Source organism: Onychostoma macrolepis, chromosome 18, assembly GCF_012432095.1.
Source record: "Onychostoma macrolepis isolate SWU-2019 chromosome 18, ASM1243209v1, whole genome shotgun sequence".
NCBI lineage: Eukaryota > Metazoa > Chordata > Actinopteri > Cypriniformes > Cyprinidae > Onychostoma > Onychostoma macrolepis.
The window spans coordinates 14,692,524-14,836,702 of NC_081172.1; the positions used below are offsets into that span (position 1 = coordinate 14,692,524).

General features: G+C 35.3%; 3 protein-coding genes and 1 long non-coding RNA gene across 11 annotated transcripts; 1 reads left to right on the plus strand and 3 right to left on the minus strand.

Annotated features, from left to right (window-relative positions):
• Positions 1-4,547: 4,547 nt before the first annotated feature.
• Positions 4,548-62,650, minus strand: slco3a1a (solute carrier organic anion transporter family member 3A1a). Its single transcript, XM_058751523.1, has 10 exons — positions 61,912-62,650; positions 50,546-50,984; positions 17,037-17,135; positions 16,215-16,490; positions 13,605-13,769; positions 11,511-11,709; positions 9,503-9,671; positions 8,515-8,687; positions 7,421-7,485; positions 4,548-6,574 (listed from the first exon to the last, which is right to left on the minus strand). The coding sequence occupies exons 1-10, from the start codon at positions 62,053-62,055 to the stop codon at positions 6,198-6,200; spliced, it is 2,106 nt and encodes a 701-aa protein (XP_058607506.1). The 5' UTR covers positions 62,056-62,650; the 3' UTR covers positions 4,548-6,197.
• Positions 62,651-77,127: 14,477 nt separating this feature from the next.
• Positions 77,128-86,752, minus strand: LOC131524518 (uncharacterized). Its single transcript, XR_009266992.1, has 4 exons — positions 86,683-86,752; positions 85,306-85,413; positions 78,836-78,976; positions 77,128-77,591 (listed from the first exon to the last, which is right to left on the minus strand). It is a non-coding gene; the product is annotated as an uncharacterized LOC131524518 (long non-coding RNA).
• si:dkeyp-59c12.1 (Ras-related and estrogen-regulated growth inhibitor-like protein) lies at positions 85,142-89,748 on the plus strand. Of its 2 annotated transcripts, none has more exons than XM_058751674.1 (4): positions 85,142-85,497; positions 85,605-85,658; positions 85,756-85,832; positions 86,705-87,130. In XM_058751674.1, exons 1-4 carry the CDS (start codon positions 85,425-85,427, stop codon positions 87,128-87,130), a joined length of 630 nt encoding a protein of 209 aa, XP_058607657.1. In that variant the 5' UTR covers positions 85,142-85,424. The 2 variants fall into 2 exon arrangements, with proteins under 2 accessions (XP_058607657.1, XP_058607655.1); XM_058751672.1 differs by having other exon boundaries at positions 85,307-85,497; positions 86,702-89,748.
• A 22-nt stretch (positions 89,749-89,770) lies between these two features.
• On the minus strand, positions 89,771-114,582 carry plin1 (perilipin 1). Of its 7 annotated transcripts, XM_058751667.1 has the most exons (10): positions 114,470-114,484; positions 114,047-114,113; positions 113,682-113,749; positions 113,234-113,429; positions 108,235-108,317; positions 107,800-108,064; positions 104,230-104,420; positions 100,536-100,676; positions 99,586-99,777; positions 89,771-90,155 (listed from the first exon to the last, which is right to left on the minus strand). In XM_058751667.1, the coding sequence occupies exons 3-10, from the start codon at positions 113,724-113,726 to the stop codon at positions 89,775-89,777; spliced, it is 1,494 nt and encodes a 497-aa protein (XP_058607650.1). In that variant the 5' UTR covers positions 113,727-113,749; positions 114,047-114,113; positions 114,470-114,484; the 3' UTR covers positions 89,771-89,774. The 7 variants fall into 7 exon arrangements, with proteins under 7 accessions (XP_058607650.1, XP_058607648.1, XP_058607649.1 ...); XM_058751665.1 differs by lacking the exon at positions 114,047-114,113 and having other exon boundaries at positions 114,470-114,582; XM_058751666.1 differs by lacking the exon at positions 114,047-114,113 and having other exon boundaries at positions 114,449-114,578.
• Between the last annotated feature and the right edge of the window lie 29,597 nt (positions 114,583-144,179).

The window sequence follows — 144,179 nt, forward strand, 5'->3', positions numbered from 1 at the left end:
CTTGTCTGAATCAGGAGAGAATTATGCACAGATCAAGCACCATTTACAAGTGAAAAGAGTCCAAAACAGTTCCAAATAAATATGAGGGGACAAGTTATATAAGTTATATAAGTTATAACGCCTTAGTGATGGATTTGTTTCTCAAACAAACATGCAGCTTTTCACTTAACAAGTTGTGCGGATTACTTGTGGCCTCTTATACTGACGGCACCCATTCAATGCAGAGGATCCATTGGTGAGCAAGTGATATAATGCTAAATTTCTCCAAATCTGTTCTGATGAAGAAAGAAACTCATCTACATGGATGGCCTGAGGGTGAGTACATTTTCAGCAAATTATCATTTTTTGGGTGAACTATTCCTTTAAGTATGTGAAATGGTCGGTAATTGAATTAGCTCTCTCTTAACTGTGTTATTGCTACACATCAGTTTAAATAGCTCTCTATTTGCTGACAATAATAACCCTGATAAATAACCCTGCATTGCAGAACATAAATGGTTCATATCCCCATCCCTCCTGAGTTTGGTTCCTCTGAGATGCATAAAAGTGGGAACTGAACAGTATTGCACCAAAGACGTATTTGAGATATGAGTCTTGACAACAGTGTGTTCCATGAAGCATATTTTTTAACAAGAATAAACCTTTTGTAGTGTTGGCAGATGTTTTGTGTTTTCTGCAGGTGCTGATGAATAGGACATCATGCTATAAATATTCCCCTGAATATTTCAGGGAAATTTTGTACATTATTCAGTGAATATTGCTCTGTTGTTGTTGGTTTCGCATCTAAAATGCATCTTATTGCTACTTATTCATTATTTTTAATAAGTGAATCCCACTTTCTATTATATATTATAGAGTGAGTAAAAGTATACATAAAAATATGTAACGTATCAGACATAAAAAAACAACAACTTTAAACTAAAAAAAAAAAAAAAAATCTAGTTCAAAATCTGAATACTATACTAGTATTTAAATTATACTAAAACAACACTGCTACGAAATAAAAAAAAAAATAGCATTGCATTTGCTTCCCTATTAGTTAATGGGTATCTTTCCTTTAAGTCTCTCATCGTACTCTCCTTCCAGTTCTATCGGTTCTTCGTTTATCTGTCAAGGCTGCAAAAGGGAATCTAAGCCACATCAAATAAAGACTTTAATCTTCTTACACACCAGGGCAGATTAACACGCAGTATATGTGTCACCTCACTTAAAGAGACACTGTTAAAAATTGATGGAAGATAAATACAAGAGATGGATTTCAGTTCAGATACTCCTGGAAAAATCTTCATGGTGATTCTAAACAGCCTGACATTTGGTGTCCATTCAGTTAAATAAATAAAAAATATATATATGACCTTTTGTTGTGAAGAGCATGCGTGTCTGTGAAGGATATCAAAAGAAAGCCTTTTTACCCAATAGCAGTGTAGCCTCTGATGTTGGAGATGGTCCAGAGTTTAATTTCAAAGGCCTATGGTGAAATATTGTGCTTTTCACCTTCATATCCACAATAGATCAAGCGGTTTCTTTATTTCAGGACCAGCTTAAGGTTCTATGAAAAAAAAAAGCTTTGTGTCCATACTTTTAATAACTCCTTGGTTGAACTGCAGGTTGTGCTCAAGAGGCGAAGGTAAAGCAAGCAATATATTATCAGAAGCAGACAAACACAAATGCAATAAGGCCATTCTGAATCAAATCTGTTTTTCCATAGAGTGGAAATCTCACTCCAGCAGTCTAATGGCTTATAGTCATCTTCTCTCCATTTTGCCCTAGATTTTATAAATAACCAAATTGGGTCCATTTACATCTACACTATAATACATCCTCTTATTCTTATTTTTATGTGAATCCATAACTGTATGAAAGAAAATTAAATATAAAATCCTAGTGAATATTAACATAAAAAACATATTTCAGAGTAGATTCGGCATAATACTCTACTGATAAAATATCTTAAATTCTATTCCATTAAAGATTAGTTCACCCAAAATTGAAGATTTGCTGAAAATGTACTCACCCTCAATCCAAATCCAAGATGTAGTTGAACTTGTTTCTTCGTATGAAAAGATTTGGAGAAATGTAGCATTATATCACTTGTTCACCAGTGGATCCTCTACAGTGAATGGGTGCCGTCAGAATGAGAGTCCAAATAGCTGATAAAAATGTCTTATCTATCACGATTATAGTGACCAAAATTATCACGATTATCAGTATTATCACGGTATTGTTAAAATGTGCTGGAGATGTTTAAAAAGTACCGACACATAAATCACTTCATCAAGTTTTATATTTAAAAACCAACAAACAACAAATAAAATGACTTACTATGGTTACCAATGTTTATAGGAAGCGCATTAAAATAGAACGTGATTAAACTGACCTGGAACTAGCTACCTGTGCAGTTTTTAATCAACACCTGCCAGCCAATCAGAATCGAGTATTCAGACAGACCATGGCATAAATATACGTAATTAATTAATTCATATATTCATTTGTATAATTCCCTCAGCACTCTTTTAAAACCTCTCAGCTTTTCCGCCCTGTTTACACTCAAAACGAAACTAATCTGCGTGCCCTGACTGTTACTTAAAACTGTGCTTTATGCCGGACAGTATTTATTTTTCGCGAGTTGTTCAAATCACAGTTATCGAATACGGTTTTAATGATAATTAAAACATGAAACGGTAATACTAACCGTGGAGAATTTTTATCATGATTTATCGTCAAACTGGTAATCGATACATCCCTATCACAGTAAAGGCAAGGCAAGGCAATTAAGGCAAGGCAAGTTTATTTATATAGCACATTTCATACACAGTGGTAATTCAAAGTGCTTTACATAAAAGGAAGTGAAGAAGTCATAAAAAAAAGTCACAACAATAAAAACAAGGAATTAAAATAATAATAATAATAATAAAACAAGATATAAAAATTGATTTAAAAATAATTTGAAACAGTTAAGAATATAAAATGATTATAGCATATATAGTGCAATCAGTTCGGGCGTAGCACAGTGCTCATTTGACAAATGCACAGCTAAACAGATGAGTTTTGAGTCTGGAATTAAATGTGGTTTTAGCACATCTGATCTCTTCTGGAAGCTGGTTCCAACTGCGGGCGGCACAATAGCTAAAAGCGGACTCCCCTTGTTTTATGTGAACCCTTGGTATTTCTAACCGACTCGATCCTAATGATCTGAGTGGTCTGTTAGAGGTTTATATTCAGTGAGCATATCTGCAATGCATTTAGGTCCTAGGCCATTGAGTGATTTGTAAATGAGTAAAAGTACTTTAAAATCAATCCTAAATGTAACTGGAAGCCAGTGTAAGGACCTGAGGACGTGTTATATGCTCAGATTTTCTGGTTCTAGTCAGAATCCTGACGGCAGCGTTCTTCGGAAGGCCGGTGAGGAGACCATTACAATAACCCACCCTGCTGGTGATAAAGGCATGAACAAGTTTCTCCAAGTCTTGACTGGAAACAAAACATCTAATTCTTGCAATGTTTTTGAGAATTAGTTACTGCTTTGACATGACTACTAAAACTAAGGTCTGTCTCCAGAATCACCCCAAGATTTTTGACTTGATAAAGTAAAGGCTCGTTCACACCAAGGACGATAACTATAAAGATAACAATAAATACATAGTTCTAAAAATCGTTCTCAATATGAAAGAATAGCAGAGTCGGAATCCACACCACAACTATAACAATAAAGGCACAGAGAAATGATATATATCGTTCTTGGAATCTCTTTCAGAACGATTTTTTTCCAGCTGATGAACCATAAAAACATTGACACCCAATCAGAATCCATCCTGCTATAACGAGCTCGAGAATTTAAAGCGGCAGAGGAGCGTGCGCTTAGAATAAACTGACGATATATCATTCACTGGTGTGGACGGTAATATTGTTATCTTTATAGTTATCGTTCTTGGTGTGAACAGGGCTTAATCCACACGTCTCCAGTCCATCTTGTGAAGTGAAAAGCTGCATGTTTGTTAGAAACTAACCCATCATTAACACATGTTTACCGTTGCTTTTGGCCAAAATATGAGTCCATAATCCATAGTGACGCTTCCTCCAGTAAAAAGTCCATACCTCTCACATCAAAGTTCAAGATGTTTGTTTAGAACTTTTTTGGACTGTTTTCAGTTGCAAACTGTGCTTGTGCATACTTGCTCTCCTGAATCACTTTTTCATGAAAACAAAATCAACATTATTGATACAGGACTCCTATTTTAACCTGAAGTAGCAGAATTTAAAAACGTAATGATGAACTTGTTTATTACAAAACACATCACGAGACATTAATTGATAGACTGTAGTAATTTTTTATCAGCTGTTTAGTCTCTCATTCTGACAGCACCCATTCAGGATCCACTGGTGAGCAAGTGATGTAATGCTAATTGTTTTTTTTTGTTTGTTTTTTTATCCATTCTGATAAACAAACAAACTCATATATGTCTTGGTTGGCCTGAGGGTGAGTAGATTTTGATACCTTTTTTGAGCTATTTAAGATTTTAGGTAAAAAAGAACCATAGAGTCAAATCTGAGATTTTTATGAAAAATAATTTATTTTCAGAATAAAATAAAAGTTATTTTGCCAAAAAAAAAAAAAAATAATACGAAAAGTACACTGCTTAAATTTTTACCTGCAGTGAGGCCTGTAAAACAAGAATGATGTGCTATGAAGCTTTAGAGGAAATTCAAATAATGCAAAATCAGAAAAGTGTCTTTATACAGCTCTATTTCTAATCTGCTAAGAACCCACAGTGCCATGTCTTATTGCAGTGAAGTGAAATAACATCTCAATCCAAAGCTGAAACACACTTTACATGTTACATTATAATTATATAAAATTTCATTCTTCATCCAACTCATAAATACCAAGGCCCAGTCTGATCTTCAAAACGTTATTTGCTTTACAGCGAGATGAGAGCACCACTCACGAATGACAATAGTCTTCTGCCATTTAATAAATCGCCTTTTCCCAATACTTCTCCTCTGATGTCAGTCATACTGTAGGTCACAATATTCCCAATATAAGTCTAGTCCCAAACATGCTATTATTGTTATCTGAATTAAGAGGCATTCCTAAATTCATTAATAAAACAAATAAACAGTCTTATTCTCTATCTGACTTCATCATCCAAAACAAAATCTGGCCTCCCAAATACACTCTTCCACTATTGCACAAAAGTATAAAGAAGCTTATAATGTACAGTATCAATAACCTTTACAAATTAAGACATTATAGGCCTTCATAAACAATATAAATTAACAACAGCAGAAAGCAAATGCTGCAAAAGCACTTAGTAAAAAAAACATCTCTCAAACACCCCTTTGAATGTTTTGAGAAATAATTGATATTGTTTTCATATATATATTGTATAAAATTGCAGTATGTAGTACACAGAATTATATATTAGTATTAATAAACTGGTTGTGATGTACTAAATGATCCCCATAAAAATAACGGACTGGGACGGGGATCGAGAATATAACCAGCATCAACCAGCCAGATGACAGATGAAGAGTTAAACTTGTTGATCTTAGTTATATATATATATATATATATAATTTTTTGGTAACACTTTACAATAAGGTGTCATTTGTTAACATTAGTTAATGTATTAACTAATATGAACAAACAATGAACAATGCATTTATTACACTATTTACTAATCTTTGATAATGGTAGTTAATGAAAATACAGTTGGTCATTGTTTATTCATGTTAGTTCACAGTGCATTAACTAATGTTAACAAACACAACTTGTGATTTTAATAATGCATTAGTAAATGCTGAAATTAACATGAACTGAGATTAATAAATGCTGTAGAAGTATTGTTCGTTCTTAGTTCATATTTTCTAATGTTGTTAACTAATGTTAACTAATGAACCTTATTTTAAAGTGTGACCAATTTTTTTTTCCTTGAAAAATTGTGGAAGCAGTCCTTTTGTGTACGACTTCAGCTAATGCACAGCTGTGTGAAGTTAACAAACCAGCTATACAGTCAGGCATTGAAGTAGATGCCTTCAGCTAACTACTACAACATTTTACTGGCACTGGAGTAACACCTTTGAAAGTACTTGTAAAAACAAGATGGACCCAGTAGAAGAGCGCAACAACAGTCTCGCACATCCTGGAATAAGAGACGATCCTTCAGTAGAACGATGCTTGAATTAGCATGAAACCACTATAAAACGGACTCCATGTTTTCACACCACTCGTGATCCTCCAGGCTGTATATAAATTTAGTCCTGTTGACTTGGCTCTGACTGCTGTCCTTTCCCAGACTGTCCAGATTCACGCTGGACGAGAACATTTCAGTGGGCGTAACGTATCCCTCATTGTTTTTAATGTATTTCTTGTAGTTTCTGCGCAAGCATTGCCAGGTGGTTGTGTAGAGGAGGAATGCCACGACCTTGAGGACAATGGCCATGCTGACGTACAGGTGCCGGTAGCGCACATTGTCGTACAGCAGACAGGCGCCTTTGTCCCCGCACTCGGTGCTCCAGAAAAGGCATGTGGAATCGATCCCCGTGCCAAATATCAGAGGAGGAGGAATGAACCCTGAAAGATGGTTTATGTAGCATTTGAGATTTGTATTTGACATTTTGATTTGTTTAAACATATATTAGATTTTTTTTTTCTGATTAATAAAGCAAGTTGAGAACTTCTCAATTATGACAAGCAGCTTTAAAGGGTTGGTTCACCCAAAAATGAAAATTCTGTCATTAATTACTTACCCTTGTGTCGTTCCAAACCTGTAAGACCTTCGTTCAACTTCAGAACACAAATTAAGATATTTTTGATGATATCTGAGAGCTTTCTGACCCCACATATAGAGAGCAATGCAACTGACCTGTTCAAGGCCTAGAAAGGTAGTAAGAACATTGTTAAAATAGTCCATGTGACATCAGTGGTTCAACCGTAATGTTATGAAGCTACGAGAATACTTTTTGTGTGCGAAGAAAACAAAAATAACAACTTTATTCAACAATTTCTTCTTTCTTATTCAACAATGTACTTACTACCTTCCTGGGCCTTGAACATGTCAGTTGCATTGCTGTCTATGCAGGGTCAGAAAGTTTGTGGATTTCATCAAAATATCTTAATTTGTGTTCCGAAGATGAATGAAGATTTTACAGGTTTGGAATGACATGAGGGTGAGTAATTAATGACAGAATTTTCATTTTTGGGTGAACTATCCCTTTCATTTTACTGCTAGAAAACTATTCTTTTTTCGAACAGAAGTGGCAAATTAACTTGTCCTTGTTTTATGGCACTTTGGATTGCGAGGAAATTGACTCTGTAGTACGCTTATTTCAGTGAGGCAAACAAATTACTCTCCACAATATACTGTGCAAGCATGTAGTTTGAGCTGTAATGTGGTTGATCTGTGCTGTGATATCTCACCTAACAGTCGCAGTAGTAGAAAAAGAACTCCAAGAGCGTATGACTTCAGCTCTGGGCTCACAGTTCTAAAAGAGCAAGAGAGCAAGTCAACATAATGAGCACAAAAACATATCCATATTCATACACACATTCATGACACACACACACAAAGAGACAGAGACGTTCAAAGTGTCCCCTCAGATTCAAAAGAAAAAAATCTGATATACATATTACTTATTTATTACACTACCAGTTTGTCCTTTTAAGAAATTAATACTTTATTTAGGAATTATTTAGGAATGATGCATTAAATTGATCAAGAGTGAATAACATTATGTTTCAAAAGATTGCTACTTTCAATTCATCAAAGAATACTGAAAACATATATATAAACAAAAATATTAAGCAACACACTGTTTTCAACATCAATAATAACAAGAAATGTTTCCTGAGCGGCAAATCAGGATATTATAATGATTTAAAGAGTGAGGGAAAACAGTGTTGCAGTCACATGAATAACTTACATTTTGAAATATATTAAAATAGAAAACCGTTATTTTAAATAGTAGTAATATTGCAAAATATTACAGCTTTACTGTATTTATGATCAAATAAATGCATTCTTGGTGAGCACACAGTATATTAACTATAAGTCTTGCAGAAAGATAAACAGACAGATAGATAGATAGATAGATAGATAGATAGATAGATAGATAGATAGATAGATAGATAGATAGATAGATAGATAGATAGATAGATAGATAAAAATAATTAGGTAAGACTAAAGGCTCTATAAAAATATTAATATCATTCTAATCCTATGAGAATAAGGATGTTTACACAACAACTACATAGAGGAACGCTATTGATGGATTCACTTTCAGAACCATTTTTCCAGCTGATGGACAAAAGTATTGACAGTCAAATAGAATTCTTTTTGCATTAAATAGCTTGAGCATTGATAGCTGCAGATGACAAAACTGCAGTGCAGGCTTATAATAGACAACACTATCATGGTCATCATTATAGTTGTTGTTCTTGGTTTGCACAGGCCATAACACTGGAGCTCTGTTTTTTCTCTCATTTCAGTGTGAAGTAAGTGAAGGTAGAGTCACCTGATGAGGATGATGACGGAGGGCGTCTGGGCCATGGCTCCGATCATGCTGCAGGCACAGATCACACACAGGAAGGTGAGGAAGGCCTCCTGGCAGCCAGGACGTGGGCATTTGCCTGGCACAGCCGTGGCAAAGTCATTGTATGCAGAGATACACGCACATCCTGTCATATTCTGAAAGTAAAAAACATGACCACAATCAAATCCTTGTTACAGTGTAATTATACATTTAAGTACTGTGTAATATTAATTAACTACATGTACTTACTATAGGGTTAATTTTGGGTTACTATTATACATCATTTATTGTTATTTTAATAGTAAGCATATGTAACGTGTAACAAGGACACCTTAAAATAAAGTGTTACCTCAAATAACATTTATATTCTCCTCATAAAATAAATCTGCTTATAATTTTACCTTCTGATGTGTGCAAATATATGCTACCATCAACCATTAAATTAAAATGTGTTTATTTAAATATAACAAATTTAATATGAATATTAAATAAGGGTTTAGTGGACTAGTGTAAAGTAAACGAGTCATTATTAGCACTCTGAATGCGCTATAGTCAATTTTATCTACAGAGAACCAATGCACCCTCGAACCCTGGCAGAAACAGGCTCATTAAACCCACCAGTTGGTATATTCATGTCATGAGCCAGTGCTCAATTACGATAATGGTTGTGACTGTTGTCTTGGATTCATCTATTCCAGTTCGGACCATTCGCTTTGTATGGAAATGAGTGCAGAGGCCCATATTGCAGTGGCCATTAAGATGCCTGGCAGGCAGAGCGCTGTGTCCTTTCCGACATACTGTATATCTGATGAGCATTGTGGGCTTCACTTCTAATGACCCACGCTGGACATGAGCTGTCCAGAAAATGAGCGGAGAGCCAGAGAAACAGACATACAGAGAGTATGCGACAGCGAAGAGGAAAGACAGAGTGAGAGACAAACGTTGTTGTGTAAATGAGATGGGTAATGACCTGAGAGTGAGGAGGTGGAAGTCCGGTGCTGATGGCTCTGGTGCAGCCAGCGAAACAGGAGGACAAGTAGGTCACACCGTTGGAGCCACAAACGGGGCTAACGGATGAAGTGTAGCAGTTACAATGACTCATGCAGGGGGCTTCCAGCCTCTGGCCTACTTGCAGTGTCCTATATACACACAAACACACATTCACCTGTTTGAAGCCAGTTCTTTTGTCTTGCATTTGATTTATTGAGTGTCAATGAGTTCATTTGATTTATCACACACAGCCTTGTTTGTTTAGCAGCTTAGATATGAGCAGGCCCAGATGGAAATGTTTGACTTTTGGGGATGGAATTGGTCCTATTTTGGGGAAAAATCAATAGTGCGGGATGGTGTACACAGAAATATTGAATAAATACGGAATGAGTCTGTGTGTTGAGTCTGAACAAATTGGAGCAGCAGTGACATCTTGTTCTTGAGCAAACTGAATGATTTGGGATGGCTTGTTCATGAACAAACCGAATGAATGAAACATTTGCTGACCGACTGAACAAGAGGTTAGCTTGTCAATCTCGTTCAGAGAAGAATTATGAATGTGCAAAAATTACAAAAATCTGGGATTCACTGAAATGGTTTTCACCAAAATTGTTCCGCTAATAATTTGCAGTGAAATAAAAAGTGTTGCATTAAAAAGAAGAAAATATAAAAACTATTATAATTAATTAATTTTTATTAAACTAGTAAAAAATAGGGGGAAAAAAATATTTTGACAACTTGTATTAAATTACTGAAAAAAATATATATATAAAAAAATAGAAATACTATAAAAATAATGAAACATTAATACTTAATAATAATAATACTAGAATATATACATTTTTCCTATCAATAATTAGAAGAATATTATATAAAAAATGAATTGTTTTAAAATTCGAAAAATAAAATAAAATTGGATAATAGGACATTTTCTGCTAATATTTGGCAATGAAAAACTGTATTACAAAAAATTTAATAAAATTCATTTTAATTAATTTGTGTAAAAATCATGAAAATCGGAGATTCAGAGTTTCACTAAAACGGTTTTCACAAAAATTTCTGCTAATAATTTTCAATGAAATAAATAGTGTTGCATTAAAAAGAATGACAAATAATAACTAATATTAAAAGAATTGTGTTAAACTAGTAAAAATGATTATAAAATAGGGGAAATCTTATACTAATAATTTAGAAAAAAAAACGATTTGTATCAAATTACTAAAAAATAAGAATAATATAAAAATAATAAACCATCAATAGTTAATAATAATACTAAAAATATGGAGAATTAGACATTTTCCTATTAATAATTTCAACAAAATATTGTATTAGAAGAATATTATATAAAAATGAACTGTATTAAAATTAAATTATATATTTTTTTAAAAATCAGATAATAGGACATTTTCTGCTAATAAAAAATGAAAAATTTTCTGCAATGAAAAAATGGATGAAAAAACATAGACCTGCTTTAATGACATCTGAGTAGAACATTCTTATGATAATCTCTAATTTTGTAAATTTTGTAAACATGGCTATTTTAATTAAGTATACGGCTTGTTTTGATCATGAATGATGTTTTAAACAATCTGAGTGATTCAATGACTTGCTCATAACACTAAAATACACTAATTTTTGCCACCTACGAAAACAAGCAGAAAGCATCAACAAAAGAGCAGATTTAAAACATTCAAGTCACTGAGATCAATCAAAATCCACAGCACTGTGTGTGCAGATCTATAAGCAAAGATTCCATGTGGGCCTGGAAAATAAATTGTGATGTATTACTAATCCGTTCTCTCCTATTCCCTTGAAACACTCGATAAGAAAACCAGTGAAAGCTATAAAATACTGAAGCTGGCTCATACACTAAAAGAGAGGTTTCAGCATGTAGGCTTGTCATGCTCTAGCTTCTCTGCAAAGACATTATAAATGGCACAAAAAATAACAAGGCTGTGAGGAGAAAAAAGCAGCTGAGCCGTCCGTACTCGTTGCCATAGGCGACGGTCACCCCAGCGACAGGTCCTGTGTCACAGCCCAGGAAGAGGAAGGACACGTAACAGGCACTGGAGATCAGATTGACCAGCATGGCCATTCGAATCGCTCCCAGAGCAGACAGGTTCAGCTTCTTCACCAGCAAACCTCCCAGGAATATTCCCAGACAGGCACACGGGATGGCCGTCAACCCTGTTTATGAAGAGAATACCCACAGAATTATGTGTTATATAAAGTCAAGCTTTGCTGTGTACCTGTATACCCTTTTATCTTTGTTCCTTTCTTTGTATTGCGGCACTTCAGATGTCAATAAATTGCTTTTGTTGTATTCCTCATTTGTAAGTCGCTTTGGATGAAAGCTTTTGCTAAATAAATAAATGCAAATGTTATAATTATAAATTATAATTTGTGCAGGTTTACTGGCTAAGAGTCAAAGATAAACTTGTTAAGATAAAGCGAGATAAAGCAAAAGAAAGTCTTGAAAATCTGGGAATCCAAATTTATTTAACTAGAAATTGGTTTAACTAAAAATGCATAAATTGCAAATATTTTATTAAATAAAAAAATGGACAAAATATACACATTCACATTAGAAACATTTTCTGTGAATATGGAAAAAATTGATTTGAATTAAATTGGTAAAAACAATAACAATAAAAATACAGTAAAAATAGATGAACTGCAAATATTTTTTGGAAACAATATAATTTGTAAAACATTAGTAATTAACACAAAAAATAGGGGAAATCTACAATAATTTGCAAAGAAACTGTATTAGGAAAAAAACATATATTTTAATGTTATATTTAAATATATTTTTAATTGCATTATAAGTTTCATTTGAAGAAAAAAAAAAGAAGCAAAACTGTAATAATTTGCAATGAAATAAATGCTATTGAATTTTAAAAATACACATTTTAAAAATAGATTTTCTGTTAATAATTTAGAAAAATTAAATTAGTATATAATATTAAAAATAAGGGAAACTGACATTCTACTGTTAATAAATAGCAATAAAAATTGTATTAGAATGTTTTTTAATTAATTGTAATTACAATTAACAGTAAATTAGAAAAAATAAAAATAGGAAACACATTTTTGCTAATAATTTGCTAATAAATGATTTGTATTAAATCAGTAAAAATAATAATAATAAAAAATACAGTCGAATAGACAAACTGCTAATATTTTTGGGAAAAATTATAATTTGTAAAACATTAATAAACAACACTAAAAATAGGAGAAAATTGCTATATTTTGCAATGAAACGGTATTAGAATTTTTTTATTATTATTTTAATTGCATTAAAAATTTCATTTCATTCAAATTCACATTTTAAAAATAGATTTTCTGCTACTAATTTTTGCTGCTAATTTTCTATTAAATTAGTATATAATACTAAAAATAAAGGAAATTGACATTTTTCTGTAAAAAATTTCAGTAACACTTTACAATAAGGTTCATTAGTTAATATTAGTTAACAACATTAGTAAACATGAACTAAGAATGAACAATACTTCTACAACATTTATTAATCTTAGTTAATGTTAATTTCAGCATTTACTTATGCATTATTAAAATTACATGTTGTATTTTGTTAACATTAGTTAATGCACTGTGAACTAACATGAATAAACAATGAACAACTGTATTTTCATTAACTAACATTAACAAAGTAGTAAACAGTGTAATAAACGCATTGTTCATTGTTTGTTCATGTTAGTTAATACATTAACTAATGTTAACAAATGACACCTTATTGTAAAGTGTTACCAAAATTTCCAATAAAACTTATATTAGAAAAAATAGTTAAAGAATTGTAATTGCATTTAAAATTAAACTAGAAAAAAAGTAGGAAACAACATTTTTTTGCTAATAATTTGCAATGAAAATTTGTATTAGACAAAGAATTTCAATATAAAATTGCATTAGAAAAAAAATATTAAAACTGAATTGCAATTAAATCGTAATGTAAAAAATAATAAAAATTAAAATGACAAAAATAAGAAAAATCGGATACAAAAGGATACATTCTGACAGACTTTTGGAGTTCGTTCTGTGTGTGTAAGTGTGTGTTTTATACACACCCAGCAGCTGGTTAGCAGAGGAGGTGGTGAGGTTGAACTGCTGCTCCAGATATTTGCCCAGGAAGGCAGCAAAGCCAGCGACAACAGCAATCTCCATACAGGCAGCTAAGACAATACACGTGAACACTGGGTTTGACAGCAGGTGCTTGGTCACCTTGGGAATAACTGGAGTGAAAAAGGAAGCGACGGGGAGAGTGGAAGAGAGACAGAGAGTTCAGTGACTGAGCCCAAAATACAGAGTAATGACAGACTAGCATTCAGTTAAAGTTAAGATCGCTTGTTAGACTTGAATGAAGAAACAGATGATTTATGATGCAATCAACAGACATTCACCCCCTAATTTCCTGTTTCTTTTCTAAAGTGCCGCAGAGCTGCAGATACATTCTGAGGAGCCATCATTTTGATTGATATATTTGACAGATGTGTCTGAAACTTCACGACAGAGACTGTTTTTATACCAGATGGCAAAACCTTGAAAAATGCATCAACCAAGTTGGACAAAACAGCTGCCTGAGTTTTGTGTGTTTGCCTTTAGCTTGTGCTTCCATGGCTTCTTTGCTAGTAATGCATCACGTTAGCTAGCATGTAATCAGATCTTACATGATGGATGGATGCTGTTGTACAAAATGAGAGCCTTACAAGTACAGTACAATGCCAGCATAACAATTACTCTATTTACAGACAAACAGAAACAAGAACGGCAGTATGCACCCGGAGAGTGGCAGTTTCAGGCTGAAAGCTTTAGTGCTTCTTCATGTTTGGCTGGAAACATATTTAAAACCTTGACTCTAATAAGCAGATCCAGACTAATGTTTTTTTTTTTTGCACATTACTCCAAATTAAATATGTTTTTCTTAATAATCTTTTAAATCAAATCAATCAAATTTTGACCCCCTCTCCTCACTGCTGCAAAAGGGATTTTTTTAATTTTTAAACAAAAACATAAAAAAATGATACCAGATAATTTACTTGAACAGAAACAATGTATAAAATTGATAATTTCATGCATAAGTCTTAATATCTTGCACAGTGTTGCTCCTTGAGCAAATTTATCTTTAAATTAAAAATTATTTTAGTATTATTTATATGACATTTATTAATATTTTCAATCAGTTTTTATCTTTTTATAGTCAGTTTTCATTTTAATTTTGGTCATTTTATTAGGCTATGAGCTTTTGTCACTGTTTGTTTATTTATTTAGCTTTAATTTTTATTTTCATTTAATTTCAGTTTTAGTTTCATTAATATTAGTACTACTTTTAATTTGAGTTAGTTGCCAAAGTAACTTTTGACATTTTTAAGTTTTTCATCTAATATTTATATTTTATTTCAGCCAGTGTTATTTTAGTATCATTATAGTTTTATAGTATAAGAGGATACTATTATAATTTTGTTAAAATTTTTAATTAGACTTAATTTTACTGTAATTAAAGTTAATTTAATTTTGAATTTTAGTTACTTTTGTAATTATTTGTAATTATGTCTATATTATATGTCTGTCTTTTTTAGTTTCAGTTTATTTAATTTGAGTTATTTTAGTATTTGAACTTAAACTGAATTTAAAAAAAAATTATTATATATATATATATATATATATATATATGCCATGGTCTGTCTGAATACTCCATTCTGATTGGCTGGCAGGTGTTGATTAAATTTGTTGAACTGCACAGGTAGTTCCAGGTCAGTTTAATCACGTTCTATATTAATGCGCTTCCTATAAACATTGGTAACTGTAGTAACATACAGTTACAGTTGAATAGTAATACAGACGAAAATAACCGTCATTTTTATCGTTCCGGTCAAATATTGCTAATATTATTAACATCTTTAATATGTGGATGCTGGCAAATGACCATGGCATAAACGGAATAAACGGGATAAACTTCGCGGAGGCAACCAGGTTCTTCGTCTCCACGTCATGCATTCAAATCGTTTAATGCACAGCTAGCCGTTGATTATCCCTTACATATATATATATATATATATATATATATATATATATATATATATTCATTTATTTATAAATTTTTTATTTTTTTTTCAGTTTAAGTTCAAGTACTAAAATAACACAAATTAAATAAACCAAAACTAAAAAAGACAGACATATAATATATTCAGTTAATGATTTTTGTTTCCAAGTATTTTTTTGAAATGCTGAAACACAAGTGGATGTGGATGTGTAGACATTCAGCGGAAATCTGCTGAGCTTTCTACAAACTCTTTCGGGTGCAGATTCCATGTGGGCCTGCTAATAAGTACGATTTAACTCTAATTGTCTAATTGCCTCCTCAGTGTATCATTAAGTATAATTAGACTTGCGATTAGAGGAAGATGTGCGGTACAGTTTAAAAAGATTTAAGCAGATCAACCCTTCAATTTAACATACACGCAATCAAGAAAAAGACCCGCATCAGGTGTTTGTGTCTAGCATTTCTCCTTATTCTTTAAAGACAAGTGTAACCGTATTCAGCTGAAGCAGACTAATCTCAATAAGAATACACTGAACATCACACGGTGGATTTGGAAGTCATAGATTCAGTGAAAGGGAAGCGTTTAGCGGTTGTGTAACTGTGTATAGTGATTGGAGCCAGTTACTGGCACAGAGACCTCGGAGCTGCTGGCAGCAGGACAGACTGTTGCTGTTAGGCTGGTAGTTCTGCGGGACTCCATTGCTGGGCTTGGATTTCTCATAATCCTGGGGTAGAGACGAAGGCAGCATGGCCTGTTCGCTCTCAAGACCTTCCTCCACCTCCTTGCCGGGCAGAGACTGGGGGAAACCGAACATGAAGAGGGAAGAGAAGAAGAGTAAGACTCCGCAGAGGAGAAAGCCGCCCCACCATGCACCGATCCAGCGGGGGTCATCAGGAGTGATGTTCAGCTTAGCTGAGAAAAGCAAATATAAAATGGCAAATACATGAATAATGTGTAGCAGAATGATAAATCTCTCACATATGCAGACATAAAAAAAAAAAAAAAAAAATTGCATGATGCAATTCACAGACATCTGACATCAAAACCATTGCGCTGTTCAAATTCATTGGAGTCATTGAGCTATTCGGTAAGCCTTATTCTACTAAAAATGATTTTATTGCTATATTTGGTGGAATAGATGTAGCTGAAATGACCAAACCGCTTTAAATATCAAGGGATGTCCATTTACTTTTGACAACATAATGCATCAGCAAGTAGGAATGAGCATCTTAAGTGTGCAAGTGTGAAAAATTCTTTGTCCTTTTCTTTTTCAGTTGATTTTCTCGCTGATTATTGATCGTGACAGTGAGACAGAATATGAGGCCTTGTGCTTTCAATTATTCAATAGATGCAAGAGCCGTGTTGGTGGGAAACAAAATGCCTTGCAGCAGTTTTCTGTTGTTCTAAACTGAGTGTTTGTGTTGTATTTGGAGATACAGAGGAAGAACTGAAACTCACTTGTGTCGATGAACAAAGCATCCACATAAACGTTGGTACAGACAGATCCCAGGATGAAACCGCAAGCAGGTCCAAACACCAGTGTGGAAAAGAGTATACCTGAAATTCAACAATAAAATTGATCAGATACCATATTTTGGAAACATTAAAATTATGAAATGGTCATTATATGAGTTACAAAGTACGTTCCAACATTTGTTGTTATATGTGTTTATATATATATTTATATTCTCTAAAATAAATATAAATAAAAGGGTTACACTTTATTTTAAGTTGTCCTTGTTACAGTGTAATTATACATTTAAGTACTGAGTAATATTAATTAAAAACTACATGTACTTACTATATGGCTAAGGTTAGAATTATGGTTTGGCTTAGGGTTACTTGCATGTAATTCTACATAATTTATTGTTATTATAATAGTTAGTTAAGTACATGTAACGTGTATCAAGGACACTTTAAAATAAAGTGTTACCAAATAAAATTGCATTTGTATGGTATTACTATTAAAACGACATTTTATATTACAAGGATATTATATAAAATAAATGTAAATATTTTCTAATCAAGTTTATGATATAAAGCAACAGTAATCAGTTTTTGACAATTAATATTATCTAAAATAAATATCAATACAATTCTATTTTATGGTATTATTATTAAAGCCACATTTTATATTATAAAGATATATCAAATAAATGTAAATATTTTCTAATCAAGTTAATGATACAAAACAACAGTAATCAATTTTTCTAAATTCTACATTTCTAAATAAATATAAATAAAATTGTTGCTGTATGGTATTCTTATTATTATTAAAATTACATTTTATAATATAAAAATATTATATAAAACAAATGTAATTATTTTCTAAACAAGTTTATAATGTAAAACAACTGTCATTAATTTTTCTCAATATTACAAAAGCAGGAAATATTTAATTTTTCCAGCCACAAGGTGGCACAGTCAACCCAAGGAAAAGTCTCTTCTATAGAAGACAGATTTAACATCAGAAATCCATGAAGTAAGATTTTTATTTGAGAAATATTGCAGTGTGCACGCAGTGTTATGTTTTCATCCTTTTCCCATATTTTCCAAAATAACACACAGATTAATTCAAACAAGCAACGGGTATCAGATATCTACAGAAACAGTGTTATTACTTGATGCAATTGCTATATGAGATTGTTGCACACTGGATATGCAGTTATTTGACACTACATGTTCCAAGATCAATAGTAATGCATTAAAAATAAAGTAATGAATACTATGTATAGTAATACTATAAATACAGTATAATAAGGAGAAGCATTTAAACGCACAACCTTCCCAAACTAAGCACAAGCTGCCTGAACAAATATTCCAAGTGAAGAATGAGAACTAAATTCCACATATTCACCAGTTCTTGACAGGTTTGCACACAAAGCAAGAAAAAAGGGATTTGCTTTTGAGCGGAATGGAGTGGCAGAGCTCCGAACAGACGAAGCTGTGCTGGCACCTATCAGAAGCGGCAGACATCTGGGGCACAAATCCCTATTAATATGCTGTCAAAAAGTGTGACAGCGGCCCAGCAATAGCCCTGTGGGTCACATGCAGCTTCTGAGATTATGAAGCCTTTATCCAGGCACTCTCATCAGCTTTCCTCATCCTCTGCCATTCTCTTATTAAAACACACACAATATTGTTTCATTAGGCAATGCGTGCCTGTGCTATCACAAAAAGTGGTCTTCCCTTCTGAAAATGTTCCCACAATGATTATTCAGTAAAGATAAAAGGCTCCAGTGATTGTGCCAAATGTGTCTCGCTGGGTGTTACGAACAAAACAGAACTGCGACAGTAGCAAGTCTGACACTCAGATTTAGTTGTAATTTATGACAGCTCTGAGTCAGAGGGGTACAGCAGGCTGAAAGGACAATGACAGAGAGCTAAAAAACACAAATGGCCAGTCTGTTACTGACAGGTGTCGAGCTGGACGTTGCTTATGTCAGCCTTTTACTGTATATCCTCAATACAGACCTCCAAATATTAGAGGGAGTTTGGGAGTAAAAGATGCATAAAAATGTGTTCACAAATAATTTATATATATATATATATATATATATATATATATATATATATATATATATATATATATATATATATATATATATATATATATATATTATTTATTTATTTATTTTTATTATTATTATTATTTAATAATACAGTTAATATAATTATTTAATATTTTATAATAAATAAAATAAACCAGATTGTGCATGGGACGTTATGAAATATGCAATCAAACTGAGTAAATTACTCATTGACCTATAGTGAATGTGAATTTCATAAATGTATTTAAACTCATTAAGCACTCTAATAATTTTCAGTTTAAACTGATAACAGATTATAGACTGATTATTATTATTATTATTTTTAAATATTCAACTTGATGACTTTCAAATATAACACTGAATGGCTATGGTTAACTATTTTATTTAGAAATTCAAAAATAATATATTAAATAGAGGTATAGGCATCTTTATTTATATAGCGATAGTGATAGATAATATTTGCCATTAAACATATTATTTAAAATCCTCCTTTATGGTTATTTTACATTCATTTGGGGATTAAACATATGCATCTGATTACAAATTTTAATATTAGACGTAATTCATCATGAGGAAACTGTGTGATTCGCTACTTTAATTTTTATTGATTCATAGCCCTATAATTAAAAGATAAACTAGACAATAATTTAAGATAAAAATCCAATTATCCAAGTCAAATATTAAAATAAATTATAAAAAATAAATACAAATAAATAAATTATAATAATATTACAACTAGAAACCATGCAAACTGTATCATGAATTTATATAGCTAAAACTCAGCCTTAATTAAAACACAAGCTAATCATTTGACTTAAAAATCTAACTTTTTTTTTTTTGAAACAAACATTAAAATTAATTATAAAAAATAATTGCAAATAAATTTTAATACTATAACAATTATAAATATTATAACTGGGAACCATGTAAACTGTAACAAGAATATATATTGGACTAAAAACGCAACTCAACCCAATGAAAACCACACTCATTCTGAGAAACATCACTTTGATGTCGATGCTGAAACAAAAGCTGATAAGATACTTGCTAGACTGCGACCTTTGATCAATGAGCTGGAATTCCTCAAGTACTGCTTCATGTGCCTCATACCAAGACAATTCTCAGACTCTACACTGAAAAACTTCACAGATCACACATTAAAATGCAAAAGAGCATGAATCCTTTAATAGACACACACCCAACCCACAATCAAACCCACATACAGTGACACGTCATATCTGAGTACTGGCACTGCATTTCAGCGGATGCTGAAGCCACACTAAGGTCAGTCGCCCCAGAGGAAGAGACCTCACACCACACCGAGCCAGACCGACGCTTCAACCATTTATAAGGCAGAAGCACAACAGATGTGGCTCACGATCCTCCAGCAACCAATTAATGAGTCTGTCTGGAAAAAATGAGTCACTTTCACCAGGCCCTACATTACAATGCCTCAGATCAAAGCGGCAGTTTAAATGTGTTTGTGAGCTCTGTTTCCTGAGCTTCTGGCCATCTAAGGGAGTGTACTCACACGTACACAGTGCAAACCGTGTGTCCCGTTAGAAACCACAACCACAAGGTCTGTTCTCGATTTACAGAACATCTTCATGTTTCCCATGAATCAAATAGGAACAGGTTGTTGTGAAATGTTTTCCTTCAGTTTTGATAGAAATTACCACTTACTGACAGACGGGGTGGGCAGCATACGCCATTTATGAAGAAACGTTTTAGTTTTTTTTTTTAGATCGTGTTTTTTGAAATGCAAAAAATTCAAAAAATTTTATCAAATGTATAATATGGAAAGCAAGTTTGGAATCACTATTTTTTTTTATTTAAAGAAATTATTTGACATATTCTTCATTGTATATAATTGCAATTATTATAATTTAATTATAATTTATTAATATTAGAGGTACGTCTGCTGTTTATTTTATTTTATTTTCTCTCATTTACTACTCATTTATCGTCTCTATTACTTTGTATATAATTATATTCTTTATTTTATACATACTTTAAATGCTTTGGCAATACACACAAATGTCATGCCAATAAAGCAACTTGAACTTGAAATTAATATTTTTGGCAAGGACACAAAAAATGATCTGAAGGGACAGTAAAGAGACTTTTTGGAGAGATTTGGAGTCATTTAAAAAAAATAATAATAATACTTTTATTCAGCAAGGATGCATTAACTTGATCAAAAGTGACACTAAAGATATGTTGGATGTTACAAAATATTTCTATTTTAAATGAACGCTGTTCTTTTGAACTTTCTATTCATCAAAGAGACCTGAAAAAACAATCCACAACAATCTTTATTTTGATAATGCTGATAGAAATCAGAAATGTAATATATATATATATATATATATATATATATATATTTATAATATACTATATATGTTATACAATATAGGCATGTTTTATACATCTTATCTAAAAAAGTATATATTTTACATATTAAAAGTTTATGCATTATTCAGTCTGGAAGTTTCACAGCGATTTGCTGTAAAAAAAAATAATAAAAAAAATAAAAATAAAACGGTGCATGAAAAGAGCAGTAAAACCATGGTGTTGGGATTCCCAAGAAACAGCTGCAGAGTTTCCATCCCAACTGGTGTGCTGCCCAGTGGAAGGCACTGCAGTGTTTTTACTGTGTGTTTCCTTAGAGACTGCATGTGTATGTTTGCATCTGTATGTTGATTGCTCATAGCAACACTTCAGAACTGACTACCCACACAGGAAACCTCAAAATGCAGCACAAATCTTGCAATCACCTTTAAAGTATTGTGACAGCTGGTTTGGGCTGAGGACCCTACCACAGTGAGAACAGAAAAAAATTTCCACCAACTTCTTCAGAATGCAGCTTCTTTCTAAAGCAAAATAGCAGGTTTCTTGTGATCGATAAGCATCACTTCTTGTTAAACAAATGTCATATTTAACCATACTGAGGTGAGATTGTTTTCATGAGAAAATCTAAACTGAAGTCCTAAGGTGATTTTGCCTCATAATCTAATATACTTGGAGATAATCTGATGGTTTAAAGGTCAAAAAGTGCTCACTCTCACTTTCTTTATCTGTCTTTCTGCTGCTTCTCCAAAACTGTGTCGGTCCTGAGTGTCCTTTCATTTTTATTTCTCACGGGGGTGTGTAACATATATAGGGTTAATAAAAACCTCCTGACTTTCATGAACACAAAACTGGGCCTTTAGTCACTGGAGGAATGGGCTACTTCCTACATCCTTTCCTCTAATCATCAACGTGCAGGTAATTATGTCCAATTTACTGCACAGTACAAATTCGGTGGTAAGCATTTTTAACTTTACAACTTAAATCATCATTAAAGAAAAGAGCAGGTATTAAAATGTTAAGCTGGGTAAGGTCCATGATTCACTTAAATATCTTTGAAATGACTCTTTCTTCCAGGAAGTCTTGTTTGGGTCCCAAGGAAAAACATTTATTTGTGGCCCATTCCACCGCCATATTTTAACATCCACTTTCAGCACAGCCTAGACATAATGGTATAATGCTACAGCCTTTTATTGCCTAAACTGTCTCTTTAGAGGACAGAAAAGAATGACATTTACTGAGAATTACACATGAATCATCTGAACAACCTTTCAAATCTTCATAAAAGGATTAAATCTGAAGTAAATTGTGTCTACTTTCCATATTTCATAATAAATTCAATTTAATTCAGATAAAAAGTTCTGTTAAAAATTTATTTAGTAAGTGTATAAGAACTAAAATAGCACTTGTTGACAATAAAAATATTTAAAATGTGTGATAACTTTTTTTTTTTTTTGTCAGTAATGCTTTAAAAGCATGTGGAAGTGCGTGTTATATGCCTTTAATGAGGTGTAAAATGACTGCAAGAAACACGATGGTGTGTTAAATTATCATACGAGACAGTATTGTGTGACATAGTATCGCATTTTATGATAAATCGCTAACATTTAGGATAATTAATAAGACAAATGATATTCAATAATCTTATTCAATATCAAAAACAATTGCTCATTTTTATAAAGATTTGAACACAAGCTGTTTTTTGTACTTTACACAACAGAACACACTCACACATCTCAGCAGGTCTTTAGCAGTTATCAATTCGATCTCATTTTCAGCGTGATACAGAAATGATAAATATATGAAGTGCAAAGAAAGCAAAGCACTATAGAGCATAATAATTAATACCATTCTTAAAGAAAGAGTGGGAATATAATGGGCTTTTCACTGTGATGATATCGCTAACCCTGTTAGAAATATATACAGTTGTGGCCAAAAATATCAGCACCCTTGGTAAATATGACCAAAGAAGGCTGTGAAAATTAATCTGCATTGTTAATCCTTTTGATCTTTTATTTAAAAAATTCACAAAAATCTAACCTTTCATTGGATAATAAGAATTTAAAATGGGGGGAAATATCATTATGAAATAAAAAAAAATTCTCTAATACACATTAGCCACAATTAACGGCACCCTTTTATTCAATACTTTTTGACAGTTTGACAGCTCTAAATGTTCTCCTATAATTCCTGATGAGGTTAGAGAACACCTGACAAGAGATCAGAGACCATTCCTTCATCCAGAATCACTCCAGACCCTTTAGATTCACTCATTCACCCCACTCATTTTTTATAGGGTTCAGATCAGAGGACTGGAATGGCCAGCCGAAGCTTGGTTTTGTGCTCAGTGACCCAATTTTGTGTTGTTTTTGAGGTTTGTGTTTGGATTATTGTACGGTTGGAAGATCCAAACATGGCCCATTATAAGATTTCTAACAGAGTCAGTCACTTATTGATTTTTTATCTGTTGGTATTTGATAGAATCAGTGATGCCGTGTGTCTAAAGAAGATGTTCAGGACCTCCAGCAGAAAAATAGGCCCACAACATCAAAAATACAGCAGTATATTTCATTGTACACATGGGGTACTTTTTTTTTTTTTTTAAATAAACAGTGATTTACTGAAGTTGCTCTTTCTTTAAATACACAGTTATAGTTTCAATTTTCTTAGTGATAAAAATCTATCTCAGCTTATACTTAAAACTATAGGGAGTCCTTTTACATTATCAGGTTACAATTAGGCCTAACAACTTAACCCAAACTTAAAATTTAATTACTATTTATTTTTTAAATATATGATCAACACAACACAAATTGTACGCAAACGTGTAAATTTTCATAATGCAGTTTTTAAATTAACTTATAAATAATAAAATTTCTAGGCTATTTGTTCAAATATATTCAATTACACACTGGCTGTCATAGCATGTTTCATAAGAGATTAATTTAAACATACATTAAATAATTAAGACTAATAGAAAATACATACACATAATTTGTATATGGTGTAATATTTCGCAAAATGCTCCTCTCTAGACTTCATTTCTCTAGTGAACTAACGAGCTGTGGACACTAATGACCTGCTGAGGTAAATGAAATGCTATATGACATTTTATTTCCACGCTGTTGATGTCTTTCTGCGGTTGAAACACTGATTGAGCAATTACATGAAGCATGAGATGTTCAGTCATGTTTATTCGCGTTACAACTAGTAGTAGCCTACAGAGGAAGGAATGATCGCGTTCACTTGCACACCACTCTACCGGAGCTGATCACGGCTGCTCGAGTCAATGCTTGTGTTGGGTTTATTCCAGCACGTTTCTGAACCGTCCCTGAAGCAGCTCTCCAAGGCGTTTATACAGCGCGCCGTCATGCCACATCAAAGACGTTCAAAACACCATTTATTATTTGAATTTCCGGAAAAGAAATTTAAATACTGTATTCGTTCGGTACAAATGCAAAATTTTATTTGATTTCAGCACAAAAACGAAGAATGCACAGTATGATACCATAACCTTTTAGCCAATATTATAGCCTATTGTTTTTGTTTATTATATTGGTTGATATTAGATATATATGGCCTAATATTGGATAATCATTTCCTCTATTTCTACAGTTAGATTATCGTTGCCATCATCTAATGCTCACTTAAGGTTAATTGTTAAAAACACTAAAAATTTTATAACACTTTTAAATGTAACCTTTAGTAAATCTCAAAATGAAAGTCAAAATAATTTGTGCTGTGATGTCTAAAAATATGTTGTGAGGCCTAAATTCACTTTTTAACAATTTAAAATGACTGATTTTAGCTGTTACCTTTATTCAGACAATAAAATTACTGGCCATAACATGAAAATAATTATATGTTGCCCACAATTTTAATGTCATTGCAACCTTAACATAAACATATTGTTTATTAATATATACTATAATTTGGATTTAACCAAAAACGGATTTTTTTTTTTTTTTCCAAGCAGGCATGAGTAATATATGTTTTCTTACAGGTACAAATAAACTGTAGTCAAGCTTCAAGTCAAATGCTTTGTGTTCATTATAACTGCAAGATACTTTTTACCTGTCATAATCCAGAGTGAGCTTACAAAGCAACTCCACCTGTGTACATAATTCCACCAGAGCTTATGCGACATAAACACACACACACATTCCCACAAAATTGCATGGGTAAGCATGCACATTTACTGTACTGTAGAGTTACTTCGGTGCTAAAAAAGCATTCAGTTAACAGATAAACCTGCACTGTTTTCCATCACAAATAATAGACTCAAACAATAGTCTGAACTGTGTCTGTTTCTCAGGTGTCACAGTGTCTAACCTAACAAACCAGGCTGTTTTAAACATAGTCAAAAATGAAAATAAAGCAAACGAGAGCAAGAGGATGAGTGCTTTCCTGTATGTAACGTGTGCCCTTTAGAGCCTGCTGACAGACTGACAGCGAAAAACATCCACAGTGACACTGAAGCAATTGAACTAGACATTTACACAGCGAACGAACGCAAGAATTACGCAAACATAAAGTCAGGCCAGGGACTTATTCATGCTGTCAGACTGAAATTTTAACTTTCTGTTCCTCCATTTCTGTTTCAGAATGGGAATGTGCATTACTTTCATTTTCCGTAGGGGAGATCAAGAGTTTTGTAACATGGCCCACGGGGTGAACTGTAACACCATCAGTTCAATTAGACACATGCTATACAGGGATGAAATTTCTTAGCAAACATGACCACCATTATTATATTTTTAAAGCACTTGACTGATGAAATGACCAAGTTAAATGCTGAAGGAGAGTCAGTCAGTCTCATAACAACAGGGCAGAAGAAAACTGACAGTACAAAATTGTGTCTAGCAGTTTCAAAGACAAACAGCAGGACAATGGCAGATGGCCAGGGTCTGATAAGCTTAATAGGATATTTTTTTTACCAAAGACCGACAATATTTTCTTTAAGTAAGACTGATGAGGGCATGTGCATCATAAATCTACATAGAAATCTAAATTTGGTGTATCCATGTCTAAGACAACAACTGGATAACTCTATATTCTTAAAGGAACAGTTCACTCAAAAATGAGAAAATATATTGTTCCAAACCTGTATGACAATCTTTCTTTTGCAGAACATAAAGGCGAATTGTTGAAGAATGTCACAGCCACTTATTTTCATATAAAGAAGATAAATGGGGTGGATGCTGCATGCCAAATGAATTAATAAATGAAAAAAAATAAAGAAAGATGAAAAAATGATACAAATATTGTCGTATGCAATATATGCAGAAAAATATCCACTTATTTCGTTATTTCACAGATGCCGTTGAGTTTCAACCAAATTAATTGATTTGGAAAACGAAAAAGTATCAAACACTTTGCCATATGACTTATAAAAAACTTGATTTATAGCTTTGTTCAATAAATCAATATTTATGTTTCATATATTTATGCATCACATCAGGTCTGATATCAGTAATTATAAGCCATCAAGTCTGATAAGTCACATTTAATTATTTATATTCGTGAATATGGCCTTAAAATTATTCAAATTCCCATTCACTTTCATGCAGCTTTTTACATTTTATTTTATTTTATATATATATCAATTTTGATATGATATCATGTTATAAAATCCTGATCAAATAAATATATGTGTCCCTTCTCTTCAATTCTCCCCTGCTGTTCAAATACATCAAACTGTCTGTCACTCACAGACTAATGCTACACGCCACTGACCAGAGGCCTGTCAGTCTGAATCTAAGCTTGGATGTTGATGCCGTGTTTTTGACAAAACAAAGACTGTACAAGAAATACGGTTTAAAATATTGTAGCCTTAATCTCAAACATTATTTTAAATGCCAAAAACCTAATCCCATATGTCTAAATAAAGAAAATCTTTTATGTAATGGAACCACAGTCGTGTCATAGCAAAACTGGTCAAATCAACCCAGCAACCCAGTGCAAACAAATAATTTTAAGGTGAACCCAATGCAAATATGTGCTTTCCCTATGGTGCATTATGCACACACAAATGCACACAAGTTTTCTGATGCAGGGACGTTTAGAGGCCAGGAGGCTTTTGATTTCTGTCCAAGTAGTTTAGGACTGTTTGGTTTTCCCAGGGCGTGGGAGGAATTTTCTCAAATTCCCCGTCTAAGAACTTTACTCCGTCTGGCATCTGGAACATGAGGCGAAAAAAGGGCATAAGCAATCTCTCAGATTATATAATTCAAAACCTGCTTGACACACACATTCTGGATTTATCAGAACATGGATTTCTATTTTAGACTACCCAGGCTGTTTGATGCTTAAAGATTTATGAGTCAGCCACCTATAAATAAAAAACACAAATGAACACAGATTATAATAATGATTATGATTATATGATTATGTAATTATAGCTTGTGACATGAGGTAACTGCCTCATAACATGATCTGGAACACAACAGGTCTTCTATTTTGCTCTAGTCAGATGAAGCGAACCTGTCCACTGCTTTTCAGCATTTGATCAACATGCCTCATATTATCAAAGTGACAGTGAGGAATGAATGTTGGCATTCAAAATAGAAAGGAAATGTATTCTCTGGTTTATGGACCATCATAGAGCTTGTGAAGGGTCACTGAATGCCCTCCTTCAGGTCACTTTCCACATTTCATTTTAACAAGCAGTCACTGTGACAGCATCTGTGGACTCCTGTGGATTCGTTCCAAGAGATACACATCTCTAGCAACACATAGCAGGAAAGCAAACACACCCGAACATCCGAAGAGCCGGCACTTAATGACACGATTACAGATTGCTCACAAACAATATCTCACTAGGTCATTGTAATATAATCTTTACTGAGGACAACACGATATTATGGCTTCAGTGTTTTTATGGACATAAATGAGTCAGAAAAGGCAAACACACTGTAATTGCTTTTTATGGCGTTATATGGGTGTTTCTTCCACTTCAGGGACTTTTATGACCCAAAGTTAGATTTTTATATTAACATTTAATCTTTATAAATTGTCAACAAATTTAAGCTTTTGCTTTTTTTTTAATGAAGATCAACCTACAACTGTAAAACTTCATCATATGATATGTGTGAATGTGTGATGTGTGAAAAATAAAAATACAGGTTTTTAAACAGAATACTTAATTGTTCCATCATTTCATTTCCAGTTAACCTGTAATTTTGTCAAATTATGTGAAAAATCAAATGCAATTTTCCACCACTGTCATCTCAATCACAGAATGCCATTAAACACAATACACTATTCGAGAATGACACTGTGGTGAAAATGTTCAAGACAAAATTAATAAAATAAAATAAAATAAATTTTTCAAAAGTTGTTTTAATTGAAAGAAATTCTGAGCAATAATGAGCAATAATGCATTAAACTGATTAAAAGTGACTGTACACACATTTATAATGTTACAAAAGATTACTATTTCAAATAAATAAACTTTGAAACTTTCTGTTTATCAAAGAAAAAAAAACATGACTTAATATTAACATTAATAATAATAAGTAGTGCCTCTTGACCAGCTAATCAGCATATTAGAATGATTTTTGACTGGAATGAAGTCAGGACTGAATGAAGACTGGAGAAATAATGCTGAAAATTTAGCTTTGCCATCATAGGAATAAATTACATTTTAAAATATATTCAAATTAAAAAAAAAAAATTAAATGTTACTGTTTTTATTTTATATTTGATCAAATAAATGCAGCTTTGGTGGTTCAAAAATATCAAAAAATCTTGGTAGAATGGTATAGTGTACTGTATATATATATATATATATATATATATATATATATACACACAGCTGGACCTTATAAAATAAATATTAATTTGGTTAGTGGACAAATTAAATAAACTAGTCCACAGGGCCAAAATTGCCCAAAGCTGAAGAAACACCCATATATGGTTATATACACAACCCATGAAGAGTTGAGGACAAAAAAAAAAAAGCTTTGATAAAACAGATAATCCTTTAATCTATTTGAGCCACAGAATTTAGGGTCCCATCAGCCAAAATGGCAGTGGATGCTTATAGATTATGCTGCTTTTCATTATTGCTGTTGATTACGGTATGGGTACATCATAATGAAATATAGGACATGATGACACAAGTAATTACTCTTTTAAAAATACGTCTTTAAATGAGAAAGAAATATCTGATTCTGTTGTATTTGCAACATGACCAGATTAGTTTGCAACAAACAACACAAAATCAGAGGGATATTCTACTATGACTCAAAACCAATCTCAACTATGAGGCAGTATAAGACGCTTGGAGCAAGTATCTTTTTGGAACGTTTGTGTGAGTTATCAGGGATCATATGTTAATTAACTTCTTCTCATTAAATCGATAGTGTTTCAGTTCTCCCCCGTACTGACCTAAATAATCACGACAAAGCCAAAGAGAGTGAAAGCAGGAGCCAAATTCAAAATGCACACATTACAACATATAATACTTACATGCACTTAGGTATACTGTTCTTTATCTAATATTCATGCAGTATATAACACTTCTTGACTAACGCTTTTGGTGGTGTTTAAACCTCTTGTAAGGTTGAGACCTCGCATGTGATAGACTTCAATGTGATAGCTGATGGCTCTTTAATGCATTGTCGCTTCAGTGCTGAGAACCATAGCCTGAAACCGCAACAAATATCACACAGTCTATATCGCCTCAGGCAAGAATATAATAGTAACACCAATTATGCTTGAGAAATGGGGTCTTTCAAGGACAGAAGATATGGTTTAGACCACAAGTCCTCTGTGTATCCATAGAAAATGCTTAAAATGAACAAAACATATCCTTTTATGAAATTACAGCCTTAGTGTTTCATTTGGAGGAGTTCTGAATGCAAATATAAGCAGGAAACATTTGAACAACAGTTAAACATATAATGTGATTATACAGTGAAGATGGATCACGTAAAAAAGAAAGCATTATTAAAAAAACACTATATGTAGCTCCTTTTTTTGGCTTTTACTCTATAAAATTCTAAATGGTCCAAAAAAGAATAACAATAGATTGCAAACACCCTGCTTCCAGCTGATTTGCCTTCTACTACTGCTCATATTAGCTATATTTACTCAGTCGATCTAACAAAAAATGTGTGTTGATCCTGGCTTTTCAGTATTCTAAATCTCCAACGTCTTCATCAAAACAGCTTAGCACATACTTGGAAAATAATTCAGCATGCCAGCAGCATCACAGGCCAATGTTAACCTTAAGTCGGGTTCGCAGGAATAAGATAAGCCAACCTGCCTTTTGAAGAAAGATAGAAATCTGCACCTGTACACTTTCTTTGACTCACTTCAAAGGATCCCAAAAGACCCCAGGGTTGCAAAACCCACAAAAATACAGGCTTATAAATTTACACACAAACAGATGCTAAAGTGTGAATAAATGAAACATGCTCTTGTGGAGAAAAAAATATTTTAGTCAATAATGATGTGGTCACACAAGCCATATAATGTTGTTTAGTCTTATTCAGGAAGGTCTAAAAGATGGAGAAAGCTGTTAGTTGAAAAGAGCAAAGCAAAGCAAAACAAAACAAAACAAAAGTCAAATGAAAAAACAAAACAAAAAATGAAATAAAATAAAATATAAAATAAACAAACTAAAATAAAATAAAATAAATAAAATAGCTTGGGATAACGGAATCATGCAAACCAGTCAAGCCCTGACCCCTTAGTCTTATCACATGATAGTCAAGCATTAAATTGGCTAAATCTTCCTTTCGTCTAAATGCAGAATAAGGGAACTGATCACAAATTTCTCTGTATCTTCTGCATCACTGCACTTTCTTTGTAGAAGTTGGTTGTATAATAATAGCTTGTGGCAGTTTCACATTACCACAAATACGGTAAAATTATAAAACCAGGGCTGGCATGTTTGCAAACAGACCGTCCTGACTGTTTATATTGCACCACAAGGGCAAAGAGTGAGATAAGACCAAAGAATGGGATGACAGATATACAGTAGAGACAGAAGTCCAGCAGCTATGTCCTGGCCACTGGCACAACTAGCATACTTTAGCTGCTGTGTCAGATGTTTCCCTTGGGCTAAGAGCCAGAAACACAAAAAGCCCTCAGAGAAGATAAGCAGGCAGCGGCCTTGAAGAAGCAGCAGGCCTGAAGTCTCCATGGGCCTATTGGTGAGGAGCTCCAGCTGCACTGGAGGAGGGGGGCCGCAGTATTGACTACAGCTGGTCCACCCTTCTCCAGCAGGTGCCTTGGCCTAATTATCAGTATAACGGTGCCAACAGCGGGTCTCCAGATACTTCCAAGCTGTATCCAGAGAGGAACCAGGCCACTGAATAAAGAAGCCCCTTAGAGCAAAGCATGCCTGCTATTCGTAATTAGGCACTAATTGTACTGCATCCGGAAAGGAAAGCGGTAAATAGACCAGATCTGCCATGTATGAACTTTAATATTGGTAGAAAGTTGCAACACTGATCTTTCAAACAAACATGACTGTGATGAACTGAGCTAAAGATGAATTGTAGATACATTATGCCATGTCCTGACTAATGCGGTCTGATATGGGTTTTGTAATGGCAGATGTCAATGCTGATATCTAAAGATGAGGGTTCACGTCACTGATAAAATTATATAAATAGAATACTTTAATGAAAACACATAAGATAGAATAATAAAATTATTCTAAAACCAAACAGACAATAACCAATAAGACCCATATTAAAATTCTATACTATTTTGTCTGAATAAACTAAAACTACAAAGACAAAAAGTAGTTGTTTTAAATCCTGCACCTGAATTTAGGCATCACAATATTATAATGGATGAAAAACAGATACAAATAGATTTTCATTCAGCTAGATCACATTTGACAGTATTTATATATATATATATATATATATATATATATATATATATATATATATACATATATATGCTATACATACATACATACATACATACATACATACATTTGTATATACATATACATACACGCACACACACACACACACACTCACACACACATACATATGTGCATATTTATATATATATTATATATATATATATATATATATATATAACACATTAAAGTCTGAAATTGAGTGCTCAAACAAGCGCTGTTTGTTTTATGCATTAAAGAATGCTTCTATTATAATTGAAAACAGCTATTTTTTCTTGCTATAATATTTCACTATATTTTTGTCTATTAATTCAGCCTCAGAGACTTGCTTAAATCTTACCAACCCAAAACTTATGAGCAAAATTTATCCACAAGTCTCAGATTTAATAATATCAAAATGGCCCAAAAATTCTCAATTTATTAACCTGACCAACATACAGTATGAATCTATCACTGGTCCTGACAAAGGGAAGAATCCACGGCCAGTACTGATTTTATTCAATCACTGTAAATACTTTTCCATCGACTTGCACTGTGGATAAACAGCGGATTGTGGTTGGAAACCTGAGCTGTGCATTATCTTAGAGGTGTATTTAATGTGCACTCCCATTCTGCATATTTATTACCATATTTGTTACTTCTTGTGTTACTCAGCTAGGCATGTTCAGAGAAAAATGGAGGATGTCTCTTAACAATCAATAATACGAGTGAACACTGAATATAATAATTTTAGCCAACCCTTATTGATCCACACCCATTTAATTAGACAACCTTATCCTGCACCTCAAATCACCATTGATGCAAAGTGCTGAACACACAGGAAGGAGTTTAGAGAGCTGCTACTTACAAACCACTCAATCAATTAGTCCAGGTATTTACACTAATGCCAGGGGCAGCATGAATCTGTAAGAACAGGCTATTCTAATCAAATCAGGCCTGATTTGAAGTGCCAACATTCCTGGATCAGTAGAAGACAGTGAGAAATGATCTGCCTAAGGAGAGACTGATCTCAATCCAATAGTTTCAAGTCCAGATTGCACAATCAGACAAGCCACTGATGTGATGTGTTGTATTTTATAATGCCACCATCCCCCCATGTTTTCAACCAGCACCAAAAAAAGCCGCTTTGTAATCAGCAGAGACAGAGACTTGTGACCCAGATTTCAGCAGTGACGGGTTATCAAGGTCATGGGGATTGGTGAACAAGTGGAAGATGATGCAGCTTGAGGACCACCATCAGTCCCATCAGAGGCTCTCTGGGCCTCATGGGATATTCAGAGCTGTCCTGCTTGAAACATGACCAATTTTAGAGCTTTCCAAAATGTCATCTCCTGTGACAAACAGCAAATAAAACCAAACCACACCACACCAAAGCAAAACAAAATAAGCAAACAGCAAACAAAACCAAACCAAAACTCAACAAAAAGCAAATAAAACTAAGCAAAAACAGAATCGGTAACACTTTACACAATAAGGTGTCATTTGTTAACATTAGTTAGTGTATTAACTAACATGAACAAACAATGCACAATGCATTTATTACAATATTTATTAAACTTTGTTAATGATAGTTAATGAAAATACAGTTTTTCATTGTTTATTCATGTTAGTTCACAGTGCATTAACTAATGTTAACAAACACAACTTGTGATTTTAATAATGCATTAGTAAATGCTGAAATTAACATGAACTAAGATTAATAAATGCTGTAGAAGTATTGTTCATTCTTAGTTCATGTTTACAAATGTAGAAATGTTTACTAATGAACCTTATTGTAAAGTGTTACCACTGAATCAACCAAAACAAAAAACAAAAAACAAAGTACACAAAAAGCAAAACAAAATAAACAAAACAAAGTACACTGTTTCAAAGAAAACAAAACAAAATACATTTTTAATGTCAAATATTTGTTCTTTTTAAGTTTTTAATTATAAAACAACTACTAAAACTGCTTAGAATTAGGACAAATTGCATTTGAACATTTTGTTGATTTCAAACATTTGTGCAACACGTTTATAGTTAATGTGATGAACTAACTTCATATATCCATAAAAAAAAAAGTAACTTGATACTATTTGATTAAAATCTATTTACTATTTGATTTCCTCATGCAATGACATTCATACAATTTGTATGGCGGAAAGTTCCCAAGCAGTTTTTTGGACTAGGTCATCACATCTCAAGCCATCTCCAACAAATCATTTTTGACAGGGCTACAAGCATTAGCATGTAAACAGAAAATAACAATTACGAGCAGCCAGTAGGATGCATAGATCTGGCTTGTGTCTGCATGTAATGACACTTGACATCGCATCCTCTAAGGCTAGTGGAGTAGGATGGGAGCAATGAAATCATTGTGCAAAGCCATTTCTTGTCTTTTTATAATAATGAGCATTATAATGAAGAGCAAATTAAATGGTCTAAGTGGTTATAGTAGCAATGAAACATGATATAAAAATGGTCTTGCAATTCAAATGCTGTATCCTGTTCCTCCACACGGCTGAATGGCAGTCTGTGGTTAGCACAGATTGTTTGGAAGGGAAAGTAGCTCTTTTCTATTACCTAGGATTTGTTTAGTCTGATTGGTGAGCAGGATTGACCAGTGATAGGATTAAGTAAGGCGAGTGACGCCAGATGACTCCAATGATGTTACTCAACCTCATTTTAATGCAGTCTTAATGCTAATCTTGATGTCTGCCTTTGTTCCACTTAAACAAATCAGTTTTATCCAAGTTCAAAGGCAGTGCCTTCTATTAGGCTTCACCAAGGTTGGACAAGCTCTCCTCAACATAATCATCTTAGTGCTGCTTTCTGCTCACGTGATTAGTTTCTTTCTAAGTAGCATATCCCATCTTTACCTGCTAGTCTCTTTCTGCAGAAGCAGCATAGCCATTCAAACTACCCAAACCCTTCAGATTTCTAAGCCAAGTGAGTTTATAACACAACTCTCCCACCAAAATATTAGCGTGTTGCACAAATATTGTTTTGTAGGTCAAAATTTGCTTCTCTGATTGTACAATAACCTTACGTAAGTGAACTATGGCTTACCTCCAGAAAATAGGTGCATGACACCCCTGACTATGTGCTACTGCCAATTATTCTGAAAAAGTATGTGCTAAAGCACTTGAGACTAACTTAAAGAGAGGGTTGGTTACATTTATCTTGCAGAATAATGCAGGAGTTGACAGGAGACTGAAAAGAATGGGTTTGTCTGGGAGAGAGGATTGCTGGAGTCTGTTCTCTCACCCCCGCAGAGCAAGAGATGACAACGTTCATTGTTCTCAAATTAAACAAACAGGAGTTAGTAAGGCGCGGTCTTGGCACGAAGCTTATCGGCGAGATGGAAAAACCCATTTAGAATCTAATCCTTCAAGATGACATTATATGTGCAGCGTTTCAGTAGCTTGTGAGCATGCGTGGCTGATGGCAGGGGGTGAAGTTGAAACACTGCAGCCATGCTGACGTGTCTCTTAGGGATGCATCTGGGATCTCTAAACATCATCACTCAGATAAACATCAACATAGCAGAATAAAGTTCAATGTTCAAAAGATTGTATTTTATTGCATTTGCCAGTATCGTTAATTATTATCATAAGTATCTTTGATAGCTTCACAGAGAAGCATATGTACTTTTAAAGACTTCTAAATTAAAGGAATAATTCACCTAAAAATGAAAACATGCTGAAAATGTACTCACCCTCAGGCCATTCAATATGTAGATGAGTTTGTTTGTTCATCAGAACAGATTTGGAGAAATTTTGCATTACACATCCTCTGCAGTGAATGGGTGCCGTCAGAATGAGAGTCCAAACAGCCAATAAAAACATCACAAAAATCCACAAGTAATCCACACAACTCCCTCCATCAGTTAATGTCTTGAGAAGTGAAAAGCTGTATGTTTGTAATGAACAAATCCATCATTAAGATGTTTTTAACTTCAAAACACTGCTTCTGGCTGAAATACAAGTCCTCTATCCATAATATCTGATTCAGGAGAGAAATATGCACAGATCAAGCACCGTTTACAAGCGTAAACAGTCTAAAACAGTTCCAAACACATGTGTTGAAGGATTTTGATGTGAGATGACAACAGGAAACATGTTATTATAGATTATGATATTTTGGTTAAAAGGGACAGTTTAAAGTTAAAATGATTTCATTTCATTTCATGATACCTTAATAATGGATTTGTTTCTTATAAACCCAGCTTTTCACTTCACAACATATTAACGATTAATGATGGACTGTTGTGTGGAATACTTCTGGATTATGGTGATGTTTTTATTAGTTGTTTGGACTTTCATTCTGACGGCACCCATTTACTGCAGAGGATCTATTGGTGAGCAAGTGATGTAATGCTAAATTAACCAAATCTGTTCTGATGAAAAAACAAACTCATCTACTTCATTGGATGGCCTGAGGGTGAGTAAACGTACAGCAAATTTTCATTTTTGGGTGAAATATTCCTTTAAGGTTAAAGTGCACTTACTGTATTATAATTTTGTTTGTTGTGGTGACTGCAATGACATTAAAAAAATGTTTTCAGTTTCTAATGCTGTTGTATACATGCCCTATTTCAAACTACATAATAAATATAAATATTTAATTTTTTTAAAGAGGAAAAATTACTGAGAGAATAGCTAAATGCAAAATGATTTAAATATGATGCACGCATTAAATGTTTAACAGAAGGCAAAAACTTTAACATAAATTAGACATGCCTCAACAAAATGCCTTATGCTAATAAATGTTCACGTTGTGAATATGATGCCTGTGTTTTGTATTTTAAAGCATCTGCATCTAAACCTACAGCATAATAAAGCAGGAACTTCGTCTCCCCTGCCTCCACCAGCCACTTATCTGTCATATCTTCTTTGGCCTGGGTGGTGTGACGAAGCCCAGAGCACGGCTGGGTTAAGTATTCCCAGAACCGCCTAACCAGAGACAAAAACAAACAGCCTTCACGTCTGTTACTGTGTTAGCTACAGTCTGTACTTGACTGCATATTATAGTTTTTATTGTTGACGTTTCACTTTCTGCAAAATGTTTTGTGTTCACACACACCAGTGTAAGGAATTTTTCCTCAGTGTTTTGGTGATTCTTATGAACAAATCGGAGTTTCAGAATCCATAGTTCTTTGTTGCAGATTTGTCTGGAAATTTCTGTGTATGTATTGATTTTTATCAGTTACTAGAAACTGGATATTCAAACACAAGCAGGCTTATGTGTTTGAATAAGCTCTGTCTACAGCTGCTGTCCCCTCACTGTCTTTGGGCTACATGAATCCAATCATCTACGTCAACATACAGGAATCATGTTACTGACACTGTAAAAGCTTGTAAAGCACTGAGAGCCAGTTCGGTGGGGCTCAAGCTTTCCTGACTGTCATGGCAATACCCTGATCCCTGTATGTACATACTGTGAATTTCTACAGTCAAGCTCCTGTGGGAAGACCCAAAATTAGCAGTGGACTGCAAAAGGTTACAAGAGCTCTGGGAACAGCGTCCATTTTCAGTCCTGACCCCGTCTGCGTTTGTTTGCTTTAGTCGAATGCCCAAATGTTGAGGCACTAAACATAAGATCATCATACAAATGCTTTGTTTACCTGCAGTTCTGCTTTAAAAGTGTCATACATATTATGTCACAACTGCAGGATGTGAAGTCACATTGTGTAATATAAAGTCACATTATCAGATTCCGAGAAATAGTTGCAACTAGCAGTCACTTTTTGTAAGATATTAAATGTGAACTATAAAAATAGTTGTAATGGTGAGATAGTCAAAACTGTAAGAAATAAGAGTTTCAATTGCAAGATATTGTCAGAATGTGAGATTTTAAGTTAGTACAAAAATGTCACAATTGTCAGGTATGAAGTTTTTAGCATATTAAAGGGGTGGTTTACTGCTTTTTTTCTTTGCTTGATTGTGTTTATGGGGTGCAATATAACATGTCTTCGTGTTTCGTTTGTTAAAAAATATATTTCATATATTTCACCTTTATTGTAAGCCGCTTTCTCCTCTGTCATTTGAACGACCGGTTGACTTCCTGATTCTATGAAACCACTCCCTCAGAAACAGGCAATGGGCTCAGATTGGTTAGTTGGGCCGGTGTGTTGTGATTGGCTAAACTGCGTACTGCACATTGTCAGGAAACTTCACGCCCATTACCTTTACGGGCGACAGTTGCATGTGCTCCGGTCAAATGTAAATAATGGTGTCAATATTGCCGTATCAGTTTGAGCCAGAATCAGACCCAGAAAGCGGTAATGAAGAGAGTCAAGCAGAACTTCCGCAAGCACGGCTCTTACAAAACGTTTCTGAATGGAAGTTTGCTGTTGTGATTACATATAATTTTTTTAAGTTTGTACACGTTTGTCTTATACACACAAAATAGCATGGAACTGACTGGCTACTATAACCAAACAGCGTTGGCTTGTGTTTCTTGATCAAATCAAAAAATTACGTCATAAAGTATACATGGAAAATACATTTACAAAATTAGTACATAATTACAAATTCGGGTCCAAAATATTTGTACGCGTTTGTCATAGACACACGAAATAGCATTTAACTAACTGGCTACTAAAGCCAGCGTTGGCATTTGTTTACGTCCTTGATAAAACTAAAACATTACGTCTGAAATTATACATGCAAATACATTTAAAATTATTAAATCTTACTTACAGGTTGTGGCCCAACACCTGCTGCCTCTGGTTTTAAAGTTGGAACTGCTCCATGTTTTAGTAATAGTTTCTGTGTGAATCCGGCATTGAACTCTGAACTCTCTTGATTCTGGAAGCTGTCTTCCGTAAAATGCGCAGCACAGAGAGCTAAATTAGGATTGTAATTGTCAGGAACATAATCAAACATAAATTTTAACCATTGTTGATTTAACTACAGCGTCCGTAGGAAGCCCGAACACAGAAGACCTGACAGCTGGGTGAAAATAACACCGTTTCGACGGCATGGCTACAACTCTCCACTATAACTCTTCCTCTTCGACACAGCCGCAGAACATGGCCTTGCCCCCTCTTTGGCATGTTCCGGAGGGAGGGGTTGATGCAAATTTATGGGTTTTTTACGTATGCAACCCAGGAAGTATCTCGTTGTAGTCCCATATGAGTTGTTTTTGTAGGCATTAAACTTCCTGATTTTTAAAAGACGATATCTCCGCTTACGTTGAACTTTCAGCGCAGCAACTTTGCAGATACTGTTCATGCACCAACAGCAACATTACACACTATTTAAAATGAAAAAAGTGAAATCGCAGTAAGCCACCCCTTTAAGCATTGAGAGATACTTTCACATTTATAATATATAATATTTATAATAAAGTTGAAATTATAAGATATAAAGTCACATTGTGAGATAAAGTTGTAGAGCAAAAACAATAATAGTCACATTGTGAAATATAAAGGCACAATTCTGTCACTTTTTGTAAAGTATAAATCAGAATTAGAAAAAAGTTCTACTAAGAACTATAAGTTTCAATATCTTGCAACTGAAAGTTTTTTTTTTTTGTATTGTGATTTTATATTTCACTTATGATCTTAATATCTCACAATGTGACTATATCTTGCAAATAAGTTCTATATCGGAAATAAGTTCCATTTTGAGATATAACATCACAATACAAAAATATTGTCACTCTGAGATATAAATTCACAATTACAAGAAATAAAGTTGCAATTGCAACATATAATGTCATATGTCAAGTCACATTACAAAAAAAGTCCTTATTACGAAAAATAAAGTTCCAACTGAGAGATATATAGGCATTGTGAGATATAAAGTCAAAACTATGAGAAATAATTGTAATTGTGAGATCTAAATTAAAAAATGCAAAAAATATAAAAATATAAAGTCCCATTTTGAGATATAAAGTCACAATTACAAAAAATAAAGGTGCATTTGTGAAGTGTAAAGTTGTTACAGTCATGGACTTTTGTTTGTGTTTTCTTTCCCCATGTGCTCTGTGACCCAGTTTCTGTCTCCCCTTGATTGTGTCATTATGGTCAGGTGCGTCTTGTCTATTATCCTCATTTACGTTCCCCATATAAGTTGCATTCAGTTCAGTGTTTCTTCGTTCGGTCTCGTCTATGTATGCGTGTGGTAGCAACCCTCTTGTATTGGATTTCCTATGTGGATTATTAAAGACTGTTTATGGTTACTCCTCATCTTTGTGCGTTTCCTCCTCCACACCGTGACAGAAGACCGGATCCTATAAAGTAAGCGGTGTGTTTCCCCGCGTTTAGTTTTTTGTCAGTTTTTTGTTTTGTTAGTTCTGCTGAGGGTGAGCAGTCGCAGGACTCTGAGGATTTGATAGATTGGGATATATATGCAGACATGCCTGTTCTGCTTCCACCTTTATCTGAACTCTCTAGCTACCCTGAATTACCTACTTGTCTGGATTTCCCACCCACACTCCCTCTCCTGCCTCCGACACCGCTGCATCCTGGCAGCCCCTCAGCTCACCCTCAGCCCACCATCTGTGCAGTGGGATCTCCATCGGCATCGAAGCTGGAGGATCCCTTGTCTCCGCCTCCAGCCCCTGAGCCCTGGAATCCGCCTCGGCCCTTCAACCCAGCGGCTCCACCTCGGCTCCTAGCTCCCTCATCTCCACTGTCTCCCGTCAGCCCATCAGCTCCACCGGGCTCCCTTGTCCCTCCGGCTCCGCCTTGGTCGGTCGTTGTCCCGCCATCACCTCAGGACTCTGCGTCTCGTCGCTCCGTCCCAGCTGCTCCGTTGAGCTCCTCCCTCCCTCCAGCTCCACCTTGGTCCTCAGTCGCTCCAGCTCCAACGCGGACCTCCGGATCTCCTCCTCGGTCGCCAGAGCCCTCAGCTCCACCCTGGCCCTCCGGTCTCCATCCTGGCTCCTCCCTCCGTCTGATCCGGCTGCCTCCTGAACTACCTCCTGCCTGTTTGTACCAACCTTTCGCCATCCCTCCGTCTCTTTCCCTTTCTACGGCGCGGGGTCGCGCCTTCCGGGAGGGCAGCGAACTGTCACAGTCATGGACTTTTGTTTGTGTTTTCTTTCCCCATGTCCTCTGTGACCTAGTTTCTGTCTCCCCTTGTTTGTGTCATTATGTTCAGGTGTGTCTCGTCTATTATCCTCATTTACGTTCCCCATTTAAGTTGCATTCAGTTCAGTGTTTCTTCATCTGGTCTCGTCTATGAATGCGTGTGGTAGCAACCTTCTTGTATTGGATTACACTGTAAAAAATGACCGTGATTTTTACGGTAAAAAACTTTGAAAAAGCTACGGTAAAGACCTGTTAAATGGTTAACGGTAAGTTCCCCTAATATATACGGTGAAAAACTGTAATAGACATTTCAGACAATTTTACGGTGAAATACCGCTTTTAGAAGTGAAAAAGAATGTAAAATTTACAGGGAAAAAACGTAAATTGATGTTCCCAGAATTCCCCCAGATTTCCATTGCATTTCAAATTTTGTTGGAATTTGATGTTTTTTCTTTGAAATAACTAGGTTTCTTCTTAGTTTTTTTTTTTCTTATCAGTTATGTTTATTAGGGTTGTATGTTACATCTAATGTTGTTAAATTAATGTTTATTGCATATTTCAGTTTAATGAGTCTCACCATGATGGTGTTTAGTGCTTGTGTGAATGACATTGTGCACCTTCTATATATGTTATTATTTAAAAGCTGCTTGTGATGGGCTTTGGTTCATCATGTGACTTTCTCATCACCTTCTGCATTTGGTCATTATCAGTGTATTTCAAAGGTACAAAACAGATTTCAGTACTTCAATAGGTTGGTGTATTAACATTATATCAGTTAATGAAATTACGGTATTTAACTGTAAATTTAAGTTAAAACCGTAAAACCTAAAACGTTACCACCATATATTTTACAGTAGAATTCTGGCAACCACAGCTGCCGTATTTTTACTGTAAATTTTATGGCATTTTTTTTACAGTGTACCTATGTGGATTATTAAAGACTGTTTATGGTTACTCCTCATCTTCGTGCGTCTCCTCCTATACCACACCGTGACTAAAGTCTGGTTGAACCAGTGTTGCAGAAATGTTGTTACAGGTGACCTCTGACCTATTGTTTCTACTAAAGCTGGCTACTAACACACTGCTTCATGTATTCTACAGATTAAATGAGAAGCGGGACTAATAGTGACCTAATAGCTTAAATCTGTGCGTTTGCTGATGAAAAGCACTTGGCACGACTGTTAAATTCGTGGGAGGCTTACTGTAAGGAAGCAGGAAAAGCCAAGCTCCCCCTGTGGGAGTTGTTTTTCATAGGGCTGTGCGGTATGCATGTGCTGCCGGGCCAGTTCAGACCCACCTCATGGCTGGCTGGTTGGCATTCCAGCCTCATTCTGTAATTACGTCTCCACTCCTATAGAGATCATCCAGAAGCATGCTCTAAAAGCACTCATGTCTGTCATGTACTGGTCTCACTTGAACAACACACTTGTGCATTCTATACTGACTTATGCTATTCAGGATGATTGATTGTAAGGCTGGGCGCTATGGCCAAAAACATCACTATATATATTTTTTTTCCATATCAAACAATATCGATATTTATTACAATATTCATTTACCATTAATGGGCAAGGAAATGCTTTTAACAAGAATGAATGTAAACATAATTATAATACAACTTTCTATGAATGTAAATAATGTAATTAATTAACCAATGAGGGAACAGCAGAAACTAGGTCAACATGTGACAGAACGCGCCCTCCCGGAACGGCACGTTCCCGCGCCAACAAAAACAGTCCAACAGAGGAGGGAGGGTGGGGGTTCTGGAGGTGGGCGAGGAGCAAGAGGAGGGCAGGCAATGGGAAAGGGGCAAAACCAAAAGTTAGTCCAAGGGGGAGTGGAGGGTGGGAGGAACCAGGGAGGAGCCTGAAGCAGGAGAAGCCAGGTGGTTTTCCAGAGGCCAGCCAGGATGGCGGCCCACGGCGGAGTCGATGGTGGGAGGAGCCATGGTGGAGAATGGTCCGAAGACACCAGGGGGCCGACTGACGGAGACTGCGCAGCTGGAGAAGGAGACCCAGGTGGAACGGGGCAGACGGAGAGCCGGGGCGGAACTGAGCATCCGGAGGGCCAAGGCGGAGCTGAAGGCTCAGGCGACTGAGGCGGAGGCGGGGATCTGGAAGACCGTGGTGGTGCCAGTGCGACCGAGGACGCAGGTGGAGCCGGAGGGAAGGAGGAGCCTGGCAGAGCCGGAGGGATGGAGTGATGAGGCAAAGCCAGAGGAGTGGAATCCCGAGGCGGCGGATGGTCGACGACTGACCAAGGTGGAGCCGGAGGGACAAGGGAGCCCGGTGGAGCCGGTGGGATGACGGGCAACGGTGGAGACGAGGGAGCTAGGAGCCGAGGTGCAGCCGATGGGTCGGAGGACCGAGGTGTAGTCGAGGACTCGGAGGCTGGGAGTGGAGACAGGGGATCCGCACCTCTGGGTGGAGCTGAAGACTGGAAGTCCCGAGGCGGCGGAGTGGAGCGCATGGCAGGCGCTGACTGAGGGTGAGCTGAGGGACTGACAGGCATCAGCGGAGATGGAGGCGAAGAACTGGCTGGCTTGAGAGGAGGCGGGAGAGGGAGGCTGGGAGGGACCACAGGAGGACTTGAGCTGGATGGAACCAGCGGAGACTCTTGAGGGCGCTCTTGAAGCGCGGACTCTTGTATGCGCTCTGGAAGCGCGGAGGTAGGGAGGCGCCTTCGTGGCGCAGGCACTGGGAGGCGCTCTTGAAGCGCGGAGCTGGACGCAACCAGCGGAGACACGATTCAGGGCTGGACGGAACCAGCGGAGACACAGGAGATTCAGGGCTGGACGGAACCAGCGGAGACACAGGAGATTCAGGGCTGGACGGAACCAGCGGAGATACAGGAGATTCAGGGACACAGGTTGGAAGTGGGTAAGGCACGCCAGATCTAAAAAGTCCCTTGTATGGTCCTCCTGCGAACGGTCCAACTGCTTCAGGCACAGGAGTTGGACGCCGGGCAGATCCATTCCGGGAGAGAACAAAACAAAACAAAAAAAAATAAAAAATAAACAAAGAAAATGCCGCTTAAGTAATTAACTGTTTTCGGTCTGCTATTCTGTTACGGTCGTGTATGCTAAGGAAGCGCAAGACGAGGAGTAGAATCCAAACAATAGTTTTTAATAATAATCCACAGTAGAAATCCAGGAAAAAGGGGTTGCAAAACACACATGGTAAACTCAATAGCAGACAAACAGTGGAGGGAGAACACAGGCTTATATAATCAACGTAATCAAGGGAGAACAGAAACAGGTGTGGGGCTAATTAACCAATGGGGGAACAGCAGAAACTAGGTCAACATGTGACACAGTCAATCAGTCAGTTAATTTCATCAAGCTGATTGCTTACTAAAAAACCCTCACAAATCATGTTTTCAAGTAATTTCAAAGTTTAATGTGACATGATATAAAGCAGTGGTCTCCAAGTAGGTGAGTTTCTTATTTACTTTTAATTAGTTTATCCATTAATTCCTTTATTTATTAATTCAGATCATTTGAGGAACTGAACTGCATGAAATCAAGAGGCAGATTTTATCGCATGAACAGCGCAATAGGCCAATCATTGTGCAATGGAGGCACTGCCTTCTTTCACGTGACTTTAAAATACAAGTAAACATGTTTTTTCATCATATTTCATATTTCAGAATATCTGTGTTGCTTTATTTTTATACAGTGAATTTTTTTCTCATCTAATTTTTTGAGGAGGCGCTGCTTCCATTGCCTCTTCAGAGGAAAAGCCCCTGATATAGCTTTTCTTACAATTACATGTACATGTTATGGACACAATTTGCCCCAGTTCATTATTAGAAAACACCTAAATGCCATGCATGCATCTTGATGCATTTTCATAATAAGTTGTTTATTGAAGCAATTTGCATCACCATTTAGTAAGTCAGTCGTCTGTTGCCATGGCCAACAGGTGGTAATTGGCTCATCCGACATTAGCATATTTCTCAAACCGCTTTCCTGAGGATAAAAGCTCCATTTAGTGTTCTTTTCAAATTTCAGCAGAAAAAAGTGGCCTAGCACTTATTTAAACAAAGTACTTAATGGATAATAATAGAGACACTGAAAGCTAAGGTGTGCAACATCTTCCATGAAGAGTCTTTTCTTCCCCGCTTTCTTGCTTTAAAGCACTGAATCTAATGAACGTTTTTAATAAGATCCCACAGTGTGCTCCACTAATGAAGGCTTTTTACTGTGAGTGCTGAGAGTGCACAGGCGTGCAGAAACACATGAGTGCAATGTGACATTCAGGCCGCAGGAGTGCAGATAAGAACGACAATGTGGGTTCAGTCTGACCTGGAAGCCACATTCAGTGATGCTGACAGCCAATAAAAGACACAATGATGCGGTCTGTTTAAGCTCATTAAAGGTAAAGGGTAACGGAGGCTGTTAAAATGCCTATATATGGTTTTCTATATAAGGTTTGCCTGTTAGTCACTTATCAGTTTGACTAATTGACTATAAATAATTACTATGACTTTAAAAGTTTTTTAAGAAAATTTAGAAAATACTTTTATTCAGCAAGGATGCATTAAATTGATCACAAGTGACAGTGCGATCACACAGCAATTCGTACATTTTTGACAAGGTAGCTCAAGGTAGAAAAATTTTACATATTTTACGAGGTGGCCAATTCGTAGGAATTCATAAGAAGTACCACACCGAACTCCACCCCTAAACCTAACGGTCACAGAAATCGTACGAAATCGCACAAGTTAGGTCATACGAATTTGTACGAATTAGCCACCTCGTAAAATGTGTACAAATTAGCTGTGATAGCATTGGACGTTTATAATGTTACAAAATTTCTAACAATTCCACAAAAATAAGTTTCTTGAGCACCAAATCAGCATATTAGAATGATTTTAGAAAAATCATGTGACACTGAAGAAAATTCTGCTGAAAATTCAGATTTGCAATCACAGAAATAAAATATATTAAAATATAAAATGTAAAATATAATAAAATATAAAACAATTATTTAAAATTGTAATAATATTTCACTGTTTTGACTGATTTTTGATCAAACAAATGCATCCTCTGTGAACATAAGAGACTATTTTTATACATATTTTTAAACCTGATAATATATTTATTACCACTTTCATTACTATTTTTTTATTAGTTTATAAGAGATGCTATTAAAATATCACTTACACTCTCATGCCATGACTCATGAGACAAGGAAACTAGTTTATTAATTAATCTAAGTTTGGAAACTTAACCAAAAGCATGCATTAAAATCACTTCAGTATTCACAATGTTGTCTAGCTTTATATTGGCTACAAATGAGTGAAAATATATAGCAAATAATCAATAAATCATTAGCTCTAGTCCACAGCTCTCCCAATACTGAATGAAGGCTGACAAAACCACTCTGAAAATAGCTTCACCAAATAGTGTGAACCATGACAACAGACCACCATACATGTGGCATAAACCACAAGCATCAGTATGATAGTTCAAAATGCATGGCTTTCTCTTTGTACCACCTATTAATGTGTTTTTAGTTATATGAAACACGTATAATGTTTAACTCGTTTGAAGCAAGCATTTAGCCTACAGTGCAAACAGCACTCAACAGTTTCTACGAGAGGAAAAACAATTACACAAGCTATGTTGTTGTGTTACAAATTGAGAATATATTATCAGTTCGTTAAAAAAAAGAAATCTTGGTGATGTCTGAACAATCTGGCCCATTCATGCAGCACATGCCATGCCTGCAGCACGGGGATTTAGACGATCAGCTGAGTGCAGCTTCCACTACAATAAAACATTGTTCTCGAACGAAACGCTGCTTGTTTGCTTTCAAACTCTGTTGTGCGGCTTATCAGAGAAGCACAGCTCCAAATCTCCCTCTGAGCTTGCAAACTGAAATCAGTGTGTGTCCATTTCCTACTGCTCACTGTCAAACAAGCACAACGCTTGCCCAAAAGCCTTCTGAAATGCTCATTTGTTGCTGCTGCATGTATAAAAGAACTTTAAACAGGAGCTGAGGTAAGAAACAGGAAAAGGAAGGGATCTTGCACAACTTGAGAATAAACCTGACAGAAAAACACAATCAATACTTTGTACACTAAAAAAAAATTTAGTATACATAAATTATATGACAAAATATCAAAGCAAGTGGAATTTTCTTTTAAAGCAAGACAGGTCAGGCACAAAGAAGTTTAAATTATTACATATATACAGTTCATAATTATTATTATTATTATTATTAGCAGTACATATTAAATGTTAATCAGTAGAAATGTCACTTAATCTAATATTTTGTATCTAATGCAATCACATATATTGTGATTTATGACTTTCGCACATGTTTGATGTGGAGCCTGTCAAGCACCATGGCATCAAACAGGGACTGAAGGCTCTTCCTTTTCAACACTTGTCTTCTCTTCCTCATCACTGAGAAGCATGCATGTGAAACAAACCATGGCCCACTTTCTTTGAGACTTGGAAATCTGTGTGCTTTGATAAGAATTGCTGCCTGTACCTGTATGAGATGTGTTTTTTGTTTTCTGTGAACATGAAATTTGTCTTGCAAAATCAACCAAGTAAATTATAGTCGCATGTTTTTACTTAAGATAATATTAAAGTCATGTTCTGTCTTCATAACTTCATATCTAAAATTATATCTTTCAGAATAATTCTGTGGAAATGCAAGTTTTTTTTTTTGCCCACCAAAGCTGCATTTATTTAATCAAAAATACATTGTCAAGTAGGAATTGTGTGTGTGCTCAGAACAAACAAAAAGTTCTCAGGTGCGTAGAACAAAAAGAACTAGAAACAGATAAAGGGAATGCCGTGGCTTTGGTGCTTCTAGACTTAAGCTCTGCATTTGATATGGTTGACCACAATATCTTGATTTCCAGGTTGGAGAGCTGTGTTGGGTTACAGGGAAAGGTATTGAAATGGTTTCAATCTTTTTTAACTAACAGAAGCTTTAGTGTTTCTATTGGCCAACATAGTTCGTCCTCACACCCACTTGCTTGTGGGGTGCCACAGGGCTCAATTCTTGCTCCAGTTTTATTCTCTATATTCATGCTGCCAGTGGGTGCTATCTTTGAGAAATATGGAGTGTCCTTCCATCTTTATGCGGATGATACTCAGCTGTATTTTCCCTTGCAGCATAAAAGTAAAGAATGCTTAGGACCTCTGTTAAATTGTCTAAACGAATTACAAATATGGTTAAAGCAGAATCTTTTAGTGTTAAACGAGAACAAAACCGAAATCATTTTGTTTGGTTCAAAGTCATATGAAGACTATGCTCTTCATTTTGGTCATCTCTCTTCCTACTTTACACCCTGTGCTAAAAATCTTGGTGTTCTTTTTGATTGCAACCTGGGTTTTGAGAAACAAATTAGTGCAGTGATCAAATCAAGTTTCTTCCACTTAGGGCGTTTATCAAAAATCAAATCTTCACTTTCTGTAAAACAGTTTGAACGGATTATCCACTTGTTTGTTCCATCTCGTTTATATTACTGTAACTCACTATACTATGGTATAAGTCAGTCTTCTATAATGCGTTTACAGATGGTCCAAAATGCTGCTGCAAGATTGATTACAGGCAGACGAAGGTTCGACCACATCTCGCCCATTCTTATTTCCCTAAACTGGTTATCAGTCAAATCTAGAATTACTTTTAAAATTTTAACTTTTTTTAAATCTCTGCAAAATCAAGCTCCATCATATCTCTCCGAGGCAATCTCTACTTATAAACCAAATAGGTCCCTAAGATCCAGTAATCTTGGCCTCCTCTCTGTTCCAAGATCTAGGTTCCATTGCAGAGGTGATCAAGCTTTCGCTGTTGCTGGTCCTAGTCTATGGAATAAATTACCAGCTTCTATCAGAGCTGCGCCCTCTTTGCCTGTATTTAAATGTTGGCTTAAAAAACATCTTCTGTCAATAGCTTTTGTCTAGCCATGTCAATTGTATTGTTATGCTGTGTTTTGATGTTCTGTTGTCTCTTATCTGTTTTATTTTAGTTGTATTGTACAGCACTTTGGATCAACTGGTAGTTGTGTGAAAGTGCTTTATAAATAAATAAAGGAAAGAAAGAAAGAAGAAAGTTTTAGTCCAATAGGTAGCTGAATTTGTCCGCACACTACAAAAATTCAAAACAGACCAAAAAGGTGAAAGGTGAAACTAAGTGAAAAAGTGACAAAAAAGAGCACTGAGAGCACTGAAGAAAGCATGGGCTGAAACGTCTGCTCTCTGGTCTGTTTTTAATACACTTTGCAAATTTTTTGTCACTTTTTCACTTTTGTATATGAAAAATAAATAACAAAATTTTTGGTAGACCTTTTTGGTCTGTTTTGAATTTTTGTAGTGTGCGGACAAATTCAGCTACCAATTGGATCAAAAATAAATTAAAATATTAATATAGTTAATTATATTTTTAAATTCAAAATTACTTTTTTTTATTTTAATATATTTTAAAATGTAATTTATTCCTTTGATGGCAGATGATCCTTCAGAAATCATTAAAATATGCAGATACCGTTTCTTATTATCTGCGTTGACAAGAGTCGTGCTGCTTAGTATTTTTGTGGAAACCATGGAACATGTTTTCAGGATTCTTTGACTATAAAAGCATTTATTTTAAATAGACTGTTTTTGTAACACTGACACAATATATACTGTATGCTTCACACTTTCAAACCTGCTATCTACTGTTTCCACAGAAGAGTTATTTTGTTTTATGTTCTTTTTCCATGCCTTTCTTCCCTACACATGCAAAATAAAAGTAATCATGTTTAAAACCCTCCCAGCACTGCTCACCTGCTGATTATATTGTGAAAGCTGTGGTCACAAACAATATAAAACATAACACGTTTCCACACACGCATATGCTTTTTTTCTTATTGATCCAGTGGCTTTGTGCACACGCTGCTTTCTCGCACATAACAGCTCAACCTTCTTATTTGCTGTTCCACTTTAATACATCAGTGGTTTTTGGCTAGCCATTGGAAGCCCTGAAACCACAATAAATCACCCTGATAATCGTCTACTTTTTACTTACAAAGACGTAGGGGAGATACATGAGTTTCCCTTAAATAATTGTGGTGCAATTCACTTATGCAAAATAATTGCTGCCTGTGGCTATGTAAACTAAGCATGTAGCAAACATATATTATGCTTACTTACCTATGTAGAGAGAGGAGTCTTTCTTCCGCACATGATCGTCTATGTAGGACACACCCAGGGGCTGAACAGGCGTGGCACCAATACCCAGCAGCACCTGGGCTCCAATCAGAAGCAGGTACATCATGTTGGTGTTGGCTCTATTCCCACATGGTTCATCAGCTTTAGAGGTGTTGGAGCACACGTCTCGCCCCACATCCTTGCTCCATGTGTCTGTGATCTTGTATTGACTGGCGAGGAATTCTGGTAATGCGGAGAGCAACGCTCCCAAAGCCATGACAATGCCACCGCAGCCAATTAACCGAGGGCGGTGGGCTTTAGCACCAAAATAACTAACGAAGAGAATAAGGGCCAGGTTGCCAATCTCAAAGCTGCTGGCAATGACGCCCACATCAGCGCTCTGAAGATTGAAGCGCCGCTCCAGTGTGGTCAGCACACTCACCTAAGAGATAAACAAAACAGAATAAATGCCAAGCTCTGTCATGAAACTCATACTGATGATTTTCACAGCGTTAAACTACTTGGCATAAGCTGATTGGTTCATGTTGCATACGCAGCCAATGAGCTTACTCCTTTACATTTAAATGGCTGGTTAGCGTTCACTAGAGTAGTTCACAGCACGCTTTCAGAGTTTCTCTGAACCCTCCACCTCCCCAGCTCCACCTGTATAGATCCTCTACAGGTTATTATATATGCTATTTGTGCAGCAGCACTATGTCTTAAATACTCACAGCATTGTATCGGCGTATGTATTGGCAGTAGCAAGTTCCTGTACTTGCTTTGTCATATCATTATCATATCATATCATATCATATTACCATGCTAAAATCTTCCTTAATGGAATTACTCTAATGCTAATTTAAAATAGCTGTATAATATCACCATTTCACATATTGCAGTATCTGAACTGGACAACAATTCTATTCAACACAGGTTGGTGTTCAGGCAGTGTGACATAAAGTTTGATGTGGCATTATAACTGTTTAATTTTGTTCGTTTAACAGGAAAAGCAAATTTAACAAAAGCACATAAAACAAAAGCAAATAAAAAAAAATTTTTAGGCGTCTCTTATGGTCACTCTTAGGCTGTATTTATTTGATCCAAAAATCTGTAAAATGGTAATTTCATGAAATATCATTACAATTTAAAATAATATTAAAATAAGTGTTTTAAATATGTTTTAAAAAATAATTTATTCCTGTGGTGGCAACGTTTTGTTAACTAAATGTATTACCATTAATTCAACGTCACATTGTCTTTCAGAAATCATTCTAATATGCTGATATGAAGCTCAAGAAACATTTATTATTATTATCAATTTTGAAAACAGCTGTGGTGCTTAGTATTTTGTGTAACATTGTAGACATAAATGACTGTAGACCTTTACTTAATGTATCCTTGCTGAATAATAGTATAAAAAACCTATTGACCCCAAATCTTTGAACAATGTTATATATAGCTCCAGTTTCTTTTGGTTTTTCTCTGTTTATTTGTTTTGTTTGATATTGATACTTGTCATGATGCAAGAGCAGATGGAAACAGGCTGAGGTGCGGATCTACGTGCAGGTAGTTTAATGAAAGAACAACGCAAACAAAGAACTGGAAATACTAGGAACAAGAACAGAAGCACAAGCAGTGTGGCAACACTAACATTTAACAACTGACAAAGCACAAGGGAAATACAAGGCCTATCTATGCAGAGAGCTGAGGCAATGAACTAATCACTAACCAGGGCAACTAACAGGGAGATGGGTGTGGTTCAATGAGTGTCCATGACAACAAACAAGGGAGCAGAGCAGCAGGGAAACAGGAGGACAAGGCAATAATAGGGACACAGAACTACAAAATAAACGTCTTTGAACATAGACACAGGGAACACAGACAGGGATTGTGACAATACTAAACAGCCCAAGGCTGGCATCATACAGAAGTCAAATTCCTGTATGTTCCTGGTGTTCCTGTGGTGTTCCTGTGGCTCAGTGGTAGAGCATTGTGTAGAGCATTGCAGTGGTAGAGCAGCACAAAAGGTTGTGGGTTCAATTCCCGGGGGGGGGAAGTATATCCTGAATGCACTGTAAGATGCTTTGGATAAAAGCATCTGCTAAATGCGTAAATGTAAATTTGACTCTAAACAGTGAAATACCTAATCTAACCTGCCCAAGTGATAAAAATATATACATTTACATATTTATGCACTTAATAAAAAGATCCTGCAATTGTACTTTTGGTATACTTAACGTTTGCTCAATTTTAACAACTAATTTTGTACTTAATGCACTTTAATTGTGCATAAGTAGTGCTGAACTCCAACTAAAGATATACTTAAATACATTTGATTGTGCTAAAGTGGAACTATAGTATACATGTTATGCTTAATATTAATAAATGTGCATTGTGCACAAGTGGTACTCCAAATAAAGTTTAATTACAATTTTACAATTACAATATCAGTAAGTCTCGAGTGATATGTAGATTTTACCTCTACTTAGTAAGAAATAAATTTATTTTAAATATACTACTTTTTTACTAGGATGAGAAGTAACACGATGGTAAAGATCAGCAGCAAATTTCAAATAGAGGAACTGTCTTCACTTTCACTATTTACCAAAGATAAGAAAATGAGACACAGTAATGAAACATGGAAATGGATATGTCAGATTAAAGTAATCAAATCCCCAATCAAACCAAACACATCTATTCTAACAAGGGTGGAATAAAAGGACAATAAACCCATGTCAAAGAAGAGAACTAATGACCCAGTAAAATAATCATTATGACAAATCCTTTCAATCTGTGAAAACATCAACATGCTACTTGTCACACATTCATTATCAAGGCTTATGACAAAAATAGCTGGCGAAAGTGAAAAAATGCCACCAGGCAGCCTTGATGAGCAATTACGGGACTTTAATGAAGCAGCTTTGAGCTGGAGCAACACAAATATGGCATGGCTGTGAAAAGAGCATGTTATTGAGGCCACGCTCTTTACTATAATCCTATTTCTCTAGGGTAGGCCTCTCTCAGATTCTGTGTAGTGGTCTTTGCAAATCTCTCCATGCTGCACTACAGATTCCTACAGACTGGGTCATTTTGATTTGATAAACAAGATAATATGCATGGATTCTCTCGATTAGCTACATACACAGTTCTCTGGAATACTTGATTCTGATTGGTCAATTGTGGCATTAAGCAACAATATGATTACATGGACAAATATTTATTTTACTTAGTAATTATTCATGTAAAAAATGAGTCATTATTACAAAAAAAAACCCTCCTTAAATCCCTGCCTTTCTCTCACTGTGAGTTTCTATACAGCTTTTAATTCAAGTCTATAAATAAAAATGTGCCAAAAAGGATAGAATCAACTGTACATGCATTTGATGATGGCTTTATCACTCTATCCAGTGTTATTTATAGACCTCTTTGTGAATCATGATGATTCTAGTGTCATTTGAACTTCTGAATAGCACACCTCAATTGGTGGATTTATATAATTGTGTAGTAAAAGGCACAATTTCTGTTATCAAATCATCTGTACTGTAAATTCTGTACAGAGGAAGATATTCCTAAACAGTTAAAATGCATGTTGTGAGTAATGAGTTTATTGTGAGCTTTAAACAGAGCAGTGATATTTTTGTCATGACTGTCTGATAACTCGGTTTGCTTTAACTGAATTTCCTGTAGTTAGTCTGGTGCAATTTAATTGGAAAGTACCTTGGACAGTCTGGCAAACTGCTCTATTTTGTGCAGAACTGTTGTCTGTGACACATTTGCAGTCTGTTAGAAGCCTGACTTAAAGGTGTCTTATGTTTCAGTTAGTAATATGAAACATTCAAAACACTTCTCACTCGCTTACTGTTAAACTGTTGGTATATGACTTAGATAAACTGCAAGAAACATAGTACTGTTCAAGCATATACTGGTGACACAATTTGAATATCAAAGCTACTTGGTCAACATCCATAATCATTCTTCACATTGTTCTATCAAGAAGGTTAGAGAAGACTTTACTATACAAGGCCTTTGTTAATGTATGTGGGTCTAAATTCATGAATTCATCAAAATTCATGAAATATATAACAGATTATATTTTACCAACATTTCCGCTGTGCCAGTACAGAACTATTTTAAGATCTGGCCTAAAATCTACTATAAAAAGATTTGCATGTTTCAATCCCAGAGTTATCCCAATATTAGCAACATTAATTTTAAGAGCTCATAATGTCAAGTGACAAACAGGATTTAAGCTTTAACACAGATTAATAACTAAACAGTGTATGTGTGTGTGTATACGCAGTCAAGTTTGAAAACATTATGATTTTAAATGTTTTTAATGAAGTCTCTTATACTCAGCAAGGCTGCATTTCTTTGATCAAAAATACAGTACAATATTGTGAAATATAATTTCCATTTCAAATAAATATTTTCTATTTGAATATATTTTAAAATGTAATTTATTCCTGTGATGCAAAGCTGAATGCCACATGATCCTTCAGAAATGATTCTTACGTACTGATTTGCTGCTCAATTATTATTGGTGCTCGGTAATTAATAATGGTTCTTATTATTATCAATGTAAAAATGTTCAGATTAAAAAGTTCAAAAGAATAGCATTTATTTGAAATAGAATCTTTTATAACATTCTAAATATTTTTGGTGTCTCTTTCGATCAATTTAATACATATTTGCTGAATAAAAGCATTAATTTCTATTAAAACACACACACATCCCAAACTTTGGAAATGGTAGTGTATCATGATATCTGCATAAATATTAAGTAGCAGAACTGTTTTTGAAATTGACAATAATAATAAATGTTTAATAATAATAAAGTTGTATTGATAAATGGTTTGTAGTACATTTTTAGTTCAGTGGATCCAGTAAAAGCTTTACTAATAAGGGCACCAACATAGTGAGAAACAGACTTCAGAACATTGTGCATCTTTCAGCAACTAAATTTGATGCTTAAAGAAGCCAGGGTGATATAAATGATTGGTGAAGAAATTTTAAATTCTAGTCAAGCAAATTTTTCCCCTTGAATGACTATGTGTGTGCTTGTGTACTATTCATACTGGCTCCGCTCAATTGCCAAGTCCAAAGATATGTGCCAGCCTACTAGTTCTGGAAGCATGACGAAAGGACGGGACAGGCCACATCCCCCATCTGCCTCCACTTTCTGCCTGCCTCAGAGTCTCTGCCAACCTGCTGAAACCTGTTGCCTGAATAGCTGTGTCTCTCTGCATGCATCAGTACCAGTGGCACAGCGATAGGGCACATAGACTGCCACCTTAATGCCAAGACACATTCAACATGCCAGCAGTGTCAACTAATGCCAAATCTCTGTCGATAGTCACACCCATCGCCTTCTAATCCCTCAGCATGAAACCATATTATTAGGAAGACTATGAATTATTGAACAATGAGGCAAAAAATGTCTATCATGGTATTGTTGATTCAAGTTGAGCTTACATAATAGATGATGACAAATTCCTGAGTGCAGAACAACCAGTCTGTATCATTCAAGCGTGAAATGGTTTCTAGAACATGTGCGCTAGCAGGCATCCTCCAGCAATCTGTGTTTGATTTCCAACATGAGAGAGACTCAGTATTGCCTTATCAGTATGGAAACAGAACAACCATAGTACTTGCACTTTCAATGGTTTCTGTAAAAAGAGGGTGGACTAGTAGAAAACAGTGACTTACTGTTTTCACAAATCAATTCCTCTGGGTGCGGCGCAAACCTCTTTTATTGATTTTATACTGTAGTGATGTTCTTTCAAGCAATTTACAGTAGTAAACTGTATTAGAGAGAGAGTCAAAACAATCTTTTTGTTTAAAAATATTGTTTAAAATAATTTTTGAAAATTAACACACGACAGCTGAATATTCAAAACAATAATTTCAAAGGATAAAATAAATAAATTACAGTGGAATATCTGGCTGTTCTCACTGCTAACAGCATCCATCACAACATTTCAAAAGACAATGTGAGAGGAAGATAAATGAAAGCTGTCATTTACAGTATCAGACCATTGTTTGCTGACAGGCAGAGATGCACCAACCACTAAAACACCCCTAAAGAATTGACTTGCACTTTTGAAAAATATCTTTAGAATCATATGCTCTCATTTTCGGAAGCATAAAAAAAAATTATATTGAAAGTCGCGATGAAATTCTTGAGATTTTTTCTTCTGTATTGTGATGCATATCTGAGTGATTATCGAAAAAGAAAAATGTAGAATGGGGACTTAGATCTATGCATCAGTTATTGATGGATTTTGAGATGTGGCTGTTGCACTCAAAAGTGGATACAGATGAATAGAGAGCTGCAGGAATGAAGTATTTTTGTAGGCTAACACCCTGAAACAAACTAGCATGTCATTATAGCACTTTGAGTTCTATTGTCCTGAAGTCAATGGGTTTTTTGAATGCATTTTTGGTTAAATGCTTGAAATAAGGTCAGTGGTTGACAGAAGCTCAAGATATTTTTATGTTTTATTACACAACTTAAAAAGCTCAGGGCTGGGGCTAGGCATAGGAACTGACAGCGCAAAGAAATAAGTATGTGTCAAACAAGCCACTGATTCAGTCTGTGAAATAAATATTTTCATGTTTAATTCTACAAAATATATTGCATCAGTAATACTGCCTTGTGATATTTTTAAAGCTGTTACTTGTCTTGAAAAAGAAGTAGCTAAGCAAGCAATAAAGTACGAGAGATTGTGAATACGTTGCTTTACGTCGTGCCTAACAATCCCCTTCAGCTGTGACTTATTTACAGCACACCTCGAGTACTTTATTGCTTTTACAAAATGGTTACCACATAATACAAATATGTTACTTATTTAAAAGTAAGTTCATTAATGCTATCTTTCTGCTAAAAAACAGTTCCTGATAGCAACAGTAAATGGCACGACAAAGTTCGGATGTAACATGCCTCATCTTATGGAGCTCAAATAAAAACTAAGAATAGGAACTGCCCTCATCCGCTGTGTCATTTATTTTCTTAACATCATAAATTATATTTTCTCACACACATACATCAGCTTATCTCTCAGCATGAGAAAATGCCTGTTTCCTGTCTTTTAGTTTAAAACAGACCGATTCTTGGTACAGCACAAGTTTGCAAGCGTCATTACGTGTAAACTGATGGACATACTGTACAGTATCATACCCGAAAACAGAAAACTAATAAATACAGTAAGATCCCCTTCACACTTCCACACAAACATGTGCACACATTAATGTATCTCTCGCACGAGAAGTTTTTTTTTTTTGATGGGGAAAGGGCATGGCCTCAAAATTAATGGTGAACAACACAACATGTCGCCAGTAGGAGTCATTCATAATTCGTTACATAAATAATAAACAGTTAATTTAGCCGAAATACGTAATGTATGGGTACCCAGCAGGCACAGGATGTCAACATAACGTCAGGTTGACGTTGGACATGACGTGGGATAGATGTTGCATTTTGGTTGAAAATGAAAATCGTGTTGACGTCAGTATTTGACGCCAATTTGAAGTTGACTTAACATTGGATTTTGGCTACACAGCCTAAAAACTACAAATATCAACGTCAGCTGACATCGGTATTGGACATCAAGGTAACACTGACATTACACATTGAATTGACATTGAATTTTGGTTACCTGACGTCGCAACCAAGATTTAACCAAATATCAACATAAGCCCATTTCAAGTTGTGTGCTTGCTGGGCAGTTGCTAAGGGTGTTGCACAGTGATACACAGAACACATAGCCATGACCGCTTTACTTAAGACATCTTTATAATAAATATAGCTGTTGACCAATCAGAATCAAGGACTGGAACTAACTGTTTCATAAATGGGAACATTAAATGTCATCACACCAAACAGGTAAACTCGTGTACTCACTATAGTCCACTTTTTACAGCCTTGTTGTGTTTATAATCACGCTCTTGCTTATTTAATTCAAACTTTTAGGGAAAATGTTTTTTAAATATAGACTGAAACATTGACGTTGAAGTCACACAATAGTGGTGTAGCTTGTTTATAGCCTACGTTAAGCTTTTTACTTCTGCCGATTCAACATTCATAGAAGTTGTTTATTCGTAAAGATTAACATGATGAACAAAATGTGCAAGAATCATAAAACTTGTGTTAATCACAGAGCTTATTTTCTGCAATAGTCCTGTTTTTTTTGGGGGGGGGGGGGGGTTGTCGAGGGAACCAGAGTAATGCTATCTTGTAGGTTTGCCTACAGCATTATGTCACTAGCAAGAAATCTGTCACAGTAAGGTCCGATAAAAGTAAAAATGAAATGTATGCATGGATGAATCATCCACTGCAATTTAGAAAACGGAAAGGGTGAATTTTCATTTCATGCCTTTAAATGGTTTTTTGTTCCTAACAAACGAATATTAACTATGGAAAGACTACAGTGCATCATTTTACATCACACTTAAACTGACCTTTTGAGACTGCTGCATCTGAAGCTCTGCTTAATATCACTTATTAGCGTGTATCTTATTGAAACAGCTAATCTCACAGGAGCAATATGGTGGTCATAAATACACCATATACAGCCATCTACATGTTTCTGCTTACTGCATTAAGTATAAGCGAACTGAGAAGGCACAAAGTGAAGAGTTGAGGTTAGATGAACCAGATATATTTGTTTGGATATGTCACGTGACACGACTGCCAAAGCACATTTGCAAACACTGCCCCAGCATATTTGCATCATAGTCAGAGTATTTAAACATATGCATATTGAAAGCTATACAAAGATGTGCGCAGGTTGTGAGTGCTTTCAAGAGATTAAAAAAAGACACTGGCTCTATTAGCACATGGGGGAAGTCCAGACTGCCCAGAGTCAAGCTCAGGGCTGAGGCTAAACATAGGAAACTGACACAACGCCCAGGAATGAGTATGATGTCTGAAACAAGCCACTGAGTCAGTCTGTGAAGGAGGGTGGAGACTCCATCTCAAAATGGACAATTACAGTTGCTTCTGAGATGATCTAATTGAATTATTTGGAAATTACATGGAAATTTAAATGAAATGTTACTACATGACCTGCGTGCTGATAAACTCATATATTTTTAACCTTGAACAAATAAAGGTGGATTATGAACAAAACATTATCATGTGAGAATATTAGTATATAAATTATATGATGTATAAATTACCCAATTATCAAGCACTCTGAGTATACAAACTTCTACCGTTTCACACAAATGTTTGCTTCAATAAGACATATTTGGAAATAGTTTGGAGCAATTTGAAGGCTGGTTTGTCTATGGAAAAACCCCAGGAAGGCTAAGTTTAGTTTATCACTGTATCTATCTGTCAAAATAAATCTGGGCAATCTCTACATCTTCCAGTCCCACAAACCTTTTTTTTTAATGGGAAAGTTGTGTTGATTTGGTTTCCAAACATCAGAATTTCCATAAGCTGGGAACAAATCCAGTCCACAACAAGTGTACCCCTTTGAGACTGTTCCCATGATGTATTGTGGCTTTCTGGCACAGGGCAAATGATTGTTTCCTTTCCAAATATGGTCTGAGCGAGCACAGACATCAGAGACGTCCCAAGGGTATGGAGGACATGGCTGGACAAATCTCTTCCTTATCAAAGATGCTATATAGAGCGGTGTCCAACTCACTGACAGCAAGCAATGAGAGAATTTTCTTTTAGATATTGGACACTACAAACAAAGCAGAGTCAACTTTAAAGCAGCACTGTTGTGTCAAAATAGAAAAAGCAAACAAGTCTTGCATGTTTGCCAAAATACGGAAAAGATATTCTAGCTTCCTGTAATACTTAAGAGATCTCAGATATCTAAAACAGATTGTTGTTATCCTGGATTCTGTTAGCTGCATCCATAATTATTTTTTTGCAGAATAGCAGCACTTGTTTTGTCAGGGACCAAAGCTATTTAATAAAATTGCTTTTTAATAAAACCATTATTTTTGTCATGTAAGATTTTTACAAAGGCAATAATCTGCTGTGCTGTATTGTGAACAGGCAATATTCAAAATAAGAGGAACATTTTTGGACAATCTTGCATGTTTTGCCAAAATAAGGACAAAATAAAGACTTTGACACGCTCTCTTTCTGTAAAAAAGAGGTTATCATAAAAATATCTAAAAATATATTGTTCCCATCCCGGATTCTGTTAGCAGCATCCATCATTATTTTTGATGCATAGCAACACTTGTTTTGAATTTATTTTTGAATGCTGTTATTTAATAAATTTTTCTAAATACATGTCCTTATTTTTTCATGATGTAGGCTATACATACACACACACACACACACACACACACATATATATATATATATATAAACAATCTACTGTACTGTATTGTGAATTATCTACATCCACAATACGAGGAGCGTTTTTGACAATCTTACATGTTTGACAAAATAAAGAGAAGATAAAGCCCTTTAATGTTAAGAGAGATAATCATCAAAAATATCTCTCAGATACCTAAAATGTATTGCTCTTGTCCTGGATTCTGCATGCTTATTTTACTTTCAGTCTATCGCTGAAGCGGGTCTCTCTTATTAGTGAACTAGTGCGAGAAATGTAAAACCAGGAGTGGATTTCTAGCGGAGTGATTGCAGAGGAAATCTCTGTCGCTCCGTTCCACACTGTTCCCGACCGGCTTACCTCCGTAAAGTGCATTGCTTGGGCAGTCACTCACAAAACTGGATGCTGTTGCTTCTTTTCGAACTATTTTCGTTGGTGTTGAAGAAATATCTAAACTAACAGCTGTCTGAAATATAAGTTTTCTATATGAATTAGCCTACTTTTTCATAGAGCTGTAGAATAAAAGCAATATCACACCCACAATCTGAACATCAGCAGATTTGTAATCGTTCGCTGCAGAATTACAGCAGTGCTGATATAAACAACATTTCTGTTCGTGTGATGTTGCTTAATGGTGTTTTATATTGATGTGGATTTAAAATGACTCACGTAAAGTTATCTGTCATGGACACCTACTGCCCCACAGTTTACCATGCAATTTATTTCTCAGAGCCTGACAGCTATAGTCTCTGCTGTCTACTGAGGCAGCCGCTTTATTGCATGAACACTCATGATGTTCAATTTCTTTTCGCCTATTTTCTTTTTCTTCGAACTTAGGGCATGGCATAGAATGAATGACTGAAGATCATTAGGATATGATTATGTCACTCACATCCGCGTCACGTTTCTTGCCATGCACTATGTTGCACTCAAGTACAAGAACCTTAAAGTTGTTAAGGTTGAAGAAAAAGATCAGCGTAAACCAAATGAGCCAAATAAGTTCAGCAACAGAGCCTGAAGTGTAAAACTAATCCAAAAACGAAAGGAAAGCATCGCTTTACTTACCAAGTATGCGCCCACTGTGCCCTGTGCCAACATCAGAGCACATTCCGCCACTAAAAATATCTTAATATTTGAGAAACATGAGGGCTTTTTCTTCATATCATCCCGCTGAGGGTCCTCGGAGCTCCTCTGCTTTTTCACCTGCATCTTGAGCAATTCAACAGCCTAGAAACGCAGCGAGAAACTATTGTAAACGGAGAATAAACGCTAAATCAAGCGTGTCTGTATTTATCTGTAGCACTGACTGTTGTTTACAGTCAGACTCTGTGCCGTGTGACAGGTTGTAGACTTTTCATTGAAACTCCGCCAATGAATGAAGCCGAACTAAACTCTCCTCCTGTGCACTCTATCGCGGAAACGGAGAATAAAACGTCGCTGGTTTTTATTCCAAACATCTTTCTTTCCCTCTGAGACTGTCCGAGCTCCCGTCGTGTTAGTGTTTGCCCGTACTCCGTCACCATCGCTCTGGTCCGCAGGCTTGATTCTCCGCCTCGGTCATTATGACTGATATGTGAGCGTTTCTTGTACAGTATACGACACATACCTCGGTAGAGGCGCTGTGCAGCAGGCACCATAAGCTGAATGCTTTACTGACTACTGTATTCATAATACAAGCACGTGAATGGCAGGTAAATAGCATGTTTTAAATCTTTTCTGTCAGTAGTTTTCTGGGTGTTTTCAGTTCGTTTCACGCAACACAACATTGGCCTTTGACGCCCATAAGCCATTGCACACAAACACTAGCGATTTTTTTTTTTTATGTGTTAATGCTTAAATACATCATAAATTGCGTCACCTTCAAACTTTTGGAATATTATTTATATTATTATTATATTATTTAATATCTTTAAAATAAATAACTTGCTCGTCTACATATATTTGATCAAAATAGACTACAGTAAAAAACAAAAACAAAAAAAAAGTAGGCTAACATAGTTACATATTATTACAGTTTAAAAGAACTGTTTTGAAATATATTTTAAAATGTAGCCTAATCTATTCTTAAGCTGAATTTTCAGCAGCCATTACTTGAATCTTTACATAATCCTTCAAAATGAATATGCTGATTTGGTGCTCAAGAAGCATTTATTATTATTATCAATGGAGAAAACATTTTTGCTACATAATATTTCTGTGGGAAATTAAAAAAAAAAAAAAAATATCTTATTATCATTCCAAACTTTTGACTGGTACATGTACACTTGTATATAATTAATAAATAAATAAATAAATAAACAGAAAAAACCGTTGGGCCTACACTAGAGACTTGTTTTCTTAAAGGAATGGTTTTTATTTAAAAAAAATAAAAAGTTTGGTGATGCACAAAAATAACTTAAATAAACAAGGACATTTTTTTTGTGCTCAGTGGAACCAGGTGATACAGTACAAAACCTCATAACATACAATATATAAGTTTGCACTGTTGTAAAAAAATTTTATGCTGAATTATTATCAGACAGAATTTAAAGACTCATCATAAAGATATGCCTAGGACTATTTCATTGCAAGCTGACATAACACGCTTAACAGCTTGCTTCCTCAACTCAACAGCTGAAGTTTTTACGGACTAGCTTTTTGTTTTTGATGAATCGCTGGCAAGTGTGATCATTTCATATTAAATGACTGCCACAGATATGCCTCACAAATTGATTTCTGAATGAATGTTATTTGTCTCTTTGAGATCCATCTGGTGAACAATTTCTAGTTTCGTGACTTTGAACAGCAGAATGGCGGCTGTGGTTACAGTAATAACACAGTGTTCTGGTCAGAATTTTGAGGAAGAAGAGTGTGAAATTCTCACTCATGCTAGGTGCAGTTATAGAGGCCGACGCTCGCCACACTCACACTGAGAGCTGCTGCACACAGGCCTGATGACACACTGCTGTGTTTAGTTACCATAGCAAACATGTTACAGCAGCTGTTAAGTCATGAAGGCCTTCTCTAACTTTTCTGATGATTTAGCATGCATGGGTGTGTTGTTTAGACAACTGAGAGAATCAATGGTAAGTAGATGAATACTGGCTTGTCAGAATCCAACTGTATATTAAGCGGGTCATTATCACTAACTAAAACTCCACCTATGAAAAATTGAAGATGAAATAAAATAAAATATTAGATGAAATAAATAAAAACAAAACTGAAATAATAACTTATTAAACCTGTCATACGGTAATATTTAAAACAAACTATAAAAATGACAAAAACACATAGCAAAATTACTCAAATTAAAATGTAAACTGAAAATATAAAATAAAAGCTCATTCAAAATATTATTAAACAAATAATACTAATATTAAGAATATTCTTATTAAAGTTATAAAGGACACATTTAGGAGTTTGATGATGCAAGATGTTTTACTGTTTGTTCTTTCAACAGGATATGAGTCAGGTACAAAAATTTATGTGGGTGTACCAGCCTGAATGGTGGAACTGCATATAAATAGACTAAATATAAATATAAAGATTGCTGTTGCTGTATGGAGATGTTAGTTATAGATTTTTGAAAGCATTTTGCATTTTTGTAACATCTTTATATCTTTACATCTTTTTTTAATATTTATATATTATATAAAAAACAGATTGTATTGACATTGAGCAGAGCAACTCAGGAGCTAAAATCCAAAGAGGAAATCAATGCTTGGCATTGATTGTAGTGATGACATCAATGGCCTTAAACGGTATTTGACTTTTATTATGTTTCCCATGATGTCAATATTTCAGCAGTATTGTGAATGGAGCAATAGGTGAAACTAAATTTCATTTTAATGATCCAATCTGATGCTGCAGTAGGAAATCTGGATGATATGAACATCAGAGATCACTCCTTTTATCTAATATCTGATTATGACAGGACCAAGTTAAGAGCATATTTATTTAGTTTTGAGCTTGCTGGCCTGCTGATGTACCTCTGAGATGTGTGTGGGTTTACTAGGATTTCTCAATTGTGAAATCATTGACGATGGCCACGGAAAAGTTCCTTGCAAGACAGATGTGTCTTTTGAGGGCCTCATTAAAGAAGAAACATCAGGTTGTAGTTCAACGACTGTGAGTTCAAGCCTGATAGGACACAAAAGCTTCAAAATACAGCTTGAGAACTTAATATGATCCGAAAAACATGCTTTAAATAAATAGGTTAGATACGGAAACACTCACCATGCAGTTCCTTCATGCACACGAGTCAAGTGCATCATGGAAAAATTTTAAATAACTTTTTCAGGCACAGACTTGACATGTTAGCATCCATTTGGTGCATCCAGGTGACTTGCTGGGGAGGGGAAAACCATCTTCACAGTACAAGCAACCTCTCTGAGAATGTTTCATATGGCCTGTGCATTTTTCATGTGAATTTGAGAAACAATTTTGTTTGTTTACATTACGTTGCTTCTTGCATGTTTTGCAACACATTCAACATGTAAGTGGCACTAAAAATGTTATTCAAAATAGATGAATGTGAATCTGGCAACATTATATTACGCTGGTTGTTGTAAGTATCATGGATGTTTGGAAATTAAATGTCCAATAAGTGGCGCTAAAAAGGTTTTCAGTTTGCAATGCTGTTTGCAATGCTGTGAGCTACTGAGCAAGTTTACTATACCAGAAAAACAAAACATTTGGAGCTGGTTATGTGATGCAAACATGAAAATGTACTTGTTACCAGTTACCAAGATGGTGATCATTTCATGTAACCCAATCGACTGCAATTAAAGGGATAATTCATCCAAAAATGAAAATTTGATGTTTATCTGTTTACCCCAAGGGCATCCAAGATGTAGGTGACTTTGTTTCTTCAGTAGAACACAAACGAAGATTTTTAACTCAAACCGTTGCAGGTTGTCAGTCATATAATGGCAGTCAATGGGACTCATGGCTTTGAGAGAGAAAAAAACATACACAGACAAAACCAAATTAAATCCTGCGGCTTGTGACGATACATTGGGGTCTAAAGACATGAAACGATAGGTCCGTGCAAGAAACTGAACAGTATTTATATTGTTTTTTACCTCTGATCCACTGCACTGTCCAACTGTCCTGAGCGCGTTCACAACAGCCGGCATGTGGGGCGTCTTCTTTTTCTTCTTGCTTTACGGCGGATCGCAGACTTATAAGTGCATTACTGCCACCTATCTCTTAAATTGGACCATTGACACTCTATCTACAATTTCAATTAGCAGTGTCAATGGTCCATTTGACTTGTTTTCATGGAAGTCTTAAAAAAACGCCTTGATTATGGATTATGCATTTGTATATGATTTACATACAATAATGCTAATAAAACCATGCAGCAATCTAAAAGGTAACTTTACTATCCGCATACAAAATTATAAGAAAGAAAGAACATTTAAAGGCTTTTCTGGAATTACTGTTTCATTTATTTTATCAACAGGCCAGAAAAAGATTACATACAATAATTAGACAATTTAACAACAACATACCTCTGTACAGCTCGCTAAATTATATGAACAATATCCAAGTCAGCCCGGCACATCTGAAACTAATTTGAATCTGTCTCCGAAGGAATTAAAGTACCTAAAGGTATGTTTTAAAAAAATACATTATATAATATATTAACTTCTGTAGTGCACCAAAGGACCTATTATTACAATTAAGAACATTTTTGTGTGAAACTTCTTTGGGTTGGAACAAAAAGTTGATTGGAAATGGCAAACATGAATGTATCATGTGTAAAATGATGAACATCAAGTGACCAAAATAAGAGATACACAGACTCCCTGCTCTCTTGAAATGATTTCCACTCCTCATTCCATGCATGGAAACTCCCTTTATACAAACAAAGAGATACAAATACTTGACATGTTTCAGTTACGGGTTCTGGTCTCATGGAACTATATTATACAAGAGCACATATTATCATAATATATTGTATTTATACAGATTTTTTTTTTTTAATCTTTTCTTTTCTTTTCAGACATAATCAATAATTCTATATTAACTATTAAAAAAATAATTTCAATAGGTTTTGTTATGTTCATGAAAACTTCATTTATTTTGACACTGACACTGGCAGATCTAATATAGTACAGCTAGAAAGTTGCAGGATATCAAACAAATTCAGAAGAAGTGTTTCCATATGCATTAGTTCTCTGAGTTCTCCAAATGCATTAGTACATATCTAGGCACTCCATTGCCAGCACACATTATGGTGAAGGCAGTCAGCAGGCTTTAATGACTTCTCCATGTGCAATGAAAGCTTGCTCATTATACTAATGTGCTTTATGGTGCACAAACTGCATGATATTATGACAACACCAGTGGCCCTATATTTTAGTAAGCACAAATGAAACACAGGCTCACGCAGCTAAAATCAATTTACATTTAATTAAATGGCCTGTCTTGTGCTTCATAATGAAAAGTGGCACTGTAGTTTTCAAATAGATGCAGCAATAACGCTGTTCTGGTACATGACATTACAAATGGGAACAAATTATAAAAGGGACAAATTGATGGTTTAGTGTCATTGTACCTCATCTGAGCCTTACTGATGAGCTTGTGGGGCTATAAGACAAAAAAAAAAACATGTTGGGAAACACTGGCCTAGATTTCTCCACATTGTGGAACCATACTTGCAGCCATCAGTCAGGTGCAGAGGAAATCTGGCCTGTGGCGCAAAATAATTACTCACGCCAGTGGGCTGGAGTTTCACCTGGAGACTGAACATATGTGATGTCTCCAGATGCCAGCATTTAGCAGATACCATACTGCAAGTTCCCTAAAGATTCTACCATTGACCATGAATGGAAGCCAAAATCTGAGTAGGTACATGATCATGTAGAACCAGCTGAAACGTATGTAAAAATCACCTTGAAACAAGTATTGTTAAGAAAACATAGGTAATGCTTTAGATTAGGGAACACATATTCACTATTAACTAAGAGTTTTCCCTCAATAAACTCCTAATTTGCTGCTTATTAATAGTTAGTAAGGTAGTTGTTAAGTTTAGGTATTGGATCAGGTTAAGGGATATAGAATATGGTCATGCAGAATAAGGCATTAATATGGGACTAATAAGTAATAATAAACAGTCAGCTATTGCTTGCTAATAAGCAACTAGTTAATAATGAGAACTGGTGCTTAAAATAAAGTGTAACCAAAACTTTTTAGGCAATTTGGCTGTTCATTTACACCACAACAGCGTTCTGGGGGCCTGAAAACACAAACTTTTAAAAACGGGTTTCAATATGCAAGTTTTTGAAAACAATACTGCTATAGCCTCCGTGTAAACTACAAAAGGTGAATTTGTGAAAAAGGTGACGCCATGCATATGTTTATTATGTGTTCAGTCTATAGTGCAGGCACACAGTGTTTACAAAGTGGCATCGCCACCTACTGGCCTGGCATGCATAATACAGAGTTTTTAGTCGTTTTTGTGAATGTGAACGAGGATTGTTTTGACAACATTGTTTTGTCTGTACACAAATCTATTCAAAAATGTAAAGGAAAAATGTTTCTGTTTTTAATACATGATTGTTGTGAAAACGTACCCTTAATGTTCCAGACAACCTCTGTAGTCCCATTTTACACTTTTAGCAAATGTTATTTCCAAGACAAGTAAAAGATTAAAACATATAAAACTGTAACACTTTAGTATAGGGACCAATTCTCACTTTTAACTAGTTGCTTATTAGCATGCATATTACAACCATATTGGATGTTCAATAGTACTTATAAAGCACATGTTCTGCATGACCATATTCTAGCTACATTCTTAATCCTACCCTATACCTAAACTTAACAACTAACTTACTAATTAATAAGCAGTAATTAGGAGTTTATTGAGCAAAATCATAGTTAATAGTTGGTTAATAGTGAGAACTGGACCTTAAAGGGATACTCCACCCCAAAATTAAAAGTTTGGCATTAATCACTTACCCCCATGTCGTTCCAAACCTGTAAAAGCTTGGTTCGTCCACGGAACACAATTTAAGATATTTTGGATGAAAACCGGGAGGTTTGTGACTGTCCCATTGACTGACAAGTAAATTACACTGTCAAGGCACAGAAAATTATAAAAAAACGTCGCCAAAATAGTCCATCTGCCATCAGTGGTTCAATCTGAATTTTATGAAGCGACAAGAATACGTTTTGTACGCAAAGAAAATTAAAATAACGACATTTATTCAACAATTCGTCTCCTCTCTGTCTCTCTGTGTCAGCGTAGCACCATTTTGGAGAGCATCCGATGGATGCAAAGTGCGTACACTATTCTGTCATCAGTAACTCATGGATATGTATTATACGTTTATTTACGTTTTGATTTGAACGGAAACAGCGTTTTTATTTTCTTTGCGTACAAAAGTCGCTTCATAAAATTCAGATTGAACCACTGATGGCAGACGGACTATTTTGGCGAGGTTTTTTTATACTTTTCCATGCCTTGAGAGTAGCAGTCAATGGAAGAGGAAGCCTCCCGGTTTTCATCCAAAATATCTTAAATTGTGTTCCAAAGACGAACGAAGCTTTTACGGGTTTGGAACGACATGGGGGTAAAGTGATTAATGACAAAATTTTCATTTTGGGGTGGAGTATCCCTTTAAAAGAAAGTCTGACCTAAAAAAAACGGTGGAACCAGAAGTGCTTAAATTGCTAAAATGCTAACTTGTTTCCAGGTTGAGGCCTACAAAAGTACAGCATCCCTGCAGCACTCCATAAACAACTGGTTTGTGTGTGTTTTATACAAATTACTAGTTGCAGGCTGGCACTCCTTCATTTAAAATAATCCAAATTCATTAACAGAATGAATTTATGTGTGTATCTATTGTGAATTCGGTGGGAATTTGGCATGATAACTTTTTTCTCTGCACATAAATATGTGACTTGCTAACAATTATTAGTGAATGAGATTGAGTATGTCTTTACTGATCAGCTTTTGCATATTGATTCCACTCTAGAAACTCCTTAGGTGTCTTGAAATATAAATATACAGCACTGCTTTTCAGTCTTCCCAAGAAAGGAACATTTCAAACATAACATACAAAGAAAACAGGCTAATAACCTCACGGTCCAGCCTTGTACTCTCAAACATTCATGATAATACCTCTGCCAAAAAGCAACAGCTCCCTTGGGAAACATCATGATTATAAAGATACCACACTGGCATTTGAAGTCTTAGCAGATGTTGACTGAGAAAATGTCAGGCAGCTTTCTTTTTTCAGTTTTGCTGTCCTAGCTATTAATAGAGCATCAGTATCTGTTCTGTGTTCAAACTACCACACACACACACACACACACACACACAAACACACACCAAGAGAGACCTTTTCGATCTATTTTTACCCTGGTATCAATAGAGAAGCCAACATGTGCTTTTAAACTTCAGTGGCGCTGCAGTGAGAGGGTTTCAAATATAGAGCCTTCCGCCTGTGGAGTGATGGGTTGTGATATCCTGCACGGGTAAATCACAAGACTGTTATGCTGTCTCATGCTCTTAGAGGAAAGAATGACGTTAAACATTCGCAATCTCAATAGCGTCGGTAGTTCTGTAGGTGTTATGTAGTAAGTATTCAGGAGTTAAATAAACTGGAACATACTGCTTTCTAACTGCTCTCCTAGAAGGTCCTGCCATGCATACCGAATTGTTGACTCTGAACCGAATCTACACCTTTACTTCTGGGAAAAACAATAAAGCCACTCACTGGTGCAAGCAAGCAAAACAAGCTTAAATGCGATGGGAATGCCTCCGCCTACTGATTCCCTCAGCAAGCAAACAAAACAAAACTGAAAGGCGTTGAAGAAGTGACAAGCAATCTTCTACAGGTGCAGTTCTATGCCACAAGACGGGCCGGACAAGTTTAGCCATTGTGTAAGTCGAAATAAAGCTATTTAGTCAAATGTGAACTCGCCATCTGCAAGTGAGAGAGGGAAACTCACAGTACAAACATTAGTAACTCAAGCTGATGTGTGGCAAAGGCAGGGGTCTAAAGAGAGACACAGTGCCATATATTCCCATAATCCTACCAATCTCCTATTTCTATGAAATCTGCAACTGAAGTTATTGGGCATGAGGCATTAGTTTTTGCTATTTCAAATCCGTCTTCTGGTCTGTTCAAGTTATTAATTCCTCCGCCATAGCTGAGAGGAAGGGGCATTATTTTTGGCAGGCATTACCACTGGAAACAAACAAACAACAAACCACTAGCAACAATAAACTAATACATATTTCATTTAGGCCTGTTAAGCAATCATTTATTCATTTATTTCTGCATGTATGTAGGTATGTATGTATGTATGTATTTATTTATTTTTCTGTTTTCTGTAATTTATTTCAATTAATCACATCTAAAGTTTTTTTATTTACACTGAATCCTCAAATTAATTCATAATCAACATGAAGAATGCATTGAATTATATTTGTTTAATGTTAATAATTATATATATTATGTATATATATACATATTCGGTATCCAAATATTGAATACATCGGTATTCGATAACCATTTTATAATAAATAACAAATACTAAAATAGAAATTCTAATATTAAAATTATATATATATATATATATATATACATATATAAACACACACAAATACATATATATGTATAAATAACTTAAATTGTGTTCCGAAGATAAAAGAGGTCTTACGGGTTTGGAACAACACGAGGGTGAGTAATGACAGAATTTAACTTTTTGGGTGAACTATCCCTTTAAATATCTAATAGGCCTTAAATTATCAATCTATTTTTATTATGTATTAATAATTACTTCAGAACATGATCAATCTAATACAATTCAATTTAAACAAACAACTGTCATGTAAACCTTCTTTTATGCATTATTGTTCATGCTAAATAAGTCATAAAATCACCAGTTAAAACACTTAGTAGCTTCATTTAACACATTTTACCATATTCAAACCCAGTCCACAGAAAATCCCCTTAAATCAGGGCAGATAATGTAAAAGTCTGCAGATTCTGCACATTATAAAATCAGCACACAAATTACCATCCATATCCGGAAGCTATTGGTTTGAAGTATCTTTGATGGTCATGCAACAGCTAAATTGTCCTTAAAGTGACAGCCTTTAAGGCCCAATAGCACTGTTCTAATGCTCTGTCCCTCTCAGCACAAACTGACTTTTCTAATCCAGATATTTATGTGACGTCTATATTATGACCACAGAAGCGACACAGGATTAGCAATCATTAGCTGGGCACTTTCTCATGAACATGATTTGTGCTTTGATTTCTGAGCGCTGACAGTCTAAAATTGCACTTTATGATTAAAAGATTTCGGAAATTAAACTGCAGCTGGTAGAAAAAGACTAGCTCTGAGCCGTCACCGTTGGCGCTTCTGCACTCTAATAGCATTGCCATACTGCGAGTGTTAGATCAGCCCCCAGTTTTAAATTTCACTGGGTAAATAATCCCTTTAATTAAACCTTCCCACCCAAGCGTTTTAAAAGCTGGCAACTAGAAACAAACAGACATGCTATCAAATATCTCCACACAAGGGCCTACACACAGAAGTCTTAATCTTTATACATGGAGTTATTTTGCCACTGGGAATGACTGAAAATCTCCTTCTGTTTATTTCTACCTGTAATTAAGAGTTTAAAGGGGAGAAGTGAAACCGCACAAGCAATAGGCTGTTTAATAATTCATAAGCGTATATTTAAATCCAAATTACTGATGTCTATTGAGGTTTATTGCAGTGATTACATAAAATAACTAAACTAAATCTCTGCAAAATTATGGGTCATTTCTATTATGTAGTACCTTTTGAAATCTTAAACCTTTAAAAATAAACATGCTTTTTGTTGTGATTTCTATAAAAGGATATATCTGACTTTTAGAAGTGTGCTTAAATGTTAATAAATTAAAATTGCATTATTTACACAATTGCAAGATCATTTACAAGATTGAAATAAAAAAGCTAAAAGCACAAAAGAGACCATAGATGAACGAACGAACAAACAAATAAATAAATAAACAATAAATAAATAGAATGTAAAATGTAACATCCACTCAAACCAAATTCTAAAATTATTTAAAATTATGAAAAATTTACTAATGAGACTAAAATATGATTTATGACTGTGAATGTAATTTTTGATCCAGTTTTTTTTATTTAAAAAAATGTATGCAAATAAAAATAAAATAAAAATAGAAATAGAAATGGCAAAAAAAATATTTTTACTCACCCTCAGACCATCCAAGATGTAGATGAGTTTGTTTCTTCATTGGAACAGATTTGAAGAAATTTAGCTTGCTTATCACTTGCTCACCAATCGATCCTATGCATTGAATGGGTGCCGTCATTACGGCATTTTAACTTTAAATTCTCACTTCTAGCTAAATTACCAGATCATAATTCATAATAACACTTGCTCCAGTGAACACATCTACATCTTGGATGATCTGAGGGTTAGTACATTTTCAGCAAATTTTCATTTATGGGTGAACAGTTCCTTTAAGAGTGGTTTAAGGATACTTTTATCCCAGTATGTGGCAGACTTTGTAACAGCCAGAAATCCAGACCGTTCAGATAAATGATACTGTTATTCTTATACTGCGAGTTTGATATTTATGCTGTCCTCTCCCTGACTGATACAGTTTTATGGGTGTGATGGATTTTATAGCAAGGGACAGATAAATTGCCATAACCACCTTTCAAGAGCACATAAAATGCTCTAAAGGGGCTCTGTTCTTTCTGCTGGCACAGAGTGAGTTGCCGCCATGGCTAGCCGATGGAAGAAATAAACAGCATGTTTAGCAATTCAGAGTCTATCACTCTGGAAAACCCCAATAAATTCAGCTAGAGCTGAAAAGCTGCTGACTGTGCTTTCACAGGCCTGACTGTGACAGCAGTTTGGAGACAGGGTGCCGTGCCACCTCTCAATTCATTACAAACCCATTGGAAGTATGTGGATAGATGAGAATGCACTGAAGGGCAAACATAAATGTCTGTCATGTCATGACAGGAGTCACATCTTTTATTTAAAGTGGCACAGTTGTAAGCAAAGCATCTTAAAGGGATAGTTCACCTTCAGTTGCTGGTCCCCATTGACTTCCAAAAAGTGTGGAAAAAAAAATCACTATGCAAGTCGATGGGGACCAGCTGAAGGTGAACTATCCCTTTAAAAAGTGCTATAAAGCAACCATTTTTACCCTATAAGTGTCATGGTCTGGATGGATGGATGGATACGATTCAGTACGATTTTTTTATGTTTTTGAAAGAAGTCTCTTATGATCACCAAAGCTTCATTTATTTGAATAATACAGTAATATTGTGAAATATTATTACAATTTAAAATAACAGATTTCTATTTTAATGTTTTATTTTAAAATGCAATTTATTCCTGTGATGCAAAGCTGAATTTTCAGCATCATTACTCCAGTCTTCAATTAATTTTTGTTACTTAATTATTAATAATGTATTACTGTATTATCAATGTTGAAAATAGTTTTTGCATTCATTTTTGTGGAAATCATGATTATTTTTTCAGGACTCTTTAAATAATAGAAATTTCAAATAAATCAGTTTATTTGAAATTAAAATCTTTTGCAATATTATAAATACTATACTGTCATAAAGTATTCATATTATAAATACTTTACTGTCACTTTTGATCAATTTAATGAGTCTTTGCTGAATAAAAGTATTTCTTTTTTTATTTTGTGTTTTGTTTTTAAAATCATACTACACAAATTTTTGAATGGTATCAGTATCGGTTTACACAAATATAAACAATTCTTATATATATATATTGCCGTCATATAGTTTGTATATATAAATATATAATGTGTTGCATTTTCTAACTACACAAAAATGACAGATTATTATAAAAGAATGTAATAAACTGTTTATTACATCTTTTTCTGCATCGTTAGAAAATACTGTAGCTTGTTTTTGAAAATAGTTTTGATGGTTTGCATTTTGCACACACCCTGTTGGCTCACATCCTGTGCGGCTCTAAAGAAGGAAAAGACTCCTTGATTTCATTTGTCTTTTAAAACAATGCAAGCCAAGCATGTACTCGCCCTTTTGTCATGGCAACCACTTCGGCTCTCATTCAACCAGTGACATTCTGGAGATATTTATAAATGTTAAATAGTTCTCCCTGTGGATACAGTCAGGGACGTTGCAATTCAAATAAGGTAAATGTGTCCTCTGAGAAAAATATCAAAAATACAAAAGGCATCAAGTCGTTCCACTATTCATGATAATGAAAAAAGCCGCTAAATGCATTGGCGCATTCATGTGAGCTGAGAAATCGCTTAGCCAAGTCCTGTTTGCTCTCTCAGAAGTTTAACTGGCAGGTTAAAAGGGGAAAAAAGTCTCCAAAACTGATTGCCAGGGTAAAGGTATCACTATTTCAACAATTTGAACCAGATTTTCCTCTAGTAAGAGAACTTTCTTTAAGCTTGGCATTATCATACGAGACGGCTGCATTATCAATTTTACAGTGTTTATTAATGAAGTAATGGCAATGTTGTACTGAATCAATCATGCATGCATAGCACATCCGAGTGAGTATAAAAGAAAGGAGCAGGGGAGTATTGTAGTAGCTTTGATGAGCGTTTAGGGACCATTTGAAAGCACTTACCATATTTATTCCATGAATTATTCATTTGTTGCTTTTCCCTCAAGCATGCACATATGCCAAAATTCAACTAACATGTAAATGCAAGTCATGAGATTACACATGCTAGTAGTTCTATGGTGGTGGAAATTACAGCATTTTATTACTGACTGATGTCCTGATGCCTTTTTTTTTTTTAAAGAAGTTTGTTATTGCTCAACCATGCAGGCTGCATTTATTTGATCAAATGTACAGAAAACATCCATATTGTGAAATATTATTACATTTAAAAAATGTTTTCTATTTTATTTTATTTTTTTATTCTATTTTAAGCTTAATTTCTTTTAGCAGTCATTACTCCAGTCTTCAGTATCACATGATCCTGTCAGAAATCATGCTTAAAATCAAATCTGGAGCTGAAATGTATTTATTTCTTTATATGTGTATTTGTATGTGTATGTATTTATTTATTAAGGATTTTTTTTTTTTTTTATTTATATTTTTAAAGAACAGAATTTATTTGAAACAAATATTTTGTACAGTTTAGTCTTTGATGTCACTTTTGGTCAGTCACTGACTCTTTTCATGAACATGAACAAGCAAATGAAAAATGGACCCTTTTCACATTTCTAGTCAGGGTTGCCAGGTCTGCGTTATAAATAATCCCCATTGACCCTTCGCAGGGGGATTAATTGACAGGCGGATCTGACCAATCCTAACGCCAAATCTGACATTTTGTCTGACAAACAAATCAGACAAGAGAGTAGATTAAGTTCTGTGGACTTAAACTTGAAAAATGTTGTGTACTTTCCACGCTTAAAATAAAATACCTTTTTTTTAAAATACCTCTGATGTTCATTCATGTTTATTTCATGCTTTAACTAGTAAAGAGGAAAAACTGATCAGGTCACGTGCCGCTTGAAGGCGCTACAGTGATCTGTCACGACACATTAAAGATCCATAAAAAGGAAAATTAATTTCTTCAAAAAAGACCAAATTTGAAAGGTGAGACTTTGTTTCATACCTAAAGTAACCTGCTCCTGTCAGTTTCCTCTTTGCTCCATGATGTATTTTTCACTGCATGAGAACATGATGTGTGGTGTGAGAGTGGCATGGCTTGTCAGACATAGCAACAGTAACTAAGGGAGGGTAGGACTTTGCGAAGTTTCAATTGGTACTCAAAATTAGCCCAGTCACCACCAAAACGATCCCAGTTGCGATTCTGGGGAAAATGGGGGTTAGCTTCAACTTGCAGACTAAAAAAACATCCCGCAGCAACAGTATAAATATAGCCCACTTCTGTGGAAAAACCACAGATTTGGCAACACAGTTTCTGGGGTTCTCAGAAGAGGACATTATCTTCAATGGGTAAAATTATATAGTGGTGAACAAAAACTACAACAAATATAGTTTTTGCGTTCCCATTTCCCCAATGACAAATTAAAATGTTTCCATGATTTTCCAAAAGAGGAGAAACATTTCAAGAGAAAGAGAAAGAAGTCAAATCTGCTGTCAGTCTATTGTATTAGAAATGCTCATGTAGCAGCATTAACCAGTTTTCTGTAATTTAATGCCAAGGTAATAAAACACAAAGTACAATGTTATAGATTTACATTAATTATGCATATTTTATTTACAGTATAATATTATCACAGATTATCATAAATTGTTGTCCATTATTAGTTTCTATAATACCTAATGCATTAACTGATGTTAATGAATTGAACCTTATTGTAAAGTGTTACCATTATTCCTTTTCTTATGATTCAGTTGTTAGGGGAAAAAAGTTTTTTCAATTAAGGGAGGAAATACACAAATCACTCTTTCAGAAAATGTCCTCATGACGCACTAACAGACATAAGCAACAGGATGTCTCATTTAAATTCGGCAGCAGTTTCTCATTGATACACACAACGATAAAGGAACGGGGAATGGAAAGTAAGACACGACACATGCATTAATGTTGAACTGATAACACTTTCTGGCACATTTAGAAGTGTAGGGAGCAGCTTCCACCCCCTTCCCACCAAAATACATCTAGTGGCACTAGAAGCAGCTGTTTGTGAAAGGCTGGGCTGTGCGATTCTGCCTCCTCGCTGCACAGCTTGTGGCTCTACAGCAAAGTAGCTCAAGCGTTTCCTTCCTGAGGGGGATATGAAAAAGCAATGGTCTCATCTTTTCCTTTTGTAACGGTTTCTCTGCAGATGTCTAATGATGTCTAATGAAAGCTGTGCCTCACAAAGGACAGTGGTTAACATCTCAAGACAGGCAACATGTAGGGTCAAGAAGGGATCAGTTTTGACAGATTTACGGTCATAACAACTTTGTTCCTTATCTATCCCTAAAACCATTAATGCCCATTTCAAGGCAGAAATGCCCAAACCAGCATTTCACAAGAGGAGGAGGGAAAAATCATTTCTAATTTATATTTTTCTTTTATTGAAGTTAAGTGAATTTTCAATGTTTTTGATAAAAAAAAAAAACTGAAATTATTACTTAAAATTTTGTAATAATAATGTAATACATTTTAATAGAATATAGTTGGATATAATGCAACATTTACTTTTAGCCCTCAGTCAAATTTTTAGGCCTTTGTATTAAAAAGTTCAGGCACCTTTGCATTAAGGTTACTGCTCTGTAAAAAAATTATTATTGCAAACCGCTATAACAATTTAAAACTTAGTATTAGAATAACTTTCCTGGAATTAATTTAATTGTCGAGATAACTTAAATATAAGTGTTGTCACATAATACAACTTCACATTTCAGGTTGACTAAACTGAAAATTTGAAGGCAGCATGAACACTAAAAATAACTAAATAAATATAATAGTTGGGGGGGGGGGGGTAAAGAAATAAATTACTTGATTAAACAAACAAACAAACAAACAAAAAAAATAAAATAATTTTCATGTCCTAAATAAGTTTGTGTTTTTTCGGTATTTAGTTTTAATTCCAATAATTCTTTTTAATATAATTTCTTATTTTGGCATTTATTAATTTTTGTTTTTTTATTTATATTAATTTTTATTTCTGCATGTTTGGTCCTTCTTATATATATATATATATATATGGAGCTATTAATCAGTGATCTTGAAATATATATTTTTTACTTCAATAAACTAAATTAATTTAGATGTTACCACATGATGCACTCTTTTAGTATAGAATTAAGATTGGTCACATTACAATAACAAAATGGGTTAACTTTTCATTTCCACATGGTATCTCCATGCATGACGACCATGAAGCACCTGTAATAGTAGAAGGGTTTTGAAAAAGATACGGGTAAGATTCAGTGGCCTGTGTTCAGAAAGGGACAAACATATTCCTTTGAAGATTATCCTGTCCGCTACTGAAATGGCATTAAATCCCATGCATCACTCACAATTCAAGGTGAGCAGTTCACTGGATGGTTCCTTAAGAAAATCCATCCAGCTGAATAATTGAAGTGTCTGAAACCAATCCATGAATATGCAAGAAGGGAATCTTCCATCATTCTCCTGCGGGAGTCAACAGCACATCTGGGCTGCAGAGAAAAAAACGCTCATCGTACAGTACTAAAGACCTCTGCCTCAGCATGATGGGTATTACTGAAATGAAATGCAATCGAATTATATCACATCAAATGTGCTAATGGGTTCATAGCAAGATCTGTGTGTGCCACTGCTTCTAATAAACATGCAGCAGCTTTGACCTGTTTGATTAGTCTAATATGCAAAATTGACTATCAGGCACATTGTACAAATTCAAAATGTGAAATAATCAATTAATGGTCCCTATTTTAATATTTCCTGTGTGTTTCACTCATATTTAGATTTAGTTTAAAAGTTGCAAAACTGATTCTCTCCAGTGTTGTCACTTAAAATAAATTGAATGTTTATTGTATACAAGAAGCTGTAAGTCATCAAAGACGCTCTTTGCTTTAGACAGTTTATCTGTATGAATTGTAAATCCAATTTAATTTTCAGACAGGCCTTTTGCTTGAATGCTCTTATCTCACACCTTTACTCAGCCAATATGCTATATACACTTGAACCAGGAAAGAGTGGAATTATAAAACATGGAGGGTTTAGATTAGTCCATAAGAAGATTCATTTGCATAAGCACACACACGGACTCAGCTGCTTTACTGGAACTGGCTTTGCATGAATAAATGGCTGCTATAAGAGGAGGTTTAGAAGTATTGGGTGTGTAACTAGATATCAAAGTTCATGCAAAATCACTGGTCTGGTGTCGGTTATTTTAATGTCCAACATTTTCTCAAAAGCACACTTGCTTTTAATTAGAATTTATTAAATCTGATGCTCTCAAATAAAACTACATGAAATATAACGTCTACACTGCTGCCAACATTCTTAACTAAAACTGCTTAAGATTTTAATATTAAATTTTTTAATTAATATTTTTTTTCATTTTTTATTTAAAATAAAATAAAATAGGTAAAGCTCAGTCTATATATGGGTAAATGTCACTCACCCGTGCAGTATATATGTTGTCTCTAAGACACTCCTGCAGTATTTCACACATCTGTGGCAATTAGAGCAAATATAACCTCTGACAGCTAAGAAATTGAAGAAGTGGCCCCAGGGTGCTTACAATATTATTACTATATTCCCTTTGGTGCCACCAGCATATAGGTCTAATATATATACTTCATTTCACAAGGCATTAAAACATTTTCCTTAGAGAATCGTAATGACCTCGCACACTGTGCTCTTCTAACCCTACAGCAAGATCGCAGAACAGAATACTACATTTTACTGTCTGTCAAGCATGTAATGAGCTATATCACATTATACTATGTTCATAAGACCCAGTTCTTGTCATTGCTTTGACTTTTCCAGGTTTTTTTAAATATAGATGGCTAAAAATGGCAACATTCAACAATTCAGGTGAGACTAAGCTGTGCATGGATCATTCATAAGCAATTTATTTGAACGTGTTCAGCAGAGCAGTTTTCATGGCACTGAAGCGCTTTACAGTTTTCCATTTCAACAGAGTGGCCTCATATTAGTTTGATAGGGCTTTTTATGAGGTCAGTATGGAAATAATAACTGTAGCTTTGGCATAGGGATCTAGGTGGGTAAGAGAGAAGAAAAGTTTGAGATGACTACTTTTTTAGATTAAAAAGATAATTAATATAAATTAAATATTTGAACTCTGTTCATCTGCAAAATCATTTATTGCATTTGCATTTTTAGTTCTATTTAAAGATAATTTTGCTAACACACAAGTAGCCTTAAACATCCAAGAACAGTCAAAAAATGAAATTGTAAATAATTAAATGACGTTAGATGAATAATATACTGCTAATTAGCTGTAATAAATAATTAACAAACCATATAATGTTTTGACTGATTTCAGGCTTAATTACTCATAACTATAATCCATTCAAGCTTATACCAGGGTTTTAAAAAGATGAAACATGTGATGTGACATGACCTTTTAAAGCAGAGAGGCCAGACTGACAGGATGATATTTTGAACCAATACAATGCAGAGTTAACCTGAGTTAACCCTTTTTGAGATCTGGATTATGTTTGAACCCCTGATGTCCCATGGATTATTTTAACGATGTCCTGGCTACGTTTCTGGATGTTGATAATTGCATTGCTGTCTATGGGAGGGTCAGAGAGCTCCCAGAATGCATTAAGAATATCTTAATTTATGTTCCGAAGATGAACGAAGGTCTTATGGGTTTGGAACGACATGAGGGTGAGTAATTAATGACAGAATTTTCATTTTTGGGTGAACTGTCCCTTTAAGGGTACATATTACTACTCAACTCTACTACTCTAAGGTACTTTTTGTGTGTAAGGTGTGTGTAATCTATATATACTCATGTATGTGTATGTATCTTACTGTACATGCAGATGCGATGTATGTAAGGGGATTCATTACACAGACAGCTTGTTTGACAATAAGAGTTTTTGTGAGCACTGAAGTCCCACTTTAGTCCCAGTATAAATAACTGTTTTGTTTTTCATGCTACTAAGATAACCATGCTGATAACTAAAGTGATTTTCTATTACATAAAAAAAATAAACAGTTCTCAGCTTGTTTTGTCTGTGTAGCCTATACAACAATATGATATGTGTCTCTTCCCCAACACAAAAAAAGCTTCTTTATTTGTATAAAATTTTATGTATTCTGTTCGTCTGCAATAATACTCATTATTATAAGATCAAGGGAAATAACCAGCAATATTTTTTTTGTCATAATATTGCAGCCCTACCATGTAATGAGTTCTATTTTTTAGTGGATCCTCTGCTGCAAATGGGTGCCGTCAGAATAAGAGTCCAAAAATCTGAGAAAGAATTATTATGGATAAAGGACACATATTTTAGCTGGAAGCTATGGTTTGAAAATAAAAATGTCTTAATGATGAATTTCTTTCTTACAAACATGCAGATTTTTGGTTCACAAGACATTAATTGATTGACTTTTTGACGACTGACGATTACTTGTGGATTATTGTGATCATTTTATCAGCTGTTTGGACTCTCATTCTGACGGCACCCATTCACTGCAAAGTGAGAAAATTATGTAATGCTAAATTTTTCAAAATCCGTTCCAATGAAGAAACAAACTCATCTCATCTTGGATGGCCTGAGAGTGAGTACATTTTCAGCAAATTTTCATTTTTGATGAACTATTCCTTTTAAATGTATGAATAAACATGCTATCAGATGCAGCTTCTGTGCAACCTTTGCAGTGTAAAGATGACTTTTGTTTATGTTGATAATTCCGACTGATTGATTAAATGAATTAAATAAATACTTGAATAAGAAAATTTAAAAAAAGACAGAAATACAAAGATTGCTCTTACAAAGATAATAAAAATGCCCCAGAAATCAATCCCAGGGGCAAATAGCACCCCTTAATAGAAAACCAATTTTTGAGCCTGATACATAACTGAACTGATGTATTGCTTTACATGACTCCAATTCCATTAGTGAAAAAAAGCAACTTCACACCTTCAGCCAGCCACAGATGAAATGAATCACACAGCCAACAGCTCAGTCAGGGAGGGGCAGCAGGGTGGCTTCAGGAGCAGGAGAAGTTTATGAGGACCCCCTTTCTACACAAGCACTATTTAAAGCATCCCAATAGGCAGTATTACCGCCTGCATTGGAGCAGAACAACTCAGGACAGCAGAGACGTGCAGACGGTCAACTGAGTGTATGACTGAAGGGATAGTACAGGCAGAAGTAAGGAACAGAGCAATTCGCCAGAGAACCAACAATAATCGTAATACACAAAGTCTGGTTTATTAAACAACTAGATTAGAGAGCAAGCTAGAGAAGAGGAGAGATTCAGAGAAGAAACATACATTTTAGTTCATTGGTTTAAGGGTGTGGGGTGATTGAGTGCTTGTGGAAAAGGTGTGTCTTCAGCCGCTCCTTGAGGAATTACTGAGGATCCAAGCCACCCAAACAATAGCTTGTTCTCACTGCTGCAGTCAGGAACGTGGCACCACTTTCTTTGGACCAGTACATAAATCATAAGGAGCGGCTTCCTCCAAGCCACCCATATCTTTAATGAGGACACCGCATGATATGGCCACACACAAACCGGAACTGCAACACTGTGGGCACCTTCATCAGTATGTGAACGCTTAGCATACAAATGGCTATTATTCAATAAAGCAACATATGCTTGTATTTACACTGCATGCTTACTGATGAAGGTGCCCACAGAGTTCCTGTTCTGGTTTGTGTGTGGCAATATCATGCAGTGTGTTATTTTAGATTTTATATACAGTATTATCAGTTTTGTATTTAATTTGATTTTGCATGATATTATTAAGGGGCATATTTATTGGTGAATTTGGTGATGGATAGTTTTTTTCCCCCAATTGTTTTATCTCTATACACAGAAGGGCAGGTGAAAAACAAATTACACATTAAAAACAATTATACAAAACGTGAGATGCACTCACAAAACTTTTTTGTCCTATGCCACTTCTGTCATGGACAGATGTCTAATTATTGTGATTATACTGCACCCTAGTGGCCAGATATGGACAATGCATATTATAGTGCATTTCATTTTAAATTTCCTGGCCTTTACTACAGGAAAAATAAATTGATCAATGTTATCACTGATCAGTGTTTTTATCGTTCATCTGTAAGGGAAAAAAAAGTTTGGGATCAGTAAGATTTTTAATGTTTTTAATGGAGTTAAATTAATGCTCATCAAGGCTGTATTCATTTGCTCAGAAATACCGAAAAACAATAATATTGTGAAATATTATTGCAATTTCTAATATTGGTTTCTTATTTTAATACCATTTAATATATAATTTATTTATGTGACGCATCGCTGAATTTTCATCAGCCATTACTCTGGTCTTCAGCGTTACATGATCCTTCAGAAATCATTCTAATATGCTGATTTATTATCAGTGTAGAAACTGCTGTGCTGTGGAACCTGTGATACTATGTTCTTTGATTCTTTGATAAACAAAAAGTTAAAAAGAACATAATTTATTCAAAATAGAAATCTTTTCTAACAACATAAGTCTTTACCATCACTTTTTATCCATTTTTCACATCCTTGCTAAATAAAAGCATTAATTTCTTTTTAAAAAAGAAAGAAGAAACTTACTGACCCCAAACTTTTAAATAGTAGTGTATATTGTAACACAAAATATATATTTTGAATAGACACTGTTCTTTTTCACTTTTTATTTATCAAAGAATCCTGAAAAAATTATCATGTCTGAAAAAATATTAAGCAGCACAACTGTCTCCAACACTGATTATAATTCAGCATATTAGAATGATTTCTGAAGGATCATGTGACACTGAAGACTGGATTATTGATACTGAAAATTCAGCTTTACTTCACAGGAATAAATTATATTTTTTAAGTAGGCTATATTAAAATAGAAAACTGTTATTTTAAATTGCAATAACATTTCACAAAATTACAGTTTTTTTTCGATTGGGGGGCGGGTGTTTTGATTGGACGAACATTTCTTGGTCCTACACCTTCCACAGAATATATAAATGCAGATAAATACATTTAGACCACTTAACTTAATGATTGCTATCGGAATGTGAAGAGACTTTCAACCAGAATAACAAAAAATGTTTCTGAAGACAATCACCTATTGCACCTTTAAAATGTTTTTTTTTTAGAATACACAAACATTATTAAAATTTATAACTGAATGAACAAGAACAATACAAGAAACAAACATCTCTGCTGAAACAAAAAAACAAGATTTTCACAGATTTTGTAATGGTTTTACTGGTTGTAATGGGAACTGTAGCCTATTGGTTTTAATTTAAGTGGAAACTGTAATCATCCCTGTGGGTCTCTACTGGTAATCTGTCGCCTTTTATTGGTGGCTTGTTAAAACCAATAAACCCTAATGGAATATGTCCCAAAACACATTACAGGGAACCATTTGTTAATGGTTTATAGTTGATGGTTTGTAATGTTTTAATGGTGTTTGTAGTGGAAACCATTAGAAGTTCTGTGTTGGTTTCTATTTTTTTCAGCATGGAAACAATTGGCAAGAAACGTGTACTTTTTACTTCAAAATATACAGCATATAGTTAATACAGAAAAACCTAGCAGGTGTTTTTCATATTAAAAGTAGAAGCAATTATTTTCTAACCCTCAATAGCCTAAGTTACTCACACCATCTTGTGGCCTAAAACAGATTCAACGTCTGAACAATCCATGTAAACAATGACAACAAATACAGAATTCACAGTCCCCTTTCAGGAAAGTATGGCAATAAAATGCCGGTTACTGACATACAGCCCTTTTATGCCTTTCAAGCCAACGGTCATGCAATGTTTGTTGTGACTGCTTTGAGTTGTCTGCTCATGAAACTCACCGTCGGAGCGGGCACACAGGCGTCACGGGAGCGAGCACGTCGAAGCTCCGCCTTCTCCTCAACTTTGTTGACTGCGGCGGAGACGCGCCAGATCATCACTTGCAGCATCTGTAAAGGATATGACTAGACTAAACGGACAGAGAATGGATGCAAACGTTGTGGTACTCGGCACAGACAATGTTGGGAAATCTGGTAATCCATAAAATGCATTTCTTTCTTCTTCAGTCATCTTTTGTAACTTTAACAACATCTTGCCGTATACGCAAATGCTCTTTAAGTTTTGTGTTTTGCAATTGCAGCACTTATTGTCCGATTCCTGACTCGTAGATTCATCGGGGAATATGGGGATATCGGTATGTTGCCTTGTACTGATTGATTTATATGTTTATTTATAAGTTTTTCTTAATATTTTTACATTTCATTATAACTGATACGCTGGTTTCTCAACAGAGTCTCTTTACACTCACAATGTTGTTGTGGATGGACGAGAGCAAACTTTGAATATATGGGATGCACCATATTCACAGGTGATTCAGTGTTTCATAACCAGTTAACTTTCTGTCAACTGTTCAACCTATCTTATATATATATATATATATGACCCTGGACCACAAAACCAGTCATATAAGGGTCAATTTTTTTTAATTAAGAGTTATACATCATATGAATAAATACGCTTTCCATTGATGTATGGTTTGTTAGGATATGACAATATTTGGTCTAGATACAGCTATTTGAAAATCTGGAATCTGAGGGTGCAAAAAATCTAAATATTGAGAAAATCGCCTTTAAAGTTGTCCAAATGAAGTTCTTAGCAATGCATATTACTAATCAAAAATTAAGTTTTGATATATTTACGGTAGGAAAAATATCTTCATGGAACATAATCTTTACTTAATATCCTAATGATTTTTGGCATAAAAGAAAAATCAATAATTTTGACCCATGCAATGTATTTTTGGCTATTGCTACAAATATACCTGTGACTGGTTTTGTGGTCCAGGGTCGCATATATATATATATATATATATATATATATATATATATATATATATATATATATATATATATATATATCTATATATATATATATAAACCTGCTTAAAATGATGTTGTGGTCTTAGCTGGTTTCCCAGCCTGGTCAAGGTGATCTGTTGGCTAGATTTATAAGGGCTTTGGACACTTTGTGTAACTTGTTAGGCTAGATAAACCATCAGTATATAAGCTTGTATAGGCTATAAGACCATCTTAAACCAGCCAAGACCATTAAATTAGCTTTTTAGTCAAATTAGCATTAGTTTTTATGCTGTTTTTTTTTTCAAATATATTTAGTGAATGACAAATATTATATACACCATCTGAATGTTGAATAAATACCTTATGTTTGTCTTCTCAGCAGGACCTGTCTTCCAAGTCCTTGATGTGTGAGAAGAGAGTCCAGTGGGCAGATGGCTTTGTGCTGGTCTACAGCATCTGTGATCGAGCCAGTTTCAACACGGTCTCCAGACTCATTCAAATGATCAAAACCAATAAGGACATTCTTGGCTTTGAGAAGATGCCCATAGTTATTGTGGGTAACAAGAGGGATCTGCACCATCGCCGAACGGTCCTAAGCGAAGAGGGCAGGCTGCTTGCGCTCTCTGCAGACTGTCAGTTTTATGAGGTCTCAGCTGCTGAGAACTACCACAGTGTCCTCATGGTTTTCCATGGGCTGGTGGATCGCATCAGGGAGTCCAGGGTATCTGTGAAAAAGTTAGCAGGCATCAAGGGCATTGTGAAGAGCATGTCTGCAGTGTTTGCCCGCAGGCGAACAGATTCACTGTGAAGCCGATGGGAGCTCTGGAAATAAAGCTTATGTGGTCTGATATGACCTATTTTAGATCCATTGAGAGGAACGAGCTGTTGCTGTGGCTTGCATGAGAGTCTGAGATCTCTCATGTGACTACAGCTGGATCTTCCGTGTGGGCAGCTAAGAGATTGCCCTAGTTTGTCTTCTAAGGTGATGGCTTCCATTGAGAACATGTTGACATCGGAGAGTTCTCAATAAAATGCTTAAGATGCTATGTGGCAGCAGATTATATCAATCATAAGTGGAGTGAATATTCCATTGTTTGATAAATATGTAATTTAACCTCCTTTGCTTACTTTAAAAGGAAAAGTTCAGCTAGAAATGAAAATTTGCTGAAAAATGTCTCACCCTCAGGCTATCCAAGATGTAGACGAGTTTGTTTCTTCATCTGAGCAGATTTGGAGAAATTTAGCATTACGTCACCAATGGACCCTCTACTTAGAATGGGTGCCGTCAAAATGAGAGTCCAAACAGCTGATAAAAACATCATCATAAGTAATCTACATAAACAACTGTTTTGGACTGTTTTTGCTTCTAAACTGTACTTGATCTGTGCATATTTCTCTTGAATCGGATGAGAGGACTTTTACTTTGTAATAAACATTATTATGGATAAAGGACTCGTACTTTTTTTTTTATTATTACAAACGCACAGCATTTTGCTTCACAAGATGTGAATTGATGGCTGCAGGCCTCTTGATTACTTGTGGATTATTGTGATGTTTTTATCAGCTGTTTTAAATCTTATTCTGACGGCACCCATTCACTGCAGAGGATCCACTGGAGAGCAAATTATATAATGTTAAATTTCTCCAATTCTCTTCAGATAAGGAAACAATCTCATCTGCATCTTGGCTGGCCTGAGGGCGAGTAAATTTTCAGCAAATGTTGAGCTATTACTTATAAACAGGAAAGATGTCAGTGCTTCTGCAAATAATCATGAATGTTGGAAGAAGGTTAACACTGTGGTGATGATGGCCGTGGGAATCTTTCATGAGTCAATGCTAATGCGCTGTGGCCTAACAATATAAGCTGACGCAAGACAACATTGTCTTATGCTACATTTATCAAATACAAAAGGCTCCAACAGTATCAGGTATTATCATTCAAGGAGCTGTTATCAGCTCAAGGCCGTCTTGCAGTTCAGTTACAAAGTCTGTGTGCATTCAGATAACAGAACAGAATGTTTTTTCCCAGCTTCTTTTCTGAGGCTGTTTAAGTGCTTTATGGAGAACATGTGTTTGTTTCTAGACCACACTGTTTAATAATTCTTGTGCTATAAAGCTAATAAAGAAACACTTCCCCTGAGTGACAGTGCAATGTTACAATCAGTAAATGAATATGCTGTATTTGTATTAAATACATTGTTACACCAAAAACACGTTGTCAAAGTATGTTAACTATGGTTGATGAAAGATTACAGATATAAGTTTAAAGGGAATCAAATGCAATGAATACATGGTGTACAGCTGACAGTTTATGTACATGTATATTTATTTATCAACAATCTAAGCAAAAAAAAAAAAATGTATTCATAGACCACAATCAGGCATTACAAGTATGCATGTAAACATTTAGATCAGCTCTTTATGCTATGACTAAAGAGGCATTTGGACAAATTAAGTTCAATGTTAATATTAATTTAATAAAGAATATAACTGAATAGTGAATAACCTTTGCTGTAATGACTTGCTGTAATTGTCAATCTGGTATCTTTGGTAAGTGACCAAAAAAATTAAAATAACAATTCTGAGGACTTTTCCACCTAGCACACAGTTTACTCAAACATACAATAGGCAGGGACATGGTAAAAATCTGATTATGAAGTATTTAATTTATTCCTGTACTTAATGGGTTGGTTTTCTTTTTAGCCGAGTCACATCTGTGCAGTCTTTCTTTAATGATCCTGTCGTGCAATGATCAAATCTCATTCCTCATATATTGGTTTTTCAAGGGACGTTTTATTGAAAAAGTGTATTATCACCAATTGCTGTGACTTGATACAATAAAAAATTATTGAAAAGTAGCCCTGTTTCATTAATGAGATTTGCACCATTTCTGCAATTATAGTTACTATTATATAATCAGTCACAAATAATGCAAGATTTATTTAAATGTATTTAAGTCATACCACAATTTCTAAATCCGCATTTCCCCCCTAACTACACTAGTAATCAAAAGTTTGGGGTTAGTAAGGTTTGTTTTGTTTTTTTAAAGAAATTATAATTTTTATTTAGCAAGGATGTATTAAAATTGAAGTTCTTTTGAACTTTCTATTCATCAAAGAATACTAAAAACAATGTACCACTGTTTCCACAAAAATATTAAGCAGCACAACTGTTTTCAACTGATAATAATACGAGATGTTTCTTGAGCAGCAAATTAACTTAACTTAATAACTTTGCTTTATTATGGACAAGAAATGGGAAAACACCATCCAGAACATCCAAATGTATAACTATATGTAGGTCACTGATTTCTGAGTTTTGCATTGGTAGTGTTGACATACACCTCTCCAAATCATGACCCATGACTGCTATGCTTAATGCTTTAAATGAACATGACAGACCTGCAGGATAAATAATGAAACCTGCATCCCACTCTAACTATTCTTCCATTCTCATTCTGCAGTAGGGGGGGCATTTCTGCTGTTTTGCACTGTACGAGTGTAAGAAGACGATGAGGAGGAGATCTGGGTGCAATCTGTCAGACTCTTCCTCGGGGATCTGTGGTTGGAAACTTTCTTGTTACTGCCAGCAAGAACTACTTTCTGCTGCATTGGAATCTGCTTCATGACCTTCTTCTTCAGCTGACGGGTCTCCTCTGATATCTCCTTGAGCTCTGTAAACTTAAGGGGCTGCTTTTGAGAATTGCCACTGGGACTGTGCATGTGGTCTCCTACACTAGTTTCCAGCACCAGAGAGCAACTCACACATCCTTTTGATCTATCGTTTTCCGCCATTTGGGATCCTCCTTCTGGCTTGGAAGATCGCCTAGGAATCTGTTATGAAAGAAAACAAAGCCAGTCTTTAGTTTTCCACATGTGAAGGCTCTCAAAGGTAGCAGAAATTATGGAATTTGACAGTCAAGCACTACTGTTCATTCACATGAATGTATAAGCTTTAAAAACAAGAAAATGCCCTGGAGCCATCCAGCTGAAGATGAAAAACATCTAGTATTCTTGATGTTCAGACAACAATACAGACAAAGACTTCAGAATGAGGCACTAGAATATACTAAACTCTTTGAAGCTTGAGTTAAATTTTAGTCCCACTCATATAAACACTTTGGCTTGCAGAATATCTGCTTTGTTTTCAATGGCTAGGGTTAAATGTGGTTGGCCTGTCTCTTTCACTCGTTTCAAACATCATTTTTTCTCTAACATACCAAATGTCCTCAAAAACGGCATCAGGAAGGCACAAGTCACACAACATCTCCTTGTATGTGGACAGATATCCAGCTGCTAGAGGGCAGAGTAACTTTGGTGCCAGACCTATTGGAGTCTCCTGCTTTTGTCTAGCTATTTTATGGGATCCCAAACAGTCCCAGGCCAGGGGTTAATTAGGGAGGGATGAGTCTGTCTGTAGCCAATTACAGCTCTTTGTCACATTCCCTGACCTCTATTGCCTCTAAAGTCTAAGTGACTGAGTTTTAAACTACAGTGAAAGCTTAAGATGTACTTCATTAAAGGGATAGTTCACCCAAAAATGAAAATTCTGTCATCATTTATTCACCGTCATGTCATTCCAAACTTGTATGACTTAATGTTTTCTGTAAATAGAGATATTTTGAAATGATATTTTTTTCCCAATGGATTTGCATGGACCCCATTGCCTTTTATTGAGTGGACAAAAACAATTTCAAAATATCTTCTTTTATTTTCCACAGAAGAAAGAAAGAAAGGTTTGGGACAACATGAGGGTAAGTGATGAAAGAATACATTTTTGGATGAATTATCCCATTAAAACTTCAGAACACCTAACTTGTATAAAGATATATTGGAAAACAAAGCAAAAAAACAAAACAAAAACAAAACATAAAAATGAAACGCAAAACAAAACGAAAATAAATACCACAAAACTAAAACAAAACACAAAGCAAAGCAATACAAAATAAAACAAAACAAAACAAACCACACGTAAACAAAACAAAAACACAAAATAAAACAAATTAAACCATAAACTATGCAAAGATTTATTGTACAGTGCCTAAATGGGAAGGTTCTGGCACCAAAATTGAAAATGAAAGGCCAAAGAAAGTTTCTGTGTAATTTTCCGTAGCCAGGCAGATCAGAGTACCTTATCTACTTCTAAAAACGTGAAGAAACGTGTGGCCTCAGCTCATAACTGTTAACACCGCGGTGCTATCACAGATCTTCCTCTCAGTTAAACTCACGCAGATCCTTAAGAAACACGCAGACACAAGCATCAACATATCTCTCCCTCTCACTTCTACAGATAAGCTCAAGAGCAAAAACAAAGAAACTCTTAGACAAAACAACCCAGATATTCATAGAATGATAAGATCATCTGTGAGACGTGACTTAGTAGCACAGTCTAACCAAATTTAAAAAATGACATTGTGTGTAATTTCATGTGCAAACATGTGCCCAAAATGTATTTTTAAACCAACTCTAATACAAAAACAGAATTACTGGAGAAAAAAAAAACAAAAAAGAAAAAACAACAACAACTGAATCACTGAGGTAAAGGTAATTGAATGTCATTAATAAACATGAATTTATGCAACTGCACTCATTAGTTTTTGGTCAAATTGCTTCTGTGCAGTTTGTTGTATCACAGACGTCATCTTCCAGCTGCTTTCTGGGTACTGTGATGTAATAATCAACACCTCTGTACCCAATTCTGTCACTTCACGTGTGTGATGTCTGTGGCTAATTACAATATCAGACCATGTTTCCTAGAAGCAATCAGTGGGGTTTGTCCTACTCGTGGACATCTTCCAGCGAGACTCCCCTGCTGTTTTTCCAAGGAATTCAAGACCAATACGAAAGAATAAAAATGGAGAACTTTGAATGATTCATTATATTTTCTCTGATCTCATCTGGTATACACACTGCAATCAAGTACGGGGATCTAAAATAGCTTTTATTACATCTCAATGACTACTAGGTTAAAGAATCCACTGCATCTGGGAATTCAGTACGTAATGAGAAACTAAAGCTCTGCAGGCTAGAATCAGTTCAGGTCTTTAAGAACCTGTAAATCTGAATGAGTGTTACTAAATAACTGAAGAGTTTTTATTGGGTATTTATAGCAATGACACATGGCCAAGTGTTAACCCAAACTGTGCAATTATTCACAGAATATGAATGATAAAGAATTTGAATTTATTGCAATGAGAGTTTTAAGGCTGAATTAATTTTAACAATGTGCTCAGTTCCAGTTTGACCTGTGTAAGAGCACGGCACATGAACCAATACTTCAGTATACCGTATAAAATCAAGTCTTATTAAGCTCAAAGAAGCTTGAGACTATAAGCAAATTCATTCAATTAACTCTACATTCTCATTCTGATTTGAAACTTGATTTTCTTAGTAGGACGATTTCCTGTGTCAATTAGATCTGACCCCTTAATTGTGTTAGAATAAAGCTGAAGGAGGACAAAATAATGTTAATAAAAGCTTATGCACTACCCTTTAAAAGGTCAGTGTGATTTTATTTCTAAAAGAAAATCTCTTATGCACAGCAAGGCTGGATTTATTTGATTCAACATTAAGTGAATATTAAAGTTAAATAATACTGTGAACTATTATTACAATTTAAAGTAACAGTTCTATTTTAATATTTTTTTTAAATGTAATTTATGTCTGTGATGAATTGACAGCTGTTGAATTTTTCAGCAACCATCACTCCAGTTTTCATTCTCACATGATCCTTCAGAAATCATTTTAATATGTTGATCTGGTGCTCCAGAAACATTTCTGATTATTATTATTTCTAATTAAGTTGAAAACAGTTAAGCTGTTTAATACTTTTAATGAAACTGTGATACATTTTTATTTTAGTTAAAAAGAACAGCATTTATTTGAAATAAAAATATTTGTCACATTCTACTTTACAATCTCTTTGAATAATTTAATGCATCCTTGCTGAATAAAAGTATTAATTTATTTTAAAAAATATATAGTTTTAAAAAATCTTACTGACCCCAAACTTTTGAATGTGTATGTATATACATTTCTGTTGATAGTCTCCTAATTACTATATCAGATCTCTCATCTGTAGATCCGTGACTGTTCTGTAAGCCAATAGCACAGATTGTTGCTATGATTCCAGCTGGATCATTTCTGCTATATCGATATGAAGCCAAAAACAATTAGCTGAATTTTATATAATTTGGTGGGCTTGTTAAATTGACTTCTAATTCAAATATGCAAATATTTCTTCAAGAAGCTGATAAAACCATGTTAAACTGTGAGACATTTTATAGATGTTCAAAACTGCATTAATCAAAGCATTGCATTAGGTTATTAAAAGAAGTAATGTACCTAAAAAAAAAATATTTAAAAAAAACATGTATTTTTAAGAAATTAGACACAAACTAGATTTATAGTTAGACTAAGGACAGTTAGACAAAGTAAGGATGTCACTCTTATACCCTGGTTTCCCGTTTGACAAGCCACCAAAGGAACATCCACGAATGCACTGCTTAGTCATGACTGAAACTATTTGTTTCCATATCAGCTGACGTCTCGGATCTGCGTGGTTGTCTGGCATTGTCATTAACTACGTTTGCCACTGACTCTCTCTGTGCATAAGGGAAATAAATTACTCTGACACAAAAAAGACTAGCCTGTTATAAAAGCAAAAACATCTTGATTAATAATCCATTTACCAGTTCAAATACCACAGGGAGTCTGATATTAAAGTCAATAAGTACAGTGAATTACGAAAGTCAGAACGAGATTGTCACAGTGTGCCCTCAGTGGTATTTCAAATATTAAATACCAATGTGGGCAAACTATGACAATCTTGACTTTCACAAGTGACTTTATCAGGATCTGCAGGGGTCTGGAATGTGTGAACTGAAAGCTCAGTGTTTAAGTGGACCTTCTAGCTAAAACCAAACAAAACAAAACAAAAGAAGTGATTTAACTGTTCAAAAATTCCAGTTATCCAATATCCAGTGCCTTTCCTAAGCACTCCAGTGGAGCCTGAAAAGGTCACCTGTTGATCTGATTCCCAAATATATTTCTAAACATGGCCTTTCTGCATCTGCACTTACACTTACTACATTTATTTGATTAAAAAAATAACAAAAAACTATGCTGTGAAATATTATTACAATTTACAATAACTTTTCAATTACAGTAATATACAGTATTTAAAAATCTAATTTATTGCTGTTACAGCAAAGCTGAATTTTCAGCATCATTACCCCAGTCTTTAGTGTCACATGATCCTTCAGAAACCATTCTAATATGCTGATTTAAGAAACATTTATTATTATCAATGTTGAAAATAGTTGTGCTGCTTAATATTTTTTTTTTGTGGAAACCATGATTTTTTTTTTTTTCAATGTGTCCTTGCTGAATGAAAGTGTAAATTTATTTTAAAAATGATCTGATCTCAAATAATTTGATGATTCTAGTTTAAAACCTAAAACTAATAGTTGTTAAAACCAGACAGGAACCGTTATCTGCTCATCTGACGGCAAAAATACTCTGATTTATAATACAGACGGCCTCCACCTCATCCGTTTTTGATTAAATCCTCATGTGGGTATCTTCTTCTCACACAACACTTCGCAAATGCCTAAAAAACATGTCTGCACACGAGTTTGTGCTGTGTCATGTGCCCTGGTTTCTCACAGAAAGTGAAACTTAACCTGCTTGTCAATAAACAATACAAGCAGGATTAACATGATTTTCAATTAAACTGCATTAATTGCTTCTGTTGGAGTAGACTATAGAAGAGGCCTTTCATGGGCTGCACTGATGTGTGACAGGTTTCTGAAGTGTCTACAGTGGAAGTGAGGTAATGAGGATTTTTTCAGGACACAATGGGGTCAGACAACCACTCTGCCTAGCAACAGTCACAGATTGAGGGCCGCTGTGCTCCATCACTATACCCATGTCAGGATAACTACCAGAGGTGTCGAGCCAGACAGAGGTTAACAGGTTATAGTTATCTGCTGTGCACATCTCCATCTTATCATTTACCTTTTCTTAGGAAGGGATAAAACTGCAAGAAGGAGTGTACGAAATATGGTTGTGCCATGCTGTGGTTATTTATTTATGCTTTAAAAAAATGAAGACCAGAGTCTGCATGTAGAGTAAACCAACCAGATTCTATTTACAATTAATATGAAATATTACTTTACTGAAGGATACAGATCAATCTAATCCATATTGATGAATCCTTACAAGTGAGGTAAAATGCACACTGCCTGAAACGGATGGCCTGCATGGCAAGTTCTTTTTTATGATTCGCATAGGCTACTTCTTGTTCTACAGAGAGATATTATCTTGTCAAAGGCTTTATCATGTCAAAAATGTATATGGCTTTGAATGGAAACTTCTTTCTAAATTGTTGCCAAAATGCTCACAAAAATGGCAGATTTTACATGCTTCTACAATGGCATTTGATCTTGGAGTGGGTTAGAACGGACGGTTGTATTTTCTGAGAGGAAAGTTCTCAGGACTCGAGTGAAATGAATCTTTGTCACAGTCACTCAGTCTCTAAAAAACAAGGCCATGTGGCTTTTTTTTTTTTTGCAAAGAGCCTAGGCCTGACGTATTCTTCAAAAGCAAATCAGATAACAAAAGCATTTATAAATTGTGTTCATCTAAACCAAATATTTCCTTTTTTTTTTCTTACCTTTTTACAAAAAATATACATTTAAGCAATTATATATATAATTATATTATGTCTCAATGATAAAACTGAGCAACTTACATTTTAGCCTTACAAGTGTATTGAATGTGCACTTGTATACACACACACACACACACACACACACACACTGAACAAAATGATAAACAGCACTTTTGTTTTTGCCCCCATTTTTCATGAGCTGAACTCAAAGATCTAAGACTTTTTCTATGTACACAAAAGGCCTATTTCTCTCAAATATTGTTCACAAATCTGTCTAAATCTGTGTTAGTGAGCACTTCTCCTTTGCTGAGATACTCCATCCACCTCACAGGTGTGACATATCAAGATGCTGATTAGACAGCATGATTATTGCACAGGTGTGCCTTAGGCTGACCACAATAAAAGGCCACTCTAAAATGTGCAGTTTTATCACACAGTACAATGCCACAGATGTCGCAAGTTTTGAGGGAGCATGCAGTTGGCATGCTGATTGCATGAATGTTTATTTCTCTACCATAAGCCGTCTCGAAAGGTGTTTCAGAGAATTTGGCAGTACATCCAACCGGCCTCACAACCGCAGACCACGTGTAACCACACCAGCCCAGGACCTCCACATCCAGCATCTTCACCTCCAAGATCGTCTGAGATCAGCCACCCGGACAGCTGCTGCAACAATCGGTTTGCATAACCAAAGAATTTCTGCACAAACTGTCAGAGACCGCCTCAGGGAAGCTCATCTGCATGTTCGTCGTCCTCATTGGGGTCTCGAACCTGACTGCAGTTCGTCGTCATAACCGACTTGAGTGGGCAAATGCTCACATTCGATGGTGTCTGGCACTTTGGAGAGGTGTTCTCTTCACAGATGAATCCCGGTGTTCACTGTACAGGGCAGATGGAAGACAGTGTGTATGGCGTCGTGTGGGTGAGCGTTTTGCTGATGTCAACGTTGTGGATCGAGTGGCCCATGGTGGCTGTGGGGTTATGGTATGGGCAGGCGTAGGTTATGGACAACGAACACAGGTGCATTTTATTGTTGGCATTTTTAATGCACAGAGATACCGTGACGAGATCCTGAGGCCCATTGTTGTGCCATTCATCCACGACCATCACCTCATGTTGCAGCATGATAATGCACGGCCCAATGTTGCAAGGATCTGTACACAATTCCTGGAAGCTGAAAACATCCCAGTTCTTGCATGGCCAGCATACTCACCGGACATGTCACCCATTGAGCATGTTTGGGATGCTCTGGATCGGCGTATACGACAGCGTGTTCCAGTTCCTGCCAATATCCAGCAACTTCGCACAGCCATTGAAGAGGAGTGGACCAACATTCCACAGGCCACAATCAACAACCTGATCAACTCTATGCGAAGGAGATGTGTTGCACTGCGTGAGGCAAATGGTGGTCACACCAGATACTGACTGGTTTTCGGACCACCCGGAAAAATCCAGAAAAATTAAAAATTGATTTGCATTTTAATGAGTCAAATAAGTATTTGATCCACTATCAATCAGCAAGATTTCTGGCTCCCAGGTGTCTTTTATACAGGTAAGGAGCTGATATCTCAGCTTGTTACCTGTATAAAAGACAACCTGTCCACAGAAGCAATCAATCAATCAGATTCCAAACTCTCCAACATGGCCAAGACCAAAGAGCTGTCCAAGGATGTCAGGGACAAGATTGTAGACCTGCACAAGGAATGGGAATGGGCTCCAAGACCATCGCCAAGCAGCTTGGTGAGAAGGTGACAACAGTTGGTGCAATTATTCGCAAAAGGAAGAAACACAAAATAACTGTCTCCCTCAGACTGGGGCTCATGCAAGATCTCACCTCGTGGAGTTTCAATGATCATGAGAACGGTGAGGAATCAGCCCAGAACTACACGGGAGGATCTTGTCAATGATCTCAAGGCAGCTGTGACCATAGTCACCAAGATAACAATTGGTAAACTATGTCGTGAAGGACTGAAATCCTGCAGCGCCCGCAAGGTCCCCCTGCTCAAGAAAGCACAGGCCCGTCTGAAGTCTGCCAATGATTCAGAGGAGAACTGGGTGAAAGTGTTGTGGTCAGATGAGACCAAAATCGAGCTCTTTGGCATCAACTCACCATGTTTGGAGGAGGAGGAATGCTGCCTATGACCCCAAGAACACCATACCCACTGTCAAACATGGAGGTGGAAACATTATGCTTTGGGGGTGTTTTTCTGCTAAGGGGACAGGACAACTGCACCGCATCAAAGGGACGATGGACGGGGCCATGTACCGTCAGGGCCAGGGCATTGAAGCCAGCCAGGGTATTCCAGCATGACAATGACCCAAAACACACGGCCAAGGCAACAAAGGAGTGGCTCAAGAAGAAGCACATTAAGGTCCTGGAGTGGCTTAGCCAGTCTCCAGACCTTAATCCCATAGAAAATCTGTGGGGGGAGCTGAAGGTTCGAGTTGCCAAACGTCAGCCTCGAAACTTAATGACTTGGAGAGGATCTGCAAAGAGGAGTGGGACAAAATCCCTCCTGAGATGTGTGCAAACCTGGTGGCCAACTACAAGAAACGTCTGACCTCTGTGATTGCCAACAAGGGTTTTGCCACCAAGCACTAAGTCATGTTTTGCGAAGGGGTCAAATACTTATTTGACTCATTAAAATGCAAATCAATTTATAACTTTTTTGAAATGTGTTTTTCTGGATTTTTTTTTTTTTGTTATTCTGTCTCTCACTGTTAAAATAAACCTACCGTTAAAATAGACGGATCATTTCTTTGTCAGTGGACAAACGTCCAAAATCAGCAGGGGATCAAAAATTTTTTTCCCCACTGTATATATTATTATTTCTGTAGTAAGCACTTTTAAAAAGTTTGCTAAACTTCTCTTAAATTCTCTAAAGTTCGATTTTCAGAACTATTTGCTAGAACATCAGAACTCTATTGCATGTCTGCAAAATGTAGTAACTCACGCAAAACATTTAATTTAAGTGTGAGCCACACTAGTCAAAATGTTTCGTTTATAAATATCATATGCAATATGCAAACTTCATTTAATTTAATTTCATTTTGTGTTACTGTATACGCACATTTAATTTTGTTATATGCAATTTCGTTTCATATTTGTTATATTTTAAATTTTTTTGTTGACAGACTGCTTTCGATTCTATACAAGAATATATTTTCTGCCTCATTCACAGATCACAAAAGGAAGTTATTTCAAACCCTCAACTGATGTTGTGGAGCAAAAACTAATTGTTTATAACTTGATGTTTTGAGAAAAAAACTCTCACTCAAGAATTAAGCCAAAGAGATTGAGAAAAACTGCAAGATGCTCTAACACAGTTGTGAAGAAAGGTCATCATTTATTTAAACAATTCAACGTCACTCTCAGTCTAGACAGAATCTATAATGGAAATATCCCCCTGACATGCAGAGTTGGGTGTGTGATCACAGCAGGGGCAGGTGATGAGTTTGAAGTGTGTGTGTTTGTTTGTGTTGAAGGGGTTCTATGCACATGTGAAGAGTCCACGTGAACTAGATTCCAGACTGTTCAAAGCACGTGAGGGGCCAAATCAAATCAAACCTGAGGGTGACTGACTCACTCACCAGCCCATAATAAGAAAGGTTGTGCAGTGCTCTCTCCCTGACTGTGCCAAAGGACCGCAGGACAATGCTGACTCCATCCTTAGCCAGGTTGAAGCTGGTTTGATGGGGTTTCTTTACATTAGCCACCACAGACCCATAGACCTTCAGTAACTGCCGCCCTAATCCACTGACCAGCCTCGGAAGCCCATTACTCTGCAAGAGAAAATATACTATATGTGTACTATATGTGTACAAGCATCTTCATACGAGTGTATTAGGAAGATTAAGCAAACAAACAATCCAACATTTTTCTTATGATTTTATGGAGGTCTGTGTACAGAATGGTTTCTTGCCAGGACTGCTAGCAACAAGTGTTTGCTTAAATCTCACATTTATGCAATATTTAAGCAAATTTCACATGCAAAACAAAAAAAAGATCTATTGTCTATTGTGAATAGTGTAGTGATGTATGAAGCACAGCTCACACAGAAGACACATTCACACAAATCAGCTTTCTTTTGGTCAGCACAGCGAATTTGAGTGAACAACTTGAACACAATTTTGCCAGCAAACTTTCGAAGAACAGCAGAAACTTGGACGGCACCTTAAGTCAAAAGTATATCGTACTGTACACTCAAACAAACTCCTACAGTAGATCAAATTGGGAAATTTCTAAAAGTATATCACAAAACAAAATAAAATAAAAAACTGTTTAAGTTTAATGGGAGGTATGAATGTTACTGCATCGAAAAATGGCAGTGAAACTATTTTTCACTCACACTTTTCAGTGAACTTTCAGTGAACACAAATAATTATAAATAAACAACATTTTTAAAGTTAAAGTTTCAAGTAAAATTTTTAAGAACTAAAGTGAAACCTAAAAGGTCAATATTTTGAGTTGATATAAGTGGTAAATATTTACATTGGTCTTAAATAACCAGATTTAGTGATGCTAAAAAAATCTCACTAACCTCTAGCTGCTCCAACTCATTACTGGTCACCTCCTGCAGAGAATTGTGCTGTTGCACATCTTTCAGAAACACTGCCACAGAGCTCGGCAGACCCAGTATTACACTTCCTATGGTCTTCACAGTCCTCGTGATATATTCAACCTTAAAAAAGACAAAATCAACTTTTATATTTACTGGTTTTATTATTAGTATTATTATTTTTTGTACAGGTGATACATTTTGTGCATGCAATATATATACAAAGTTCTGGCATGACACTCTAGATGGCGCAGTCCGAAAGATCTAATTGACATAATGACATCATGTCACAGCTGATTGATTCTCTCCTGTATCTGTAGCCAATGAACTCGCTGCTCAACATTCAAATATTTGGCTAATGCTTGTGGTAGCAGTTGCAGCGCACTTCAGAAACCCTTCACCTTCCCCAGCTCCACCTGTATAGATCTGCTATAGGGGAATCATGTATGCAATGGGGGTTATTCACATATGTTATATGTGCAGCAGCAGTATTTACATGCTCATTACATGCTCACAGCAGCATATTGTGGATGTATTGGAAGTAGCAAGTCTCGGTACATTACCACACCAATCCCTCCGAGAGTTGTCATGACAGAAATATATATATTCAGATTCGTTACACACACACACATATATATATACAGTGAGGAAAATAAGTATTTGAACACCCTGCTATTTTGCAAGTTCTCCCACTTAGAAATCATGGAGGGGTCTGAAATTGTCATCGTGGGTGCATGTCCACTGTGAGAGACATAATCTAAAAAAAAATCCAGAAATCACAATGTATGATTTTTAACTATTTATTTGTATGATACAGCTGCAAATAAGTATTTGAACACCTGAGAAAATCAATGTTAATATTTGGTACAGTAGCCTTTGTTTGCAATTACAGAGGTCAAACGTTTCCTGTAGATTTTCACCAGGTTTGCACACACTGCAGGAGGGATTTTGGCCCTCCTCCACACAGATCTTCTCTAGATCAGTCAGGTTTCTGGCCTGTCGCTGAGAAACACGGAGTTTGAGCTCCCTCAAAGATTCTCTATTGGGTTTAGGTCTGGAGACTGGCTAGGCCACGCCAGAACCTTGATATGCTTCTTACAGAGCCACTCCTTGGTTATCCTGGCTGTGTGCTTGGTCATTGTCATGTTGGAAGACCCAGCCTCGACCCATCTTCAATGCTCTAACTGAGGGAAGGAGGTTGTTCCCAAAATCTCGCAATACATGGCCCCGGTCATCCTCTCCTTAATACAGTGCAGTCGCCCTGTCCCATGTGCAGAAAAACACCCCAAAGCATGATGCTACCACCCCATGCTTCACAGTAGGGATGGTGTTCTTGGGATGGTACTCATCATTCTTCTTCCTCCAAACACGTTTAGTGGAATTATGACCAAAAATTCTATTTTGGTCTCATCTGACCACATGACTTTCTCCCATGACTCCTCTGGATCATCCAAATGGTCATTGGCAAACTTAAGTCGGGCCTGGACATGTGCTGGTTTAAGCAGGGGAACCTTCCGTGCCATGCATGATTTCAAACCATGACGTCTTAGTGCATTACCAACAGTAATCTTCAAACGGTGGTCCCAGCTCTTTTCAGGTCATTGACCAGCTCCTCCCGTGTAGTTCTGGGCTGATTTCTCACCTTTCTTAGGATCATTGAGACCCCACGGTGAGATCTTGCATGGAGCCCCAGTCCGAGGGAGACTGACAGTCATGTTTAGCTTCTTCCATTTTCTAATGATTGCTCCAACAGTGGACCTTTTTTCACCAAGCTGCTTGGCAATTTCCCCGTAGCCCTTTCCAGCCTTGTGGAGGTGTACAATTTTGTCTCTGGTGTATTTGGACAGCTCTTTGGTCTTGGCCATGTTAGTAGTTGGATTCTTACTGATTGTATGGGGTGGACAGGTGTCTTTATGCAGCTAACGACCTCAAACAGGTGCATCTAATTTAGGATAATAAATGGAGTGGAGGTGGACATTTTAAAGGCAGACTAACAGGTCTTTGAGGGTCAGAATTCTAGCTGATAGACAGGTGTTCAAATACTTATTTGCAGCTGTATCATACAAATAAATAGTTAAAAAATCATACATTGTGATTTCTGGATTTTTTTTTTTTAGATTATGTCTCTCACAGTGGACATGCACCTACGATGACAATTTCAGATCCCTCCATGATTTCTAAGTGTGAGAACTTGCAAAATAGCAGGGTGTTCAAATACTTATTTTCCTCACTGTATATATATATATATATTGTGACGAGTCGGTTGCCCTCCCCCTTATTGTCATCACCACCCCGTCCCTTATTCGCCGCCCTTCACCAGGCTCCCGACGAGAGTGGGTGTGTGAGAGAGGAGGGGCGTGGAAACAGCGAGGGCTGTCGGCGTGTGATGAGGCACAGCTGAACTGAATGAAGCCTCATCACCGCCGCTGTTTAAATGCCAAGCGCGCCTCTCCTCGAGAGACCGGTCTCTTCCCCTGTGCATGCACGCTGGTGTCCTCGTGGGTCCAGGAAGGGAGCGTCGAGGGACTTCCGCGCCACCGGAGACGTGAGCCGCCGAACCCGCACTCGAGGACGTGAGCCGCCGAACCCGCACTCGAGGACGGTCGTCGGGCCAGGATGCCGGGCCGTACAAGTCCCACCGGACTTCGCGGAAGAAGAGGAAGAGCCGCCGCTAGAATGACGCCGCCGCCCCTCGCGCCCCGGACTCAAGCGGGAGCGCGTGCGGCGGCCGCCGGACTCCGCCCCTTACCTGGACCCTCCCTTCCAGAACACTGCCCTCCTTCACCAGCCCCACAGCACGACGAGGACACCAGACCCCCTGTTTCTTTTGGACACTTTTTTCCCCTTGGACACTTTATTTTATTGTTTTTGTTTAATAAAAGCCTCTCCTAGGCCTGACGCCACACCCACTGTGTCTGTCGTTGGCTCCTCCCGTCACAATATAGAGAATCTGATACATTTATTTTTAGCAAGGACACATTTAAATTTATCATAAGTAACAGTGACTTTGACTCTTTTACTTTTGTACAGACCATTCTCTTTACAATCTCAGTTTAAACTTAACTGTTGGCAATGTTTTATTACACTAGTCACATGACTTTTAAGCCAGTAGCCACTATTTGAACAGTGCTCATCATTTTGTCAAATATGTGCTTTGCACTGTTATAGAGATTGACATGCTTCTTATTTGTCAGTATGATTTCTGATATTTGTTTCTGAATTTTTATTTTCTCTTAACTCTTTTGCAGACTCCCTAGCCTCCCCTTGTGTTGCACTGGAGGTCTTCGGACCCCAGTTTGAAAATCCCTGGCTTGATCAGTCCTTACAACTGTGTTTATAATTGGCGGTTTGACAATGTTGCTACAGAATGGCAAAAAGGTGAATGCATGTGTTGGGTCATGTGCTGAGTTGGGCTCTCTGTTTGGGTCTGCTGGCTTGGCAGGGTGTGGAATCACAGTAATTTGGTGTACTAATTGAGTCAGAGGTATGCGCAACGGCGGTTTATAAAATGAAGGAGACGTACAACACAGACGGTCCTTAATTTGCTATGGGCTCTATGAAGAGTTGAACATAATTACATAACCTAACACTTCAAAAAAGAACATGTGCTCAACACTGAAGCCACATTTTGTTCTTGGAAGGACAAACTAACACTTGAATGCTGTTTGCTACTTACCAGGGGACTCACGCCAGGGATCTGTGTGACCAGTCCCTGACCTTGACGTTTGGAGCGCTGGAGTTGTGCAGCTGTCTTCTCAAACGCTCGTCTGCAGATGGTGCCGGCCAGAGCTCCCAGCCTGCTGAAGCTGGGCTTTGGGCCAGAAGCTCCAACATCAGGCTCCTGCACTCCCATACTCCCATCATTCTCTGCAAAAAAAGACATCTTATGTGGAGACATAAAGAGTGGAAGGGAGGACTTTTAACTGCTTTCATGCTCTCTTATAGTGGTCCAAACACTCATCTTATTCACTCACTCTGTGACAAAAAGACACCTGTGAAAGGGTCACAGAGTGGTTAAAATGACTTCATGCAATAAAAATAAAAAACTAACAGTGGAATTAAAAGGCAATGGAACGGACAGCCAGAATACTGAAAAGGCCATTAAAATGTATTAATATAATGTATTTACTTACTTTTTTTAAAAAAAATATATATATAATTTAGTTATTTAAAAACAGTATCTTTCTCTATATATGTGTGCCTTGCATTCAAAAGTTTGGGCTTAGTAAGAGTTTTAAAAAGTATGTTTTTGAAAAGTCTCTTTTTCTCACCAAGGCTGCATTATTTGATCAAAAATACAGTAAAATCAGTAATGTTGTGAAATATTATTACAATTTAAAATAACTACTCTATTAGAATATATTTTAAAATGCAATTTATTCCTGTGATATCAGAGCTGAATATGCTGATTTGATGCTCAAGAAACATATCTTCTTATTATCAATATTAAATCAATATAAAATAATATCATAATAAAGTGCTGTTTAATATTTTTGTGGAAACTGTGATACTTTTTTGGGGAATCTTTGGTGATTAGAACAGTATTTATTTAAAATTAAACTTTTTGTACTCTATAAATGCCTTTATTGATCATTGCAATGCATCCTTGCTGAATAAAAGTATTAATTTATTTTAAAACAATCTTAGAAAGATAAGATTTTTTTTTAAAGAAACACTTTTATTCACCATGATGAATTAAATACAATTTGTTTATATTGATTTTACTGATGTTTACAAATGAAAATTACATTAAAAAAAATAAAATGTATAATAATAATAATATATATACATATATATATAAACACTGTTTCATATTTTTCTTTTACACTTTTTCTGTGATATATCTGTGATATGGCCCACTACTGTGACAACTATAGCACTGGTTTCCCACATAGTGGGAGGAAATGTATTTCTTCAGGCTAGGAAATGACAAAAACCAAAAAGATGGCGGAAGTGAAGAAAGAGTGATTTTTTGGCACTATATCTTCAGGGCAGATTTATAAATGATCTAAATGCATAAGGATTAAAAAGAGAAGTTCCTCAGGAAGCACTTCCTCTCTGTGCAAACAAACAGCACCCAATGTAATAATGCCACACATGACTACTAAGCTCAGGGCTACAGAGGCATTCAGGCCCTCTCGCTCAATATCCAACATTAAATGCAATCCAATTCAATTTACAAAGGCAGACAAAACACACACTAAACAGATTCTCTCTGCTGAATGTCCCATTAAACATGGCCACAGAAAGACACAAGCATGAAAAAAATGCTCTAACTGTATTGGGATAGAAATAACCAGCAGCATGCTGCTTCTTTAGGGCATGTGAGGAAGGAATTATCCCGTTCGACACACTTTCACACTCACGGATAAACAAAGGATAAAAAAGGGAGAGCTGTACACAGGAAACTTTACTTTTCTGTTTCTAAGGAATGAAAGGAATAATTGCCTCTGAGCAAAAAGATATCTAAGTCAGTTATGTAAATTATCAAAGGAGCACATACCATAATGCACTGAATGCAGAAGCTAAACAGGTCAGACAGGAACACATGTAATGCACACGGTCCTTACATAAAAAGGTAAATGTTAAGTAACACTTTATTTTAAAGGAATAGTTCACCCCAAAATGAAAAGTTGCTGAAAATGTATTCACCCTCAGGTCATCCAAGATATGGATGAATTTGTTCCATAATCTAAACAGATTTGTAGAAATGTATCATTACATCATTTGCTCACCAGTGGATCCTTTGCAGTGAATGGGTGCCATCAGAATGAGTCTCCAAACAGCTCATAAAAACATCACAATAATCCATTAAAATATACGTAATCCACAAGCTGTGTGTTAGTAATAAATCCATCATTAAGATGTTTTTAACTTCAAACCATTGTGGATGTGGATTTTGATGTGAAAGGACAAAAGGGGATGGACTTTTTATTTACTATAGGAAGCGTTATTATGGATTATGGACTCATATTGTGGCCAGAAGCAATGGTTTAAAGTTAAACAACTTAATGATGGATTTGTTTCTTACAAACATGCAGCTTTTCACTTCACAAGATGTTAACTGATGGACTGGAGTTGTGTGGATTATTGTGATGTTTTTATCTGATGGTTGGACTCTCATTCTGACGGCACCCATTCACTTCATTGATGAGAAAGTGATGTAATGCTAAATTTCTCAGAATCTACTCAGATGAAGAAACAAACTCATCTACATCTTGAAGCAAGTTTTCATTTTTTCGAAGAACTATTCCTTTAAGGTGATGTAGACTTTTTATGCCATAATTATTATTTACCAAAGCATCCATTCAGAAACTGTATCTACTTTGTTTAAAAATGTTTAGTTTTATTTAATAACCCTGCCTTTTTTTAGACATCAAATACCGAGAGCGAAGCCCTAGGGATCAATTCAAGCCAAAGCCAAAGTTCAAAGCCTGAATAGTTCTGTTTCAAAAGATAACTGAACGTCTCACATAAATAGTTACTAAATAATGACGTGATGAAACACCCTCTTTAAAACATCCTGTTAACAGATGATGCAATTTGTAGCCATGACTGCGAATACGTGCCTCCGGACACATTTCTGTAGAGGAGTAGATGCACAGTGGACACTTAAAGATGAAATATTATAATAAACAGACAGAAAAGAGGGAACAAAGCTACTACAGTTCTTCCAGGCAATGAGTCACTAAACTAGATCAACACTTATTCAATCCAGGGATCTCTATTAACTTTATCCATGGCTCTAAGACTTGAACCACAGCAATACAGTCCACAACAGAATAAAACATTATAATACACCTGTTGTTACAAAATAGTTTGCAAAGACAATGTTTACATTTAACAGATGCAGTTGCAAATTGGATGGTCTAACTCAGGGGTGTCCAGTCCTGCTCCTGGAGGGCCACTGTCCTGCAAAGTTTAGCTCCAACCCTGAAACAACTAATCAATGTCTTCAGGCAACTTTAGAAAATCCCAGGCAGGTGTATTGGGGCAAGATGAAGGTAAACTCAAATTTGACAAAATTATTATGGACCCATCAGGACTTCATCGCTTTAACAATGAACTTTCAGTGACATCTAGTGTCCAGCCTTAAAAGCACATGCATTTTGCTGGGGCCACACTGAATTGATTTGATATTTATTTGATATGATTTTCTCCCAAGGAATACAAATGAAGAAACTAAGGACTGTTCACTAAAAATATACTGTAGGACTACATTAAGCATATAAGAATATCAGACTACCTGTCTTAGTTGAAGATACAGGAAGGACAAAGTCGACAAGGTTCTCCATCAGATTTAGAGCCCTGTCAGCTCTCTGCTCAGCCAGGCAGACAAGCTTGCTGTTAAGGACATAATGTATGCCGTCACTTAAGGCATTCTTACTCTGCTGGTACCCAGTAGATACCTTGTCCAATACAACATTAGAGGTCTGCTTGATTGGACAGGCTACACTATCCTTGGCAGTTTCCAAAGTTGATGACACCAGCTCCTTGATGCTTGCTGTTAGCTGTTGTGGAGGAAGCAGAAAAAGGACATTTTCTATACTTATATATATATATATATATATATATATATATATATATATATATATATGCATCTTGGCTAAATGTGCGCCCACAGTTAAAAACTTACAGAACAGTAGTAAGAAACCAGTTTTGGATATTTGAAGCACATTACCTCTTCAGGTGGATACTGCAAGGCTGGTACCTTCTCCTCCAGGTGGTCCAGTCCTCTGCAGGCCAATGAGTTGGCTGCTACAACTACGAATAATAAAATTTTCATACAAACGCAGAGCGTTAATGTTTTATAACTTGATTAAACGTCAAAATATATGAACACATTTTTCATTAATGCAATCATATGCTGATTCATTTGGCAAAACACATGAACAGTTTCTTTCAAAATGTTTCCCCTAATGCTTAGCCTTACTAACTCCTCTAGAATTCATGAGGCTGACCTTTCATTTCTGAAATGACTGTTGAACTGATCTGGAATGTTTTTATTGCCTTGTAAATGTCTTGTTAATGTTCATTATAGAAATAGATCCACTATGTGGACGAAATATTGCATACATTATGTACACTACCATTCAGAAGTTTGGAGAAGTTAATTTTTTTAAACAGTTTTGAAAGAAGACTCTTATACTCACCAAGTATACTTTTGTAAGATCAGAATTTTTTTTTTTTTTAATTTAAAAACACTTTTTTTCTATTTTAATATAGATTTGAGGGCTGTCAAATCGATTAATCATGGTATCGCGCACACACACACACGTGTGTGTGTGTGTGAAATAAACATCAATGATGGTTTGCCTCAAGCAAATACACACAGTACATACAAATATATTATTCAAACACAAACTTTTATTTCGGATGCGATTAATCGTGATTAATCAATTTGACAGCCCTAATATTAAACTATAAATTTTTCCTGTGATGCAAAGCTTTTTCAAAAAAAATTTATATGCTGATTTGATGCTCAGGAAACATTTCTGGTAACACTTTACAATAAGGTTCTTTAGTTAACATTAGTAAACATGAACTAATAATGAACAATACTTCTACAACATTTATTAATCTTAGTTAATGTTCATTTCAGCATTTACTAATGCATTATTAAAATCACAAGTTGTGTTTGTTAACATTAGTTAATGCACTGTGAACTAACATGAATAAACAATGAATAACTGTATTTTCATTAACTAACATTATCAAAGATTATACTACGGGGCCGTTGAATGCTTGAATCTGATTGGCTGCCGAACGTTCTAAGGTGTGCAATTATTTTCAAGGAAACACACGGCGAACGTAGTTCCAGGCAGCTCTTGACCGCATTACATGACCATATCACTTCGCCAAATGATTTCTGTTATTTCAAAGGTCTTACAACAGCAAAATAACCAAAACCCACAACGACACTGGCCAAATAAATAAATATAGTAAACAATATGATAAAAACGACAGATCATGTCCATGTTTTTGCCACAAAATTACGCTTTATTATGTACGGAAAGCACATACTCTATCTCTCCCGCTCTCTCTCCCTCACAGACTGCACACACATAACAGTTACAGTTTGCACACACACTAACATACATCGCGCTAATGTTGTTAGCGCTACTCTGACGATTTTATCAGTAAACAACTTAAAAACTACATGATTTCTCACAAGCGAGGTAACAACAGCAGTGCTGTTCGTGAACAAAAGGAACTAAGTTTCACTATAACTAGAGACATTGCTGCCGAACAATTGTATTGTATGCATTTATCGCTGCCCTAGCTTTAGCTACTCTACAGAGCCCCTGTTAGTTTTCCTAGTCTTGTCTTGCCTTGCCTGTTTCGGATTGTGTTTTCCCCTGCCTGGACTATTGCTTTCGTTTTGGATTTACCTCTCTTGTCTAGCCCCTTTGATAGTGTTCACTGTCTACTGACCCAGGCCCGTTTTGGATGACTCTTTGCCTTTCCTATTATATACCTGTTTGCCACTGTTTGACCCTTGCCTGTATTTCGACCACATTTATTAATAAAAGCATTGCACTTGGATCTGCTCGCCTCTCGTCTCATCGGCTTTGTTACAGTTATATTAAAACTAATAGAAAAAAAAAGGTTTACTAAAGCCATATATTTCATTTACAATTAAACAGACGAAATTTCAAATTACAGTAACATTTTACAGTACAATTTATATTATCAGGCCTCCAGACTAACATTCGAGAGCAGTGGCACCAGCACCTGATTTGGTAGCACTGAACATGTAATATTACAAGTTTTGTCTCTTAGAAATGCACATTAGAACAGGAGCTTGAGTTCAGAGTAGCAGGAACTTGAGTTGCACTGCAGATGTACATTTGACAGTACCATTGTGAAAACTGTAACAGCCTCATCTTTTATACATAACCAAAAGTACAGCACCTTGTTACCATGGTAAAAAGTAGCCTAACTATATGGTTTCTATGGTGTTTGCATCGAAAAACAGTAGCCTAAAGACATTCAGTCAATTACAAATCCATATCAACTGATAGAATAATTGAATAATTAACAAAATAATGTAATTATATTCCATTACTCCTTTAACATAGTCTATTAATAATATAATATTCAATATGAATATCCTAATTTTCTGCCAGCGTACCATTGTTACCGTTAGTGTTACTACAGTAAAACTATGGTAAATGTAGGTGATTTGTGGATTGAAACGTCTTCTAACTGGATCGTTGTTGCACTGTTTCTGCTGCTTTCTGCATCAGTGTTGATAAGAATAACAGCTCCAATTTATTTGCCTTTAAAGGGATAGTTCACCCAAAAATGAAAAATTCTGTCATCATTTACTCACCCTCAAGTAGTTCCAAACCTGTATGAATGTCTTTGTTCTGCCGAACAAAGAGGAAGATATTTTGAAGAAAGTTTGTAACCAGGCTGTTTTGGGGCACCATTGACTTCCAAAGTAGGGAAAAAAATACTATGGAAGTCAATGGTGCCCCAGAACTGCTCTGTTTCCCACATTCTTCGGAATATCTTCCTCTGTGTTCGGCAGAACAAAGACATTCATACAGGTTTGGAACTACTTGAGGGTGAGTAAATGATGACAGAATTTTCATTTTTGGGTGAACTATCCCTTTAAACTAGTTTAAATTAAAGAGACGTGATTTGTACTGGAGAACTCTGCGCTGAACTCGAGTGCTTCTTTTATTGGATTTCACAGCATTGTTTAGTGCGCGATCGCGATGGTCACTGTAATAAATGCATGCGCTCTAAGCTCGCGCTGCGCTGTTTTCTTTTGAGGCGAGCGGGTAAAAGGTCAGTGTGGCTCGCAGTTCAAATGAGTACCGCTATTTTGATCCGCTTTTGACACGTTTGGCGTTTAACATATCTATCATGCACAACAGAGTGACAACGACTATCAGTTAGACAAAATGTCTTTTATCCAGTGTGTTTGAGTTTGTTAAACCCCGATGCAAAAACCTCTTAAGCACACAGAATAATGCAAGTGGGCATTTTTAATTATTTATTTTTTGTAATCTTGGCTTTGAACGATTATGTAATCGTGCCATCCATAATCGTAATCGCGATTAGAAATTCGATTAATTGTGCAGCCCTACACCTTATTGTAAAGTGTTACCACATTTCTTATTATTTTCAATTAATTTTTGATCAATTTAATGCATCCTTGCTGAATTCAAGCATTAATTTCCATCAAAACATTTTACGGACTCAAATTGGTTTTATTTATGGTCTGTTAAATAAATCTGAGAGGGGGGAAAAAAGAAAAAGAAATTAATATATATTTTGCAGCATCAGACTGCAAAATATTCAGTCATTAGCTCATTACAAAAAGGAAATCTACAAAGTAGAGTCAGAGTGCTAGTAACGTGTAATTACATCTCTCGGCGGATTAGTCTTGTGTAATGCTCAAGTGGGCCCTTGAATGATTCAAATATTTAACATTATTGCCCAATTATTCATCTAATAACAAACATGGTGAGACCAGAGTTCAGTTTTGCAATGCCAGACTATAACCCTGGCTATACTGCATTTCTCAACTTGTATTTGCATTTATGTTACAAATATATTTGTACAAAATACAAGGAGGACAAAAACATTTTTAAAAAATGTCCCGTTTTTTTTCTTCTTTTTAGTCATTCAGAATCTGAGGATTTTGAGACAAGAAAAGCACTTGCAGAAGATGTAACTGAATAGCACTTCCCCTTTTATTAGTATCTTTTTAGTTAAATAAATGATATTTTACGGTTATCTATTAATATCAGTTAAGATTACTATTAAATGTCAATTAAAAGACATGCAGTGCAATAAACAGATCAGGTTTTAGGTTTGACATTGACCTGAAAGCACAGCATCCACTGGCTGACATGACAGAAGTAATTCATGAGTCATACTGTGTCTAGACAGACTCTCCCCGACTTGAGCATCAATATCCACGTTTGAAGACCAAAACAGCTCATTAACATCTCACCAGATTACTTCTCACTAAAATAGACTTTATTGCAATGCAAAAATAAGATATTAGGCTACTCATTTTGTTTTGTTCTGCCTACATTCTAGAGACTGATTTATTGCCAAACTAGAAACTAAACTGTAGTCTCCATTCCTTTACATCAATTTGAACTCATTTGCTTACAGATTGTCCCAAAAACACAGAGACATTCTCTAAAAATGGGTCATTTTACTTGCTAATCCTTTTATTTGAACTAGCCTATAACAAACTGTAATTATGACATGACATAAATCGAATTTGACGTAAAATTCATATTTGTGATATAAAAATTCAATTACGAGATACAACTTGTTTTCTGACAAACTTTTTTTATGTAATATTTACTAATTTACATAATTATGATTTAGTATCTCAGAATTTTTTTTTTTTTTCATCATTATGTTTCATAATTATGATTGAGCTTCCACAAACTAGTCATAGTTAAACAAACAAAACAAAAAAAAAGAGCGAAAGCAATGTAGTTAAATTTGACACAAATGTGATGTACCTATACAAACTTCTCTAGTAAGTCACATTCCAGGACTCTAACAATGAAGTTTCAAACTTTTAATCAATAAAAAGGCCTTCTAAATAAATCTACTTTATATGATTATAATCGTTATATTAGGCTATAATTATTATTATTACACTGTATAAATAGCCTAATACAGATGATTTCACTTACGCTGGGGCTCCAGTACATGGAGGGCCGGTTGAATGCTCCATACAGCCAAGCTGCCAGCCTTAATCACACCTTTCTCATACATCCCACAAACAGAGTTTATAATGGGATGAGACTGCTTCGTATGGATATATGTCTTCTCAATGGATTCCAGAGCGGCACTGACAGATCGAAGATTGCAGATTCGAAGAAGTACATTCTGCAAGGAAAAACAAGTCACAACTCTGAACAATAAAGTTTCTTTTTTAGTTTCCTAAAGTGAAGTATTAGTAATATCTTTAAATAACCTATATGACTGGTGTGGACACTGATAAACAGCTCTGACCCTCAAAATGAACAACTGTATTCATACAAAAAAAACAAAAAAAAAACAGCGCAAGACAATAACCCTAAAAATGAAAAACTAAGCTATCAGCAGGAGAACAGCAACTGACACACTCTGAAACATTACCTGTTCCTTCAAAACTTCACCGGTGTCTTTTTTCTCAGACGCCATCGCCAATAACCTTCAGTCAGCTGCTGAAATATGTGGAGAGAAACTTTAGCTGGTCTAATCCCACATTTAGACAAATATCTCGTGACAGAATTACTATGAGTAGCATACTGCTGCATTCTTAAGCATGAGAAAGTCTAGTAATCTCAGTAAAGATCAGTAGCCTATATTCTGGACTGTCATCAACAAATAAAAGTAGCCTGAAATGAACTACACTAACACTGGCAACCTTGTCATTATTTCAAAATCTCTCCCTAAATTACGTAAATGTATTTTTATTGGCTAGCTAATTCCAAAGGCTGTGTTTGCCAAACGTTTCTTACCCGTAGAAGAACCATAACTTTTGCTGCCTGACCGAGAATTATCAGCATTATCCTGATGAAAAAAAGTCTAAAAATTCTGTTAAAATAATCTCTATCTTGACCTTCAAACTGGCCGAGCTGGTCTCCTGCAGCCTGACTAGCAGGAGATTTTTGAATTATTACAATTATTTTTGAATTATTACAATTATTACAATTAGTTAACTGTAACAGTTAACGAGTTACAGACCAGCCTGGCCAACAAACCATCTTAAATGTTTTTTTTTTTTGTTTTTTTTGTGTTTTCAGCATGGCAGACAGTCTAATTTGATAGTGGCTTTCAACTAAACGGCTGAAATGCTCTTATGAGACAGTGAAGCGACATTTCACGTAAGCATGCAGCATGTTGCCTAAAGTTTAAGTTACCAGGTTAATAGGCCTACTAACTATTCCTCAGCGGCATTTCACTCTGCACGTTGTCCGCTGCTGCAGTCAGTGTTGCCAACTAATTTTCAGAGAAAGTTGCTATAAAGGAAGGTCAATTTGTTGCTAGAAGTTGCTAAATGACGTTGTGATGTCATTGCGCGATGACGTCATTGCGTAATCATGCCGCAAAATTGTCACAACATCAAATCTCAGCAAAAATATATATTTTATATATGTTAATTTAGATTTGTTTGTAAAATAATATGCATAATATAATATTAAAATATAAATAACTGTATTTTAAAAAACATTGAATTATTGAACACAAGCATTTTTGAATTATTACAATTTAAGGTTTTGTTTTTTTTAATAGCTAGTAAACTAGTAATATAACACATTCGCAACAATTATGCTTTAAGCAGTGTATTAGTAGTTATTGTGCTACACTCCAAGAAAAGGCTGTAAAAATAGGGCACAATCTTAATGTTAATATGAAAGAATTTTACGTATTAGTTTTTTACCTGCATTTTAAATTACGCATTGTGTTTTCGGGTTACAGGGTTACAGTGGAAAATTACTAGTAGCCTATATTCCATTTTTCTTACAGCATACTAACTGATCAACAATCGCAAGTATAAGCTATAACAAAGTGTAGCCTATCATAAATGAACAATTATTCAATTATTCAGTTGTTATTATTATTATATTGAAGAAATGCAAATAGCAGCTAATTCAATTCACGTGATGTGTGTACTGCTAGGCATCTTTGGTTTTCTTTTTGTGTAATTTGGATGGAAAATGTGTGTCTTTTTATTGTCTGAGTCACTTATCAAAAGTTGCTAAAAGTTGCCAAATAAATGTTAAAAATTGCTAAATTTGTTGCTAGGTGCTTTTGGAAGAAAAAGTTGCTAGGGTAGTCTGAAAAGTTGCTAAATTTAGCAACAAAATTGCTAAATTGGCAACACTGGCTGCAGTCAGTTTAGTGATGCAATAACATCTACAACCACTAGATGTTAGTGTTCTACAAGCACCTGTTACTTTCGCCATAGAATTATCGCCAGCAGATGTCAGAATTTGTCCAGCTCTAGTTACTTTAATACTCAGACTGAACATCTGAGAATATGTGAGATTTTTCTATTTTAGCTTTCGACTTAGACCTTTTCCTATTCACAAAAAGAAGAGACGTGTGCATGTGTGACTGATAGCTTGTGTATTCATAGCAGTGCTATCTCGGTATCATTGATGCACTTACAGTTTTTGTTAATATTTTGAATTATATTTTATTTTACTTTCTATTTTCATTAGTTTAAGTAATTTTACTGTGTTTTTGTCATTTTTATTATTATTTTTTATTTGTCTATACATTTTATTTAGTTGCTACATTTTATTTAGTTTTAGCTATTTTAGCTAAAATCACATTTTAAATGAAAATGCTTTTTTTTTTATGGTTCTAGTTTTATTTAACAATAATAAGCATGATTCAGTGTGCATCCAATTTAAATATATTGTCATACCATGCTGATATTCAGTACAACTGTTGTTTCTCTTCAAGTTGAATTATACTGAGGTTCTTTATTATTTAAGAGCATTATTTGTTAAGGACGTTATCAAAACTATGCTTTTAGTTCAGCTCAATAATATTCAAATGCACTCTAAGATGAATACAGCTATACAAAAACCTCTCAACATGATTCAATTTGGTAATTACAACACTTAATTTTTGGGTTGACTTTGAAAGGAAAATGTATTATTATTTTTTTCAATAGGGATCACTAATTGACCTTTAAGGATTATGGTAGCTCATGCACAGCACATGCTGGAATTACATTAGACATCACTGTTTGGATAAAGGCTCAGCTGTATTAGACAGGCTGAATAAAAAGCTTCTCTATAACCTTGAGATAATTTTATTAGTTTAGACTTGACTAGATTGCCTTGTAATGAATTTATGTCTATTCTGCCTAAATGGGGATGGATCCAGGCAAAAATTTCATTTCTATCATGCCAACTAAATCATTGTGATTTGCATTTCACGGACACATCGTGACAGAGGTGAACAGGAGTTCTTGCGCTGATAATAGACTCCGGATGTGGATCCAGCTGTCTGTGTTCATAATAGCATCTGAAATGTGTTTACAGTCCTTGGAAGGATCAGCCACATTGAGAGCTGCATGATGCTGAGAAAAGCATATGCAGATTTTTGCTGATAATGACAGATGTATATTATGAGTACAAGATAATCAATGGTGATACCAAAACTGATAACGTTGCGTCAAAAACACCAAAGAAAACGAGATGATAACAAAATAATTCAAAAGAAAATTATCCTCAAAGCTGTTGTGGAAGCACAAACACTCACTAAGGAGTTTACCATAGAGGCTCAAACCAATAAAGATACACAAAACAACAAAAACCAAAGAAGAGGTGGAGATCAAAGGAAGAAAAAAATCATTGTCATACCGCAGGGATGAAAAATAGATAGGAAGACAAGAATTAAGAGCAGGGTGATCATTTCAAAGAGATCCAGAAACTGCTGTGTTCTGCATCTTAGTCAGCTCTTATGCTGATCTGTTGTACCACGAGAGATTTTAAAAGTAGCATTAAAATCAAAACTGACTATATACACATTACACACTGCTTTTAATACTTTTATTCCACAAGGATGCATTAAACAGAACAAAAGTAACAGTATAGACTTTTACACTGTTACAAAATATTATATCAAACAAATGCTGTTCTTTTAAACATTCTATTCTTCAAAGAATCCTGAACACGACTGTTTTCAACATTGATAATAGCAATGCTTTTTGAGCACCAAATCATGTGACAATGAAGACTGAAGTAATTCAGCCTTTTCATCACAGGAATAAATAACTTTTTAAAATATATGTATATTTAAACAACAACAAAAATGTTAGCTTAAATTGCTTAAACATTATTTCATAATATTACTGTTTTTACTGTATGTATTTACATGTGTATATGGATGCAATGTTAGAATCGAATGTAGCTATACTATATCAAGGTCGATCTGCCCAACCCTATCAGCAGCCCATAAGTTTATTCCTGTGATGGGAATGTGTATTTATTTCCATCACAGGAACACTCGTACATGTATACATACAGTACTTGACAATAAACGTGATTCTGATTCTGAAATTATTGGTCATCTGAATGCTCATTTGAAGAAAGTAGCCTTTTGTTTTGTCTTTATCGACTGAACGTGTCCTGTGCTTCAGTAAAGCACATAAAAACCTTTAAAACGCACATACAAAGAAATTTTCACACACACTCACACACAGACTCCCCAGTCATTATCCGTCTTCTAAAAGGTGTTCATCATGAACTATTATTAACACTATTGCAAGCAGAAATCTTAACTCCAGTAATTTAAGTGGTGTTCCAAATCCATTAGTGCAAATGTATCCAACTCTATTTGCCACTTCCAATTAAGTCACTGAACACTATTCATGTTTTCTCAACCATGAGCTGGATCTAAACGGTGTATTCCAACAGCAAGATACTTAAATAAAAAAAACCTATAAAACCATAACAATAGCCATAAAAGACAAAAAACACTTGCAAAATAGTTAATTTAACCATAAAAGGCTGCTTTAAATCTAAATATGGTAACAATTATATTACAAACATACAGCTTTTCACTTCACAAGACATTAATTGGTGGACTGGAGTCCTGTGGATTACTTGTGATGTTTTTATCAGCTGTCCGGACTAATATTCTGATGGCACCCATTCACTTGAAGATCCATTGGTGAGCAATGGTGATGTAATGATAAATTTCTCCAAATATGTTCTTATGAACAAACAAAGTCATCTACATCTTGGATGGCCTGAGTGTAAATTTTATTTTCCAAATTGATGCTTTTTGATGATTTATGTCATTGCAGTGAGAATCTGCAATGTTTAGTATTTGTCTGTCAGTGCAATTATTAGTTCTCCATGGATATATGAATGTATAGAAGAAAAAAAAACTTTCCCTGGAAAATATGAGTCACAGCTGCAGTCAAAGAGAGTTAATCTGATGATCAAGTCTGCAAGTCTATTAATAGAGCAGTATGTCACTGAATAATAATGAAGCTAATATATAGTGTCTCCCTGCAGCAAATTCCCCTCTGAGCTTGCTTCCCACGAGTGCAGAGAGCTGATGTGACTCACTAAACTCCTATATACATCCTCTGAAGCTCTTGTGAAGTGAACACAGCAGGGGCTAAGAGGTGCCATCCTGCTTCTGTCTCGCATTTTAATACTGACAGCCACTGGAGAATCAAGTCTCGTGGTATGATTGATGCACACACTCATATCAACTGATGTATCAGGAATCTTGCACTGCAATTATCATTTATTCTGAGTAGGGATGGGAATCATAAAGAACTGAATGATTCCAGTGTTTTAACTGTTCCATTAATAATTATTTAAAAAAAAAAAATTCAAAAAAATATGCAATTGCCAAATAAGATGCAATCAGTGTTGGGAAGGTTACTTTGGAAATGTAACAGGTTACATATTACAAGTTACCCTGTTTAAAATGTAACAAGTACTATTTCAATCACTTTATTAAAGTAATGCAGCTGGTTACATTTGATTACTTTTTGATTGCTTTTCTAAATTTTCTTAAATTTCATGTTTTCAAATGTTAATAATCTCGAAATATTTAAAGCATGCAGGGTTAACCTTACAGTAGCGCTCAACACTGATTACTGTCAGACTTTCAAAATCCTTCATGACTTAAATTAAGATTAGAATAATTTAATTTTAAAGCACAGCCACCACAAAATCAGACTTTAGCACCTCTTTTTGTTTGTTTACACAGGCTTTTTAATGACAGAAAGCTTTGTCTGAGATGGCGTAAATGTGATCCAATGGTTGTCCTTAATAAATAACAACATTAAATAAAAAGTAAAATAGTTAATGTATTAATTTATTTATATAAAATAAGCTAGTATTGACAAAACTCATAAAATATGCATACGTCGTCATATGAACAACCAGTCAGTAAATACCATAACACTTTTTCACATAAGCCAGTATGAAATGGAAATTCACCCTATTATCTAAATGCGTATTACTGATCTTATTGTGAATGATTCATCCAATCAATCAATCAAACAATCAAACAATCAAGTCCCTATAATTTTTTATTTTTCTATAAACCAGTTGACTCAGATGCATGCCAAAAGAACTGATTCATAAGAGTGATTCATTAGGTAATTGGACCACAAGTGTCATGCTGTAGGAGGTCTATGTTGCAGATTCACTAAAATGTTGCAGTTGACTTAAAAAAAAAAAAGACTTCCTTTCAGGGATCAGACAGCAGTATCATTCTTAATTTCATGCTTTAGATTCAGCAGAAGTGAGAACAGTAAATAGAACCCTAGATGCAACCCAAGAGTACCACAGAAGCCACATATAGACCACAGAAAGGTCTGTCTACAAAGATTTTTCATTTTGCAGACAGGCTTTGTTTAGTACACCTGTCCTACACTAGTCCTCCAACATCATTTATCTATACAGTATATGGGTGAGTGCGTAAAAAAAAAAAAAAATCTTAGATGTTCTTCAGAGCTTCAGACATCAGAGCATCATTTAGGATGAACCACACAACAAGACAGTGAAAGGTGAAGGTGAAATTGTCCATATGGTACTGAAAAATAATGATGTGTTCTCAGAAGAAATAACACATGTAACAAGCAGAACAGCGCATATATCAGTCAGCAGGGGATCCATCATCGCCATATCACAAGAAGCCTATATGTCACATCAATCCTTCCATAATTCTTCAGCACATTGCATGACCTTTCATTCCTACCACCAGAGACACAACATAGGAATCCAGACCACACTCCCCATGGGATAATATCTGCCCCCAACACATAGTCACCATCCATGAGAGGTTCACCTCCTACCCACCCACACAAATTACCGTCCTGCCATGATTTCCCCTCTCCCTCACTGTGGCTAAAGAATATTTTTCAACTTGGTGCTGCATGGAGAGCTTAAGATCTGAACTCTTATCAGCAAGTCTTGAGGCACACAGTTGGCATGCAGGAGATATTCCTCCAGAGCATTACAATTTTTTGTCTGTCATTCTTGGTGCTATACATCCCCCCATGGGCAGGAAACATAAGCTGGTACACAGATAGAAAAATCTGGCCCAAATCCAACATGAATGACAAGATTTTCATAAAACTAACAAATTTATTTTCATTGTACATATGCATACATATACAGTATATATGCACACACACACTATACACTATATATATATATTTATATTTATATTCAACCTAGCTAAGACAGAACTGCTTGTAGTTTCAGCAACCCCTCACTTGATCACAATTTCACCTTCCAGTTACACTCATCAACCATAATTCCTTCAAAAACAGCCAGAAACCTTGGAGTTGTGATTGATGATAAGCTGCATTTCTCAGACCACATTGCTAAAAACTGCCCGGTCCTGCAGATTTGCTTTATACAATATTAGGAAGATCAGGCCCTTTCTTTCGGAACATGCAACACAACTCCTTGTTCAAGCTCTTGTTCTGTCCAGACTTGACTATTGCAATGCTCTCTAGGCAGGTCTTCCAGCCAATTCCATCAAACCTCTACAATTAATCCAAAATGCCGCTGCAAGATTAATCTTTAATGAGCCGAAATAAACACATGTCACACCTCTGTTCATCAGTTTGCACTGGCTACCAATAGCTGTTTGCCTACAAAACCTCTGGCTCTACATCAATTTACCTAAATTCAATATTTCAGACCTATGTGCCCTCTAGAAGCTTGCGTTCTGCAAGTGAACGACGCATTATTGTGCCATCCCAAAGAGGCACAAAATCACTTTCACTGACTTTTTTTATTAACTGTTCCCACCTGGTGGAATGACCTGCCAACTCCAATCCAAGCAGCTGAATCCTTAGCCATCTTCAAGAAACGGCTAAAAAGACATCTCTTCCATCTTTATTTGACTCCTCTAACTCTAGCACTCTCTATTCTAATTCTATTTTATTTATCTGTCTTCTTTTTATTTAAAAAAAAAAATTAAAAAAACACACACTTGACCCTCTTTTAATTGCATATTTATTATACATATAGAGAGAGAGAGAGTGAGAGAGAGAGAGAGAGAGAGAGACAGACAGATTTGTAATGTTAATATTTAGCTAGTCCCCAAACTCATTCTCTCAAACGGCTTGGGTATGCAGAGCATTTGCAGTTATATGGGCTTTATATATAAATAAAATAAACAGTTCTTTTAAATTTCTAGTTAAACCGTTTTATATAATATATTTCAAATTTTACAGTGTGTTGCCAAGTGCTATTATTCTGCTTGCATAGTGCATACACATTTCCACCCACTGTTTGTGTATATTTACTCACATACAGTATGCAAATTAAATTGAATTTTTTTGACAAATAACATATGCGCTTACATCACGAGATGGTTCATTATTATGTTGAGTCATATTCATTCTGATACTGTTTGTAAACCTAAACATAACAGTCTATTCTATTTCTACACAGCACAATTTTTGGTGACTAATCACAGTGATATTTCAACATATTTCAAAAATTATATATATATATATATATATATATATATATATATATATATAAATTCTCATGTCTCTCTTTTAAAAAACATACAGTACATGTGAGTTTTGTTAGATGCTGAATATGATGAAAACTGTTTCAGCTGAGGCCATTGTTAAGGCTAAATATAGTAAAAGACATTAGATATTGAATCAGATTCAATAATAGCTACCGGTTCATGATTTAAGCAGTCAACCAAAGCCATTGGTGGAACAGATCTATTTTCTTCATAATAATAGAAACAATTGAATTATGATTGTTTCACTGAGTGAATGAAATTAGTGTTTCAGTGCTGCTAATTTAACATGAAAATAAACGCTTGTTTCTCTGCTCACAGTTGGCTCCTCATTTATTTGGCAAAGCAATTTTGTCCAGATTTCTAACTGACTGTGCGTGTGTGTGTGTGTGTGTGTGTGTGTGTGTGTGTGTGTGTGTGTGTTTTAAACTACTCGTGTAAGTTTGGGGTCGGTAAGATATATATATTTTTATATATTTTTAATCGTGAGTTTTGAAGCAGGAGGTCAGGCAAGGACTGTCCACGGCAGTTAGACTTTTGGCATGTTCAGTGGTCTGGTACCACATTATAAATCTTACCTGCTCTTTTGAGGATTTTTTTCTATCACAAAGCCACCATTAACTGTAAATATAGGTAAATTTCTGTACAAAAAAAGGAATGTCGTGAGAACAAATGCAGCTTTCAAAGCTGGAAACCACAAGTAATCATTTTTGAAAATGGTACTTTCACAGCTTACAATGTTCAGCAGTTTTATGCATAAATGGCAGGCAGGTGCTGTAAATGGGAGGACGGCTTCTGATAAAAAGAGCCACTTTGGTTCTTGCAAATTAACAACCTTGGGTCTTGAGTAGCAGCTGTCAGATGATGTACAGTAATAATTATTCCTTTGAACTGACCAAAAATGCAGAATTATTGGAAGGCCCATCAAAAAAAAAAAAAAAAGCGCCTCTCTGAAAAAGTAATCTAGCTTAGATTTCAAGAGATGCTACAAGAGAAACTCAGTTGAATGCTGCAGGAACTATAGGGCTTTAACTGGGGAAAAAAGTGCAAATGCTTAACATGAAAAAGAAAACTAAGGACTAATCCACTGCTGAATGAATTGCATGTATGATGCCTCATATTGCATCATTATTTTATCTTTTTATATTATACCATTTCCAGCAGTCTGTTTCCACTCTTCATTATGTCACAATTCATATTTTCAGCAGGTTGTAACCCTCTCCTTGGTGATAATGACAAAGAATGGTGTATGGAATTTTTGTATTCACCTCATGGTCAGCAGAACTAATCAGAAATGCTAGGCATTGTTAAAGCTATTTCTACACAAAGATTTGTGTCACACATGCAGTTTAACAAAGGTGAATATGAATGCATCTTCCACCTCCTCACGCACTGGAGCTAATAAACGCTTATGTGTCATTCGTTTGTTTCCTAGAAATTGAGGAAAGTTCACCAGAGAATACTAGAGGGTGGAATGTAGTGAAGCTCTGAGAACTTCAAATAAAGAAAAACAAAATACAGAGTTTTGGTATGAAACTCTAGATGGTGCAGTCCGATAGGCCTAACTCAATCTGACCTAATGACATCATTATCACATGGCACAGCTGATTGGTTTTCTCCTGTATCAGTAGCCAATGAGCTCACTGCTCAATATTCAAATACCTGGCTTTTGTTTTCTGTAGTAGTTAACAGCGCACTTCAGAAACCCTCCACCTTCCCCAGCTCCACCTGTATAGATCTGCTATGAGGTGATTCATGTATGCTATAGGGGGTTATTTCATGTATGTTATATGTGCAGCAGCAGTATTTCTTACATGCTCACAGCATGTTGTGGATGTATTGGCAGTAGCAAGTCTTGGTACTTGCTCTACCACAGCAGCAGCAGCAGCAGCATAGCGGATCTATTCCGTTAAGACCAAATACATTAACATTGTCATGCACATTACCATGCCAATCCCTCAGAGAGTTGTCATGACAGAACTACTAAAATTTTTTTTTTTTCTTCTTCCCCTTTTATCTCTGTTGCTTTTTTTTTTTATCTAACCTTTAATTGTAAATCACTTTGGATCAACGATGGTTGTGTTAAAGTTGTGCTCTATAAATAAAGTTTGACTTGACTTGACTGAGAGAAGGCAAGTGTGAGGAGTGCGTGAGCAAGTGGGTGAGCAAGGTCTGATGATGGAAATTATAGATGTACATAAAGACGGCATTGTATTCCTGGTAATTTGTGACCCTGAACCACAAGACCAGTCATAAGTAGCATGGGTATATTTGTAGCCAAAGCCAACAATACATTGCATGGGTCAAAATTATCGATTTTTCTTTTATGACAAAAATCATTAGGATATTAAGTAAAGATCATGTTCCATGAAGATATTTTGTAAATTTCCTACTGTATATACAATATACCAAATATATAATATATAATATATTAAAACGTATTTTTTTTATTAGCAATTTGCATTGCTAAGGACTTCATTTGGACAACTATCTATCTCACTGTAAAAAATTGCGCTGTAAAATAACGATAATCTACTGGCAGCTGTGGTTAATTTACAGCTCTCTACCATTAATTTACAGCTCTTCATTTTTACAGTATGTTACCGTTATTATACCATGTGGTAACTCATTTTGTTTCAAACCAATTGTTTCACACCATTCGAGTTTTAAAAAAAAAACTAGTGTTTATATGGTGTTAGAACAGTGAACTTATTTCATTTGAGTCCACTAAGAAGAATTGTTTCTTAATATAAAACCGCAAACACTTAAAGTGTAATAATAAAGCAACCAAAACATGACTTTTACTCAAATCTTTGTAGATTGTCATTAACTAACAATAATACACATTTATGTACTAAAGTACTTAGTAAAGAGATCATCACTGAATCAGCAACTCCACAGTTACTATCTTTAAATAAAGCAGCAGAACATCAGTGTTTGTGCAACATGATCTCACAGAATTCCGTGTAATGTTCACGGACTTAATTAACCTCCGAATCTGTGGTGGCATCACGGAATCGCCGAAAATTCCGTGATGGGCTCACAGAAGTGATACCAATGTAAGTCAGTGACAGGCATCAGCCGTGGTCCACGCACAGAAACCCTTAGCATCAATATGCCGACGCGATACTGGGAAATTTATCATCATCATTATTGCATGGACCACGGCTGATGCCTTCTGTAAGCCCATCACGGAATTTTCGGCAATTCCGTGATACCACCACAGGTTCGGGGTTAATTAAGTCCGTGAACATTACACGGAATTCTGTGCGATCAGGTTGCTTTGTGTCTCATCATTGACTGAAGCCAGGCTCTGCTCTCCAGCACAATGGTGACCCACAAAACTAAATTAAACTAACTGATCTCTCTTGAGCAAAAACACATTAATACAGTACAGTTAAATATTTACTTTCCTTATCAGTTTTTTATGAACATTCACTAATATTTTAGTGAAATTAACTTGTTTTGTTTGGAAAATCTGACTGTTAAGTTTTACTGTATATTGCTGTTTTTTCCTTGAATGAATGGTAATCTACTGGCAGCTCTGGTTGCCAGCATGTTACTGTTTTTCTTCAGTATGCTGCCATTAAATTACGTTTCATGCTGTTTTTTCTTCATCTTACATCTTTAACCCTTTAAACCCCACAGCAAAATCCTCAATTTTAAATGAACACTTATAATGTGTCCACAATACAGAGTGTTAGAGTAACACTGAATCAGTGCTGATGTTAAAGAGTTAGTTCACCCCGAAATGAAAATTCTGTCATTAATTACTCACCTTCATGTCGTTTCAGACCCGTAAGACCTTCGTTCATCTTCAGAACACAAATTAAGATATTTTTGATGAAATCGGAGAGATATCTGAACCTCCATAGACAGCAACACAACTGACATGTTCCCAGGTCCAGAAATCTAGTAAATACATCGGTAAAACAGTCCATGTGACATCAGTGGCTCATCTTCAGTTTTGCAACACTACGAGAATACTTTTTTTGCGCAAAAAAAAAAAAAAAGTTGAGCCACTGATGTCACATGGACTGTTTTACCGATATATTTACTAAATTTCTGGATCTGGGAACATGTCAGTTGTGTTACTGTCTATGTTCCGGTTAATTTGTGTTCCGAAGATGAACGAAGATCTTAAGGGTCTGGAACGACTTGACGGTGAGTAATTAATTCATTTTGGGGTGAACTAACACTTTAATGAGATAATTATGTGATTAATTAAGTGATGATTGAGCATTAGTGATGAACACATGCTTTTAACAAGCAGAATCACTGAATGAAAGAGAAACACAAGAACTACAACTGACTTCAGCCACAGCCTTAGATTAAATCAATTGAAATAAAAGAAGTCATTAAATCTCTAGAGATCTGATTAAACAACTTCTAAAACAGCATTGCCAGCTTCACTTATTACCAGACTGACTTTATTTCTGTCAGACGTCTACAGAAGTGCTTATTGAGCGTTACAGAGGTTTAGATGTTTTTTTTTTTTTTTTCCACTACCATGATGGAGATCAGTGTTCACTTTAGTTGGGCTCTTGAACTTTTTAACATTAACTTCTCTTTGATTACTGTAATGTTATGGCAAAAAAGAATCAAAGAAAAAAAAAACTGGTATAGTTGTTTATAGATTGATAAGAACAATTCTCTTGTTCCTGTGATTCACTGATTTAATTGGTGTCTCTTCTTTTGCTGAATATTGATAATAGAGCAGAAGAACAAGCATTGCTGAGCAATCAGTTATGAAAGACCATTAAAACATGAGTCATAAAAAAAAAACAACAACTTTGTTTTAATTTAGACAGACACATCAAGAATCAGTATGAATCACAACAATGGTGACTATCCACAAAATAAATAAACAGATCAACTCTGAACATTACAAAACGCTACTAAAACTCAACACAAAAACAAAAGCGAAAATAAAAGCACATAGTAAGAATTCAAGAAAATAAGTGGACAATTCATCGGCATAATTTATTCGTGCCGCAATGCATGCTGGGAGTAAAGGGTGCGTTTTGTCCTGTGCTGGTACCCAGCATGCATTGCAGCATGAAGCTTTTGATTGTCACCATTGTTGAGATTCATATGCTGATTCTTGATGTCTCTCTTTGAGTGTTAATGACATGGTAGTTCAAAAAATTTTAAACCCAAACTGTGTTTAAATCTTTTTTATATTCTGGCTGTCACAACACTGATCAATCTCATGCTGTAAATCAGTGGGAAAATATAAAACACTCATATTATTAGACTCTGAGTCAGTCTAGTAAATTATGATTATTAGAAACAGTCAACATCACCTGACCAACCATAACAATTTTGGGTTGCACTTTATTTCGATAGTCCAGTTTAGACATTCTACTAACCATAAGTAACTTTGTAACTACGTGTCAACTACATGCCAACTAATTCTCATTAATTAGCAACTACATGTCTACTGACTCTCAGTAGGGTAGGTTTAGGGTTCGTAGAATAAGTTGACATACTTGCAAAGTTTCTCATAGTCAGAATGTTGTGGACCATCAAAATAAAGTGTTAGAAGATATTAAGCAGACAGTCTACTAATACTCTAACATGCTCTGACATGTAGTTGCAAAGTTACTTACTGTTAGTATGTCTCAAGTGGACTATCAAAATATAGTGTTACCCAATTTTGCTATAACAAATGCATCTTAAAAATACAGTTATAGCAATCAAACAAAAACTTATGTTCAAAAGTCACGGGTCAGGAGCCCAACTAAAACAAACACTGATCTCCACAATGGTAACGTCAAACGAAACAATGTAATTCTTAATAAGATCTTCTGTAGACGTCTGACAGAAATAAAGTCACTCTGGTTAGTAAAGCGTGAAGCTGGTAAAGCTGTTTGTTGAATTGTTTAAATTTTCAGTTGATTTCATCTAGGATGTGGCTGAAGTCAGTTGTAGTTCTTGTGTTTGTCTTGTTTCTCTTTCCATCAGTGATTCTTCTTGTTAACAGCAGCTGTTTATCAGCATCTGAATTCACTCATTAGTTTTCGTTTTCTCTGTCAGGTGGACTATATTAGTAATCTCATGTAGGGAATAGTAAATGAGGGTGTGATTTGAAACACAGTCTCTGAGTGACGACTTTGAACGCTGTTAATTCACGATATATAGCAGCAGGCTACTTTCTCAAAAATGCACTGTTTAATGCACTGTTTAAATGGAAAACAACAAATTTGGCCGTTTTTTACAGCGATTAATCTATCTATCTATCTATCTATCTATCTATCTATCTATCTATCTATCTATCTATCTATCTATCTATCTATCTATCTATCTATCTATCTATCTATCTATCTATCTATCTATCTATCTATCTATCTACCTACCTATTAGGGTGTAGCGAAACTTGTAACTTCATTGTATTGTTCTTTTTGATAAGAAACAAAATCTCATCTTTCGAATTATATAATTATTTTCAGGAAATTCAAACAATAAATGCTGTTTTGATGCTCTTTGATGTTGCGTGACAGATCGCTGTATAAACGCCTCAATTCAAACGGCAGCATGGATTGCGAGTGTAGTATTTAAGTTAACCTTATATAGGCAAATGTAAAGGGACTTCTTATAGTTTAGAGCATAAGAACTAGTAAACCATTGTTTAATAAAAAAAAAAATATATATATATTTTATGTTTATTTTTTTCCCTCTGCTGTAATGAAACCATAACGAACCATGACGTCAACACCGAGGTATGTACTGAACAATCATGTTTGTATACCGTTACACCATTACTATCTATCTGTTATCACAAAGGTAACATTTAATAGATCAAATACATTCAAAATGTCATTTATGAATATTACATTATTGAATAATGTTTTACAGTTCAAATGCCATATTTTGTTGTTGCTTCAGTCCACCATGACTTTTTTTTTTTACTATATCCTTTGTTTAGAATCATTCTAATGTCTTAGCAGGTAGTTGAACAGTTCACTTCCGCTTAATTAAAATGTGGAAATGCAGTGTATTCTTTTATTACTTGTTGAATTATTGAGTATAGGCTACTTGCGTTTCTATTGCATGGCTGTGCGCTTGAAGAAGACAGTCAACTGGATCAGACATCAGGACAGAGATAGAAGTGGATGGCCGAGATGCACAACAACAAGAGACAAGTACATCAGAGTTTCTAGCTTGAGAAATGCCTCACAGGTCCTCAGCTGGCACAATCAGTACACACCAAACAACATAACCATTCACATGACCGTCTGAAATCTGCAATAAAGAACAAAAACTAAGGAAAACTAATTTTACAAAGGTTTCCCTATCTATCTATTCACACTACCAGTCAAAAGTTTTTGAACAGTAAGATTTTTAAAGAAGTCTGTTCTGCTCACCAAGCCTGCATTTATTTAATCCAAAGTATTGCAATTTTAAAAAGAATATTTTTACTATTTAAATAACTGTTTTCTATTTGAATATATTTTAAAATGTAATTCATTCCTATGATTTCAATGCTGCATTTTTAGCATCAGTCGCATGATCCTTCAAAAATCATTCTAATATTCTGATTTGCTGCTCAAAAAAAAAAAAAAAAACATTATTATTATTATTATTATTATTATGTCAAAAACAGTTGAGTAGAATTTTTCAGGTTTCTTTGATGAATAGAAAGTTCAGAAGGACAGCATTTATCTGAAATAGAAATCTTTTGTAACATTATAAAAGCCTTTATCGTCACATTTGATCAATTTAAAGCATCCTAGTATTCATTTCTATGCCCCCCCCCCCACCAAAAACAAAAAAGAAATAAAATAAAAAATAATTTTATAATTTAATAAATACATTTTATAAATAAATTATATATATATAATATAAGCTATATATATAAAAGCTTTTGTAACCATTGTATCATTCAAAATAAATAAATAAATAAATAAATAAATATATATATATATATATATATATATATATATATATATATATTTATTTATTTATTTATTTTGAATGATACAATGGTTACAAAAGCTTTTTATTCCAGATAAATGCTGAACTTTGGATATTTCTATTCATCAAAGAATCCTGAAAAACAAAAAAACTCAACTGTTTTAAATATTGATGATGATGATAATAATAATAATAATAATAATAATAATAATTATTATTATTATTAATTATAAATGTTTCTTGAACAGCAAATCAGCATATTACAGTTTTTTTCAATCGCTAACAAGCATTGTTCAATACTGAAGCCACATTTTCAAAACTGTTCACATAATCAGCGATACAGAAGTCTATGTGGACCAAACTGTGAATCATTTTTCATTGCTTTCAGACAAAATGCATAATGACCACATTTCTCAAAATCCATAAACACTTTTGTCATTCATACTCTAAAATCTGCAAAACACTAAACATTTTCAGCACATTTTTCAAATGCTAACACACTGCTTTCAAAACTGATAAAAGCACATTCAAATCAAATCTGTCCATTTCTGCAGGAATTATACTGAAATATAAAATCTTAGCAGAATATTTATTATGAAATTGAATAATAATTATTCCAAACACAACTAAATGCAATTTCAGCTGAAAGGCAAGCCAAATGTCCTATTTTTAGTATTTTCTTCTTCTTCTATTTCTTCTTCTTCCTTCCTTCCTTCCTTCTTTCTTTCTTTTTGGTTATCTTTTGATAAAGGGATGGCTTTGGCAAGATTTTGTTTGGAAACATGGATCAGGGAAGACACATTGGTGGGGGAAAAAAGAGTGGCAGAGAGAGGGAAGAGAACAACTGTCACAGTACTGAACATCCATCCATCTATTCCATACATTTTCCCTAGCGCTTGTCCTATGTTGGGTCAATACGGCTGGAGCCTTTCCTGGGTCATATATAGGCAGGACAGCCCCCTGGACAGATGGCCAGTCCATCACACACATTCATATTCACACTCACTTACAGTCTCCAGTTCACCTGTCCTGTATGTCTCTGGATTGTGGGAGAAACCCAGAGGAAACCAACAAACTCAACACGCAAAGGTCTCCTGGGACTCCAGTACTGCACATACAGTATTTTTTTTGTTTTGTTTTGTTTTTTGCAATTATTGCTTCAGAATGTTTTAATGTATATTTTTCTCAACTTTTTATATTTCTTTGTGTGTGTTTTATTTTTCACAAGTAAATTTTGTATTTTGTACAAGTTACTGTAGATGAGTTTTTATTTTTGGTAAAGATTAAATATCTATCTATCTATCTATCTATCTATCTATCTATCTATCTATCTATCTATCTATCTATCTATCTATCTATCTATCTATCTATCTATCTATCTATCTATCTATCTATCTATCTATCTATCTATCTATCTATGTATTCTACCTGTCTATCCATCTTTTAGTTTGTTAGTGTATGTCTACAATAAAATGAAATTTGCATATAACACAAAAATAAATGAAATGAAATTTTCATATAACAAATTTCCATTGTGGAAAAATATCTAAACATTTTGACCAGTGTGGCTCACAGAATGACAAAAACATCTTTTATTTTGGTGGCACTGGCACAATAACTAAGATTTGAAGCATGACTTAAATGTTTTGGGTGAATTACTACCTTTTGCAGACATGCAATAGAGTTCTGATTTTTCAGCAAACAGCTGTGACAATTGCACTTACAGTTTAGAGATTGTTAAGACTGTTTCGAAAAATGTGCCAAAGCAATTGAGAAAAACTGTAAAGGGAAAATTCACCCAAAAATGAAGATTCTGTATGAGTTTCCTTGTTTTGTTGAACTCAAAAGACGATATTTTGTATTTCTTTCCATACTATGAAATTCAATGGCTACCATCAACTATTTGGTTTTACATTTACATTTACATTTATGCATTTAGCAGACGCTTTTATCCAAAGTGACTTACATTGTATTCAAGTTACAGTTTTTACATTTTTACATTTTATCAGCTCTTGCTTTCCCTGGGAATCAAACCCATGATCTTGGCATTGCTAGCGCCATGCTCTACTATTTGAGCTACAGGAAAGCTGTTTTTAAGATTCTTTAAAACATCTTGTTTTTTTGCTCAACAGAAAAAAGAAACTTTCATTTTTTTACTACAAAAATCTCATACAACTCTTAATTTTGGGGTGAAATATCCCTTTAAATTGATTTAAAAAACTCAACTAATTTTATTTAATTGTAAATAACATTTACGTAAGTGTTTGATAACATTACATGTAGTTTGCACTTAAGTATATTCTTTTAACGTATATAAGTATTCTTTTTAAAAGTATGAAAAGTGTACTTCTTTTTCACACAAGGTTTCGATATTTATGATAAAAGAATGTATTTTTTTTGGTCATCTTAGACTTGTACTGACACATATCGTCATTGATGCAGTATAAAAAATAACTATAAAAAATACATAGATTTTTCAATTTTTTTAAAAAGTAACTAAACATGCTAAAGTAAACTTTCTGAATGAGGAAAATAATTACTGAGTGCAGTGTTTATACATTTTTCCATTAAGTTCTTGTCATCTTAATAATAGCAGTTTTAACAATCAACATTTTTATAGGACTTCGCTTAGCTTACAAATTCTTAATCGCCAAATGACACAAAAAGATCAACTTAAAAAAGAAATATTTAACCAATTACTAATTATCATAGATATGATATTCAGATACAGTACTACATGACAACTACTTTGTTTGATGTAATGTTGTCATGGAAACAGTGCTAATCACAATTCCATACACTGTAATTATCTTATCTTTTAAAACCATAGAATTATCAAACAGGGAAAAAAATAAAAATAAAAAAATCACTCTTTCAGTAGAGTTTTAATGTAAAAGTGGCGAGGGCAGGTGGATTGGTGACATGCCATTGGGAAGTAATACAGAAAGCATACAAGAAAAGGATTAATTAATTTAATTAATTCTTCAACATAAAGTTTGACAAAAACAGCATTTATTTGCAGAAATACATACTGTATGAAAAAGTCATTTCTGTCTATCGGGACCTGTGTCCCTTTACATTTCTCTCCATGTCTGTCCCTCTGTCCTCATGCCACCTGATTTTCATCTAACCTTTATTTTGCTCCACTTCACACTGACTCTTTGTGATGTATGTCGAATGCCGCACTAGACTCTAAACTCACATTGTCTGCACTTTTTTGCCCTTTTGTCCTGAAACCAGCAAGACCAGCAATCCAGGTCTGTTGCTGTCTGAGTCCTTTACATTGGATCTAAACTGCAGTGATTTGCAGGATGGAAAACCAGGTCTTCTGACAACTGTTGTTATGATACAACCTGTCATACATTTATATATAGCATATTTTTACATGCATGTGCATTTCTGATACCAAGCAATCTAAGTATTCTTCTCTCAAATCCCCTCTTTGGATATCTCACAGAATACAGTTGCATCAGTTCACAACTTAAAACAACAACTTGGGTCTGCCTTGAATCTAATGGAACAACTTCTACCTCACAGCATTTTAGTGCATCAAGACCTCATGCTCCAAGAGAAAATGCTACCCCTCTATTTCCCAGAGACACTTTAAACTATATTGCAACTCTGCTAAATCTTCAGTGGAAAGTCCTGCTACTCTACAGTAACTATTTAGTCATGACTCCAGTTCTGCACTGACAGTTTAGCTTAGGTGCACACTTTTTGTTAAACCCCAGGCCATTTATTTGTCATATATTTTTGCAGCCTTACAATTCTCAACCTAGAACTGTTTTGGAATGTTTTCACTTGTAAACAGTGTTTGATCTATGCATATTTCTCTCCTGTTTGGATAGAGGGCTCATATTTTATCCAGAAGAAATGGTTTGAAGTTGAAAAAATGAATGATGGAATTCTTACGAACATAAAGCTTTTCGAGTTTATTAGGATTACTTGTGGATTATTTTAATGCTTTTATCAGCTGTTTGGTCTTTCATTCTACAGAGAATCCATTGATGAGCAAAATGATGCAATGTTAAATTTCTTCAGATCAGTTCTGATGAGGAGATGAAGAGGAAATGAGGCAAAGATAAGATCAGCAAGTGATGTAAGGATTTAGATTTGTATTTGAACTTGTGTCACCATATGAGCAGACAGCGTAATATGTCAAAGTTTGTGTGCTACCTGCTAAGGCCACGGCATTCACCTCCTTTTCTTTTTTGTCTTTCCCCCTCATTTTTTTTTTTTTTCCCCCAAGCAAAATGCAGCCTCCACCAGTCAGTGGCCAAAAGTTATTTGGAAATCTTCATTCTGGAGTCAATTTTTAAAATGTTAATGTAGAAAAACATTTATTATAGGATGTATCTCATTTGAATATGATAATATAATAAAAAAATTTCAGAGGGCATGCTTTTAAAAAAGAAAATAGGAGACCGCTTATCACTGACTGAAGCAAAAATAAATAAAAGGATGTCTCAAAACGAACATAAAGAACCTTGTATCCTGTTGTGATCATTTACTGACTATTAGGAAGGCCACGTGCAAGCTTATATAATTACATTTTGTATTGTATAAAAAAGCAATTTTCTGTTTTTCAACAACATAATTTCAGATCTCTCAAGGAAAAATAACCACAGCAAATTGTAAGGGAAAAGAGAATTTGTATTTCAGTGACGATCCTGTATAAGATCTGACAGAACTGACCTTGATACATTTCCTCTGGGAATGTAATCAACAGTCCAAGTAAAACTGAGACAGCTTTGTGACACTCTTGATATAACATCCCACAACTGCCAGAAGCGTCTTGGGAGGACACATAGAGTCCTTGTACCACAATTGATTTTAATACTCTTAATACACTCACTTTGATCATTTCATTATCAAATACTTTACAACTAGATTAAAGAGAAAAAAGTGTTAAAATGCCCCATTTGGCTTTTTTCCATTTTAAATTCTTGTTTCTAATCATCCTCTCCATCTGGCAGCAATATAATCTTGATTCTTTAAGAGTGCCACTTATTACTGTCACACTATATGCAGTACAATGGATTCATTTAAGCAGGACTTTTATATTTTAATTGGGTTATCAAGTGCCGTGCAATATTGGTTGTGCAAAATTATTCATCCAACAAAAAAGAACAGTATTTTGTAGTCAAAACAAAATATTAAAATAATTAAAAATATTAAAACTATTAAAACAATTAGATCAAAGTGGTTTTACTCTAAAACATGTTTACAGTGTGCTCACATATGCTCACACTGCAGTATTTTGGTAAAAAAAAAAAAATAAATAGAATGAGACACATGGAGACATTGGAAAAACATTGGCTTTTGATGAAGTAATGGACCCCCATGGTCACAGATAAATACAATCATCAGCGGTGGTCTTTTGTTATGACAGTATAGAGATTACAAATATAGCTCCTGCACATTGTTCTTACACCTTCTCACAAGAGGACACCACAGTAGGGCACCACACAGTGTGGGCTCCTATGTTTAGGTTCAGTCATTTTACTCTAATAGCTATGTATAGGTCCTTTTCTATGCAATTAAAGTGAAATAACTAAACATAAATATAGGAGCCTGACAAAAATGCTAATTTTAGAAGAAAATTTCAGACAGCACTTAGGCTTTTGCATCTGAACTCTTCATATATATATACAGTATATACAGGTATATTCCCATCATTCATTGCACTAATTGCACACACAGTTGTAGGCACTGATCACACAGCATCACTAATCACACACTCTATTTAAACCCTGGACTTTGTTTCCCTCTTTGCTGAGTATTGTATGCGTTTACCGCTCCCCTAGCCGTAGCAACGCTACAGAGCCCTTGTTAGTTTCCTAGTCTTGCATTGCCTGTTTTCTTGTGTTTGTGTTCGTGTTCGTGTTCTAGCCCGTGTTTCTTGAATTAACCCTTTCCGTGCCATTCCGTGTTTCTAGTCAGTTCCTGTATTGTCCTGCGTTTTTCACTCCCCTAGTGTCAGCTGCTTTACGGAACGTTTGTTATTTTCTAGTCTGTGTTCCCTGTCCATCTGTTCGGACGCTTGCCTGGATTCTAGCCTGTGTTCCCTGGATTATCTCTCTGCCTTGCCCTTTGGATTCTGTTCGCCGATCGTCGACCCACGCTTGTCCTAGGATTACTCTTTGTCTTGTTCCTGCCATACCTGTTTGCCATTGTTTCGACCCTGCCTGTTTTTAACACGTCTCTTGTCAATAAAGCTTGCACATGGATCCGCACGTCTCACGTCTCGTCAGCCACGTTACATATATACAGGTGCTGGTCATATAATTAGAATATCATCAAAAAGTTGATTTATTTCACTAATTCCATTCAAAAAGTGAAACTTGTATATTATATTCATTCATTACACACAGACTGATATATTTATTTTAATATCTTTTAATTTTGATGATTAGAGCTTATAGCCCATGAAAGTAAAAAATCAGTATCTCAAAATATTAGAATATTTACATTTGAGTTTGAATAAATGACCATCCCTACAGTATAAATTCTGGGTATCTCTTGTTCTTTGAAACCACAATAATGTAGAAGACTGCTGACTTGGCAATGATCCAGAAGACGAACATTGACACCCTCCACAAAGAGGGTAAGTCACAGAAGGTCATTACTGAAAGGTGTGGCTGTTTACAGAGTGCTGTATCAAAGCATATTAAATGCAAAGTTGACTGGAAGGAAGAATTTGGGTAGGAAAAGGTGCTCAAGCAACAGGGATGACCACAAGCTTGAGAATACAGTCAAGCAAAGCCAATTCAAACACTTGCGAGAGCTTCACAAGGAGAGAACTGAAGCTGGAGTCAGTGCATCAAGAGTCACCACGCTCAGACGTCTTCAGGAAAAGGGCTACCAAGCCACTTCTGAACCAGAGACAACGTTAGAAGCATCTTACCTGGGCTGTGGAGAAAAAGAACTGGACTGTTGCTCAGTGGTCCAAAGTCCTTTTTTCAGATGAAAGTAAATTTTACATTTGATTTGGAAATCAAGGTCCCAGAGTCTGAAGGAAGAGTGGAGAGGCACAGAATCCATGTTGCTTGAAGTCCAGTGTGAAGTTTCCACAGTCTGTGATGATTTGGGCTGCCATGTCATCTGCTGGTGTTGATCCACTGTGTTTTCTGAAGTCCACAGTCAACGCAGCCATCTACCAGGAAATTTTAGAGCACTTCATGCTTCCTTTTGTTGACAAGCTTTATGGAGATGCTGATTTCATTTTCCAGCAGGACTTGGCACCTGCCCACACTGCCAAAGGTACCAAAAGCTGGTTCAATGACCATAGTGTTACTGTGCTTGATTGGCCAGCAAACTCGCCTGACCTGGACCCCATAGAGAATCTGTGGGGTATTGTCAAGAGGAAGATGAGAGACACCAGACCCAACAATGCAGATGAGCTGAAGGCCACTATCAGAGCAACCTGGGCTCTCATAACACCTGAGCAGTGCCACAGACTGATCGACTCCATGCCACGCCGCATTGCTGCAGTAATTCAGGCAAAAGGAGCCCCAACTAAGTATTGAGTGCTGTACATGCTCATACTTTTCATTTTCATACTTTTCAGTTGGCCAAGATTTCTAAAAATCCTTTCTTTGTATTGGTCTTAAGTAATATTCTAATATTTTGAGATACTGATTTTTGACTTTCATGAGCTTTCCACTAATCATCAAAATTAAAAGAAATAAACATTTGAAATATATCAGTCTGTGTGTAATGAATGAATATAATATACAAGTTTCACTTTTTGAATGGAATTAGTGAAATATATCAACTTTTTGATGATATTCTAATTATATGACCAGCACCTGTATATATATATATATATATATATGGAGCTGGTATTTTCCTCCTTAAAAACTATCTTTATCCTTATTAGAATACCAAATCAATTTACAATATAATAACATCAGCAACAACAAGCCAGGCATTTAAATATGTTCATAATAATAAAAACTTTATAAAACCCCAGAGATCAAGATTTTCACAGTTTTTTGTTTACATAACCAGAGTGAGTTTGCAAATGCAGATGGTTTCATTTCCGTTACACCTGGTGATCTATGACCCTGGAGCGAAGGGCTCTGAAGTAGTTATTTTTGAGCACTTCTATTTGGAACGGCACAACATGATGCTACATGATTATTTTCCCTCTGGAACACACTGTTAATGAATGAAATTAGAAAGAGCTGAAAGATTTTCAGTGTGACACCATCATGGGATGCACCTTCTGTACTAATTTCTGGCCTCTTAGAGATGTGCTGTGCTGTTATGAAGAAGTGGACATCACCAGGGGAAGTTCAGACATAAAATAATAGGCTACACAAATTTACTGAGCAGTGGCCCTTGTTGAAAGGTATAAACATTCTCTATCCAAACTGCTCTGGGAAGCAATTCTGGCCCAAAAACTGTTCATTAGGTTACAAGTATCGGGTAATGGGTTTCCATCTGTGCAAAAGCCTAAAATCAAAAGTTTAGACTGGGGTGGAGTAAAGCTCATTGACACTGAACTCTGGATCAGCGGAAATGCATTTTCTGTCTGATGAATCTGTCTGGTGAATGTCACTGGAGGACACTGCAAAAGTTTATAAAGGGCGAAAAAGAATTTTCTGGGGCTGCCCATAGTTGTAAATGACTTTGCAGATCTGACTTTGTGGCAGCCCTCTTCTAAGAGATGTCTTTTCTTGTTCTAGCATGACAATGCCTTAATAATCTCATTGCATTGTGAGATGGCGTGGAGAAACTTCACAAGCCTGCAGAGAGACCAATTCAATGAGCCGGAATGGAGACTGTTAGTCTTCCCCAAATCAATCCACAGTTTTAATTATATGATTATTTGACTCTGTTTTTACATTTTCTTGCCACTTTCCTAGCCAAATATTTTATGCAAAAATTGTTGATCAAAAAAGAATGAATTCACCCAACAGTAACATCACTTTGTACAATTCAGCATGACCACAGATCTACAGATGCACATTTGTTTATACACTTATGCTTACCAATGCTGCATTTATTTAATCAAAAATACTGTAAAAACTGTAAAATTGGGAAATATCATTACAATTTAAAATAATAGTTTCCTATTTTAATGTACTTTGAAATGTAATTTATTCCTGTGATGTCAAAACTGGATTTTCAGTATGCATTGCTTCAGTCTTCAGTGTCACATAATCCATCCAAGAAATGCTCAAAAAATTAATTCCTTATTATCAGTGTTGAAAACACTTATGCTGCTTCATATTTTTGTTGTGGTACATTTTTACAGTATTCTTTGAATAGAAAGTTAAAAAAAGAGCATTTATTTGAAATCATTTTTGTAGCAATGTAAAAGACTCATTTGTATGCATCTTTGCTGAATAAAAATATTAATTCCAAACTTTTGCACTAGTGATATATACAGTAAGAGACTGTTTACATCAATTCCATGAATGTTCTTCTGGCATCCTTCATCAACCCAAAAAGAAAAGCCAATTTGGACAAAGCCTGTAAAAATGCATCATGCTGCTTAGTGATAGAACTGTAGGAAGTTAGAATGAAGCCAAACAAATGAGAATCCAATTGTGAGCAGAGAAACAAGCCCATAGGGGTTAATTTTCATGTTAAATTAGAAACATAGAAACACTAACTTCATTCACACAGTGAAAAAAATTGCAATAAATGTATTGCTGGATCTGTTCCACTGATGGCCTTGGGTAACACCTTAAATCATGAACCGGTAGCTATTATTAATCTGATTCAGTATCTAATTTCTTTTTATATTTAGCATCAACAATGGCAACATCTGAGGCTATGTGTGTGTGTGTGTGTGTGTGTGTGTATATATATATATATATATATATATATATATATATATATATATATATATGCAGGATGAGGCATTACACTGTGCAAATTATAGCCAGCAAGAATATTGTGGGCACATTTTGACCATTATCATATTTGCATAATTTGTTTTACTAGGCTGGGCACTAAAACAATGTAGACAGCGTGTGCAAATAAATGCTGCTATCACACTGTAATTGCCTCTAAGCAGTTATTCACAGCCAAAAAAGAAAAAAAAGAAAACCATCTTGAAATGTTAGTTCACATCTGTTGGTTAATGTAGTTTGGTAACAAGCTGGTGTTTTCCACCATGCTGCTTTGTGAACCCTATGCTACAATGCCAGTAGTAAATAATCTACTGTAGAGTTGCCATTCATGTCATTCACAGTCTCTGGTTCTGATTGTGTTTGTAATGCTGCTTGTTAGAGCAGCAAGCAGTACATTTCACATTTTAGTCTTCTTACAGTTTGTTTTTCCTGCTTGTTAGCTCAGTGAACAGTGCACTTTAACGGTTCAGACTACGTTTCTCTTTGACCCCACCATTACAAGCCAAGATGAAAAATATGGCTCTTTATGCATGAACTCCATTACACATTTTCTGTGTAGGTGGGCCCCACCTTCTGCAACATCAGCACCTTGTGACAACGCTTGGTACTTAATATCCTCTTGTGTCTGTGTACCTGTCACTTGTGATATTCAGCAAGAAAATGTCTGTGTGTTAATTTCTGTGATGCATTCGCTCCTCATTTCTCAATTCTTGTTCTGCTGTGGTGCAAGATCAAATTTAAAAAAAAATGTTTTTCTCCTCACTCATCTTAATGAACCACATAAAAATCTATAACCTTGAAATGTTCATGACAGAAATGTATGGAAGCTGTTACTAAATCACAGTACACATAAAAACGGTTATTGTGAGATTCAATTGTGAGGTTAAAATAAGAAATCATTTACAGTTTACAAGAAATAAAAATGCAATTACAAGAAATACAGTTGCAAGTGCTAAAAAGTCACACTGCGACATACAAAGTCACATTATAATATATAATGCTGCATTTGCGAGATACGAAGTCACAATTTCGTAAAAAGTCGTCTTGTTCGATATAAAATGAATTTGCAGGCTTCCATAGAAATATCTTTAAAATTGAAAAACAGAAATAGAAGCCCATTCATAAATTGCAATAAAAAATGTTAATTGTGAGATTTAATTCCGAGGTTAAAATAAAACATAATTTACAATTACAAGGCGTACATTTTGCAATTACAAGAAATACAGTTGCAACCGCTAGATAAAAAGTCACATTATGACATACAAAGTCACATTGTGAAATATAAACTTGCGTTTGCAAGATTTGAGGTCACAATTATGAGAGATGACTTGTGAGATAAACTGTAAAGACTCTGGGTTTCATAGAAATATATTTAAAATTGAAATATTTATATAAATATCTAAATCACTGTAAAAATAAAAATGTGAAATGTGAAATATAAAGTTTAAAATAAGAAAATATTCATAATTACATTTTCATTTACAATTGCATTTACAAGAAATTTAGTTGAAGCTGCTAGATAAAAGGTCACTGCAACATAATAAAGTCACATTGTGAGTCATAAAGTTGAAGACATGAAGTTGCATTTACAAGAAATAAGGTACCGTCTGAAAGATACACTGTTAACAATACAAATCCTTAATTGGCAATTCTATGACGAAACTTTCGAATCCATAGAACCTTTCCATTGCACAAAAGGTTCTTTGGATTGGAAAAAGGTTCTTTAGATTAATAAAATGTTCTCCACACAAAGAAAAATGGTTCTTTTAAGAACCGTTTGTAAAAAGGTTCTTTGAGGAACCAAAAATGGCATTGCTGTGAACCTTTATTTTTAAGTACTGTAAAGTTGTCTTTTGGGATAAAAAGCTGCTGACATGTTAAAAAAAATATATAAAAAAAAAACATTAAAAGACAAATAAAATGACTTTTTTGCCTTGTTTTGTTTTTTCAGCTTTACTTGTTTTTTGCAAGCTGACTCTTATTCTTTACTCAGGCTGTGGTCTTTCCCTTGCTCTGACAACGATTTTGGTTTATTTTGCAGGGCTGAGGTGCTTGTTTTGAGTTTAGTCAATTGTCTCAGGTATTATATTCTGCACCTCGCCAAGGTGCCAAACCTCTCTTAAGGTTTTCAGAACAGAAGAGGTGCATCTTAAGCCCTATTCAGACGTTAATTGTTTCTCAGGGGGACATAGGCCTAAGTGATTTTCACCATTTACGGGGGTAGTTGGTGATTTTAATGCCGTCCGAATCCAGGATGTCAGTGTTTTTCTCTCACCGGCCCCGGCCGAATTACCTACTGTTTTTCGACAAACGCCAAGGTCCTGTGGTAATTTTATTGCCGTCCGAATCCACATCTCTGAGTTCACGAGAAGAAATCGATTCAAAATTCAGTGTTTAAATCCTTTTTGAGCACTCCCGAACACCGTAAGAGTTAACGTTGTACTTCGGTGTAATTTGCATACATATTTATTTCTGAAATGCTGGAAAGTAGGCTATTTAAAAGAACAACTGCTCCACAACAGCGAGTGAGAGCAGAAAGAGAAGAAAAGCATGCACGTAAACATTCAAAATGGGTATTTATTATCAGCAGCAAGTATGCAATAAAATTTTTAAATGTGTATTATAAACAGATAATGCGTATAATTATATACAACTACAGGCGTCTGTTTTCCTATTTTTAAACAGGAGATTTAAATAATCAATAATATAAGCCTATATTATAAAATATGATTGGAATAATAAGAATACATTTTACATAATAATAAGTATTTTTAAATACATTTTACACAATAATAAGAATAAATTTGTAATTTTATTTACAGCAGACAATCATGTGACTGACCACGTGAGCAGCACGTTCCCGGATTCGTAGGATCACAGAACTCACTCCTCCACTGTGAATAAATCGCCATCCGAATCCATGAGCTTTATCACTGAGGTGATATGTAAATTTATTTTTACAGACGTCCATATGAGAAACAATTACCGTCCGAATCGGGCTATAGACAGACTAGATCAACACATTCACACTATCCTGACCTGCTCCACACCTGTCTGCACACTCCTCTTCACAAGTTCGTATACCTCAAAATGCATCATATGGAGGTGCATCTAACTAGGGCTTACTGACACAGATGTTTCAACCTTCTTGACTTCTCTCCACTTTCTCCTATGGCTTCATTTTCATATTACCAACAAGACAGTGTCAAGCTCCATATCCAGCATTTCTCCTGTATTGGTCAAAATAAATGTTAAGCTAAAGTGTAAATTTGAATAACAACAGGTAGATCTAATAACAATACATATAAAAAAAGAAATTAGCAATTAGTTCTTTGATATTTCATATTTTTATAACAACATTAGGTAATTATGAATGAATATATAGCAAAATAGGGCAACATTTCAGATGCATTGGTCTCTGTGAAGATATCATTTTGAACAGTCTCAAAATCATTCTCTGAAAATGGAAAGACAAACACTTGAGGATAATTGCTAAAAGCCATGAATACAGCTTGAAAAAAAATTGCTTTAGAATGTAGCCATCACCTATGTGTCCCAGTCTCTAAAAAAACACCCTCTGTATTTAAGGTACAGGATGCCATTCAGGAAGCTATTTGTTTCTACAATCAGCACAAATTTTGTCGCATGCGAACTCACAGTAAAAATCTCAGGCTGCGAATGAGTGCTCCTTGTCCTCTAAACCCAGTCCTGCCTGGAGGGGTTCTCCTATTTATGCTGTGCCATGTGCTTATCAGCCTAATGTTCTGCCTACCCAGTGTACATGAACGCCTGTATAACCCCTTTGTGAATGTGTTTATATTTACGCTTATATTTGTGCACATTGGATATTTTTGGTTCTTTGGACACAAGAGCTTATGAAAATGTGCCTCAGACGTGCGTTCACCCAGGAGACTAGAAAGGCAGTGCATTCTTAAAATGTTTAGAAAAGAAAATAACCAACTATATGCTGTAACACCAATATAATTATGAAATATGACTTCAATTAATGTGTACAATACTTACCTTTTCTGAAATAACATTGTCAAGTAGTGACAAGTTTCAAAGCCAGCATCTCTTTTGCTTTCCTTGAGCGACATGAGGGATTTATTTATATATTAAAAATTACATTAAAATATTCAAAGAAAAAAAACTAACAAAAATTATTTTTGTTTTATAAGCTATTTTTGAAGCAATATAGGAAAAATTACAAAGACATAAAAATATATTATAGCTTTGGTTGCTGGTGGTGTTGCATATGTATTCAACCATGTAAACATGAAAAGATACTGTAACATGAATTTACACTTGACTAAAAAATAAG

Coding starts and splice junctions, on each gene's coding strand:
- plin1 (XM_058751665.1), bottom strand. CDS start 113,726: ATGGCGTCTGAGAAAAAAGACACCGGTGAAGTTTTGAAGGAACAG. Junction 108,318..113,233: donor CCATGTACTGGAGCCCCAGC/GTAAGTGAAATC, acceptor TATTATTCGTAG/TTGTAGCAGCCAACTCATTG. Junction 104,421..107,799: donor TGTATCTTCAACTAAGACAG/GTAGTCTGATAT, acceptor CTTTTTTTGCAG/AGAATGATGGGAGTATGGGA.
- si:dkeyp-59c12.1 (XM_058751672.1), top strand. CDS start 85,425: ATGACTAGACTAAACGGACAGAGAATGGATGCAAACGTTGTGGTACTC. Junction 85,659..85,755: donor CGGGGAATATGGGGATATCG/GTATGTTGCCTT, acceptor GTTTCTCAACAG/AGTCTCTTTACACTCACAAT. Junction 85,833..86,701: donor GGGATGCACCATATTCACAG/GTGATTCAGTGT, acceptor TTGTCTTCTCAG/CAGGACCTGTCTTCCAAGTC.
- slco3a1a (XM_058751523.1), bottom strand. CDS start 62,055: ATGCAGGTGAAAAAGCAGAGGAGCTCCGAGGACCCTCAGCGGGATGAT. Junction 9,672..11,510: donor ACCGTCGCCTATGGCAACGA/GTACGGACGGCT, acceptor GTGTGTATATAG/GACACTGCAAGTAGGCCAGA. Junction 6,575..7,420: donor TCTACTACTGCGACTGTTAG/GTGAGATATCAC, acceptor ACCATCTTTCAG/GGTTCATTCCTCCTCCTCTG.